Consider the following 144,179-nt stretch of genomic DNA (forward strand, 5'->3'; position numbering starts at 1 on the left):
TTGCTTAAAAACAAGTAAAACTTATAGTTAAAAAGCATCGATTGTGGCGTAAAATCACGCCACATCAACTATGCATCTCCTATTGTTCAGCCTCGAGTTGGAGCTGCTACTGTGAAAATTGACTCCTCTCTATACCAGTTGTTGAAGCTTGAGGGATACTTTCGGAACTCTACCGAGAATGACCCTCAACGTCATTTGCAGAATTTTATGGATGTGTGTGCTAATCACATCCAGAACAACGTTCCACAAGATGCTATTCGGTTGAGGTTATTCAAATACTCCTTAATTGGAGAGGTAAGAACATGGTTTGAGAAGCTGCCCCGAAATTCGATTACTTCATGGGCAGAGATGGTGACTGCTTTTCTCATAAAATGGTACCCCCCCTAGCAAGAAGGCTGAAATTCGTGACAAGATCTATGAATTTAAGCAGCGACCAGGGGAACAACTATATGAAGCCTGGGAGAGATTCAAGGAGTATTTGCAGAAGAGTTCGAATCATGGTTTTCCGGATAACATATTAATGGAGAATTTCTACCGAGGGTTAGATCCAGTGACGCAGTCAGTTGCTAATAATGCAGCTGATGGTTGTTTCATGAACAAATCTTATCGATGAGTGACTAACATATTGAACAAGCTGACTACTCATAATCAGGCTTGGCACTCAACTAATGCTGATGTTGTACCGTATGGTAGTGCTATGATCCAGAATATGGTAAAGGAGAATCAAGATACCCAACAAACACTAGCAGAACTTGCAACAAATATTTCCTTGCTAACAAAGAAGTTTGATGAATCCCAGATTAAGAAGGTAAATGTTTGTGAAGATGATACAGTTTTGCCAAAAGGGATGTACCATATTCAAGATGGTCCGTTTCATGATGGGCCCCCTATGCAAGTTGAAGATGCTAATTATGTTAATAACTCTCAAGGGGGTTACCAAAGATAGAACTATCAAGGTGGTTATCAGAATCAGAATCAGAATCAGTGGAGACCTCAGCAAGGTCAAGATGCTTATAACAACTTTGGGAACTACAACAATAATTATGGTGGTGCGAACCAAGGGAGCTATAACAACGGTAATAATTTTCGGAACAAGCGTTCAAATCCTTATATACCACCGAAAGGGCAGTCAACAGAGCAAGGTAGTTCGAAGGTTGAATCAATGCTTGAGAAGATTCTGGAAAATCAGTCTAAGTCTGAGAGGACTTTATCTGGGTTGACAGAGATAGTGGGTTCCCATACAGCGGCCATTCAGAAGCTTGAGTCACAGATGAGGGATATTTCTAGATAGCAGCACCCTCCCAAAAAGGGAGGACTTTCGAGTGACACTATTCTGAATCCAAAGAATGGGGGAGGCGGTGTAGATCGTGTGTTTGCCATTACTACTAGGAGTGGTAAAATACTCCAAGGGGCTGATAAGAAGGTGGTTGATCATGAGACAATAGATGAAGAGGGTGAGGTGCAGTCTGAAGCACTCATTATAGTTGATGAGAATCCTGCTGACAAGGAGGTTGTTGATATTCCAGAGATAGTGAAGGAGGCTGATAACATGAGCAAGCAGACTGTGAAAGGGGCTCTCCGCCCTTTGACTCAGCTTTTCAAGTCTAAACCTCCCTTTCCTCAGAGGTTGGTAAAGAAGAAGAAAGATGCTAAGTTCGAGAATTTTTATAATCAATTGAAGCAGTTATCTCTAAATTTTCCCTTCTTGGAAGCCGTCAAAGAGATGCCCAGTTTTGCTAAATATTTGAAAGAACTGCTAACCAAGAAGAAAACGGTTCAACATGAAACTGTGAGTTTGACTCACACTGTGAGTTCCATCATCTCAACCACTATTGTTCAGAAGAAGGGTGATCCTGGGGCATTCACCATTCCTTGTTCTATTGGGCATCATGATTTTGCTCGTGCTTTGTGTGATAATGGGGCAAGTATTAATTTGATGCCCCTTGCTATATACAAACAATCAGGTTTGGGGATGTCAAGGCCGACTACGATGAGGTTACAAATGGCTGATAGGTCTATCAAAAGACCTGTTGGGGTGGTTGATGATGTACTTGTGCGGGTTGGTGATTTTTTGTTGCCCGCTGATTTTGTGATTCTTGACTGTGCTGTTGATCGGGACATTTCTATTATTCTGGGGAGACCTTTCCTTGCTACAGGGAGAGCTCTGATGGATTCGGAGAAAAATGAAATCAAGTTCTGAGTCAACGATGAAGAAATGACTTTTCAGGCTAGCAACGGGATGAAGTTACCAAGTGCTTACTAGAGTTTTTCGGTAATTGATTCGTTCGATGTTGTTGATGAAGCAGTGGAGTTCAATATGGAAGAAGAAAGTTTGGGTGAAGCTCTAGCTGGTATTCTTGTGAATTTCGATGCTGAGGACATGAAAGGTTATGTGGAGGCAGTTAATTCACTTCTTGGGTTGGGTTCATAGTCATACCACCCAAAGAAGCTAAATCTTTATCTGAAAAATAGAACAACTCCTCCAGCAAAGCCTTCGATCATTGAGCCACCTAAGTTGGAGCTTAAACAGCTCCCATCACATCTTAAGTATGAGTTCCTTGGTCTGGACAGTATATTTCCAGTGATTGTTTCAACCCTACTGAATGAGGAGCGAATTTTACAGCTTTTAGAGGTGTTGAGGGAGTATAGGTGTGCTATTGGTTGGACCATAGCAGACATTCGAGGTATTCCATCTAGGATCTGTGAGCACAAAATCCAGTTGGAGGAGGATAGCAAAACGAGTGTAGAGCATCAGAGGCGACTGAACGAGAACATGCAAGAGGTCGTCAAGAAAGAGATCATCAAATGGTTGGATGCGGGAGTGGTTTACCCAATTGCTGATAGTAAATAGGTGAGCCCAGTCCAATGTGTTCCTAAGAAGGGCGGCATCACTGTGGTGCCGAATGCAAAGAATGAGTTGATCCCAACTAGAACCGTAACCGGATAGAGAGTTTGCATGGACTATCGCAAGTTCAACACAGCCACATGCAAGGACCATTTCCCCATGCCTTTTATTGATCAAATGCTTGATAGGCTAGCGGGGCGTTCCTACTATTGCTTCGTTGATGGTTATTCGGGCTACAATCAGATCAACATTGCTTTGGAAGATCAGGAGAAGACTACTTTTACATGTCCTTATGGGACGTTTGCATTTAGCCGGATGCCTTTTGGTTTGTGCAATGCACCAGCCACTTTTCCGAGGTGCATGATGTCAATCTTCTCTGACATGGTAGAAGATTTCTTGGAGGTGTTCATGGATAACTTCTCTGTTGCGGGGGATTTGTTTTAAGATTGTCTTGGCCATCTGGGTCAAGTGCTGAAAAGATGTGAGGAGACAAATCTCGTGCTAAATTGGGAGAAGTGCCATTTTATGGTGAAGGAAGGGATCGTCCTTGGTCACAAAATCTCTAAAAAGGGAATTGAGGTCGATCAAGTGAAAATTGATGTGATTGAAAAACTTCCACCACCTATCTCAGTCAAAGGTGTCCGACTTTTCTTGGGACATGCTGGGTTCTATAGGCGCTTCATCAAAAATTTCTCCAAGATTGCTAACCCGATGTGCAAGAATCTTGAAAAAGAGGCTAAGTTTGTGTTTGATGATAAGTGTCGGAAGGCGTTTGAGGGGTTAAAAGAGCGTCTCACTACTGCTCCTATTATTGTTGCTCCTGACTGGTCTTTGCTATTTGAATTGATGTGTGATGCTAGTGATTTCGCAATCGGTGTTGTGCTTGGGCAGAGACACAATAAAATTATACATCCGATCTATTATGCAAGCAGAACGCTGAACGCTACCCAGATGAATTACACAGTGACGGAGCAAGAGTTGTTTGCCATTGTGTTTGCTTTTGAGAAATTTCGGGCCTATTTGTTAGGGTCTAAAGTCGTGGTATACACCGATCATGCAGCATTGAGATACCTTATGGCGAAGAAAGAAGCAAAGCCACGACTGATCCGATGGGTACTATTGCTGCAAGAGTTTGATTTTGAGGTGAAGGATCGCAAGGGCACCGAGAATCAGGTTGCTGACCATCTATCTCGACTTGAAGAGGCTGGGAGACCTTCTGATGAGCTTAACATAGATGATGCTTTTCCGGATGAGAGGGTGTTGGCTGTGTCAATGGAGGTAGCACCGTGGTATGCTGACATTGCCAATTATTTAGTCACGGGCATAGTTCCAAAAGATATCAAAGCCTACCAAAAGAATAAATTCTTGCGGGATGCTCAGCAGTAATATTGGGACGAGCCTTATTTGTTCCGAATATGCGCTGACAACATCATTCGGCGTTGTGTTCTTGAAAGTGAAGTGATGGAGATTCTGAAGGCGTGCCATGACTCTTCTGTTGGGGGTCATCATAGTGGAAACTAGACTGCAGCTACAGTACTTGAATGCGGTTATTACTGGCCGACCATTTTTCATGATGCTAATCTATTGGTGCGGTCTTGTGATCAATGTTAGAGGCAAGGGAATATAGGCAGAAGGCAAGAGATGCCTATGAATTTTGTCATGGAGGTGGAAGTGTTCAATGTCTGGGAGATTGACTTTATGGGACCCTTTGTGAGTTCTGGTGGCATGAAATACATCTTGGTTGCTGTGGATTATATGTCAAAATAGGTAGAAGCTGTGGCTTTGCCGAATAACGAGGCCAAGAGTGTCATAGGGTTCCTCAAGAAGAACATATTTACTCGCTTTGGTACTCCGAGGGCTATAATCAGCGATGGTGGATCCCACTTTTGTAATAGAGCTTTCGCGGGATTAATGGAGAAATATGGAGTAAAACATAGGGTGGCAACACCTTATCATCCTCAGACTAGTGGGCAGGTTGAAGTATCCAATAGGGAGATCAAGATTATTCTAGCAAAAACAGTAAATGCAAATAGAACTGATTGGGCCCGCAAGCTTGATGATGCTCTATGGGCATACCGGACTGCTTTCAAGACTCCGATTGGGATTTCACCCTTCAAGCTTGTGTTCGGAAAAGCTTGTCACTTGCCGGTTGAACTTGAGCATAAGGCTATGTGGGCGCTGAAGAAATTGAATATGGATTGGGAGGAAGCAACCAAGCTTAGGTTGTTTCAACTAAATGAGATGGATGAGTTTCGGTACCAGGCATATGAGAGTCAAGCACTATATAAAGAAAGGATGAAGCAATACCATGACAAGAAGATCCTAAAGTGAGAATTCTACAAGGGTGATCCTGTTTTGCTGTTTAACTCTCGGTTGAAGTTGCTACCCCGCAAGCTAAAATCGAGGTGGTCTGGTCCGTTTGAGGTGGTAGGTGTTTCACCCCATGGAGCGATTGAGTTAAAGTCCGGAGATGGAACTCGGACATTTAAGGTGAATGGGCAGAGATTGAAGCACTATCACGGGATGGTTTCGGAGGATAGGATTGTTGACTGATACCGGTTGAAGCACCTCGGAATGAACAATGATCTGGTGTACGCAGATAAGGAGTGAATGGTTATCACCGTCGTACCGCGACGTTAAATCAAGCACTTCTTGGGAGGCAAACCAAGTGTAATGTTTATTTTTCTTTCTGTTTTTGTTTGCAGCATATAGGGTAATGTTTGTTTTGGTGCAGGATGCAAAGGATAGACACTGGAGATGATCTATTCAAGAATCCATGGTCCGCATAAAATGTACGGTCCGTAGATGGAAGTGTAGATCGAAGAAGAAAAATAAGGTTCTCTGTTAATGATCTACGCCAGAATCTACGGTCCGTAGATGGAAACGTAGAACATGAGTCAGGAAAAATCCCTTTCTGTCCTTGATTTACGCCATAACATATGGACCGTATAATTTATACGGACCGTATGTTTAAGCGTGAACTGAGGATCGTCAGATCAATTTACCATCGCAGATCTACGGACAGATCTACGGCCCATGAAATCCTTACGGTCGTAGATTCAGAGCGTAAAGGGCCAGTTAAGTTTAAGTAAAAAAAAAACAAAACCCCTGGCATATAAAGAATAAACGACGCTTTTACTTCTTTGCTTCAACTTCAAAACAACCATCTTCCGTTTCTCTCCCCTTCAAATTCAAACACCTAAAAAATTCACTCCCTAAATTCACTCCCGCTAATCTCTCCACTACCAAACCACATCCCTAAAAACACTCCCCACACATAATCAACAAACCCACCAACACCATAGCCAAGAACAAAACCCTCCTCATCCAAAACAGTTGAAGCAAGAAGCAGAAAGGCATTTTTGTTATTTCTTTCTTACTAATATTCTTCAGTGAAATTAATCATCGCCGCTCCTATCAGGTTTGTAATGCTCTAATACCCTAGTTATGATCTCATGTGTGCTTTCCTAAATACCCTTAATGGGTGATTTTTGGGATTTTTATTGTTGGGGGTATAGAAATTAAAAGTAGATAAGGCGAGGATATAGTTGTGTTGTGGTGAACATTGGACTCATGGAACACGAGAAATCGCAAACCCCATTGGGTCGGTGGGCATTTCGAGTGTATATGTCTTAATTGATATATCAATTCGTTATGCACACCAACTGTCCGATAAAATGCTTGAAAGAGAAAAAAAAGTAGATTATGGTAAAGTCTGAGTAACCCCGACATGATACAAGAGAAATAACAGGAATCCATGTCTAAAAGTTGGTTTTGAATGCATAGGGTCAGGAAGAAGCTTGGGTAACTGATTACGGAGAAAAGTATATATATATATATATATATATATATATATACGGACAACTTTACGGACCGTAGAAATTCTACGGACCGTAAATTTGAATCGTATATATACCATGTGCAGTAAGTCTCTCTGTTCCTGTTTTACGACATAACTTACGGACCGTATGAATTATACGGCCCGTAACTTGTGTCATAAAACATTTGCCTCAGTTCCCAAATTTCATGTCCCAAAGTTACGAAGAGTTCTACGGACCGTAAAAATTATACGGAGCGTATAACTCCATCGTAAAATCTCCATGAACAAGCATGTCATTCTGTCTCAAATCTACGGTCTGTTTTACGGACCGTATGTTTTTCATGACCCGTAAAAAAAAAATTGCATCCTTGTCTACATGTTCCTTATTATAGATACTAATATGTAGTCCACAGGTATGGCTAAAACAAGAGGTCATGCCCAGGGCACAGGACAGGGCCGAGGGCGAGGCCGAACCCAAGTCCAATCTAGGCTCCGTGATGAAGACCAGGTTCCTGTCGCACGAAACAGAAGGCCGCAAAGAGCAACCCAAACTCCGGCAAATCTCCCGTCTGATAAGGGGACCAGCAGTGAGGGGGAGCACTCATCAAGCTCTCCTGACCTATCTAGTCGAGAGGAGGAAACAAATGCGCCGGAAGAGTCTGATGCTAAAGAGGTGGCACGCCTAAATGAGAACAGAATGAAGGAGCGGTCTAAACATACTGTTAGGTTCTCGGTCCAAGGCTCGAAAGAAATATATGATAAGAGGCTAGAGACAAAGGAAGGAGGACAAGGTTTCCGCCGGAATATCTATGAGGAGAGGCGGATCAGTTTCGAAGGGTTGGAACACTTCCCAACCATACAAGCTATCATTGATCACCATGGATGGGGATTCCTTAGCCAGCCACTCGGCACATATGTACCATCTATTCTGAGAGAGTTCTACGCCAACTATGCGGCGGAGATAAACAACAGGTACAAGCCATCCCAACAAGCAAGGACAGTGATACGCCTCCAAAAGGTGACTATTAGAGGTGTAAGGATTGATTTCTCCAGCAAGGCCATAAACCGGTTCTATTTCGGGGATAACTGTAAACCGCCGGCAAACACTGATGAGTTAGACTATAGATTAGCAGGGAACAGGAATGACCAGATGAAAGAAGTACCGTGGGTGGCTTCGGTGATTGCCAGAGGGAATCCAGTTTGGCGCAAAAATTCTAGCGCGCCGATAAAAAAGAAAGATCTTTCGGTGGAGGCACAATTCTTGTGAGTGTCCTAATGCACAGACTACAACCAACTCAGACAGATAGTAATCTCACTATAAGCCAGGCAATTTTAGTGTCTTCCATCATGTCTCGGTATGCAGTTAATATAGGCAAATTAATAGTCGATGAGGTTCGAATGCGGGCAACTCAGCCTAGCCTTTCGTTGGTTTTCCCATGCTTGATTATGGCTCTTTGTCTGAAGCCTGACATCCAGAAGTTTCCTTACTTGGATCATAAGTTTGAAGCAAAACACATCTACAGTTTGATAAAGAGCAAAGATAGAGAGGTTAAGGATAGGTTGGCAGCAGCCCGAGGCGGTGTGACAGCCCCAGAATTTGTGCAATATGAATCTGATCAGAATGAGGATGAGGGCACGACATTGGAGGAGACCACAAAGGGTTTTGTAATCGCCACCACGACAGTACCAGCTCCTACAGTGGTTCCAGAGTCATCATCGGGTCCCACCATATTTGCAGCACTGAGCCGGTTCCCACGACTACCCCACCTCTACCAAAGTCACCTCCACATCTACAGCACTTCCTGGAGGTATAATGATTCCATTTAACAGACAGAACTTCCATGACTCATATGTAAAGGCAGACAGAGCCGATCGACAGATCACTAGCCTATTAGGGGAGTTGGAGGAAGTTATAGCGCGGGCAGTTCGGAAGGAGATTGAACCGCTACAGGAGTCCCTTACTCAATCACACCGTCAAATTCACTCCAGAATTGATAGTATTGAGAGGTGAGTACTTGAGTTGGAGAAGGTATCGTCGTCAGCAGACCTGAAAGCAGAGAAGAAAGATATTACGCAGCTGAAGGAAGAAATCCTTGCGCTTCAGGTAAAGGAGGGGGGAGTGTTTGAAAATCCCCCTCAATCAGCTATGCCGATTGACTTGGCATCTTTGGTGCCAGTGGTGCGACTGTCTAGGGAGGAGTCCTCAGCCCAAGACAGAGGCAAGAGGCCGAGATCAGAGGAAGAAAATGAAGGAGTCGACATAGTGGAGTTAGAAGAGCGCTAGTTGACGCATGCCACACGGGGGTATGTGGTTGATTTCCACTATACAGGGGCATCGAGCAGTTTGGATCCCCCTGATGAGTAGACGGTACCTAGCATTACGGTACCAGAGGAGGCCGATACTTCTGTCCCACCAGCGGACCCACTTCTGCAGACTCAGACCGAGCCTCCCAGCGTAGTTGACCCAGCACCCACTGATACTGATGCAGTGGAGGCTCAGCAGGAGGAGCATCGCACATAGTGTGCCTTAGGTAGTCCTATTCCTTATCTTGTTTATGCTTACGCTGATACACTGAGGGCAGTGCATGATTCTTTAGTTGGGGGTGGGTCTATTTAACAGTAGCGTAGTGTAAATATGTGTTTAGAAACCCCCTCGGCTTTTCTTTGCCAGAGTTCTTTTCCTGAGGGGGGTTTTATTTTGTTGAAAATGGAATGTTTAGGATGTTGCTTAGGTTGAGTAGAGTAATTTTGACTTATTTGGTGTTACTCTGTAAATGATGTCATGTTGTTATGGTCTGTGCGAAATGTTGGACCCCTCGAAATTTTTAAAATGCATACTAAGAATAGTTATTGGTTGACATGATTGATTCTTTATATGACATTACAATTGTTAGGGTATTGTGTATGATGAATGACTGCTTAGAAGGACACAATTGTAAAAGTAATTGTCCTTATGCCAATATGTGTGTGAGTTGATAGCTTGGTTATGTTTATGCATGTATAATCCAGAACTTACCCGGTTGGTCATGTTTAAAATTCGAAAATTAGTTTGGTTGTGAGATGATCTTAGGCTTTCTTTGTGTAAACAGTCACTTTGCCGAAATAAGCCTTACCAAAAAGTTGAAAGTATCCCTAGTTTCCCTTTTTGAGCCCTTTGACCTTTTTCTTGGCTAACCAATTATGAAACCTTACCCAGAAATTAATCCATCTTCGCACCCGTTCCCTCATTGATGCTACTAGATAGGTGAGGCAATAAGCCTAAGTTGGGGGTGAATTAAATGTGGAGTAAATGTTAAAAACATAAGTTGGGGGTGGTGGAGTTTGCTAGTAGAGATTTGATGTGGTAAGTGCTTATATATATATATATATATATATATATATATATATATATATATATATATATATATAACAAAACAGAAAATTTTAACACAAAAAGAAAAAAAATAATGTCAGTTAGTAGGAATAAAACCACATCGAGGTAGAAAATTTGAAGAAACAAAAAGAAAAAAAGGGGTTGGAAAGAAAAGAGGTGAATTTAGGTGGAAAGATGTTGTAGTGTTCAAGGACGGTGAGTCACTAATATCCAAAAAGTATCCTACCCGTCCCTAGGCCTACATTACAAGCCAAAACAAGTCCTAATGTGATCACAACCGAACGAGCCTAGCATGAAAACATAGAAAATAAGGGCAAGCCTATGGTATTTGCATGTGTAGATATGAATTTCTTTGTGAGTGTGACTGTTTTTCTCTTCTCCTTCGTCTTAGTCCCATTCTTGTTGTATATAAGTGTGTTGGGACATTCTTTGGTCTATGTGAGGGCATAAGGATGAAAATTGAGCAAAATAAAGTGACCGCCTAAAGTAGCGTTTGTGTGCATCATAATATATTCGATAATGTAATGTCATGCATTGAAGCTTCATTGTTAGTCATAACGTTCTTGGGTTGTGCATATGGTTTAAAATAGAAAAATGGGGTGGTCATTGAAAGAAAAGAGTGCATGCCAGGAGTTCAGAGTCAAAACCAATGTAGACATCAGTACTCTGCGATATCTAAGTGGTAGATTGAGTCATTGTGTTGTGCGACTTGCTTGAGGACAAGCAAAGACTTTAAGTTGGGGGTGTTGATGTGCCGTGAAATTATGGCACATTCGATGGCTTTTGGCTATAAGTTTTACTTGTTTTTTAGCGAGTCTTGGTCTTTTTGCTGTGTTTGTGACATGTTGCAAATGTTTGACGTATTGCGGGAGCAAGTCGTGGAAATGGAGTAAAAAGATGTTCAAAGAAAGAAAATTTACTGAAGCCTGATTTATCCGGAGGACCATACGGACCGTAGAATATTTACGGTCCGTAAATGCCATCGTGGATGCTTGACAGAGAGGGCTCAGACATGAAGTCGAAGTCCAGGCAGAAGTACGGACCGTATAATATTTACGGTCCGTAAATCTCACCATAGGCTGGTTCCAGAACAGTCTTAAAGAGAAGAGGATTAATGGGCAGGTTATACGGACCGTATAATATTTACGGTCCGTAAAAGTCGATCGTACATCTGACAACTGGAGGAGAATTTACGGAGATCTGTCACTGATTCTACGGACCGTATAAATTATACGGTCCGTACACTGGTCTGTCGGGGGCAATTTTGTAAATCTTATTTTGCACGACTTTGACTCTTATAAATACCTTATTCTAGGTTTATTGTAGAGACAATTACTACAGAACTCAGTTTTATTTTCATTAGCATTAGTTACTCATAGTTTTCAAGTCTTTTGGAGAGATTACAAACAATTGCAATTAATTTCTCTTCAATTCCAAGCAATCAATTGTAAGCATTATGATCCCGTTATTTCTTATTGTTCTTCTTCCACTATGAGTAGCTAATTTCCCTTGCTAGGGTTGTGAACCCAATGATGGGTGTTTTGTGATTGGGTTGTGATTGATATACACATAATGGATTATTAGGGTTTATTTATTCTTCATTCTTCATTCATAATTAATGGTTGCAAACATTGATTAAAGCCATAAACCTTGATTTATTTGGGAAAATAATTAGGGTTGGTAAGAATAAATAACAAGGACTCAAAGCTTTAAACTTTGTTTAATAAATTCAATTAGGAATAAGAATAATTTACTTGGCATGGTTAATCGTTCTTCATAGTTACTTTCTTATATTTGGAAAAATCATAGAAAGAGATAATCTTTATTTATTGGGAAATAGTAGAGATCCATATAGAGATTAAGTGCATTCATATAATGATCCATTAGAAGTATATCAAGATCAATACCCATGATCATACACTCTATCTAACGGGGACACAACCTTAGTTTCTTTTACCATAAATTTACACCAAAGCAAGTAGATAGCAATTAGTCATAGAAAAACCAAATATTACCAAAAATCATCGGATTGAGACATTAGACCTAAACTTAGCATCCTACGATTTTAGTAACCTTTTCACACATTTTTCCCTGTGGGATTCGACCCCAACCTTGTTGGGTTACTAGATTTGACAACGTCCGCGTTATACCATTAATAGGTGTAATTTGAGCGTATCAAATTCTGATATGTCTTATACGGTCTGTATAATATTATATGGACTGTATAAATCAGGATATATGGGAAACAGAACTTGCAGAAACCCATGTGTGAAAGACGAACTAGTTTCACGGACCGTATAATATTATACGGTCCGTATAACAGCCTGGACTTGTAAATTTCAAATATAAGGGCTTTTACTAACCCGTCACTCTTAAACAATTTTTTTGTCACAGAAGATCATCATATACACATTATTCCATGGTTTCAATTCCTACGGGGGCTGGATTACTCAGACTTCACCTATTTTTCAGATTTGGCAATTCATTAGCATTCAAGATATGTCTTTTGGCGGGCATAACAACATCTGATTCCCAAAAAAAATGAGATTCTTCAGTTGAAATGCCCTCCGCCTCAATAGGGTGTTGAATCACTCCATGAGTTCATAACAGGCTAATATGCTTATCCCTATTTAGAAAATCATTAACCATGGAAATTTTTTACTAACATCTTAAACATATCAATATCCAACAAAAGTAAATAAAAGTAATAGAAATCTAAATCATAGATAAATAGAGGTGCGGAATCTAAATAAAATCCCCAGATCTGTTCTGAATCATACAAGAGCATCTAAGTAAAATGTCTAGAAATACAAGTCCGAAAAGTTAAAATAAGGAAGTAAATAAATACAGAAGATAGATGAGTCTCCGGGGAGCGGGCTCGCCAGATGCTCACCATGGACATTAACACGCTGGGCTTCGGGATCATTCGTGAAGTGTAGAAGTAGATCTTGTCACGAGCTCTACAATCAGAAAAGAATGTAGCAAGGTAGCATAAGTACAAACACTATGTACGGGTAGGTATCATAGGCCGACAACAGAAAGATAACATATACAAAGAAAGGAACGGAAGAGTAGACATGTTCGCAATCAAGTACAACCATAACACAGTCCAAGAACAAATACCACAAGTGATAGGAATATCAAGTCAGAATCAATATGATGTATGAATGAATAATGAGTGCATATGCAATGCAATGATATGCACTGGACAAATGTCTGTCTCCGTACACACATGCTACGGACGGAAACATCCACGTCTCGATAGTCATGACTCATGGGAGAAATCCATGTACTAGTCACTTTACACACAGCCCAGAGATGACTCCACAACACCAACCACTCCGTACATAGCCCAGAGGTGGTTCCATATCACTAGAAATTCCACACACAGCCCAGAGATGACTCCACAACACCAACCCTCTGCACATAGCCCAGAGGTGGTTCCATATCACTAACCATTCCGCACCCAGTCCAAAGATGGCTAGTTATCAAGAATGCCCAAAGAATCTCGGATGTTTCCTTCTCATTTATCATCATTAACACCAAACACAAGTAATATCAATGTATCATGGAAATGAGGATGAATGCAATGCATAATAACAATATCAAGTGAAATCATATCAATCCCAATCGTGCCACACATGGACACATATCACAATATCAATATCAAATCAAGCTCTTTCCTCTATCCACGATAATTTTAAGATAAGTGAGAGACAATCGTATCACAACCATAATATGGAAACTAAGTAAAGTCCAAGATCACACAAATGAAAACAAGCCAATACACAACAAGAGGCGACAAGCCCACAAATCAACAACAATACCAACCTAAGTAATTCATTCCCACTTCATACCCGAAGGCATAACATGCTTTTTCCATCAATAAATAACTCTACATATGCTTTGCTAACCGGAGTCTAACCAAAAGGTAAGCCGTAAACTACCTCGCTACCCAGCTGGAGCCACGAACAATCAAATCTGAGCCTTACCCTTCCGAAGAGCCTCCAAATACTCAAAGTCTAGCCATTATCAAATTCTAACTTAGAAACGAGAAACAACGGTACCTATATTTCTATACATACGTTCCAATCAAAGTCAACTATGTAAGAGAGGGGAAACGGGCCCACAAGGGTAAAATGGATATTTCAAAGGTAGAATTGGTAATCCAATATTCTAGAAGTTCAATTATACTTTCCAATTGCTAATTTAGCTCAAGTATTGATCAATTTCATCGTTCAAGGCAAAACCCCCAATTTGGGTATAAATCCTAACTTTCAACATTTCAATTTCTCAACTACAATGGAAGATTTAAGCCTATTGGTTATTAATTCATGAAATTCCATTCTTACATTAGTCAAATCCATCAATTAATCTCATATTGGAAGACTAAGATTCAAATATCAAGATATAGGTTAAAACTCATTTTCTTCCTTTAGTTCTATAGATTTTTTACCGTCGATTCAAGCTTAGAAAAGCTAAATAAAGGAAAGCAAGGTTAGAGAGACTTACCCCAAGAAGAATCCACCCAGAACCACTTCAAATCGCCTTAATGACACTTAGGAGAAATGATTTTGGGAATGGGAGACGAAGGGTTTAACTTAGCATTAAATACTCTCTGATTCATCCTTTCCCGCTGCAGCGGAAATGATCTGCCACAGCGACTCCGCTCCAGCCATTCCACTTTCGCCATAGCACATCTGCTCCAGCGGTACACTGTCCACTAGAGTGGATTCCTCAATTACCCAAACACCCCGAGCCAACGGACCAAGCCTCGCCGAGGCGGGTGCGCTGTTGTGGATGAGGTCTCACTGGGGTGAGGCATCAGACACCAGAACTTTTTGGCTTTTCAACAATTTCTTCCCAAAACCCGACAATTACTTGAGACCTCCCGGATGCAACCCAAATATGTAAACATACATGAAAACACGCTATGAACTCACTCGTGGTCTCAGAATTCCCAACGGAGGTCTATTTGGACGGGTCAACACCCAATGGCCAAAAACCAACTTTCCAACCAATAACCCAAAACGCTCTCGAGTGCCTCGAGAACCAAACTGAACATCCCACCAAGTCATAATTGACCTTCCAGACCTCTCAGAATAGATGAATTTTTAAAAAAGGTCTGTTTATCCAAAAGTCAACTATCAGTCAACCATTTTTTACTTTAAGGCTCTATTTTTAATAAGTCATCATCAAACTCGCCCGATTACCTCTAGAATCGTGCCACCCATATCTACGGGTCAATATCATACTGACAGGGCTTGGGAAAGGGTCAACAGGGTAAATGAGTCAAAAGCAATATAACGACCAAACGGGTCGTTACACATTAACTGTTATATAGTCAATCTGGCGCAAGTTCCAACATCACTCCGTTCGGAATCATTTTCCATCGGACCTTTCACAAGTATCCTCAAAATGCACATAAGATACTATAATAAGCATGAATATGACATGCCACACAATAATCCATCAAGCTAAACAATAAAGATTCAATCTTTAGCTCTTTTCCACTTTTAAATGAGTATTTCGGAGTGATGAGATTACGTAATCACAATGAGATAGATAATAAGTATAGAAGCAGTAAATAAAGGACCTCATATCCCTCTCACAGACACAATCAATCTATGCTATCAGCTAATGCCCAAAGCATGGCATTTAGATCGGACTATATAATGAAAATTACGCAAATACCCTTATCATGACACCGGTATCCGATACAAGTGCTCGTCACCTCACAAGTACCGGAACCCCCTTTTTTTACCCCATTGTCCCCTTTTATTAGTCAAAATTAAACCAACCATGACGCTTAAGTTAAGGTTCATAGTCTTAACATGCCTGGAATAGGAGTCTGATTATCACAACGATGCCTTGCCATTTCGTAGAGCCTCTGAAAGATCTCATTATGTTTAGACACAGATTATACGTAAGAATACGAGTCAATCGATACCCATATTACCCTATAAAAGATTCAGGTCTAGAAAGTCAACCCACAACCTCATTCCAAACCCCGAAGGTCAAAATCATAATTTTAAAGGAAAATCGGGTTCAATAAGGTCAAATTATTATTCTAGAAAATCATACGAATTCAATGATACCCACATTAGTGTACTTTAAATCCGAGCCAAAAAAGTCACCTAAAAGAGGATTCCGGGCTGCGAAGGGCAAAATAGAAAATTCATTCGATAAATTGTTTACCCATGATTGACAGAGTCCATATCTCAAAAGTTAATCAAATCCAACATAAATTCCTGGCACAATTGAAAAAAAAATCTTAGTTCAAGCCTAGGGTTCATAAACCCTCAATTTTCCGAATCCTAATCATGATTTCTAGTATGAAAAACCTTAATAATCCGTGATATAATTGAAATTCGAAGATTAAGAACTTACCAAATGGATGTATCTTGCAAAATCTTCTAAATTCCCCTTAAATAGAGCTCCCAAATGCCAACTATGTGAATGAGAGGTCTAATCACAAAATGGGGAATACATATCTAAATTTGTTAAGCAAAAAGCGCATTTGCGCAAATTCCCTTGCACTTTCGGGCCTGCATCGGCGACACAAACCTCGTAGGTGCGAGATCCACTTAAGCCCCCCTAGGCCGCAGGTGCGGCCCATTACGAGAAAATGCGACTCCATACCTGTAAGCCCCTTCTTGCAGATGTAGCCTAAGGCTAACTCACTCCTCTCTCGCACTTGCAGCCCACCACGCACAGGTACAGCCTCATAGGTACGAACCTAAACTCACTGGTGCAAAAACACCAGAACCAGCAAAATCATAAAATTCCCAAACTTCGATCCTACACCCGAAACTCATCTGTGACCTTCCGGACATGAACCAAATATGTGTACCGCTCCTACAACATGCTACGAACTCGCTCGCACTCTTGGAATTTCCAAAAGAGGTCATCTTGAGCCGATCAACACCAAATGCCTCAAAACTAGATTTTCAACTAAAAGACCAGAATGCCCCTGAGTCCCTCAGAAACCGAACCACCTACTCAACCAAATCTTAATCGATATTCCGAACCTAATGGAATTGACGAAACTTCAAAAAAGACTCATTAACCCCCGATGTTGACTTTGGTCAACCAAACACTTAAGAGTTTCCAAAAATCCCATTTTCTCACCCAAATCACATTTGAATGTCCCGGGAATCACGCCATTCATCCCCACAAGGCAAATGTACTCTAACGAATCTAGGGGAAGGGTTAACATGGGTAAAATAGTCAAAATAGCCAAAATAACCTAACGGGTCGTTACATCATCCACCACTTAATCACATGTTCGTCCTAGAGCATGAAAGAGAAGAGAAATACCAGAATCACTGAAAAGCTAGGGATATCTAATCCACATAGCTGACTCGGTCTCCCAAGTAAGCTCCTCAACTGGACGATGCTCTTCCACTGGATCTTTATTGAAGAAATCTCTTTGGACCTCAATTTCCAGATCTGCCTATCCAAAATAGCAACTATCTCGAAAGTCAAATTCTGATCAAGCAACACTGAATCTCACTAAATCACATGAGAACCATCGGATGATACTTTTTTAGCATGGAAATATGAAACAGGGGGTGAACACCCGATAAAGCAGGAGGCAGAGCCAACTCATAGGCTACCTCTCCAATGCGCTGAACAATCTCAAACAGACTAATATATCTAGGGCTCAACTTGACTTTTTTCCCAAACCTCATCACACCCTTCATGGGTGAAACATTCAATAATAGCCGCTCATTAACCACGAACTCTAAGTCAAGAACCTTCCGATCCGCATAACGCTTTTGCCTACTCTGAGTTGTTAGAAGTCTTTCTTGAATCAACTTGACCTTGTCCAACAAATCCCTCAACAAGTCAGTACCCCAAGGCCTTACCTCAAAGGCATAAAACCAACCAACTGGAGAACGACACCTCCTACCATATAATGCCTCGAATGGTGCCATCTCAATGCTCGAATGGTAACTGTTGGTGTAAGAAAACTCAGCCAAAGGCTAGAACTGGTCCCAATGACCACCAAAATCAATCACACAGGCTCGCAACATATCCTTAAGGACCTGAATAGTACGCTCGGAATGGTCGTCAGTCTGAGGGTGAAATGTTGTACTAAGCTCTACTCGAGTACCCAACTCATCCTACATGGATTGCTAGAAATACAATGTAAATTGGGTGCCTTGATCCGATATGATAGAAATGGGTAAATCATGCAAATGAACTATCTCTCAGATGTTGATCTTGGCCAATTTCTTTGAATTATAGGTAGTCTGAACTGGTATGAAATAAGTCGGCTTCGTCAAACACTCCACAATGACTTAAATAACATCAGATTTTCCCAAAAGTCCATGGTAATCCAACCACAAAGTCCATAGCAATCCTCTCACATTTCCACTTAAGTATAGGCATCCTCTAAGTAATTCCACCCGGTTTTTGGTGCTCGTACTTCACTTGTTGACAATTCAAATACTTATCCACAAACCCTTCAGTATCCCTCTTCATACTACACCACCAATAATGTTTCTTCAAATCCCGATATATCTTTTTAGTTCTCAAATGAATAGAATACCTCGAACTGTGTGCCTCCCCCATGATCAATCTAGTCAAATCACCCACTTGAGGAACACATATGTGACCCTTGATCCTCAAAACTCCCTCATCATCAAGAATTTCCTCTCTTGTTTTTCCTTTCAACACCTTATCTTGAATTTTGCACAACTTTGCATCATCAAACTGTTAGGCTCTAATCTGCTCCAATAAGGAAAATCGTGCCACTACACAAGCCAGAACCTTGCCAGGTTTCGAAATTTCAAGCTTAACTATGCCATTAGCCAACTCCTGAACATCCATAGCCAAAGGTCATTCCCCAACCTGTAAACATGCTAGGTTATCCAGACTCACCGCCTTGCGACTCAAGGCATCCACCACTATATTAGCCTTGCCTGGATGATAAAGAATTGACATATCATAGTCCTTGAGCATCTCTAGCTACCTTCGCTGCCTCAAATTAAGATAGCTCTGATTGAAAATGTTGTGAAGACTCTTACGATCAGTAAACACCTCACAATGTACACCATACAAGCAGTGCCTCCAAATCTTCACTGCAAATACTACCGCCGCCAACTCCAAATCATGAGCGAGGTAGTTATTCTCGTACACCTTCAGCTGTCTTAAAGAATATGCTATTAGTTTCCCTTTATGCATCAAAACACAATCAAGTCCAATCCAAGAAGCATCACAATACACAGTAAATCCCTCTTCTTTCACGTGAAGAGTCAAAATTGGACCTATAGTCAATAAAGCCTTAAGCTTTTGGAAGCTCACCTGGCACTCGTGCGACCACTGAAAGGGTGCATTCTATTGAGTCAATCTGGTCAAAGGAGATGCAATAGCTAAAAATCTCTTCATAAAATATTGATAACAACTAGCGAGGCTAATGAAACTCTGATTCTCAAAAATTGAAGTAGGCCTGACCCAATCATGAAATGCCTCAACCTTCTTAGGGTCTATCATGATCCATCCTTGATCACTACATGACCCAAGAATGCCATAGAATCAAGTCAAAACTCACACTTTGAGAACTTAGCATATCGTTGCTTCTCCTTCTGAATCCCAAGCATGATCCTCAAATTGTAACGTCCAATTTGGTCATTATTGCACTTTTGACCCATTTACCGCCGTTGAACCTTTCTCGAGCCCTGTTAGTATGATTTTGACCCATGGTTATGGGCCACATGGTTCCCGAGCTTATCGAGCGAGTCGTGTTATGATTTATGAGAATTAGAGTCTTTAAGTGAAAAGTGTTTAGCCAAGAGTTAACTTTTGGGTAAGGGGCCTTTTTTGCTAAATTCTGTCAATTATGTGAATTTCGGAGGGTCGATTATGACTTAGTGGGGTATTCAGTTTAGTTTTTGAGGCACTCAAGAGCGTTTTGTGCTATTGGTTGGAAAGTTGGTTTTGGCCGTTCGGGGGTTAACCCGGTCAAATAGACCGCCGTTAGAAATTCTGAGGCTATGTGTGAGTCTGTAGTGTGTTTGTAAATATGTTTGCATGTCTAGTTTTTATCTATGGGGCCTCGGATAGATGACGGGATTTTGGGTGAAGACTTGTGGAAACCAGATTTCTACTGATTTCTGGTGTCTCACCCCAGCGAGACTTTTTACACGGAACCGAGTCTGCCACAGTGGGGCTTGGCCTGTTGACGTGAAACCTTGGATTTTTATTGAGGTTCGCCGCAGCGGATGAATCTCCACTGAGGCGAGACCGTGGAAGCTGGTCCTTTGCTCGCGGGAGTAGGAACGCTGAATCAGAAACCCTTTTTATTTCTAACTTGGAACCCATTTCTCCTATTCACCAAATCTTTGAACTAGAGAGCATTAAGGGCTATTTGGAGTGTTTTTGGAGTTGTTTCATCTTAGGAGGTAAGTTCTTCTACCTTAACTTATGATTATTTACCTTCCTAAGCTATAAATCTATGATGGAATCAAGAAAAGCTAGTTGGAGAAGATGAGTCTTAACCTTTGCTAATTGAATTTGAGGCTATGAATATGAGTTTAATTGATGAATCTTGTTACTCTAATCATGGAATTTTGTGGGTTAGTTAATAATAACCTTGAATCTCATACTTGGGTTTAGGAATTGATTATGAAAAACTAGGGTTTATGCCAAAATTGGGGGTTTTCTCCTAAATGATGAAATTGATCAATAATTGAGCTTAATTAGCAATTGAAGAGTAGAATTAAACTTCTAGAACGTTTAGTTACTTTATCTACTCTTGAAATACACATTTTACCCTTGTGGTTTCGATTTCCCTCCTTTATTAAGTTTGATTTTCGATTTGAATAAGTTTATAGCAATATGAGTATTATGAGTCTCTTATTCTAACTTGGATTACGATATTGACTAGAATTTGATTATTCAAAGTTCTTTGGAAAGGCAAGGCTAACGTTTGACGATTCGTGGCACCAGCTCGGCATCGAGGTAGGTTAGACTCTAATTTGTGAAGCATATGTAGAAGTAGCTATTGACGGGGAAAACATGTTAGGTCTTCGGGTATGAAGTTGGGATAGAAACTCTTAGGTTGGTATTGTTGTTGACTATGTGGGCTTGTTGTCTTATTATCTTGATTGGGCTTGTCTCCATATGTGATATGTTGGGCGAGTCTCCCTAATTGTTATGTCGTGATATATCTTGCATGCATCTCTCCCTTTTTATGTCACTTATCATCTAAAAAGGGAGGATAATGAGATCAATAGTGAGATGGTGATGTATACTATGATAGGACACGAGTGAGATCTTTATTATGATTGCGGTCAATAAGGTTATCATGCACGACATATATTCTAATTTCATATGATGCATTAGTTGAACTGAGACTTAATATTGATGATAAACATCCGAGACCTCTTATTGTGGTGTTATATGGAATCTCATGTATACATTATTTGATGTTACTTACATGGTCTGAAGGGAAATTGTTGAAGACGTGGAATTACATAAATTTGGGATAAGCTTGTAATGGTAGTTGATTTACGGATGTTGTTATGGTTATTAACAACCCCATGATTATTGTTAAATTCGACATTCATGCATGTATTTTATCCTGCATTTCTCATGGTCATGTGATGTGGTTTAGAAGGAAACATTGATGGAAAAATGTTATTGAAATGTTTGAAAAGAAAGAAAGAGAAAGATGAAAGTCACCTATGGGTTGTGTGCGAAGTGACTGGTAAATGGACTTTGCGGGTCCCCCATGGGTCATGACTATCGAGACGTGGAAGATTTTCATCCGTAGCATATGTGTACGGTATGAGATAGTTGGCCATTGCATTTTCACTCATTTAATTCATCCATTCAAGTCATTGATTCTATTACTACATTTATATCATTGCATTCTACGTTTTCGCACTCCTTGGTTGATGATTTATTTGAGTTGTTGTGTGCCTTTTAAATACTTACTTAGTTACTTGATGCATTCGTGGACTAAAGGCTTTCACCTAGGCCATGACCTGAGATTATTGAGATCTATTGTGGTTCCTATTGCTGCAAATCTTCCTTGAATATGCTTAGTGACTGTCCTTGATTGCTTACATGTCTACTTGTTAATTTCTGTCTTTTATATATGTAAACTAATTCTTGTCGGACTATGATACCTACCAGTACATAGTGTTTGTACTGATACTGCTCTTGCTACATCCTTTTCGGGGTGTAGAGTTGTTCCAGCTATATGAGCGAGATTCAGTTAGCCTTCAAGGATCTCACGGAGTTCATCTAGACTTTTCTGTTGAATTTTGATTCTAAATAGAAATTGTATTCAGGTTTTGGTTGTAACTTTTATTCAAGTTGTATACTTAGAAGCTTTTGTCCTATGCCTTGACCAGATCTTGGGGTGTCATTTGTATTTCTGAACTTAGTATTTATTTTGGATAATAAAACTGTTTACATTGCTTAATTTCCGTATGTGATAATTAAAAATTGACTAAGAAAAAGGGAAGGGTTCGCCTACCAGGAAGGTTAGTGTGGGTGCTCACTCGACCCACGGGTTGGGTCGTGACTAGTTGGTATCAGAGCCCTAGGTTACCCGGTCTTCCAACTATAAGAGCATATCTAGTAGAGTCTTATGGATCGGTACAATGAGCTACGTACCTATCTGCGAGAGGCTATAGGACATTTAGGAAACTTGCAATTCTTTCATTCCTTTCATGCTACTTCATTCTATTAGTATCTAGTCGATTCCAATAAGTATATAGAAGTTTCAAATCGGTATCTGACCTTCCTTTCTAATCTCTCACTAATGGTGAGGGCACGTTCTCAGGTTCGGTTATGTGTGGGTGGATGTGATATCGCACGGTATGGCATGATATGCGACGCTATGATACGTACGTGTAACCAAGTTCGGTTCCAGTTAAGATTGCGACTCTGTAGTTCGGTATGGAAAGGTGGAGTGATAATACGGAGGACTATATGATCTCTGTGTCTTAAATAGTGGGTTGCTCGGAAGTTAAAGGAGTAAATTTATTATTCCACTAGAATGATTGGCTCGAGGTATGGTTGGTATGAGAAAGTTTCAGCATCGTCAAGTTCGTCTGATAGGTTTGTGGCATAAATGTAACTCAGGAAGGATCGTCGGCTTTGACAAGAGGATAATGACCTTGTTAAGATAATGAAAAGAAATTGAGGATAAGGACAGGAAAGGCGACTTTAGTGGTAAGTTCAGAAAAGGACGTTTCGTAGGGTATGTTGGAAAGTAATTCTTGTTTTATGAGACGAATGCGTAAGGAAGAGTATTTAGATAGATCAATCTCCGCTACATGAAGGAAACAATTGGTATCTGACGTGCTCGAGGATAAGTTTGTAAGATGTACAAGGACGAATTTTGTATTTTGTTGTGGAAAGTTAAGTTGGACTTCGGCGTGACAGAATGGTAGTGGTAAATACGCTCATTTGGGCTATAGCTACTATGGATGGTTGGGTCTTGTGGTAAATTTTAGGCATGGTCTTTTAGTTATGGACAAGATTGCAAGTTCACTTGATATCTCAGAGATATGGTGCTAATGAGTCATTCTGTATTATGAGCTTGTTGATGTTGTGGTTCTACTCTGTTTATGAAGTGAATGTTAAGGGCGCATGGATTGATTGGTAAGTTTGAATGAGTAGCAGACTTCTGGAAAATTAGTGACTGGCTAGTAGAAATGACTCCAGCGACGGGCGAGCGAGATGATTAATTACTTAAAGAGTTGTCGATTGTTGCACTTGAATCGGAGAAGAAATATGGATATTGTTTATCTGATGCATTCGGATTAGAGAGCTGTTTAGTTTAAGGTTCCAGTGGATTTGAGTGATTGATTGGTTGTTAGTGATAAAGTGATTTGAAGGAAATATGGAAACTAAAGGATTACGATGAGGCATCTTACTATCGGGTTCAGGGGATTAAGGCTCGTAAGACTCAAGGTGAAGTAATATGGGTACTTGAATCATGTTCGGGTCGCGGTGACATTATATCATATCATTCAATAAAGGGTGTGATCATTGAGGTGAGTGGTGTTTCCGAGGTTAAGTAAAAAGGAGGATCGTTTGAAACAAGAGCTAGTTGATTTCAGAGTTATATTGCGGTTGTACAGTATAGAGTGGACTTGAGGGTTTATGGATGATTTGGTAGGTTCGGGTATATCATACGCTTATAGGGGCCAATGATTGACTAATAGAAACGACTCTAGTGTTGAGCCAATGTAAAGTTTAGTACTTAGAGGGTTATCGGGTGTTGCACCTAATATTGGACTAAGGTTGAGGGCTTGTATCTATTGTGTGAGATTCGGCCAAATCTTGCTGCTGCCGTTGTTATGACTCTATTGAGTTGATCGAAAGAGAGGGATAGTCATATGATTTGATTAGAGGTGTTCTGTTTCAGTAATCAAGGATCTTTGAGTAAGGGGTTGGTCAATAAGGACTTTTGAAGTGGTAAATCAATGATGGGTTTGAACTAGTTCAAGTTGGGACAACATTTCAAAAATTGAGTTAAGGGAGTTGAGCAAGGGCACCTTGGTGGAGATACAGGAGGACATTAGTAGGATTGTGTATGTGATGCGCTATATTTAGGAAGTAATCAGTTTTGGAGTTAGGTGAGGTAAGGGAACTCTTGGGTGTAGAGTGTGTGGCATACTACTATCTCCAAGATTGACTCGGCTAGTTGCAAGACTTATGATTATGAGGTATACTAAGGAGTGGGTTTGAGTGATGGTCAATTGGTGGCGGTGAATGTGATCTGATTGAAATAAAGGAATTGAAGAGTTAAGATAAGGTATAGTCAATCGAGAATCGGTAGGAATAAGGTACATCATCGGGATTACTTTTGTCAGTATGGATTGTGGTGGTATTATCTTGCATCTTTCAGATGAGGTGTGATTGCTGAGTACGCTTAGAGAAGGAAGTCTACAGAAATGGACTAAGTGATATGACGAGCTCCCGTGAAGTTTTGTGATCAGGTAACCAACATATTAAGGCTTATGGGAAGTGGCTTGTGTGGTACCCAGTTGGGTAATTTCGTAGCACCCTTTGTGGTTTAACGGAAAGGAATTCTGGGATCTCTATAATTTGAAGGCTAGATTTATATTTTCGAGATGAGACCGTATTCATGGTAGTGTATTATGTTGTAAGTATTATTAACTGGTTATCTTGGGTGACCATTTTAGGATATTAAGGACTTGGAAGTAGTTGTGTGAGGGTTAGGGCGGAGTTTGAAAGATGTGATATTTTGAAATTGGTATGAGCATATCAAGGTGTCACAAATGAGGATTCGATGGTTAAAGCTGTATTAAAGGAGGCTGCGGATTTAGCGTTCAAATGTTCGAAATCATGAGCAAGTTAAGGGGAAGCACAAGGAGATTTTGATGTATTCAGAGTTCATGGTGTCTATCAGATTTGCGTATCGGGTGAAGGTTGAGAAACACAAATATTGCGATTATGAGGTATAGTTCTTCGGTACTAAGTTGAAAACTTCGATAGGACTCATCTTTTAGAGTCAAGGGTGACATACATGATTGATTATGCATGAGAAAAAGATTAGAATTGGTCGCCACAGAGTTGTGATAAGACTGCGATTGGTTTCGGAAAGTTGGGAGACTATTGGTGATATTCAGGGGTTTATGCATTCATTCGGGGTGGGAATTGTTCAATTAGAGCCCCGTGAACTATGTTTATAATTCCAGAAGGACTAATGGGTTTCCTAGTAAATCACCTTTAAGGATCAGATGGTTTTCAGTTCAGAATTGAGTTATGACAGGTTTACTGAGCTTTATCGCGGTTTGCGAGTAGACTTGATGATATTTTACTGAGGGTATTTCTTCGGACAATTATAATTACGTCGGTACTTGGTAAGGATTTGAGGAAGTACTATGGTTGTGGGAAGTGTTTAGAGTGATCAGATGGTTCGGTACGGGCTTGACTTGGCAAGGTAATCAGTGGGTATGCTTTCAATATGGTGATTAAGGATTTGAGAAGGTTGAGCTATGGTTTGGGTTAAGTGGTTTCAACACCGGGTTAACGGAACTAGCAGACTTGGAGCTAGTGCAATAGACTTTGAGTAAGATCAGTTTTGATAAAATTGCTTAGAGTTGCTCCTATAAGGCAAAGATCCTTTCAGGAAAAGTCATGAATCGTGGTGCGAAGAACGGCTTTAGAAGGTATAAAAGAAAGGTTAGTGGAATCACAATACCTTCCCGATTCAGAGTAGGCTATAGTTTGTTGCCATGTTTCAAAGGTAGTGTAGTTGGGGAATGCTTGTGGGACCCATCGATCCCGTTTAGAGATGTGTTTTATCTAATTAGAGAATTCAAGCTGAGGCAATTCTTATGTTTGGGGATCAGTTGTGAAAGAAATTTCAAGGATGGAAAATATGGAAATTGTGTCTTTGAGCTAAGTTAGGAGAAGTTTTGACTGATAAGGTGAACGAGCAGATATTTTGGCATACTTCGTGCCGTAGAGGCTTTCGTGTGGTTATAATAAAGATTCCTTGGTTACCGTCAACTTTCGTACTGTTTCTTCTTTCGAGGATGAATGAGATTGTTTAATTGGTATCTAATGTAACGACCCATTTGGTCATTATTGCATATTTGACCCATTTACCCCTGTTGACCCTTCCCCAAGCCCTTTTAGTATGATTTTGACCAGCGAGGATTGGCGACACGATTCTCGAGGTCATCGGGCGAGTCCTATTGTGGTTTATGACAATTAGAGCCACGAAGTGAAAAATGTTAGACCAACAGTTGACTTTTGGATAAGCGGACCTTTTTCATAATTCTATCAATTCCTTAAGGTTCGGAGGGTCGATTATGACTTGGTGGGGTATTCAGTTCGATTCTCGAGGCACTCGGGAGCGTTTCGTGCTATTGGTTAGAAAGTTAGTTTTGGCCATTTGAGGGTTGACCCGGTTAAATAGACCTTCGTTGAAAATTTCGAGGCCACGAGTGAGTCTGTAGAGTGTTTGTACATATGTTTGTATGTCTAGTTTATGTTTGTGGGGCCTCAGATAGATGTCGGGATTTTGGGTGAAAACTTGTGGAAACCAGATTTCTACTGGTTTCTGGTGTCTCGCCCCAGTGAGACTTTTCACACCGCACAGGGTTCGCCATAGCGGGGCCTGGCCCGTTGTCGCGAAACCTTGGATTTTTATTGAGGTCACCCCAGCGGATGAATCTCCGCCGAGGCGAAACCGCTGGAGCGGGTCCTTTGCTCGCGGGAGTGGGAACTCTCAATCAGAAACCCTTTTTATTTCTAACTTCGAACCTGTTTCTCCTATTCACCAAATCTTTGAACTAGAGAGCATTAAGGGAGATTTTTAGTGCTTTTGGAGTTGTTTCATCTTGGGTGTAAGTTCTTCTACCTTATCTTATGATTATTTACCTTCCTAAGCTAGAAATCTATGGTGGAATCTAGAAAAGCTAGAAGGAGAAGATGAGTCTTAACCTTAAGTTTTCTAATTGAATTTTAGGCTATGAATGTAAGTTTAGTTGATGAATCTTGTTACTCTAATCATGGAATCTTGTGGGTTAGTTAATAATAAGCTTGAATCTCTAACTTGGGTTGAGGAATTGATTATGGAAAACTAGGGTTTATGCCTAAATTGGGCCTTTTCTCTTGAATGATGAAATTGATTAATAATTGAGTTTAATTAGCAATGGAACAGTAGAATTGAACTTCTAGAACATTGGGTTACCTTTTCCACTCTTGAAATACCTGTTTTACCCTTCTGGGTCTAATTTCCCTCATTTCTTAAGTTTGATTTTCGATTTGAATAACTTTATAGCAATTTGGGTATTGTGAGTCTCCTATTCTAACTTGGATTACAAAGTTGACTAGACTTTGATTATTCGGAGTTCTTCGGAAAGGAAAGGCTAACGTTTGACAGTTCGTAGCACTAGCTCGGCATCGAGGTAGGCTACGACTTACCTTTATTTAGACTCCAATTAGTGAAACATATGTAGAACTAGATATTGATGGGTAAAGCATGTTAGGTCTTCGGGTATAAAGTTGGGATGGAAACTCTTAGGTTGGTGTTGTTGTTGACTATGTGAGCTTGTTGCCTTATTATCTTGATTAGGCTTGTCGCCATATGTGATATGTTGGGGGAGTCGCCCTAATTGTTATGTTGTGGTATGTGTTGCGTGCATCTTTCCCTTGTTATGTCGCTTATCATCTAAAAAGGGGAGGATAATGAGATTAATAGTGAGATTGTGCTATACTCTATGATAAGACATAAGTAAGATTTTTATTATGATTGCGGCCAATGAGGTTATCATGCATGACATATATTCTCATTTCATATGATACATTGGTTGAACTGTGACTTCATATTAATACTGATAAGTGAGATAAGGAAATATCCGAGACTTCTTATTGTGGTGTTAGCAATATGTGTATTTCATATGGCATCTCATGTATACATTATTTGATATTACTTACGTGGTCTAAAGGGAAATTGTTCAGGACGTGGCATTACACAAATTTGGGCTAAGCTTGTATTGGTAGTTGATTTACGGATGTTGTTATGGTTATTCACCACCCCATGATTATTGTTAAATTCGACATTCATGCATGCATTTTATCCTGCATTTCTCATGGTCATGTGATATGGTTTCGAAGGAAAAATTGATGGAAAAAGGTTATGGAAACATTTGAAAAGAAAAAAAGAGAAAGATGAAAGTCACCTCTGGGCTGTTCGCAGAGTGACTGGTACATGGACTTTGTGGGTCCCCCATGGGTCATGACTATCGAGACGTGGAGGATTTCCGTTCGGAGCATGTATGTACGGTATGAGACAGTTAGCCAGTGCATTCCATTGCATTGCATATGCACTCATTTACTTCATCCATTCATATCATTGATTCTGTTACTACATTTATATCATTGCATGGTATATTTCCGCACTGATTCCTTGGTTGATGATTTATTTGAGTTATTATGTGCTTGTTAAATACTTACTTAGTGACTTGATGGATTCATGGGCTAGAGGCTTACACCTAGGCTATGATCTGAGATTATTGAGATCTATTGTGGTTCCTATTACTGCTAATCTTGCTTGAATATGCTTAGTGACTGTCCTTGATTGCTTACATGTCTACTTGTTAATTTCTATCTTTTATATATGTAAACTAATTCTTGTCGGGCTATGATACCTACCAGTACATAGTGTTTGTACTGATACTGCTCTTGCTACATCCTTTTCGGGGTGTAGAGTTGTTCCAGCTATATGAGCGAGATTCAGTTAGCCTTCAAGGATCTCACGGAGTTCATCTAGACTTTTCTTTTTAATTCTCATTCTAAATAGAAATTGTATTCAGGTTTTGGTTGTACCTTTTATTCAAGTTGTATACTTAGAAGCTTTTGTCCTATGCCTTGACCAGATCTCGGGGTGACATTTGTATTTCCGCACTTAGTATTTATTTTGGATAATAAGACTGTTTACATTGCTTAATTTCCGCATGTGATAATTAAAAATCGACTAAGAAAAAGGGAAGGTTTCGCCCACCAGGAGGGTTAGTGTGGGTGCCTGCTCGACCCACGGGTTGGGTCGTGACACAAATGTTGCTCGTGCTCTACTCTATTACGAGAGTATATCAAGATATCATTGATGAAAACAATCACGAAGGAGTCCAAGTACGGTCTGGAAACATCGTTCATCAAATCCATTAAGGCTGCTGGGGTATTGGTCAACCCAAAAGACATAACTAGGAACTCATAGTGACCATAACGAGTCCTGAAGCCTGTCTTAGGGATATCCTCCACCTAATCTTCAACTGCTGATAACCGAACCATGAATCGATCTTAGGAAAGACTGATGCACCCTGAGGCTAATCAAACAAATCATCAATTCGAGGAATTTGATGCTTGTTCTTGATGATAAGTTTGTTCAATAGTTGATAGTCGATACACATATGCATAGTCCCATGCTTTGTCTTCACAAACACCACTGGAGCACCCCAAGAGGAAACACTAGGTCTAATGAACCCCTTACTTAACATGTCTTGCAACTGTCCTTTCAACTCCTTCAACTCTGCTGGTGCCATCCGATATGGCAGAACAGAAATAGGCTTGGTGCCCAGCTCCAAGTCAATACAAATGTCAATGTCACGATCAGGTGGAATACCTGGTAAGTCTATCAGAAACATCTTGGGAAACTCCTTCACTACTGGTACCGACTCAAGGGGAGGAGTATCAGCACTAGTATCCCGAACATAGGTGTCACGACCCTGCTAGAGGCCATGACGGGTACCCAGTACTAGCTTACTGAGCACCTCTGATCTAACATTCTTTTCTCACTACTAGGTGAGTCACACGGATAATTTATGAACATCTCACTTAATATAGCTATCCATAGTTATGCCCGCAATCATATATCAATAAGCTTGACCAAAATATTATACAACAACAAGGACGAACAAGGTTACGAAACACCTACCTACATACGTTTGTCTACGAGCCTCTAAATAAGATACATAAATCCACGAGGACGGGACAGGGTTTCACCGTGCCCAGATATATACACAAGAGTAGTACCAATAAGCTGTAGCTCCGGAACAACTGGAGCGCTTTCAAGATGTCGCTGGTGGAACTCCTAGAAGCCAGACACGGCTACCTGTTTACCTGCAGGCATGAACGCAGCGTCCACAAGAAAGGACGTCAGTGGAACGGAGTACTGAGTATGTAAGGCATGAACAATAATATAATAAGACACATGGAGCATATCATGAGGGAAAAAGGGTAACGTGCACATCTGACTGCCTCTTAAGGCGGATACCATGCATGCTTAACTTTCCTTTCATAAAAACATTTCTCATATACGTATGCATAAAATAGAATTGCTGCGGAACGTGCAGCCCTGTCACACCCTAACAATGGTAGGGCATGACGGGCACCCGACTCTTATCAGAGTCGAGCGAACCCTCAGACATACACTCTATCAAAACCTGTCATTTCAAAAACTTTTAAGAACATAAAACTTTTCCCAATAGAAATCATTATCTTTATAACGATTATAAAAACTTTCAATCAACTAAGTACGTTAAACCAATTGAAATCATCTAAAATACATACTCTTTTAAAATCCACAAGTGACTCAACTGACATCACTTTGCCAATATCTTGACAAACATACCACAGGACACTGTCTGCAGAAGTCTCTAAGAAGTAAACTGAACATTATGAGTCAGGACAGGGCCCTGACATACCCGTAATCATACATATCTATACATGACTCAGCACAGCTCCAGAATGAAGTGGAACTTGCCAATCCCAGCTGACGTCCAAGCATTCTAGTTATACACTTAACCTGTCAAACAATCTGGGGCTGCGGGCATGAACGCAGCGTCCCCAGGCAAAGGGACGTCAGTACGGACAATGTACTGAGTATGTAAGCTGGTAACAAATCATAATCATAATTCAACTCAGGAGAGAAGAAATCATAATCTAACTCAATACCTGCAGCCTTCGCTGGAAGAAACATAAATGTGCACACGAAGTCTCAAAACAATCTTTAAGTAAATAATGCAATCCAACACACATGCCGCTTCCGACATGTTAACAGAATGGTCCCTTCGGACAGCCGCTTCCGGCTAGTATCATAATAGTCCTTTCGGATGGCCGCTTCCGGCATAATAATGATGGCCCCTTCGGGCAGCCGCTTCCGGCTTAATATCACCATCATATCAACACAAACTCAATCCACAAATATCAATTTCAATTCATATCATAAGTCACTAATCAATTCATCACAATCCAGTTATTAGCCTTAGTCTTTCATAAGAAGTTATCAAATTTGTATCTCACTAGACTTAGGGAGACATACTTCCAGGTTTGAGGGTAGAATTGTTATGAAATTCTTACTGCTTATATTCTACTCAATTTCATCTTATTGCCCTACCCAAAGAATAAATGATCATATCAATACAAAGGGATGATACTATGGAATGTGAATATAAATCGTAAATAAAATGACGTAGTAAAATCTCGCACCCCCTTCGGAATGGTTTTGAAAATCAAACTTTATGTTTCCTCTAGTATAAAACTCATTTCCTCGAAATACCATATACACAACTCAACCTGGAACCTTATGGGTGTTCCCTTCGGAATAGAATAGGAGTACAATATCAATAAGCCATCACAAGAAACATTTGGACCTTACTCGTCTGAGAATGGAATCATATGGAGTACATATAGAATGAATAACAACAAGAATCATGCCAAAGGAAGAAAGGTTTGCCTTACATACCTTGTCGCTTACGTGATTAGCTTAACTTATGCTTCCAAACACTGGCCAATCTATAATCAAGGTAAAGGAAACCATATACAACTTGAAAGAGTTTCATATACTTCTCTAAGCTCGTAATTAACTTCCGTAAATTCGGGCAGCATTTTCCCTGTAATCTTCGCTTCCCTCTAATTCCAATTCAATTTAACAACGCAATCAGCCACCACCAACAACAAGAACCATCTCATAGAAGCCTCTTTAAATTCAAAGCACCAACTCCCAAAGATATACACCAAAACAGCCCGGTATACGCTTTGATACGATATCTTCATACACTTTATTCTCCCAAATTCAAGAACAATAACTTATCAACAACATCAACAACAATATCAACAATCATTTTATATCAATATCCAACTAATTCTATCCAATCATACCAAAACAGCGCCCAAGTTATTTGATATCCAAAAATGATAACCGAACTTTCAACGTCATTTTCTCTATTGTGACCCGTCAAATCTATCAATGATCATGGTAAGAACATATTAACATCTTAAAAATACCTTATATGAGCAGCCACCACGAAACCAACATCCCCCAAGTTCAAATTTTATCTTAAAACGACGGCAACAACTTGTACTACACTTTACTCTTCACGAGCCTCGGAATTCGGGACCTCGAACTTGATCAAAACTTGGTTTCTCTCTCTAAGGGCTCTCTTCCCTCTCTCTAAAATGTTCAGGTATTTTTAGGGTTAAATGTGAAGATATTTCACGAATTTTTCCCTTATATAGGGGTCTTGGGTCGGTTCCCACCGACCTTGAGTCGGGTTGGGCCGAGTCCACTGCCCAGCTTAACCTTTCTGTCTTAAAACGTCTATAACTTTTTATCCCTATGTCGGGTAAGGCTCACAACCTATGGTTGGAAAGGTATTTCAATTATCTACAACTTTCATATTTGGAGTTTTCCCAAATGCCCAAATAATGATGGGGTTATGGCCTCCCGAAGTCAGGTCACCCGAAAACGTAACTTAAAAACATCTTTTTGGAGGGCTTACACTTGGATTTGGCTCAAGGGTCCTTCTTGAGTTATGTTTAACTTCACATATATTGTCCATATAACTTGTCATACGTCCTTTATAAAAACCCAATCATGTGGGCCCCACTTCAGCTTACGGTTATGAGGGCTATATATCTTTTAACATATCATTCCAATCATATTGTACGAATTCCAAATATCATACTCATGCTAATACAATAGAATTCCATCCTTTATACTTGTAATATTTGCTCCTCATTGAGCTCACATTAAGCCATCAGCAACCTTAGTAACGTGAAATTTTTCGGGGTGTAACAAGCCCGATCCAAAAGCATATCATTTGTCGCGGAACGAACGGCCCGATCCATCTATATATTATATACATAATAGTGTCGAGGAACGAACGGCCTGATCCATTTAACCATATATCCCCCGTCCGGGCATCCCGCGTCCGGGACGATATCATAATATACCAGTTGATCAGGTGGCCATGCGTCTATAACGCCTCGCCTTCCCATATATATATATATATATTATAACATAAGTAGCATGCATGAGAGCCCAAAGAAAGATATAACTCTATCGGAGTGACGTAAGGTCGGTAACCTCCGATTATATTATGGAATAATCATCATCGCTCTATCTCACCTTGAAGGAACAATTATTATAAGGTGAAACCAACAACAATGAATAAAATTAAGAAAGTCAAGAAGATAGCTCAATATTCTCACATCATCATTGATCTCATAACTTGAGACTTTTAACCATAAAATCATCATCATCATAGAAAATATTCTCATCTTTGGCATCATCATTATCATTGTAAAACATGTTCATCGTTGTTATCATAAGATCTTACAGAATCATACATCTCTTTTTCGAACATACGGATATTTTGAAAAACATTTATGGATCATCAGGAAAGGAGTCATGCCTTTGAGTCGTGAACTTCTAGCTTTTGAAATCAAGGTGGACATGGAAATATATAGTTAAAAACATAACATAGGATCATGCCTTTGAAAGAAAGGGACGAGCCTTAACATACCTGCGCAGCCTCCTATTATCTACGCTTATCCGTCTGCACTCGTAAATCTACATTTGAGAGAATTCACACTATCATTAGACTCATCATTGCATACGTGTACTAAGCTTTCAATTTAAACTGCTTTATATCCTGCCGAAAATCGGGCAGCATCTCCCCTGTTTATATGCCTAGCCCGAAGTCATAATCCAGCAATCAACAACACAACAACAATACCAACATCAACAACATCATTATCCATACCAATATATTCCATAAAATATCCCACACGATGTTTTCCCAATTTCTCAACCAACCATAACAACATCCATAATACCAAAATCAAAGAATTATTTTCAATTTAATCTCAAATTAATCCAAAATTCTCTTTCAAACTCACCTCATGGCCATCAACTTCAATTCAACTCTTTATGATTTTCTCATATGATTCTTTCCTCTCTAAGAATTGCTAAACCTTTACATCATCTTAATCATGTAAATAATAGGAAGAACATACCTTATTGTGAAAGAACTTCACTATATTCATCTCTTTCCAAGATCAAGTTCATCACCACCTTGAAAAGAAACAAGAACAATTATCTTCCATAAATTTCTCTTGAGGTTTTGATGTCTCTTGATGATATGGAAAGGTTTTGGAAGATTATGGAAGGTTAGGAAGGATTATGGAAAGTTATAGAAAATTATGGGAAGTTATGGAGAGTTTTAGAACCCTCAAGAGTTCTTCAAGATCTCTCTAGAAATGTAGAGTATGAGAAAATGGTGAAAATTGATGAAAATTAATGGGTTAGAAGGGTTTTCATAGGTGTCGTTCGGGTCGGGTACTGTAGCAGCGTTTTTCTGCTCCGTCCGCCCAACTTGTAATGTCCATAACTCCCTGCTCCGATGTCGGATTGACGAACGGTTTGTTGCGTTGGAAACTAGACTCGAAGAACTTTATTTTAGGCTTTTGAAATACCTTAAAACTCCTTACATACCCGGAGATATACCCCTCTAAATTTGACCCAAAATTTTGTCTAGAATTCTGCCAACTTTATTCAAATTTTCGACAAACTTATTTTCTCCGCTTTGCTTGGTCCCGGAATCTTCTGAAACTCTCCATACATGATATTTATCATTGATCACACTTGATAATAATTCGTTCCTTATAATCTAAAGTTGTTTTACCTAGCCATAGCTCGACATACTTACGTTCAAATTTAATAAGTGTTTCTCCGAAAGTACGGGGTGTAACAATAGGCCAAATAAGCTAAACACCCCTTCTTGACCATTCGACGAGCCTTAAGGAACGATATCACTTTCTTCGGCGCATGACTAGTATCACCCTTCCACTCCAACCTAGGGACTCCCGGCACAGCTAAGGTAACTGTCTTGGCATGACAGTCCAAGATCGCATGATAAGGGGACAACCAACTCATACCAAGAATAATGTCAAAATCTACCATGTCTAGAATTATCAAATCAGCCCAAGTGTCATACCCCATCAAAGTCACAACACAGGATCGATAAACTCGATCCACCACTATGGAATCCCTAACAAGACTAGAAACACTAACAGGGAAATCAAGCGACTGACATAGCATATCCAAACTCGAGGCAAAATAAGTAGACACATAATAATATGTAGAGCCTGGATCAAATAATGCCTTAGCTTACTGGCGACAAACCAAAATAGTACCTGTAATGAATGCATCAGAAGCCTCTGCCTCTGGTCTACTCGGGAATGCATCGCATGGCCACCCTTGGCCTGAGAACCTCCACGACCACCACCACGGCCTATCTGGGTATCATCTCTACCAGAATAAGAACCGCATCTACCACTCTATGCACCGCCTCTAGCCAGCTCTGCCACTCACCTAGGTGCAACAATATGAAAACCTGAGTGTGGGAAACCCTGTCTAAGTCTGGGGCACTCCCTGGCGAAATTCCCTAAGTCACCACACTAAAAACAACCTCGACGAGCCATAGGCTGCTGAGACGAACCAGAATAGCCCGAATGACTACCTCGACCTCTAGATCGGGAAGGTATCAGAGCTGTGAGGAACTAACACCCCCGAGTCAGTAAGCCATCCACAACTCAAATCTCAAACAAATAAAGTAAGAAATAGTGCGGACTAAACATACAAGTTAATTTTTAAATCTTTAAAGCCTTATAATCATAAAAGGGCAAAATTAAAGATACAATTATCCCCGAAACTGGTGTCACTAGTACAAGAACGAACAAGAAAGGAATACAAGTCTAGGAGTACATCCCGAAAATACAAACTATCTGAAAATGAAAAGAGATGAAATAAAGGATAGATGAGAGTCTGGTGCTATAGATCAACTAGTAGCTCATCCCGAAGTCTCGAAATGGCCTGCTCAATGACCGATGAAGTCTCGATCGATGCTTGTACCAGGTACAAAATCTGTACACCAGAAAGAGTGCAGCAGGTGTAGCGTGAGTACAAAGAACAACAGGTACTTAGCAGCATCGTCGACCGACCCTAACAAAAATGGAGACGAGGGCTAGCCTACGATTACCACTTCTATACATAATTGCTATTAATCCACAGTAATATAATCACAATAAATCACAATAATATCGGGTTATAAGCCTAAGTGGAGCTTCTAATCCACAAGTCTGTCAAGTTCCCAAGTAGTCATTTAAGGTAATTCAGGAAACAACTCAACAAATCACAACTAAGGAATCAATGAGATAGTAGGATTTGCAATGCAATGCAAGACCTTTTCCATCTCCCAATAAACACACATTTGAACATTAACGAATCGTGACCTATGGGGGACTCACGAGGTACATATTCCAATCCGGAATTCTTAGATCTCCTAGATCACATCGGGTCTCAACCATTTTAGGCTTTCAATCACAATACTCGGCCCTTAGGCCCATATTACCTGTCATATAGCCAATCTGGCTCAAATATCATCATCACTCCGTCCGAAATCTTTTCCCATCAGACCTTTCACAGGTATCCTCAAAATGTACGTGAGATACTATAATAAGCATTAATATGACATGCAACACAATAAACCATCAACTAAGCAATAAAGACTTAATCTTTAGCTCTTTTCCACTTCTAAACGAGTACTTAGGAGTGATGAGAACACATAATCACAATGAGACAGGTAACGAGCACAGAGGCAGTAAATAAGGGACGCCATATACCAATCACAAACACAATCAATCTATGCTATCAACCAATGCCCAAAGAATGTCATTTAGACCGGACTATATAATGGAAATTATGCAAATACACTTATCATGGCACAGGTATCCGATCTAAGTGCTCGACACCTCACAAGTATCAGAACCTGCTTTTGTTACCCCCATTTTCCCTTCATATTAGTCAAATTTCAACCAACCATGACACTTAAATTAAGGTTCATAGTCTCAACATGCTTGGAATAGGAGTCTGATTGTCACAACAATGCCCTATTCTTTTGTAGAGCCTCTGAACGATCCCATTCTGTTCATACACGAATTATCCGTAAGAATATGAGTCAATCGATACCCATATTACCCTATAAAAGACTCGGGTCTAGAAAGAGAACCCACAACCTCGTTCAAACCTTGAAGGTCAAAACCGTAATTTTGTAGGAAAATCAGGTTCAATAAGGTCAAATTATTATTCTAGGAAATCATACAAATTTAATGATACCCATATTAGTATACTTTAAATCTGAACCCAAAAAGTCACCAAAAACAGGATTCCGAGCCACGAAGGGCAAAATAGAAAATTCGTTCGATAAATAGTTTACCCATTGATTTATAGAGTCTATATCTGAAAAATTAATCAAATCCAACATCAATTTCATACTCAATTGAAAAAACATCTTAGTTCAATCCTAGGGTTCATAAACCCCCAATTTTCCCAATCCTAATTATGATTTCTAGCATGAAAACCCTTAATAATTCATATAATCGAAATACGAAGATTAAGAACTTACCCAATGGATGTATATTGCAAAAACTTCCAAAATACCCTTAAACCGAGCTCCCAAATGCCAAATATGTGAATAAGAGGTGCAATCACGAAATGGGGAATACATATCTAAATTTGTTCAGCGAAAAGCGCATATGCGCAACTTCCCTCGCACCTGCGGGCCTGCATCGGCGGTCTAAACCTCGCAGGTGTGAGGTCCACTTGAATAACTGCGGCCCATTACGCGCAAGTGCAACTCCGCTCCTGTGAGCCCCTTCTCACAGATGTAGCCCAAGGCCAACTCACTCCTCTCTCGCACCTACGGCTCACCACGAGCAGGTGCGTCCTCGTAGGTGCGAGCCTAGACTCGCTGGTGCGAAAACACCAGAACCAGCAAATCATGAAATTCTCAAACTTCGATCCGACACCCGAAACACATCCGAAACCTTTCGAACATGAAGCAAATATGCATACCACTCCTAAAACACGCTGCAAACTCGTTCGCGCATTCCAACCAAAAGACCAGAATGCCACCGAGTCCCTCGAAAACCGAACCAACAACTCAACTAAGTCTTAATTGACATTTCGAACCCAATGGAATCGATGAAACTTCCAAAAAGACCCATTTACTCCCGATGTTGACTTGGTGAACCAAACACTTAAGAGTTTCCAAAAATCCCATTTCCTCACCCAAATCACATTCGAATGCCTCGGGAATTGCGACACCCATCCCCACAAGTCAAATATACTCTAACAAATCTAGGGAAGGGTCAATAGGGGTAAAATAGTCAAACTCGCAAAATAAGGTCGTTACAATTTTTACTTGTCTAGTTTGAAAAAACCAAGAGATAATTTATCATTCCATATTTTTTTTTTACCTTTATTATTCATTATTGGGTTGGAAACTTCAATGAATTGTTAGTGATTGCACAACTTATAAAGTATGTTTGATTAATTTCAATTATTAGATGACTTAATAATAATTAAGGCTGATATAGCAAAATTATCATTTTATTTATGACTGCTTAAGGGGTATGCCAAGTCAATACATACCACTAAATATGGACCGAGGGAGTAATAATTGTACTTGGTCCCTGCCCGTTATTAATAACCCTCTAATCACTCCGTTAAAATTGAAACCAAAGAAATACTCTCTATTCATAATAAGTGGGTTTTTTAAGCTTATGCACACCCTTAAGAATGTGCTCACACCTAGAAAATTAGGAGTGTTTCTACTAACTTACCTCTAATGAAATGCTTAAAAAAATAAAAGTTACTTAATGATTCTTGATTATGTAATTATGTATATAAAGGTAATTTTGAAAAAATAAGATTAATGTTCTTGAAATCCTAAAACACCACTTATTTTGAAACAAAATGAAAAACCTAAAATATCATCTATTTGGAAGCAGGAAAAGGCTCAAAAATGCCCTTAGCCCTATTGGAAATGACTCAAAAATGTCCTCCTTCAACCTATTCGGTTAAAAATACCCTTAACGTTTTCTTTAGGTTTAAAACTGCCTTTTAGTTAACAAAAAAATGACATGAAATTTCATTAAACAAGTGGTCAGTTTTTATTGGTCCACATAAATTTCTGATCAATAAAGCAATCCGACCCGAACCTCCATCCCAACCCCTTTCTAATAAACCTAACCCAAAGAAGGTAACAGATAAATATAGAAAAAGAAAAGGTAAAACCTAAAATACCATCTATTTGGAAGCAGGAAAAGGCTCAAAAATGCCCTTAACCCTATTGGAAATGACTCAAAAATGTCCTCCTTCCACCTATTCGGTTAAAAATACCCTTAATGTTTTCTTTAGGTTTAAAAATGTTTTTTAGTTAACGGAAAAATCACATGAAATTTCATTAAACAAGTGGTTAGTTTTTATTAGTCCACATAAATTTCTGACCAATAAAGCAATCCGACCCAAACCTCCATCCCAACCCGTTTCTAATAAACCTAACCCAAAGAAGGTAACGGATAGTAATATCCATGGAAAAAACGATTGAAACCAAAGAAATATAGAAAAAGAAAAGGAAGGATTAGAGGTGCTTATGCCTCTTTCTTCACCAAATAGTTTCTTCATTTCCCCCCTTACCTCAGTTTGGCAATGGAAAACTGTTCCAAGTTCTATAATTCCAGACTTTAGTGACATTACTATGGCAGTCCCAAAACGCCAATTTGCCATGGCAGCAACGCAGCGCCTTTGTCTTTAGATGCGGATTCAGGATTTAACGTTTATGAATTCAACCTTTCAGGATTTTTAGTTGAACCTATTGTATTTTAAAAGTTATGGATTCATGTCTACTTTTTTTATAATTTTAATAAATTTTTACATATAAATTTATGTTCCGCGTCGGAAGTTAGGAGTTCAAATTGAACCCCACCTTAAATGTTGCATACGCCCCTTTTTGTCTTCCCATCAAGAGGCACAACAACTTGTGCTTCACTTGTCAGCTTGTTGATATAATGATGCTTAACTTATATCTCTTTAATTATAAATTCAATTTTTAAGGACAAAAATTAAAGAGCAACCCATTTGAAGGGAAAAATTAAAGACCAGCACAAAATAGGGACAAAAGTGCAAATGACCCCTTTTTAATGAGGAAATGATGCGTGATGTCTCTAAAAGTGTCTTGTATTGAATTTTTGTCTTCGCTTATCAAAATCTTTAAAAAATTATCTTAACTTAAAAAAATTCGTTGGGAAGAACTTTTATTGCCCATCAAGTATAAGTTCTGGCTTTTGCTTATAAGTCAAAAATTGTAGTCAATTGAACAGGTTCATTGTTTTGAAATAACCTAAGCAACAACAACTTTGTCCAGCTAATTTTATCAAGCAAGGGCTATTCTTTTTTGAAAAAAGGGAAAAGGGTCAAATAGACCCCTCTACTTTTGTTTATTAGTCAATTTTGCCCTCCGTTAGCGAAAGTGGTCAAATATACCGCTCCCATTAATAACGTGTACACTTGTACCCTTAAGTAGATAGAAGTTTCCAATTCAACTAAAACTAACCATTTAATTAAAAATATTCATGCCCCAAAAATTGACCCGCCCCGACTCAAAAAATATAATCAGCCCCACACAAATATACCCATCTATAGGGGTGGGCGTTCGGTATTCGGTTCGGTATTTTCAAAGTTCGGGTTCGGTAATTCGGTAATCAGTAATTGAAAGTAGATACCAAATACCTAACTTTCAACTTCAGTTCGGTAATTCGGTAATCGGTAAATCAAAATTCGGTTCGGTACGATATTCGGTAATACCATATTAAGTCAAGTTCACTGTATTACATCAATGGTTAGATAACAAGCACAGATAGATGATATGCTAGAAGAAAAATGATACAACAAATCCCTTCAAGAATTGGTGAACTAAGAAATGATCAAAAATCCAAAATCAATGAAGCCCATGAAATCACATTAACTGAACGTTACAAAGAAAAAGAGCAAAGAAGTGAATAATACCCTTTAGGATATGTGTACTTAAATTGCATTAAACAAATTCGGTAGACACTCCACAATGTCTTTTTCAGAATTTCTACTCGGCTCCATTCATACCATATACAGCAGAACTATATTCATTATACTAATATACTCACAAATATTGGACAAGCCAAGGGAACTAAAATCATTTAAAAGCAACTGAAATAAAAATATCTACTTAAGGAATACAAAAAAGGTGACAAGTTACGGTACCTTGAAAATTGATTGCTTGATTTCAGAGGAATATATATTTCAACAATAAAGCTAGATGGTAAGGGAGAGAGGCGGTGGGGGTGGCCGGTGGGTGGTCACTGGTGTTGGTGTGACTTGTGAGAGAGGTGGGTGTGAGAGATTTGTTTAATTGTTTTGTATACTGAGGCGGTGGTGTTTTGTTCTTGAAAAATTGGGTCAAATTTTCACAATATGGTCTAAATTGATGAGTATTGTTGCTAACTTACAATTGGCGCATGGGCTGATGGGCAGATGGGCCGGACTATTAATTTAATGGCCCTCTATTTAATAACTATTTCGGTATTCGGTAAATACCGAATTACCTAACCAAATACTGAATACCGAAACCGAATACCGAATTTTTTTAATTTTATTACCGAAAACCGAACTGAAAATCGAAATACCAAATACCGACATACCGAAATCCCCAGTTCGGTTCGGTAATTCGATTTTCGGTGTTTTATGCCCAGCCCTATCCATCTACGCGTGGAGTCATTCCTTTCTCTTTTCCTTTGCTTAACAGTGTGGGAAAGGCAAATTCAGCAATAAGCAGCCGCTCAGGATAACACCCTGCACATAACTAACAAACAACAATGCATAAGAGCACCTTGACTGACCATTCATAAGAGCCCCTTGACTTAATTGGCTTTATAGAAAACTAATGAAGCACTGCATAAACATACTGCCTTCCACAAGTTTATAGACAATTTTCTGAAGCCATGTTGCTAATTATTACTATAGGACAAAAGTATGACTACAAACTTTGGGTGGGGCTGATTATATATTTTGGGTAGGGGCGGATCAACTTTTGGGATATGAATATTTTTAATTAAATAGTTAATTTTAGCTGAATTAGGAATTTTCATCTTCTTAAGGGTACAAGTGAACACTTTATTAATGGGAGATGTATATTTGATCACTTTCGCTAGCGGTGGATATATTTGACCTTCGAAAAAGGGCCAAATATACCCCTGAACTATCGAAAAAGGGTCAAATATACCCCTCGTTATACTTTGGGTTCAATTATACCCCTACCGTTATACTATTGGATCAAATATATCCCTTATTCGTTAAGTTTGTCCAAGGTGGACATTTAATCCAACGTGGCACTAACATTTTGATGAGATAGATGCCACATGACATGCCACCTCAGCGCTCCTAACCCATTTACCCCTCCCTTCTAATTTTTCTTCCACCATTAAAACTTTCTTCCCTCCACCACCTTTACCACCATGACCACCGGATAAAGCAATAACCATGATGCTTGACAGTCAGAACTCTGTATATAATATTTAAAGCAAATCAAAAACCAAAACTTTGATTCTTGGATTGAAAATAACAAAAGCTCTTCCAAGACGAATGGCAGTGAATTACACATACTAAAAAGAGAAGAATGTTCTGCATTTCCACTGAAAAAATTCACATATCAGACAATTCAACAACTAAAAATTTAACTAAAACCCATTAATTCAAGATTTTTAGAGAAGCAGAATTTCAGAGAAAAATTAAAGGAGGATCACAGTCCTTGATAAACGACAGAATATCGACTTTGACTGAGCACGGTGGCTCCAGTGGAAGGCTAGTTTAAATCGATTAATGGCTCCTTGTCAATAGTACTACTCATGGCATTTTAGGCACCACCAAGATTGTCACTTTTTGAACCATAGCCGGTGATTTTTTCCGATGCGAGAGAATGTTCAAAAGATACTCCCTCCGTTCTAATTTTTTTTTATCTTAATTACTACTTAGAAATCAAAAGGATAAAGTTTCATCTTTCAAGTTAGATAAATAAATTGAGGGGTCATGATGGCGGTAATGGTCACACTAGTGGGGGAGGGAAGGAAATTTTAACGGTGAAAGAAAAAAATAGAGGAGAGGGACAAATGGATTAGGAGCGCTGAGGTGGCATGACATATGTGGCATTCACCTCATCAAATGTTAGTGTCACATTGGATTAAATGTCTACCTTGGACATACTTAACGGATGAGGGGTATATTTAATCCAATAATATAACGGTAGGAATATAATTAGATCTAAAGTATAACGAGGGTATATTTGATCCTTTCCGATAGTACAGGGTATATGTGGCCCTTTTCCGTTTGACCTTTCCCTAGAAAAAAGTAATAAGTGGGCCATAAAATGAAGACCACCCTGATATTTGTGAACTTAACCCTTTGGCAGTGGAAAACTAGCAGGTTACAAGAGCTAAATATATACCAAGCTTTAGTTAGACTACTATGGCAATCCCAAAACGCCAATTTACCATGGCAGCAACACAACGCCTATGTCATCCTAAATCCACCATTAGAGGCACATCAACTTGTGCTTCACTTGTCACCTCAACCCCACAATCTGATGACACATTTTTAGTCCACAAAATTTTATGGAACCTAAAACAAGGTAACCCAATTACCAATTCTTCACTATTATTATTACATAGTTTAAACCCATCTACTTTTCTTGAAGTTCTTGGCAATTTTCGTGATAATTTACATTTAGCACATAAATTCATCAACTTGGTTTCTTTAAACTGTCCTAATTTCAAGCATACCTCTAGTTCATTGAGTGCTACTGTACATTTCTTGATTAGGTGTAAAAGGGTATCTGATGCACAGGCTTTTATACTAAGAATGATTAGAAGAAGTGGGGTTTCAAGAATTGAGATTGTGGAATCTTTGGTGTCAACTTATGGTTTATGCGGGTCGAATTCAAATGTTTTTGATTTGCTTATTAGGACTTATGTACAAGCTAGGAAGATTAGGGAGGGTGTAGAAGTTTTTAGGTTGTTGCAAAGTAGGAATCTTTGTGTTCCGATAAACGCGTGTAATGGTCTTTTAGGAGGGCTTGTAAAGATTGGTTGGGTGGACTTGGCATGGGCAGTGTATGGTGAAATGAAAGGGAGTGGAATTAAGCCAAATGTGTATACCCTTAATATAATGGTGAATGCTTTGTGTAAAGACGGGAAAATTGATAGCGTGAATCCGTTTATTCAAGAAATGGAAAAGAAGGGAATTTTTCCGGATATGGTGACTTATAATACTTTGATAAATGCGTATTGTCACGAGGGTCTTCTTGAAGAAGCGTATGGAGTGATAAACATTATGAAAGCTACGGGGTTAAGACCGTGTCTTTTGACTTATAATTCTATTCTCAATGGTTTGTGTAAGAACGGACAATACGGGAAAGCAAGGGAAGTTTTGGTTGAGATGACAGAGATTGGACTGGCCCCTGATACTGCTAGTTATAATACATTGCTTGCTGAGTGTTGTAGAACAGGTAACTTGCTGGAAGCAGAATCTGTTTTCAAAGAAATGTCGTGTCGAGGTATCATCCCTGATTTGGTTAGTTATAGTTCTCTTATTGGGTTGTTTTCAAGAACAGGTCGTCTTGACGGCTCATTGGCATACTATAAGGATATGAAATGCAAGGGTCTTAGACCAGATAATGTAGTCTACACAATTCTCATTGGTGGGTTTTGTAGAAATGGTTCTATGAAGGAGGCTATGAAGATGCGTGATGAAATGCTTGAGCGGGGTTTAGTTATGGATGTTGTGACTTACAATTCTATATTGAATGGGTTATGCAAAGAAAAGATGCTTCATGAAGCTGATGAGCTTTTCAATGAGATGGCGGAAAGAGGTGTAAATCCTGATTTTTACACTTTCACCACACTTATCAATGGATATTGCAAGTGCGGTAACATGGACAAAGCACAGACCCTGTTTGAGGACATGCTACTGAGAAACCTTAAGCCTGATGTTGTGACATACAACAGCTTGATTGATGGATTTTGTAAGGTTGGTGATATTGAAAAAGCTTTCTGTTTAAGGGATGAGATGATCTCTGTAAATATATCTCCTAATTATATTACTTATAGTATTCTCATAAATGGCTTTTGTAATAAGGGTTGTGTATCTGATGCATTAAGGCAATGGGATGAGATGATTGTCCTAGGTATAAAACCTACTATTGTGACTTTCAACTCTATTATCAAGGGCTATTGCAGGTCTGGTGATGCTTCAAGGGCAGATAAGTTTCTGAACAAGATGCAATCCAAAGGAATATTTCCTGATTCAATTACGTATAATACTCTTCTTGATGGGTTTATAAGAGAAGAGAATATGGATAAAGCTTTAGATTTGGTTAATGAAATGGGAAATCAAGGTCTGTCACCTGATGTTATTACCTATAATACCATACTGGATGGTTTCTGTAAATTTGGTAGAATGCAGGAAGCCAACATGCTGTATAGGAAAATGGTTGAGAGGGGTATTAACCCTGGCAAATCCACATATACATCATTGATAAATGGATATGTCTCTCAGGATAACTTGAAGGAGGCTTTTCGTTTCCATGATGAAATGCTGCAGAGGGGTTTCATTCCGGATGACAAGTTTTAACCTCAGTGCTGTTTGAGCCAGGTGAAGTTTATGACCATCAAATTCTGACATTTCGCGAGTTCTGCTTTATGCAGTTTCATTGCTGGTGTACGATAAAGGTATGCAATTCTGCTACTAGTTGCTTTATACTACTATTTCCCATACAGTTCTATTTTGTCTTTGATAAGGTTTCTGCTACTTTTTTCTACATTCTTGTCGAAATTATCTAATCCATAGGGCTTACTTAAACAAAAACAATATTTTTCATTCATGCAGAACTAGCTAATCTGAAATATGCTTTGATTGATTTGCGGAGAACTATTGAGAAATCACTTGCTGGAGGAGATACTTACGGGGGCTCAACTGGACATCTGCTCTCTAGGGAACTGTCGGTCAGTGAGACATTATCCAGACACAGAGCGGTGCTTATTCAGAAATGTGCTTTTGGCTGCGGTGGCAAACTTAAGAGGGCCTTTTGGTAGAGCTGTGATAAAGATTGCCTCAAGGTTGAATATGCTTCTTCTTTCATCTGCCAGTTTGGTAGTTCACCCTGTGGACTCAAAATTTGTCCAAGAGCATACTATGTACTAAGTTTTGACCTTAGTTTCTTGGCTCCTCACTTGTTGCCACTTCCTGATGATGTTGTTATCTTATTAGATATCACTTATAATATAAACACTACAAATCAATATATTCCCCGTATAGGTTGCAACTTTTGCAAACAGTGCTTATTGTTACTAATAGCCAATGACTCTATTCTGGTACTTCGATTATCGTATTAGTTTGCTGCATTTACTGTTACTTTCCTTCATAGTGCTTATCTATACTATTTTACCATGACTTCTTTACTTTCTTCAATCCTTGTCTAACCTTTTTGTCATGCCTTATCTTGAGCCAAGGGTCTTTCGGAAACAGCCCCCCCTCCCAAGGTAGGAGTAAGGTCTGCGTACACTCTACCCTCCCCAAACCCCACTTGTGGGATTACACTGGGTATGTTGTTGTTGTTGTTGTTGTGTTTTCCTTGAGTTTGTGTATGGTGTCCAAACCATGTTAGGATAGTATTCTTGAGTTATGTTGTTGGAGGGGTAGTCGCCATGGCTTCTCTATGGCTTCTGTGAGGTTTCCCTACCCGGTATGTAATGGTATTAAAATACTTTACTCAGTGCCATACTTTTTTTCTTTTGATTGTTTACTCGGTGATATACAGTTTGTTTCCTTGTGCTTCCGAGTTATGTTGTCTTTGTGGAAAGTGACACTCATTGTCTATTCACTTTAATAGCTGAAAATTAAACCAAATGTTTTTGCTTCAGGGACGATGACGGTGAGACAAGTGAATCAGAAAAGTTATCCATGTCTATCTGCTTGAACTTCATGTTTAAGGTATGTTGATGACAATATGGGCTGCCATTGCCTTCTCCTGATTTGCTGGTTGATCATTCTGTTCATGCTCACGTGTTTCATCAATGAGCATGAAAAGATGCTAGTAGTAGTTCTCAGAAGTGTATTAAAGATATAAGAGTAGTTGCTTTTGTGTTGTCAAACCACAATTGACCATAAAACTACGATCCTTCACTAAATGGATTGGTCAGGGCTTTTCGGAGAAGTGATTACGAAATGATCAGACTTCAAGATCTGTTCCCTAGTAGGACCTGATAGATAAATTGAGGACATAGTTTTGCCTGAGTTGGAATCCCAGGTAACAGATGTCAGGACTACTTCTCGCTCATTGAGAAACAGTAGAGAATATGCAATATATGGATAACAGTGTAAAGACAGTTTCCATATGAGTATAGTGTAAAACTTAAGTGTTGCAGTATGCCAGAATTTGTTGGATTCTTATATTTGAGTTGGACAATGTTGAAGAATCTTTTCAAGAAACATGTAGGCAAAAATGTAAATCTCATGAACAATTTGGCACCATGTGGATGTGGAAGGATTTGAGGCTGATGAAATTTGAATTCATAACAGAACAATTTGTACATTTTTCCGATAATGAGATTCACCCACGTGAAGTCAAATATTTAAAAAGGTGATTTGATGTTTCAAGGTCCATTTTAGTTTTCTGTTTTACCTTTTTATGAAAGACAATTGAAACACAACTTTTTCCTGGAATACTGGAAAGATACCCCTCTGACCCATTTATATGATCACTCTTTCCTTATTATTCTGCTAAAAGAAAAAAGATTGAATACATAGACAACCTCTTAAACTTGTCCAAATTTTTCATTTAAACACTTAAACTAAGTCAAAGACTTATTTAGCACTGTAATCTTTACTCTAATTGTACTTATTAGACACAAGAAGCTGACATGACACGAAGAGTGACTCTTACTGTTTTTTTAGCGCGTGAATCAGATAAAAAAGCTAAAATGATCTTCTTCACCATGACCCAAACGCCATTACCAGATTACCTACCTGTACAGTAAAATTCCATTTCTTCTTGTGCAAAAATCAGCCACGATCGAGTTCGGGATGCCAAATCAAAATCTGCACAGTTCTTCCTTACACAATCACATTTTACTATTAAGAGCATTTGAAGAAGTAAGTTTTTGTAATAAACACAGGCAGTTGCAATGTTTGCATGTGGAGATAAATCATTGAACAACTAAACCTGCCTTAGCTTACATGAGTTAGCTTACATGAGTCCCTACCACCAATCAAGAAGTGCATAAATAATGGCTACAAAAAGATGTAAACATGCAATTAGGCAACTAATAATCCCCATCATCGATCAGTAAATGTACTAAATAATGTTATATCACATAGCATATCCTGGCGCGACCCAAATCAAGGGAAAGAATTGGAAGGGTGGGGATCAAAGCATGCCATACTCAAAACAGTGGTTATGAAGAGAAATATGAGTGAAAGCCTATAAGGAAACATAGAAAAGAGTGCGGTTGCCGAGGTGGTAGTCGTGGATATGGTGACAGTGGGTACGGTGGTGGCTACAGCGGAGGTAGTCATGGATATGGCAGCGGCGGTGGCTATGGAGGAGGCGGTGGTTATGGAGGTGGTGGAGGTTACAGCGACGGTGGTAGCAGAGGCGATGGCTGCTTCAAGTGTGGTGAGTCTGGTCACTTTGCTAGGGACTGTGACCAGGGTGGAAGCTGCGGCGGTGGTGGAGGTGGTAGATATTCTGGTGGTGGAGGTCGTGGCGGTTGCTACAGGTGTGGGGAAGATGGTCATTTTGCCCGTGAATGTACCAGCGGTGGTCGTTGATCATGGATCGAAACCCTCTGTTGCTTTTATCTTTTAAGTTGTCATGTTTATGTTGCTTATCTCTAGTGTTTTCTTGGATATGGTTGATTTTATATCTTTATTTTCTGCTCTTTAGCAATGTCATTTTGAAGCTTTTTAGTAATGGGGAGTCATATTTTTGTTGGTGCTGCAATAGATATACTCTGTACAACATACATGTTTTGGAATCAATATCAATTAATCAGCTATCATGCTACAACAGAGGGGGAATTGCTGATCATGTCAACATTAAGCTACTGTCTCAGCTTAATAAAGAATAAGCTAATTTTAATTATTTGTATTGCAAATGTTCCTTAGATCTAGAGTAACTATTTGTGTCTCTAAACCAGCTTCATTAATTCAAGTCGTTATCTGTGTAGCTAGTTCTGTTTGGATCCACCATGGCTGGAGATTATTCATCATGATCCGTGAGAAGATGACTCTGTATGCAGGAACAAGATATTAACATACCCTGTCAAGCCTGTGAAAGATATATTATGTATTCCTAGAAAGGATTTTCAGCGATCATCAGTCCAAAATCAACCATAAACATTCAAAAATTCAATCATGAGGAACAGTGTCCTTTGAACCAAAATGACTTTAGAGAATGTCTCCCCCATCTATCTGGATCAGATTTAATCAGGTAAGTAACAGTGGAGAGGGCATAACAAAAGCTTTTCAAGGAAAGATTCCCCATTTCTAACTTCTACATGAAGCAGCTCCTAGAATCTCAGTTTTTTTTTTTTTTTTTTTGATAACCATGGTGTCCGGGTCAGCTTGCGCTTACCTCGACTAATTTCACGGGATACCTCCCACCAGCAACAGGTACCAGGTAACTCTATCGACCAAGGCTAGGACAGATGGGAAGAAATCACCTAGTATTTTTTGTCTCTGCTAGGATTTGAACCTGAGACCTCATGGTTCTTACCCACTTCATTGACTACTAGGCCAGACCCTTGGGTGCTAGAGTCTCAGTTTTATTTCAAGAAAACCATCGATATACAAGAATAAATTGGAATAAGTACAAAAAAAGAACGAAATATGTTGCCCAAATAATGTAAATCAAAATTACTCATAAATACAAACACCAAATATTTACAAGTTGTGAACAAAGGGCAAAGATTGCTCTTAACTATTCACAACTGCCAGTGCTTCCTAATCTCACAAGCAGAGCCGGTCTTGACTTCAATCATGCCCATTTTCTCCATGGCTTGACCAAATTCAGCGTAGAATTGTTTGAGTGATCCTTGTACTACTTGGTCGATGTATGACTTTGGTATTGCACTTGTTGTCAAGGCTGCATCAGATTGGAATAGCCCCTTTTTCTCTTGAGCACAAGCTGAAAGTAGCTAAGATCAAATTTACTGGACCTAACAGGATCCATTTCAACAATTGTCGTTTTGTCATTGATTGATACGCATTTCTTCGCCTTAAGATTAGTTGCATATTCTAGAGATGGATCTTGCATGCCCAAAATTCCGGTAAAATTGTATAAACATCATTTCAGGATCTTGTGTGCCCAAAATTCCGGTAAAATTGTATAAACGTATTGGAATGACGGGACTCAAATGGTATGTGCACCTGATAGAAAGTTGTTCATAGGTGTAATGATTTTTGTTTAAAAGACCTAAATGTATGGAAAGTTTTAATATAGCATAAGGAGAAATCACTATGGATGTACTCATTTAAACTATCAGATAGGACCATGTCTTTTAGGTCAAGACCCTTGCTAGCAAAAGATGTCAGGAACCTGGAAAAGTTTATTACTTGTTGAAGGAGGTGTTTGCCAAGGCTTCTGAGGCATTTGAGATTCTTCCATCTTTTCTACCAGTTGGAACATTCCAGTAAGGGCCTCCCTATCATGTAAAGAAGAAAAAGGAAGATAACGATTAAGAACCTATATCCTTTTAGCTTAGCACTTTCATGTGTACAATAACTAGTTTTATTGGTTTTTCTATTGCTGGCTTTAACTATAACCTCAGTCCTCAGCTCTATTTATATGAGCAAGATATGACTTAAGACCAACATGTTGGAAACTAGTGTACAAGTTGGTTCAAGTCTTTTACTTACTGTGACGACAACAGAGGCTCTAGCAACCAAGGCAGCAATATCTGCACAAGAGACAACTCCAGGGCATTCAGCTTCAACTACTTTCTTCACACCATCGATGAATAAGAAGCCTCTCAGCGTTTGATTAGGAATAGCCACTTTTTCAGTCTCGTTTTTTGTGCTCGAAGTGAAATTGAGGAGTACAGATTCATCGCAGCCCTGTAACAACCCAATTATTAAAATCAGAAAACTACATAACTTCAAGAATGGAACTATTCTTATGAAATGAGGTATAAACTTACCCTGACAAAGCAATCCTGGAAATGCAGCCTGACCAAGGCAGCTGCAAGATATGAAGCATTTGGTATGTGCTTTTGCACATCATCTTCTCTGTTTTCGGACAACTCTTTGCTCAGAAGTTTAGCTGTAACTGAGCATGGCTAGAATCCACTATTCCTAGTAGAATACAGAACTGTAGAAATTACCCAGATCACCAAATTTAGCCATTTAGATTACTTACTCTTTTTTGCAACTTTAGAAATAGGTCTCTTTCTTTGTTCGAGTTGCTACACACACATCTTGCTCATTGCTTTGGCTAACTTGCGCTGGTTTGTCATTCTCCATCTTTTTTATTATAAGAAATTAGATTCATTATAGACCGTCTCTTTCTTCCAATGAGGTTTATATGTCATGATCATACTAACCTCTCACATATTAGACACATAAACTAGTCTTCTTTTTCAAAAACTTTGATAATGTCATGGTTATTACCTGCTCCTGGAGATACAACTACCTTCATAATGGTGCATGGAAGGTCCAAGTTCTTTTGATAAAAATGGGCTTAATAAGTGTAACCCAGCGGGTTGACATCCAATGCAGCCCAACGGGTTAATCAGTGTAACCCTCAGCTACTTTAAATCTCTCTTCACCTCTTCACTTTTTTTTTTCTCAATTTCAACTAGGTTAAATCACTTTTTTTTTTCTTAATTTCAACGTATTCCCCTGTTTTCAATTCTCTCTCTGCTTGGAACCTGTTGCTTCTTATAGGTATAGCAATTAATCATAACAATATAGTTGCTTCTTATAGGTATAGCAACTATATTCTATTTTCATTCAACTTAATAATCATGTATATGAATGATTTTTCTGATATGGGTTTTTGTTTCTTGCTAAAATAATCTGAAAATTTAAACTTTATCTCTTATTTGTCTGCTTTTTTGATTTTCATTTCAAATATACTTTGAGTTTTTTTTTTTCTTTACTTCCAGTATGTTCTTTGTAGCAGTGAGTCAGTGACCCTTTCCTTTTCCCGTTTTTTCATGATTATATATATTTTTAGTTTTTGATTTCTGGTTCTGATTATGAATTGCTATTTCTCTTTTTATTCTCTTGGAATTGTCCTTTGCTCATAATTGTTTTGATTGTCTTGTATATCAGCAATCCTCGGAATTGATGGAACATATAGATGAAGTCGAAGAGTCGATTGAAGTTAGCTCCACAAGTGTATCTAGGAAGACTTCTAAGGTATGGGATCACTTTTGGAAGTTACCACTTGACACTAATCCGGATAGTAGGTTGAGGGCAAAATGTAAAGAATGTGGTCAGGTATATTTGGCTGATTCTACGGCTGGAACTTCAAACTTAAAGCGTCATCGAGCTAAACGCCATAGCCATGTGTCAGAATCGGGTCGTTATCCAGTTGTGAATAATGAAATGTTCCGTGAATTGATGGCCAAAGCTATAGTAAGGCATAATTTACCTGTTGCATTTGTGGAATATGAAGGGATAAGAGAGATACTTAGTTTCTTGAATCCTACTGTCACTATTTCAAGAAATACTTCAAAGGTTGATGTTTTAAAATTATATCAGAAGCAAAAAGAAATAGTTCATAATGAAATTGCAAAAATTCCTAGTAGAGTGTGCTTGACTACTGATTTGTGGACATCAATTACCTTAAATGGTTACTTCTGTTTGACGGCTCATTATGTTGACTTGAATTGGATTTTACAGAAGAGGATTCTAATATTCCGTCATGTGCCTCCTCCGCATACTGGTCACGTTTTGGGGCCAATATTGATTAACTTTTGAAGGAATGGGGAATTGAGAAGAAAATATTTTCGATAACCTTAGATAATGCAAGTTACAATGAGAAAATTGTGGATAGTTTGAAAGAGCACTCAAACTTGATGGATTCTTTGGTATGTGACGGGGACTTTCTCCATATTCATTGTGCAAATCATATCTTAAATCTGATTGTGAAAGCCGGTCTAAAGTCAATAGAGGCTTCCATCTTTAACATAAGAGAAAGTATTAAATATGTGAAAGGCTCCAAGTTGAGGATAATAAAGTTTGTGGATTGTATTGGATTGAAGTTGACCGGGAAAGTGCGGCAAGATGTGCCTACGAGATGGAACTACACGTTTCTTATGATTGAGAGTGCAATTCCTTATTGTCGGGCCTTTTTTGACTTTAAATTACTTGATGTGAATTTTAAATGCTGTCCTTCAGAAATGGATTGGTATAAGGCAGAAACAACTGCCAAATTCCTAAAACCTTTTGATGAAATCCCTACTTTGTTCTCGGGAAGCCAATATCCGACGGCCAATTTATTTTTTCAGAAAGTGTGGGAAATTCTATTTTAAGTTTTGGAGGAAAAACCTTTGATTTTTAATGTACTGAAAATATATGAAATGAGTTGAATTTTGTTTTCGATTTCATGCCGAGTCGTGGTGGTTACTTCATCGAAATTGTTAGTCCTGCTCACATGGACTTCTGTTGGTTTTGTTTGGGTAACTATATTGCAATTTTGTCATCTTTGGCTACACCTGAGCAAGCTTCTGCCATAATGGATTTCATTGAATCAAGATGGCAAGAACTAGTCTTTCTCAAAAAAAAAAAAAAAAGATGGCAAGAGCTAGTTGGAGAAATGCTGTTGAAAATCTGCTATCCTGCTATGGAAGGTCATGAATGGAGAATTATAACAGGATACGGTCCTAAAAACACTAGTTGGAGTTACCATAATGTTGGAACTTGGCCAGGTTATATTTTCTTCCTAATTAGTCGACACCCAAAAGTACATATGATGAATTACGTACTAGATCTTAAACCGATCACGACATCACGTACACATATAATTTGATATACTGTTGTGTTGATAGGGTATGAATTCAAAGTTGAAGAGAAAGAAACAAAGGAGGAAAAAAGGGTCAACTTGGGCGGGTTAGGTTATGACCCTTTATTTGATTCATTTTGACCCAACTCATTTTGATCCAAACAAATTTTGGGCGGGTTGGGTCTTGACCCGAATGTTGCTTTGACCCGTTTTGACCTGCCCAAATTTGACCCAACCCGCCCAATTGTCACCCCTAGTTGCTAACTTGCTATATATACAAGCTGATAATAACCTTTGTATTTTCTTGTTAAATTTATCGCGTTAGGGGCTATTTCCTTATTATTTTATTTCTGTCTATTAAGACTTAAAGAGATATAAGGTTTTTGGTATTAGTAGCTCAAATTGGGGATCAAAGTACGTATTAGTTTGAAGTCAAAAGATAGAAAAAAAAATCGGATTTTATTCAAAAAGTTTGAACACGGTTGTATTAAGCTAACAACTTTACTAGAAACCATAACAACTTCATGTGGTTGCTCAAACTGCATTACATGACTTGACATATACGTGCAATGTACGTGCGGATTGACTGGTTAATAAGTAAATACATGAAGGAAGATAACCTTAAGCCTAACCTAATGAAGATAAAACAGAAAATTTGCCCATTGTGACCCTATTAATTATCATTACATTACAATCTAAGAAAAGCTTTGGTTGCTCTCTCTTATGTTAACAGACGGTAAGTAGGAATAACAAGCAAATTCTGAGCTCTTGGAGCTGCCAAACCAAACTTTTCAGTCATGCCCAAAGCAGCTGGTAACATACCATCAGGCAAATCCCAATTGAAGCAATGCACTAATTGGGCAACTATCAACTTCACAGTAATCAATCCCAAATTCATTCCTGGACGACTTCTTCTTCCATATCCAAATGGTAATAAATGAAAATTATGTCCACAAAGATCGATGTTCTTGCCGATAAACCTCTCAGGAACAAATTCCTCAACGTTGTCCTACCATATCTTAGTATCATGTCCTAATGCCCAACAATTTATCATAACTTGTGATCCTCTTGGTATGTAACATTCATTTATGACAAAGGCTTCCATTGATTCTCGAGGAACTAACAGAGGCGCCACAGGATGTAACCTGAAAGCTTCCTTAAGCACCATTTCTAAGTATTCCAGCTTAGGTAAATCTTTCTCCTCAACCATTCTCTTCGATCCTACTATAGATGTCAACTCGTCATGGAGTCGGTTCATTACTTTTGGATGCTTAACAAGTTCTGCAAATATCCATTCTATCCAAGTGTGTGAAGTATCAATGGCTCCAACGATCATGTCAAAAAGATAGCTTTCATGGTTGCACGGTCAATCGAGTAGGATTTCGAACCATCTTGATATGACAACATGACATTGACAAAATTCTTGCTACTCTTGTGAGTGTAATTCCTAGCATCTTGTTCATGCTCATTGATTATGGTATCAAATACTTCTTGAACAGCCTTCCCAGTTTCCTTCAACTGCTTATTTATGCCCTGAATATTCATTTTTTCACAAATCACATATCAGGAATAATGTGTATGACCAAAATATTACATATAAGTTCAATTAAACTGACCTCCACAAGGTGGATGACACTTTAGTAGAGCCACTTAAACTGATCTCCACAAGGTGGGTGACACGTTAGTAGAGCCACCAAATCCTCCTTGCACATCAAAAAGCAATAGCCATCTTGTTTATCTATTTTGAGTGTACTATGACAATGATTTCTGAAACAATTGCTTCTTTTAAAGGGAAACAATTACTATACGTTCGTATAGTACTTTGAAAGTACTTCATCAAATTCTTAAGTATTATTCAAAATTGAAAAAAAAAAAAAACTTTGAATAAAATAGATGTCAAACTGACCTCAAAAACGTTAATGACGGACGAATTTGGGAGTGGAGGGGTATGTAAGTAAATGTGGAATATCAAATTGTATACTACCTAGCTCGAATTGAAAGCAGAAAGATGATTAAGTTGATCATCAATTGATTTCGGGCTTGGTCTAGTGGAAGAGCGCAACCCGTTATGTGTGAGCTAAGTGCACGTTACGAGTTCGAATAGTAGCGCAGATTAAAAACCTAAAATTTAAGTGGAAAAAGAGACTACCCGACCCACTATCGATCAAGCATCAAATCTTGTACCACCAACCTCGGGAGTTTCTCGATTAAATAAATCAAATTGACTATTAATTGACAATAGAGGTCCAACTTGAGGCAAAATAAATATTCCGTTGTCTCGGACTAAGCCCAGCCCAAATGTGACTCTTAGTCTTATATGATACTTAATTACTTATTATTCGTTTTGGATCAAGACTGTACAATTTTCTCAAAAGATCTCATATCATTAAGAGTATTATTACTAGCTTATAGGAAAAATGACACTGTGTGTCCACTTAGCCAAACTAATCCCACATTTAACCACTGTTTGGGCTTAATCCCACTAGGTGTTCGGTCGGCCCAAATTAATGCTAAAAAATGGCCGGTCGGCCCAAAATAATGTCAAGGCTGGCCGACCCAACAGCCCAAGAGCTTTGAAAAAAAAAAGGCTTTTTGTGGCGACTTTTGGGCTGCTACAACATATATACATATGTTGGAATTATATATACACTTTATATACAAGAATTATACAGTTTATATACATATGCTGGAATTAATCATACATTTATTATACATAAATTATACGTTAATTATACATTTATTATACACATATTATGCAATAATGATATGATTTTTTTTTACATATACAATAGTGATACATATTATATACCACAATGATACGGTTTCTATAATACATTTTTTGTACGTATGGTACACTTTCTATACAAGAGTGATACAGTTTATATACACATGTTGGAATTATATATACACTTTCTATACAAAAATGATACCTATTATATAAAAAAAATTATACAATTTTCTATTCTATACAGGGCAATTGCACTGTGCTGATACACATTATATACACAAATGATACATATTATATACAAAAATGATACATACCTTAGTGATTCATATTTTATACAGTTTTTATACATTACAGATAGGTATTGATACATATTTTATACACAAATGACACATATTATATATAAAAATCGCCTCACACATTTTTGTATTTGGGTTTTTATTTCAAAATTGCTTTATTTAAGTTTTGGCTAATGGATAGGATTAGTTTAGTGGGTATAATTTGGGTTTAGAAAGACTTTAGCCACCGGGTGGAATTAGTTTCACCCGACCGGCCATATATGTCCTTTTCCCTAGCTTATATATCTCATCCGCTACTAATTTGTTTGCACATCCCAACACTTACAAAAATGCTTGTCTACATTCTTTTTTGTTTCACTACAAAATTGTCACGACCCGACTAGGGGCCATGACGGGTATCCGGAGCTGACCACCGAGCACTAATCATTCTACTACTCATCATACTCATCCTGCGTTCATTCATTATTCTCATGCTTCTAATCATAGGGAAAACCATTTCCACTTTCAAACATATTTACCTTTATATACATAAGCCCTTCGGCTATCAAAATAATATATATACAATAAGGAAATCGTGAGACCATCCTACCCACACATACGTATCTACGAGCCTCTACTAGAGTGCTAGACATAAGGGCGGGACAGGACCCCATTGTTGACACCCAATTTTGGCCCTCCTTTTTTGTTTATTACACTATTTTTTTGAGTTTGGAATATTTTCGCTAATTATTACACTATTTTTTTGAGATATATTTCTCTAAAATTAAGAGCATTTTTATTGTTTCTTAAAAATTACCAAACATCATATTTTATAATTAAAAGTTACTAAACATCATACTTTATAATTAAAATGACTCAAAACTCATGTTGATATTCCTATATCAATATTGGCGTTGACGTTTTTCCTTTAATCCTATTTGTTACTATATTAATCATCTCTTACTCTATTTTAAAACTAAATACGTATATTAAATTACTTGTATTGTAATTTAGATACTACTTGTATTGTAATTTATTGTCACGACCCAACCCCGTAGGCCGCGACTAGTGTCCGTGCTGGACACCCAAACGTACCCAATAACCCAAACCAACATATTATCAAAATATATTAATATAAAGGTTAGTTGGCGCTACTAAATATCACAGATGAACAGATTTTGCACGTAGAGGCCGATAAGGCCATCACCGATCATAACAACCCAAAACATATACAGAACCCACACAAGTATGTCTACAGACCTCTACAGAACATAACAGAATCATAAGATGGGACAGGGCCCCGTCGTACCCCTGAATAGCGTACATATATACAATAGCAGAAGATTGTACCAAAATATAGGCTCCGGATAAAGGAGCGCTCCAAAATAGCAGAATAAGATCCTAAGCGGACGGATCAGCAAACCTGTCGTCGGTACCTGCGCGGCATGAAAACGCAGCCCCCGAAGAAAGGGGGTCAGTACGAAATATGTACTGAATATGCAAAGCCTGAATTACAGAAACAAAATCATAACTGGTACAGAACGTACAGAAAGTAAATAGAAAACCCAAAGTATCAGATACATATTTTCAAAACATGCAGAGTGTGTACAGAAACATATGTCACATCAAATCCGGCCCCTGCCAAGGGACTCGGCAGACAGAACGTGGCCACCCTCCCGACGCTGGTGCCACAACACAGAAGAAACAGAACAGGGGCATAACCCTGTAACATAATATGTCATATCAGATGGCCATAGCAAATCATATCAGAACAAGCGTACATGGCACAGCATACTCCACAAACCCATGTACGCGTATACCTGCCCCCTCACATCGAGGCACGGCGAACAATGCAAATGATCACGCTTGACAACATATCCTGGCCCGGGCTCAGTGGGGGAAACATTGAGGCATCCACGAACGGAGTAGTGAGAAACTAAATGCACTAAAAATACCATATATATATTTCCAGAGACTCAATGAGGCATATCGAATGTCAAATCAAATCAATGAAATCGGACGGAAACATAGTAAGTAAATTTAGATGTCATAACGGGTTACGGAGGCATAATCTATCCGAGATCGTTTTCAAGATTCAAAACAATTTATAAGACTTAATGAAATATTTAAAATAGTTTTTATTTAGTAGATAAAGGAGTAGTTAGAGTATCTCTAACGAAAACGCTCGAAGACAAGTCATAGACACATAAAGGGTAAAATTGGAAATAGTGGGCCCACCTCGGGACAAACGAAGCGGTGGGCTCAAATTACGTATTTTAAGCTTATAAAGTCACCTACGGAGGTTCTAGGGACATTCCAAAATTTTCTAGACAATTTGCGGAAGTTTGCACAATTCTTTCAATAAAGCATACTTATAGGGTTCAATTCAATTGAATGAAAAAGGGGTATTTTCAAATGCAGATTCCGATGAGCAGAATACTTTCCGAGGCTCAAATCCGATCCTAGTACACCTAGGACATGCCAAAAGAAGAATCGGGATAGCCTTACATACCTTATATGCTCTTTACGCCTTTCCAAATTCAATTCCCGTTTCGCCCAAAATCTGCAATTGGTCACATTTACCAATTCTCAATTTCCAATCTTTAAGTATTCAATCTTTATTCATAATTGCCTACAGAAATTTGGGCAGCATCTCCCCTATACATATAGCATCCCCGAGAATTTAACTCGGCCAAAACAATCAACAACAACCCAACAACAACATCAACAACAACAACAATCACTATAAACACAATATAACTTAACTAGCTATCTTTCCAACATAATGTCATAACCTTCATTTCAACTTCAATTTCCAAACTAATCTCAATGGTTTCACATTCATCATTAATCTAGATCATCACAATATAATTTGGAAATATTTCATATCATTTCTACGAAATATTCACAAGATATACAAAATATACAAACTTTCCACCAAAACATAATTCACCCAAAACTTCAAATCTTCAACCTACATATTCATAACATATTTCCATCTTCCAATTTCATCAACCATAATTATAATTCACATCTTAACAACTTCATTTCCATAATATCACAAAATCATTCTAAAGTGACATAATCTTCTACATTCCAACTTCAACCAAAATTCATTCAACTTTCATTCCCAATATAATTTTCACCATAACCACAACTAGAATACAACATAAAATTCAACTCATATATGTATACAACATATATACACTCATGGCTACATATATATATACATACCCACTTTGCAAACTTCCTTATTTCCATAATTTCTACTCATTTCCACATACCACAACATAAACAAACCTTCATAACATAAGAAAAAGGAATTGATTCTTACCTTTTTCTACAACTCCTTCACTTGAACAAGTTGTCAACTTGAAGAAATAAGTGCTCCTTCTTCCAAAACAATTACACCAAGTTGTAAAGGACCCTTAAATTAGTAGGAATACCACAAGAAAATAATTTTTGGAGGAAGATTTGGAGGGGTGAATTTTCTATGGCCAAACCCGAAATGGCCCTTTTTGTTGCTCTTGTTTTGTTTGTTCTTTCTCCTTCTAAGTTTCTTGAATCATCTAAGGGATAATGATCCCTTTATAATTAATTTGCCACATGGAAATTAATTAATTTGGTGGGCTTGGACCAGGTATGGCCGGCCACCCTCTCACCTTGGGCCTAAATTTTTCTTTTCATTTTTTTGGGCCAACTCGGTTGGTCCCGAGTTGGGCCTAGCCCACTGACCTTTCGACCTTAAAACGTTCATATCTCCTTGTACCGACGTCACCTGGGAACCCACGACCTATGGTTGGAAAGATAATTCAATTATCTACAACTTCTACTTCTTGGTATTTTTCCAAATTCCAAACATATAATACCGTTTTTGCCCCCCAAAGTCAGGTCACCCGAAAACGTTTTCTTAAAAATATTCGTTTGGAGGACTTCCACTTTGATTTGGCCCAAGGGTCCTTCTTGAGTTGTGTTTAACTTCACATATGTGATTCATATAATTTGTCACATGTCCCAAAAAAAATAAAAAAAAATCTTGACGTGTGGGCCCCACCTCAGCTTACAAATAATCTGACGTTCAAAAATACGGGATGTAACATCCTCCCCCCCTTTAGAACATTCGTTCTCGAATGTTAAATTAATCTTATAGGGTCTTGTAAGCATTTTGGGGAAAATATATCACAAAGTAGAGGCTAGATCTGTCAATACACTTATATTTCGAAAAAGACATTAGTATACCTGTATCCGCGTTTGGTAGCGCCTCCGGGTCCTGTCGACTAGTCAAGGCATAGATGCGGTTCGAAGGACCGCTTGAACTGGGAGCCCCGCCACTACCTCTGCCGCGGCCTGCTGATGTCGACGTACCCTGCCCCGCAGGGCGCATGGCTATCGAAGGAGACGATGACCCAGCGACTGATCCGGTAGGCTGCGCTGCACCTCCCAAATTACCCTTATACGGACACTCTCTCACAGTATGGCCCTGACGGCCACAAAAATAACAAGCACCTGTAGCACGGTAGCACTCTCCAGGGTGGTATCTCCCACAATAAGAACACTGAGGCCTGGGTGGCCTCGTCTGACCGGAACTCCTGTCTACCCGCGAACCTGAAACCCCGGAGCTCTGGCCTGCTCCTAAATACCCTGGGCTATCAAATCTCCTGCCTGAGAACTGCGGAGGTGTGCTCTGTGCCGGCTGGGAAGAATGCCTGCTAGACTGCTGCTGCTGCTGAGGCTGCCCACTCCGAAATTCCTCAAAATACCCAGATGATCTGGCCCTCTTGGGCTGTCTCCGATCCTGACTCCTATCGGGCTGATGACCCCTGTGCCGGTCCTCCATGCCCTGAGCGTGCGCCTGAATCCGGGCAATATCCATATCGGGCTGAGCGGCCAATACCAAGCAACTGTCGACAAAATAACGGTCCAGCCCCATAATATACCTGTGCATCCTGTCAGCCATAGTAGCTACCACAGCAGGTGCATATCGGGCCAATGAGTCGAACTCCATACTGTACTCTCGAACACTGCAGCCCCTCTGTCTCAGCAATAAGAATCTGTCAGCCCTGGCCCGCCGTAACTCCGGAGGCAGAAAATGGCTAAGAAAAGCCTCAGAAAACTCATCCCAGACTGCTGGGGGAGCACCAACGCCTCTGGCTAACTCCCAAGACTCGTACCAATTTGCTGCTACATCATACAACCGGTACGAAGCCAACTCGACTGACTCTGTCGCAGATGCCTTAATCAAATGTAATGTGCGCCGCATCTTCCTGATAAACTCCTCAGGATCCTCCTCGGGCTTTGTCCCGAAGAACTCTGGAGGATTACAGGTCAGGAACTCACGAGCTCTCGAACTGTCACGTCTGTCTGCACGACCATCCCCAAGTCCGTGCCTATGAACCTGCCCTGCTACCAGTCTGGTCAACAACTGGACCGCATCTCTCATAGCCCGATCCTCAGCCCCTGGCTGTGGAGCTGGAGGCTCAGGTACTGGAACCTCTGGAGCTACTGGTGGAGCTGCCCCAGACTCCTCTGATGATGAAGACGTAGCAGAGTCTGCTGGCCGGGACGCAATATCACGCATCATCTGAGCAAGGGTCCGAGTACCCTTCTGAGCCCGGCTGGTCTCTCCTACCACGCCCTTTTTCTTCTGGGCAGCCGTCGCCTTTTTCGGAGGCATCACTGAAAGAAAAACAACAACGGATCAGGACAGAATCATCCTAATAGCACAGCTCTATCGCACGATCTAAGATTTCAAAAAAAGAAACACCCTAAATGTCCTGTAGCTTCCTGTTTATAGGTGTGGTGCACAACACACCGATAAACAAGACTCTACTAGACACGGTCTGTAGACGTTCCGAGGACGAACCGCTCTGATACCACTTTTGTCACGACCCAACCCCGTAGGCCGCGACTAGTGTCCGTGCTGGACACCCAAACGTACCCAATAACCCAAACCAACATATTATCAAAATATATTAATATAAAGGTTAGTTGGCGCTACTAAATATCACAGATGAACAGATTTTGCACGTAGAGGCCGATAAGGCCATCACCGATCATAACAACCCAAAACATATACAGAACCCACACAAGTATGTCTACAGACCTCTACAGAACATAACAGAATCATAAGATGGGACAGGGCCCCGTCGTACCCCTGAATAGCGTACATATATACAATAGCAGAAGATTGTACCAAAATATAGGCTCCGGATAAAGGAGCGCTCCAAAATAGCAGAATAAGATCCTAAGCGGACGGATCAGCAAACCTGTCGTCGGTACCTGCGCGGCATGAAAACGCAGCCCCCGAAGAAAGGGGGTCAGTACGAAATATGTACTGAATATGCAAAGCCTGAATTACAGAAACAAAATCATAACTGGTACAGAACGTACAGAAAGTAAATAGAAAACCCAAAGTATCAGATACATATTTTCAAAACATGCAGAGTGTGTACAGAAACATATGTCACATCAAATCCGGCCCCTGCCAAGGGACTCGGCAGACAGAACGTGGCCACCCTCCCGACGCTGGTGCCACAACACAGAAGAAACAGAACAGGGGCATAACCCTGTAACATAATATGTCATATCAGATGGCCATAGCAAATCATATCAGAACAAGCGTACATGGCACAGCATACTCCACAAACCCATGTACGCGTATACCTGCCCCCTCACATCGAGGCACGGCGAACAATGCAAATGATCACGCTTGACAACATATCCTGGCCCGGGCTCAGTGGGGGAAACATTGAGGCATCCACGAACGGAGTAGTGAGAAACTAAATGCACTAAAAATACCATATATATATTTCCAGAGACTCAATGAGGCATATCGAATGTCAAATCAAATCAATGAAATCGGACGGAAACATAGTAAGTAAATTTAGATGTCATAACGGGTTACGGAGGCATAATCTATCCGAGATCGTTTTCAAGATTCAAAACAATTTATAAGACTTAATGAAATATTTAAAATAGTTTTTATTTAGTAGATAAAGGAGTAGTTAGAGTATCTCTAACGAAAACGCTCGAAGACAAGTCATAGACACATAAAGGGTAAAATTGGAAATAGTGGGCCCACCTCGGGACAAACGAAGCGGTGGGCTCAAATTACGTATTTTAAGCTTATAAAGTCACCTACGGAGGTTCTAGGGACATTCCAAAATTTTCTAGACAATTTGCGGAAGTTTGCACAATTCTTTCAATAAAGCATACTTATAGGGTTCAATTCAATTGAATGAAAAAGGGGTATTTTCAAATGCAGATTCCGATGAGCAGAATACTTTCCGAGGCTCAAATCCGATCCTAGTACACCTAGGACATGCCAAAAGAAGAATCGGGATAGCCTTACATACCTTATATGCTCTTTACGCCTTTCCAAATTCAATTCCCGTTTCGCCCAAAATCTGCAATTGGTCACATTTACCAATTCTCAATTTCCAATCTTTAAGTATTCAATCTTTATTCATAATTGCCTACAGAAATTTGGGCAGCATCTCCCCTATACATATAGCATCCCCGAGAATTTAACTCGGCCAAAACAATCAACAACAACCCAACAACAACATCAACAACAACAACAATCACTATAAACACAATATAACTTAACTAGCTATCTTTCCAACATAATGTCATAACCTTCATTTCAACTTCAATTTCCAAACTAATCTCAATGGTTTCACATTCATCATTAATCTAGATCATCACAATATAATTTGGAAATATTTCATATCATTTCTACGAAATATTCACAAGATATACAAAATATACAAACTTTCCACCAAAACATAATTCACCCAAAACTTCAAATCTTCAACCTACATATTCATAACATATTTCCATCTTCCAATTTCATCAACCATAATTATAATTCACATCTTAACAACTTCATTTCCATAATATCACAAAATCATTCTAAAGTGACATAATCTTCTACATTCCAACTTCAACCAAAATTCATTCAACTTTCATTCCCAATATAATTTTCACCATAACCACAACTAGAATACAACATAAAATTCAACTCATATATGTATACAACATATATACACTCATGGCTACATATATATATACATACCCACTTTGCAAACTTCCTTATTTCCATAATTTCTACTCATTTCCACATACCACAACATAAACAAACCTTCATAACATAAGAAAAAGGAATTGATTCTTACCTTTTTCTACAACTCCTTCACTTGAACAAGTTGTCAACTTGAAGAAATAAGTGCTCCTTCTTCCAAAACAATTACACCAAGTTGTAAAGGACCCTTAAATTAGTAGGAATACCACAAGAAAATAATTTTTGGAGGAAGATTTGGAGGGGTGAATTTTCTATGGCCAAACCCGAAATGGCCCTTTTTGTTGCTCTTGTTTTGTTTGTTCTTTCTCCTTCTAAGTTTCTTGAATCATCTAAGGGATAATGATCCCTTTATAATTAATTTGCCACATGGAAATTAATTAATTTGGTGGGCTTGGACCAGGTATGGCCGGCCACCCTCTCACCTTGGGCCTAAATTTTTCTTTTCATTTTTTTGGGCCAACTCGGTTGGTCCCGAGTTGGGCCTAGCCCACTGACCTTTCGACCTTAAAACGTTCATATCTCCTTGTACCGACGTCACCTGGGAACCCACGACCTATGGTTGGAAAGATAATTCAATTATCTACAACTTCTACTTCTTGGTATTTTTCCAAATTCCAAACATATAATACCGTTTTTGCCCCCCAAAGTCAGGTCACCCGAAAACGTTTTCTTAAAAATATTCGTTTGGAGGACTTCCACTTTGATTTGGCCCAAGGGTCCTTCTTGAGTTGTGTTTAACTTCACATATGTGATTCATATAATTTGTCACATGTCCCAAAAAAAAATAAAAAAAAAATCTTGACGTGTGGGCCCCACCTCAGCTTACAAATAATCTGACGTTCAAAAATACGGGATGTAACATTTATATGTGTACATATTTTGGGAATTTAATTAGGACAAAGAAGCATTTTCGAAATTAGTTTATGTGAAAAAGAATTATGAAAATTGGATACAATTTGTATCAATTCTCTTCACCAAATTCAGCCCATTTCGTGGCCCAATTCACACTCCAACCCAGCCCAAATCTCCTTGACCCGGTCCAAACCCACCTAAAACTAAAGACACCGCCTAAATCCCCAAACTAAGTCTTCAACCCCATTTTCATCCAAACTAAACGTGAACTCCCCATTCTTCTTCACCCCTTGTTCAATCAAAAACCCCAACTAGCCCCGTCACGTCACCTCACCTCGCCGCCACACTTTACCCATCAGACCATCGGTTAAAGCCGATTTCGGCGTCACTGACGCCGCCTCCCATCAACCCCTGTCCCTTTCTCCCATTTTCTTCAAGTGACAGAGCGTCGAACAGCTCGTCCAAGTTGAATCAGCCCCCAAATCAAGAAGCACGCAAGGATCTTTGGGTTTATAGGCCTATCTTCCAACAATCCATAGGGTAAAGGGTCGTTTCAGTCCGTTGGAGCCTAAAACCATGAAGAATCCACTAAATTTGGAGTCCCAACAAATTTGCAGCAGACTCGACGACGACACTAGCCTCAGTTCGCTGTCCCGGAGAAGGTCAGTCACCTCCCTCATCTTTTGTTTCATTTCAGTTTTTTTTAGAATTAAATATAGTCGCTCGATTGTTTTAGTCGCTGGTTTCAATTTGCTTAGATAAGACTGTTTTGTTGATCTGTTTACCTTAAGTATATATGTAAAATGGTTAAATAGGACTAAGAAATCCTTAGAGGAATCATCAATTAGCCTGTAGAATATGTGGATAAATATGTAGCTCATCCGAATTTCATTTTAGATGCTTTTGAGGGGATTAGTTTTACATCATATGTATGGAAAAAGAATTTGCTTATATGTTTTTTCTATAGAACTTAGAAATGTAGTCGCTGTCTATTTGTGTTAGTTCGTTCTGTGTTCCGTAGATTTTGGACCTGTTCTCGTTTAAAAAAGAGTAGACGAAATGGTTGCGTAAACTAATAGCACTTAAGAGTAACAACTACGTAACCTATTGACTATGTGAAAATTGCATCGCAACTAAATTTCTATTTGGTGTGCTCATCACAATCTATGCGTTTACCCTTCCATTCTGAAAAGCAACATGTAAAAGGCTAATACAAACTAAGGGCGTTTAGGAAGGAAACCACTGACTTATATAAATTTGCATTAGTTGAAACTTCTAGTTGTTGAAGTAACTTTATCGCTTTTGTATATCTTCTTTCTTCAAATACTCTTAAGGACTGTTATGCCGTGACTTTGTGTAGAAGCCAATATGTGAATATATTGTGATATCATATAAGTGAAAAGAGAGGTTATCACTTGATTAAAGGAAAAAGTTACTATTTTGATTAGAGAAAAAGTTACTATGTTGATTTTTTTTTTTAAAAAAAGACGTTGCTATTCTAATTATGTTACTAGTTTTGACAAAAAAGGAGTTACTGTTTCGATTAAAAAAAAAAGGCAGAAGAAAGGGGTAAAAATAGCTAACAACACCTATGAGAGTATTGTTTCGACATATCGAATGAGGAATAATTTTATCATTAAGGGACTGTTCTGTTTTTCGCTAAATGGTATTTTGATAATTACCATCACCTTTACATTAGTATGGACTCCTTTATTGTAGAACTTGTATGCTGATTCGCGGAAGTTCAACGCTGCTAACTTATGGAGTATGTTGAATCAGTAAGTAAGTATTGAATTTCCAGATAAGTTATGTGATTATGTCTGGTCCCCCGATCAGCTATCCTAGCTGCACACTCGAAAATGTCAAGTTATAGGATGCCTTACTCTAAAAATGTTCAGGAATTGGTTTTGACGTAAACTCCTCTTTTGGCTTTGCGACTTGAAGTTCTTTTTGTTAAGGTTTCTGAAAAAAATATTTTTTAAGACATGAACCTGCTACCTTCCTGGAATCTGGTTGGTTTGATTTTAGAGTTTAAGGTCATTGGAAAAACTGAATAGGATTATAGAACAGTGGTTTGTTCCATCGTTTTGAAGTTCATTGTATGCTAAATATATATTCCTAGCTTGTGGTTCGAATGATTGATTACGAAAAAAAAAATCTAGCTAGTAAATGAGTTCTATAAGAGTGTCTGCTTGTCTTATTCATCCATTCATGAAGTTAAAATATGTCTGAATCTAATGACTTTTTCTTATTTCTCTGGTATGTCCTTTCTAAAAAAAAAAAATAGCAAAGTGTAGACGGATAAATTATTATGTGCTACCTGAGTTTGTCTTCTCTTTATGCCTGGATAACAAGGTTTCTTAGGCATTCCAATGACACTGAAAATCTGAATAGAATTAAAGAGGGCGACAGTTTGTTTCAACATGATTTTTGCATAGTTTTCCTATTGGTATTATAGGGTTTGTGTTGAATTTTTGAAGTAAGTCATTTGCGTCTTTTGAATCTTGTTATTCTGAACGAGCTGTACTTACTCAAAGGGGGGTCTCATCTTTTTGTGAACTCGAAAGAACTAAGGCTGGGGCATATGTAAAAACTCAGTAGCTAATTTGCTTCTCTTGGGTGTTCGTGAGTTGGTTACTGAAGTTTCTGTAAACTTGAATGCATGCTTGATAATCCGTGATTCTACCTCTCTTGTGTGGTTAAATTCTTGCTTAAAAGCCGTCTTTTATTTCAAAAGCAATATGTGTTCGTTTAACTAAGAAAATAAATTGTTTAGGTGTATCTTTTCTCGAATACGGTCGTCTTGTTCCAATTTTTTTTTAAGAATCTTTAATATCCATGTTGCACATCTAGAACAAGCTTAGACTTGAAAACAAGCCTTTGGTCTCTCCTTTGATATTGTTTCCTGCTTAAATCATGACTTGTGGAATCTTGTTTACCTAAGTATGAAAGTTAAGTTTGTGTTGAGAATCAGGAGGTAATGGCTGCCACTCTGTTTGAATACCTTTGTAAAACAACTACATGCTAAACATAATTTCCAGGCTAAAGTTCTAGTTTGTTATTTTGTGCATTCCTGTGGGTTTTATGGTGTAGAAATGAAAGCTATAAAACTGAAATTTTGCATTAACAGTAGACTATTACATATTCTAGTCGAATCACAATAGTTAATTTATTTCATGGGTTGGAATTGTTAATATATCTCTTTTTCCTGCATATAAGAAGTTTCATTTGAACTTGATCCGCTTCTAGACTAATATGACAAAGGTCCTGGGTATTAAGTGACATAGTGATTTGATGCTTTGGTCTTTTAAGCCTTTTGCAAGTTTGTGGATATGTACTGCAGGTCCTTTCTTTTAGCAGCAATTTGCAAGAAATTTTAAACTTGATTGAGCCTTTTGAGGCTTGCTGATTAAGAAGTTATAACAAGAAGGCTTTGAAATAAGTTGATAATTTGTTAGTTATGACCTCTCTTGTTTGTACTTCGAACTAAATGTTGTATTATTTAAACTAAGTAAAGGACCTACCATTAAGGTGAGATAATCTGTGTTGCTTCCCTTTTTCAAAAAGGTCGAGTTAGAGTAATATTGGTTCGACTGTATATTTTCATGTATATAGCCTTGTGAATATAAAGTATTCCTCCTAGAAGTGATGTATATATTTGAAGTTTGAGCTAATCTAGAGATAGGTTCTTGGGAAGACCATTTAAACAAGTTAATAGATCCATTTTCCTGTTCACTTTATTTCTTCTCTATTGAGAATAGTTACTAATCTTTTTCTTCCTTCGATTCTTTTACATGAACACATGGGAGTGCATTTGGAGTTGTGCCATAACTCCAACCTCTGCCCAGAATTGGAGTAAACAGTAGCAGCCGTCCCGATTTCTCTCGTGTCTTAAGTGTCGACGCCTTCTTTCCTCTCTTCAAAAATATTATGTCTTTGTATTGATGTGTTGTTTACATATTTTACTAACATTTTGTGAGTTTTGTATTTGCAGTACTTATTTCTTGTTTTGGGCGTGAACTCTCAAGAATGGTTAAGAGGAATAGTTTGCTTAATCTCTTCCCGCCATTAGACTTAACTTAATCAATTGTGTTTACGTGTGCTAGATATGTTAATTTTCTAAACAATTGCCAGGTTTTTTTTTTAACTTATTTGCTATAGGAGTAAACACTGTTGTATCTCATTCACAAAGTTACTATTTTGGATCCCATTTGTTCAAGCTACAAACGTTCTTTTACTAAGATATGAAAACTGAATCCTTTGCAAATTAGTTGTCAAATTAACGTTTCCTTTTCCACATAGTAAAAGGATAGCTAAAAAAAAAAAAAAAAAAAGTTTGCAAGAAACACCAGAGATGTTGATTTTTCACTAAGATCAAATGCCTAAGAAGGCCCAAATGGTATTACATCTTTTTCTTAGAAGTCGTCTATTTTTGATAAGCTTAACATGAGCAGGCCTGAATTCTGCAAGTTTAATACAAGAAAATCATATTAGGACCCAAGTATAGTGGTCTAAGTATTTTCAAGAACTACAAGGTATATACTCTACTTTATATACAAAGATTCTATTTTATATGTATATATACTATTCTTAATTTAAAATACCTTTAATCATTTTCTCATCACCTGCATACGTATGTACTAACTATTATAAATACTTATCTTAGCATACATTATAAACAACAATCATATTATACCTCATCTTCTAAAACATACATATGTATTCTTTTGTAAACAATATAATACATATAATTTTACATCTTGTCTTAATTACTTTCCTTTATTATGAGTATACCAACATACTATTTTTATACGCGCAACATACAGTACTAACCAACATACTATTTTTATACGCGCAACATACAGTACTATCTTATTTCTTATTAATTCCCTTAGTCGTATTTTCATTATATGTACATATATAGTACTATCGTGTCATCATAACTATCTTTTAAGTATTCACCTAGGATACTTATCATGTGTAGATTATTTTCCTGTAAAATATACATCTCCTTATTCTATATGACACTTACTATTCTTATATAAATGTCATACATATTTTCCTCATGCATACATTATCAGTAACTATACTCTTTTCTAAATATACATTTATTCACATAGCTAAAAATGATCTTTTGAAATCATTTTTTTTGTAAGAAGTCTCATTTCACGTTTCTTTAAAAATAGGTAATAACATAAATAATAAATAATTAAGTAACCCTCCTCTAGTTAATTAAGCTAAGTTTAAAGACTATCTTCGGATAGATTCTGAGGGATGCTTAACACCTTTTCCTCGGAGTAAATAAAAAACCCTTACCTATATGGTTTCAAAGACTAAAAAATGGAGTTTTACTTTTTTTTTACAATGGTTTCCTAATATTTCCTAAAATTAGGTGGCGACTCTGAAAATTTGCAAAACAAGAGGAAACATAGTCATAAGTTATGAACTAGTTTTAATCCGTTAAAATAGGGCATAACACCCGTCGTGCCCAAAATATATAAGCAATGGCACTTCCGGAACAATGGAGTGCTCTCAAAGTCTGTTGATAGCTCCTATGAATCTGGATCACCTCCCTGTCTACCTGTGGGCATAAACACAATGTCCAAAGAAAAAGGACGTCAGTACGAGCATTGTCAAGTATGTAAGGCATAAACAATAACAATACATCCATGAAATAAGGAGACATCAAGTGAAGAACAACCTGTAACTGACTGTAAATTTTATAGAAGTAATGCATGCTAACTTACTTCATAAACATCATCATGTCATGTATGCATATATATATATATATATATATATATATATATATATATATATATATATATATATATATATATATATATATATATATAAGTTGCCCGACCATATAGGCACGGTGTGATCATCATTAGCTCCCGTCCAGGCCTCCCGCGTCCGGGGTAACCATCTCATGCCGCCCACTAGTGGTGTCTGCCCATGCCATCTAGACATGGTGTATACGCTGCCCGCCTTAGCGGTATCTGCCCGGTCATATAGGCGCGGTGTAATATCATCATCATGTACTCATCATCATAATGCATGCATAGAAGAAACTCAAAGACAACTATACTTTATCGGGGTGACATAAGGTCGTGAACCCCCGATTCTATTATGGTGCATTCATAAGCATTCTGCCTTACCTTGAAGGAATTGGAACATACAATAAACAACAATAATGGATCATAGTTAGAATCGTTAGCTTTAGGATCTTTAGACTTAACTCATCATCATCATTATCATACTCATAACGTATCTCTTACTTTATCTCATATGAGGCTCTTCATGGACATAGACTCATAATTTTCCGGAATGTAAGAAGGTCATGGAGAATAATGGAAAATCATGTCAGAAGATTCATGCCTTAGAAAGGAGGGACTAGCCTTACATACCTTTTCGTTTAGCTACTCTATCGCTTGAACGTTCTCCTCTAATATTCACGTTTTTCTACCTTCAAGAGAGTTTGTACTAACATTAGATAATCGATATCTTAAGCATACTTGACTAAGGCTAGAGAAAATTGGGCAGTTTTTCCTTTGTTTATACAACTTTATCCATATCATATATCAACTCCCAAACGCCTATAATAACATTCACAATATTATAACCAACAATCTTCATTCACCTACATTATCCACATTTCCCAATTTAACTTCAATTCATCCATAATCATGGTCATAGTACACTATTACGTTTACTCATATATAATGGTTATCCCATGTTCTTAATATCGCTTATAACATATTCATAATCACAACATATCAAGAATCATGATTCATTCCAAGTTACTACTCAAAATCTCATTATTCTCATCTTTGTAACCCATTTTCTATCTCCTTTCATAATCCAAGTCTTTCAACCTCTCAATACCTTAAACAATATGGAATGATCATAAAACTTACCTTAGATAGTGTGGGAATGAGCCTTGAGTGGAAATACGTCTCTTGAGCCAAAACCCTAATTCACTTCCAATGGGATTTCTTGCCTTGGATGAACCCTAATGAGTTTCTTACACTTGATTCTCTTGGTTTGTTGAAGTTGATCCTTAGTTTCACTTGAATTCTTGTGGGAGAAATGTGAAGACCTTTCTAGAGAGTTCTTGAAGTGTAGAGTGATAAAATGAAATGAATTAAATGAGGTTGGGGTCCGGACTTATATTAATTTTAAAACCTGTCCCGACTCGGTTCTACGGACCAACATACTGTCCGTATCTTTTATATGGACCGTATGTCTGACTGTATCTTTGGTCCAATGAAATTCCCCATTCTAGGCAGAACATACGACCATTATATTTTATACGGTCCGTATGTTGGACCGTATAATGCCCAGCTTTCCGAAATTCGTTCTCGTCGACTCGTTTGATCTCTAATCCTTATGAAACCTTCTTAACACTTGTTTAACACCTCATTAACAATCTAAGGGACGCTATAACTCTTCTCCAAGACATTATTAAGTCATCATTAACTTGTTACTCGTAAATCTTTTCCGATACATAACATATACCTTGCCTTTCTTGGCAAACCTTCTTCTCTTGCCTCGAATGTCTTTGAAATCTCAATTAGGATCATTAAATACTATTTCTTACTTATGAAACATCGTATACTTCGTGCCTTTCGTTAGTCCATTCAATGTGCATCAACATGAAATTTTCCGAGGTGTAACATTATTCCCTCCTTTAAAAACATTCGTCCTCGAATGTTAAGTTCTCGGGAATTCTACGAAAATTTCACCAGAGTTTCCCCTGTAATATGGCACTACCATCCTGTCACAACAGCTCATAATAACCATGCCTCACAGGGCCACACCATAATAGCAATATAGTTTGGCCACACACGCCCAAAAGCATAAAAAGAAAACATACATACCTCAAAATCTTGACATTTCATCTTGGATCTCTTCCGGGTGTTGAAATAAGCACGGGTACTTGGACTTCATATTTTCTTCCGCTTCTTAAGTCATTTATTCTTGGTTGTTATTTCTCCATAAGACCTTAACTGAGGCTACTTCTTTATTTCTAAGTCTCCGTACTTGCCTATCTAGTATGGTAACAGGTACTTCTTCATAAGCCATCTTTTCTGCCACTTGAACATCATCTACTGGCACGATCCTAGTAGGATCTCCAACACATTTACGGAGCATTGAGACATGGAAAACCGGATGGACTGATTCCAGTGCTGAGGATAAGTCCAATTCATAAGCTACTTGGCCCACATTGCGGACAATTTTATAAGGTCCTATATATCGAGGACTCAACTTCCTTTTCTTACCAAATCTCGTCACTCCTTTCATTGGCGACACCTTTAAGAATACCCAATCCTCAACCTGAGATTCTAAGTCTCGCCGACAGTTGTCCGCATAAGATTTCTGGCGACTTTGGGCTGTCAACAATCGATCTCGGATGACCTTGACCTTTTACACTACCTGTTGATTCAACTCAGGGCCTATTAACTGTACTTCTCCTACTTCAAACCACCCAATTGGGGATCTACACTTCCTTCCATATAGAGCTTCATACAGAGCCATTTGAATACTGGCGTGATAACTGTTGTTGTATGCAAACTCACTAAGGGGTAAGTGGTCATCCCAACTACCACTGAAATCTAGAACACATGCTCTTAGCATATCTTCCAAGGTCTGAATGGTACGTTCGGCTTGCCCATTAGTTTGTGGATGAAATGCCGTGCTAAGCTTTACTTGAATACCCAAACGTTCTTGGAAAGATTTTCAGAACTTAGCTGTAAATTTTGCTCCTCTATCTGTGATAATAGACATCGGAATACCATGGAGTCGCACTATCTCCTTAAGATACAGTCTTGCATAATCTTCTGCTGAGTATGTAGTTCTGAATGGAAGGAAATGGGCCGATTTCGTGAGTCTGTCCACGATCACCCATATGGAGTCATATTTACTTCGGGAATGAGGTAACCCCATAATAAAATCCATGTTGATCACTTCCCATTTCCAGGTTGGAATCTCCATTGCTTGCAATAATCCTCCTGGCTTTTGATGCTCGATTTTCACTTGTTGACAATTTGGACATTGAGCTACAAATTCTGCTATGTCTTTCTTCATTCCATCCCACCAATACATTAACTTGAGATCATGATACATCTTTATTGCACCTGGGTGAATAGAATACCGAGAATAATGAGCTTCTTCTAGAATTCAATGACGTAATTCTGCAACATTCGAAACACATAGCCTGCCTCGGTATCTAAGAACTCCATCTATAGAAGTTTCAAATGGAGACTTCTCATTCTCATGAAATATGTCTCTATAGTGGCTCAACTGAGGATCTTCATATTGAAGCTCTTTCATCTCTATGTCTAAGGATGAAATAGTTGGATTATTGATATCAATTCCTGCACTGCCTGAATCAATTAGACGAACCCCAAGGCTAGCTAGCTGGTGGAGCTCACGAATTAATTCCTTCTTCTCCGGAGGAGCTTCACATAGGCTACCCATTGATCTGCGGCTAAGCGCATCAGCTACTTCATTTGCCTTCCTGGGATGGTATAAAATACTTACATCATAATCTTTCAATAGTTCTAACCACAGTCTCTGCCGTAGATTCAACTCCTTCTGCTTGAAAATATATTGAAGACTCTTGTGATTTGTATAGACATCAATGTGAACACCATACAAGTAATGTCTCCACATCTTTAGTGCATGAATAACTGCAGCCAATTCGAGATCATGAGTTGGGTAGTTCTTTTCATGTTTCCGTAACTGCCTTGAAGCATAAGCAATGACTTTACCGTGCTGTATCAATACAAATCCTAACCCAACGCCAGAAGCATCACAATATACAACATAACCATCTGGCCCTTCTAGGAGTGTCAAGACTGGAGCTGAGGTTAACCTATCTTTCAATTCCTGAAAACTGCGTTCACAAGCATCATTCCACTAAAATTTAGCTGACTTCTGGGTTAGCTTCGTCAATGGGGCTGAAATAGTTGAAAACCCTTCCACGAATCTCCTATAGTAACCTGCCAATCCCAGAAAACTACGGGCTTCCGTGGGCGTTGTAGGCCTTGGACAAGTTTTCACAGCTTCAATTTTCTGAGTATCCACTCAAATGCCATCATCTGAAACAACATCACCCAAAAATGTCACAGAATTCAGCCAAAACTCACACTTTGAAAATTTTGCATACAATTCTCGAGTCCGAAGAATTCCAAGAACAATACGTAAATGGTCTGCATGCTCTGACTCTATCCGAGAATATACCAGAATATCATCAATGAACACTATCACAAATAGATCCAAGAGAGGCCTAAATACATTATTCATCAAATTCATAAACACTGCGGGGGAATTAGTTAACCCAAATGACATCACCCGAAATTCATAATGGTGATATCTCGTTCTGAAGGCTGTTTTGGGACTATCTTCTTCTTTAACTCTCACTTGATGATAACCTGACCTTAGGTCTATTTTGGAAAACCACTTGGCACCCTGTAATTGATCAAACAAATCATCAATTCTCGGAAGAGGATATTTATTCTTTATCGTGACCTTATTCAACTGCCTGTAATCAATACACATCCGTAATGAACTATCTTTCTTTCGTACAAATAGGACTGGTGCTCCCCAAGGTGATGAACTAGGCCTAATGAACTCCTTTTCAAGCAAGTCCTTCAATTGTGCCTTTAACTCTTTCAATTCTGCAGGAGCCATTCGGTAAGGAGGAATAGAAATAGGCTGGGTGTTCAACAACACATCAATAGCGAAATCAATCTCTCTTTCCGGAGGAAGACCCGAAAGTTCATTTGGGAATACATCCGGAAACTCATTCACTACCGGAACGGATTGGAAAGTTGGCGAATTTGCTTCGGTGTCATAGACTCGAACTAGGTGATAAATGTAACCTTTTGCTAGCGTCTTTCTTGCCTTACGGTAGGAAATAAACCTACCTCTTGGAGATGTTGTATTACCCTTCCATTCAAGCACGGGTTCTCCCGGAAATTGAAATCGAACTACTTTCATTCGACAGTCAACATTAGCATAACATGAGGCCAACCAATCCATACCCATAATCATATCGAAATCTAACATTTCCAGCTCAACTAAATCAACTTTAATCTTGCGGTCACATATCACAATTACACAATTTTTGTATACTTGTCTAGCAATCACGGGATCACCAACCGGAGTAGACACCTCAAAAGGTTTAATTGGCTCGGGTTTCACCCCAATACGACCAACAATATACAGAGTAATATAAGATAATGTAGAACCCGGATCTATCAATGCATATACGTCATGAGAAAATACGGATAATATACTTGTAACCACATCCGGGGAGGACTCAAGATCCTGGCGTCTGGCTAGAGCATAAATACGCGGCTGAGTGCCACCTGAACTGGATGCTCCCTACATCCAGAAACTCATTCACTACCGGAACGGATTGGCGACCTTGCTTCGGTGTCATGGACTCGAACTAGGTGATAAATGTAACCTTTTGCTAGCGTCTTTCTTGCCTTAAGGTAGGAAATAAACCTACCTCTTGGAGATGCTGTATTACCCTTCCATTCAAGCACGGGTTCTCCCGGAAATTGAAATCGAACTACTTTCATTCGACAGTCAACATTAGCATAACATGAGGCCAACCAATCCATACCCATAATCATATCGAAATCTAACATTTCCAGCTCAACTAAATCAACTTTAATCTTGCGGTCACATATCACAATTACACAATTTTTGTATACTTGTCTAGCTATCACGGGATCACCAACCGGAGTAGACACCTCAAAAGGTTTAATTGGCTCGGGTTTCACCCCAATACGACCAACAATATACAGAGTAATATAAGATAATGTAGAACCCGGATCTATCAATGCATATACGTCATGAGAAAATATGGATAATATACTTGTAACCACATCCGGGGAGGACTCAAGATCCTGGCGTCTGGCTAGAGCATAAATACGCGGCTGAGTGCCACCTGAACTGGATGCTCCCCACATCCAGAAACTCATTCACTACCGGAACGGATTGGCAACCTTGCTTCGGTGTCATGGACTCGAACTAGGTGATAAATGTAACCTTTTGCTAGCGTCTTTCTTGCCTTAAGGTAGGAAATAAACCTACCTCTTGGAGATGCTGTATTACCCTTCCATTCAAGCACGGGTTCTCCCGGAAATTGAAATCGAACTACTTTCATTCGACAGTCAACATTAGCATAACATGAGGCCAACCAATCCATACCCATAATCACAACGAAATCTAACATTTCCAGCTCAACTAAATCAACTTTAATCTTGCGGTCACATATCACAATTACGCAATTTTTGTATACTTGTCTAGCTATCACGGGATCGCTAACCGGAGTAGACACCTCAAAAGGTTTAATTGGCTCGGGTTTCACCCTAATACGACCAACAATATACGGAGTAATATAAGATAGTGTAGAACCCAGATCTATCAATGCATACACGTCATGAGAAAATACGGATAATATACCTATAACCACATCCGGGGAGGACTCAAGATCCTGGCGTCCGGCTATAGCATAGATACGGGGATGAGTGCCACTTGAACTGGATGCTTCCCCTCTGCCTCTACCTCGACCTGCGAGGATCTGGGGAGTCTGCCCTAGCGGGCGCACTGAAGAAGAACCAGTCGTTGATCCTGTGGGCCGAACCCCAACTCTACCACTCATTGATGGGCAATCTCGCATCATATGCCCAACCTGACCACAGGCATAGCAAGCGTCTGAACCCCGGCGACACTGTCCGAAATGTAATCTACCGCACTGGCTACATCGCGGTGCTGGGGGTCTCCTCTGGCTATAATCACCCCTAAATTGGGAACCTGAAGCTCTCGAGCTCTGACCCTGCCCTGAATAAATAGAGCGATCAAATCTCCTACCTACAAATGGAGGAGGTGCTCTAGTCACCGACTGGCCTGAGTGTCTAGAATATGACTGCCTCGATCCCCCTCTATAGTCGCTACCGGCACCCATGGATCTGGCTCTCTTACTTTGCCCTCTATCCATATCACGCTCACCCCTTTATGGATGTTGATGCTCTTCTAAGTTCTAGGCATGGGCCTGAATGCGGGAAATATCCATCCCATCTTGCAATGAAGCCGTTAAACAATCTTTAAATAAATGTGGCCCTAAGCTACTCACAAACCTGTGCACCCTATCTCCCATGTCGGCCACCATAGTCGGAGCATATCTAGCCAATGAATTAAACTGAAGGCTATACTCCCGGGCACTCATATTTCTTTGTTTCATATTTAAGAATCTATCCGCTCTAGCTCGACGGACCTCGGGTGGCAAGTAGTGGCGGATGAAGGCATCTACAAATTCTTGCCAAACTGAAGGAGGTGCATTCTCTTTTCTTGATGATATCCAATAATTATACCAAAGTACTGCCACATCTCGGAGTCTATAAGATGCCAACTCCACAGATTCAGTCTCAGAGGCATGAATAATATGTTCTCAACATTTCATCAATAAAACCTTGCGGGTCTTCGTCCAGCTTTGACAGGAAGAACTCTGGAGGATTCAAACTCATGAAATCACGGGCTCTAGTACTAACTGCCCTGTCACTTGGACCCGAACTCTGCCGCTGTGCCAGGGCGGTAACTAACTGCATCAATAAATGGATAGCTTCGGTCATTTGGTGACCCGAAGTAGCCGGTGGAGGAACTGTAGGCATAAGAGCTGAAATCGAAGCCCCCTCTTGTTCCTCTAAAACAGGCGGAGTGGGAGAGGTATTAGATTGAGCCTCATTATCCGATTCACCCTCTTCCATATTCGTTGGCGGCTCCTTTTCTACCCGCCTTTCTATCGCAGTCTTGCCCTTCTGGGCGGCTGTAGCTTTTCTCTTTAGCGGCATCTCTGAAATCATAACACACTATTAGGGGGGAGAAAATCTTATAACACGGCTCTATCGCACAATCTCATAAGAAGAAGAATGGTCATTTTTCCTAAATTCCCTGTAGCCTCTTGTTTATTAGTGTGGCGCACAACACACCATAAACAAGACTCTACTAGACACGGCTCGTAGACACTTCCTAGGACTGAACTGCTCTGATACCACTTTTGTCGAGACCCGACTAGGGGCCATGACGGGTACCCAGAGCTGACCACCGAGCACCACTCATTCTACTACTCATCATACTCATCCTGCGTTCATTCATTATTCTCATGCTTCTAATCATAGGGAAAACCATTACCACTTTCAAACATATTTACCTTTATATACATAAGCCCTTCGGCTATCAAAATAATATAAATACAACAAGGAAATCATAAGACTATACTACCCACACATACGTATCTACGAGCCTCTACTAGAGTGCTAGACATAAGGACGGGACAGGACCCCATCATGCCCAAATATATACACAAAATAATAAGCAATGGCACCTCCGGAACAATGGAGTGCTCTCAAAGTCTGCTGATAGCTCCTATGAATCTGGATCACCTCTTTGTCTACCTGTGGACATGAACACAACGTCCAAAGAAAAAGGACGTAGTACGAACATTGTACTGAGTATGTAAGGCATAAACAATAACAATACATCCATGAAATAAGGAGACATCAAGTGAAGAACAACCTGTAACTGACTATAAATTTTATAGAAGTAATGCATGCTAACTTACTTCATAAACATCATCATGTCATGTATGCATATATATATATATATATAAGCTGCCCGACCATATAGGTACGGTGTGATCATCATTAGCTCCCGTCCATGTCTCCCGCGTCCAGGGTAACCATCTCATGCCTCCCACTAGTGGTGTCTGCCCATGCCATCTAGACATAGTGTATACGCTGCCCGCCTTAGCGGTGTCTGCCCGGCCATATAGGTACGGTGTGATCATCATTAGCTCCCGTCCAGGCCTCCCGCGTCCGGGGTAACCATCTCATGCCGCCCACTAGTGGTGTCTGCCCATACCATCTAGACATAGTGTATACGCTGTCCGCCTTAGCGGTATCTGCCCGGCCATATAGGCGTGGTGTAATATCATTATCATGTACTCATCATAATGCATGCATAGAAACTCAAAGACAGCTATACTTTATCGGGGTGATATAAGGTCGTGAACCCCCGATTCCATTATGGAGCATTCATAAGCATTCTGCCTCACCTTGAAGGAATTGACACATAAGGTGAGTGTATACAATAAACAACATCAATGGATCATAGTTAGAATCCTTAGCTTTAGGATCTTTAGACTTAACTCATCATCATCATTATCATACTCATAACGCATCTCTTACTTTATCTCATATGAGGCTCTTCATGGACATAGACTCATAATTTTTCGGAATGTAAGAAGGTCATGGAGAATAAGGGAAAATCATGTCATAAGATTCATGCCTTAGAAAGGAGGGAATAGCCTTGCATACCTTTTCGTTTAGCTACTCTATCGCTTGAACGTTCTCCTCCAATATTCACGTTTCTACCTTCAAGAGAGTTTGTACTAACATTAGATAATCGATAGCTTAAGCATACTTGACTAAGACTAGAGAAAATTGGGCAACATTTCCTTTGTTTATACAACTTTATCCATATCATATATCAACTCCCAAACGTCTATAATAACATTCACAATATTATAACCAACAATCTTCATTCACCTACATTATCCACATTTCCCAATTTAACTTCAATTCATCCATAATCATGGTCATAGTACACTATTACGTTTACTCACATATAATGGTTATCCCATGTTCTTAATATCGGTTATAACATATTCATAATCACAATATCAAGAATCATGATTCATTCCAAGTTACTACTCAAAATCTCATTATTCTCATCTTTGGGGTCTTTATATTAATTTTAAAACTTGTCCCGACTCGGTTCTACGAACCAACATACGGTCTGTATCTTTTATATGGACCGCATGTCTGACCGTATCTTTGGTCCAGTGAAGGTCACCATTCTGGGCAGAACATACGGCCTAACATACGACCAGTATATTTTATACGGTCCGTATGTTGGACCGTACAATGCCCAACTTTCCGAAATTCGTTCTCGTCGACTCGTTTGATCTCCAATCCTTATTGAACCTTCTTAACACTTGTTTAACACCTCATTAACAATCTAATGGATGTTATAACTCTTCTCCAAGACATTATTAAGTCATCATTAACTTGTTACTCGTAAATCTTTTCCGATACATAACGCATACCTTGCCTTTCTTAGCAAACCTTCTTCTCTTGCCTCGAATGTATTTGAAATCTCAATTAGGATCATTAAATACTATTTCTTACTGATTGAAACATCGTATACTTCATGCCCTTCGTTAGTCCATTCACTGTGCATCAACATGAAATTTTCCGAGGTGCAACGAAAATGTTATTCACACTCTTTAAATTGAGAACTCCGCTACCTTCACAAAACTGAGACAAGCAAATTAATTACTCCCTCTCATATTAGTTGTCAAGGTTATTACAAATATTCTTCCTAAAATATTTGTCATTTTATAAAGTCAAAGATAATTTTTTTTTCTCATTTTACTTTTAATATTTAATTGTTTGAAAGTAGACAATATTAATTATGTAGCATAGATATTGACTAATGATTGCTTAAATACCAATAAGATTAGTTTAGGTCTTGTTTAAGAAAAAGATAAAGGTAGGTTACTAAAAAATATAGTACCACTTCTTATTATAATGTTTTAAGGAACATGCAAAAGAGAAATATGACAACTAATATGAGAACGACCGATCGGGTAACCAGAACATACCTAAATATCAAATGGCTCAAGAAAATACACATCATCAGCAATATTAAAAGCTACCGCCAATCACACCATTTCCTGAACTATACTCTTCAAATCAAATCTATCACTATTCCCATCATCCCCAAATAACATTTTGTATGTCATTTTCCCAATCAAATCACCAATCTTCTCACCAAGATCCACCACTTCACCACCCACCTTCAACTGCTCCACCAAGAACCCAATTTCCTCTTTCTTCATCCACCAAAGGACCAAATTTTATCCACTGTAAGCAGTTCTTGCCTCTTGGGTGCAAAATTGTACCGATCCGTTTGATAGTTATAACCTTTTCGGTGCTTTTAACCCTTTTTAGAGATTGTTTAGCTCACACTTGACCCGAGGGGACCATTGACACGCTTCCCGAGGTCTTTGGTTACGATTTGGGTGACTTTGTGGGAAATTTGAGATTAAAGCAAAAAGAGTTGACTCAAAGTTGACTTTTGGATACACGGACCTTTTTAGGGAATCCGTTGATTCCAAGAGGTCTGGATGGTCTTTTAGAACTTGTGAGTATACTCAGTTCGGTTGCTAATACACTCAGGTGCATTTTGGGACTTCGGTTAGGAAGTTGGTTTTGAGGTATAGGGGGTTCACTCGGTCAACGAGACCTCCGTTGGGAATTCTGAGGCCACGAGTGCGTTCATAGCGTGTTTTTATGTATTCTTACATATATGGTTTGTGAGCAGATGGCCTCGGGTGATAGTCGGGATTTCAAATGGAATTAGTGAAAACTTGGGAGTTTCTGGTGTCTGGTGCCCGCTATGGCGACACCAGGACTGCGGCAGCGGTACTGCTTTAGCAGTTACCCTACCGCTGTAGCGGTTTGTGTATTTTTCGCGGGACAGCAAAAGCGATCATGGGGCCGCGGAAGCGGTGCCACTGAAGGGGGCGCGGAAACGGGTGACGGGCAGTTAGATTCATTAAATGTGTGTTAAAAGCCCTAAGTCCTTCATTCATTACCACTCCGAAAATAAGCTATTGGGAGCATTTCAATGCATTTCTTGGGGGAAAATCATTGTGGTAAGTCCTTTCACCTTCCTTTCCATTCCACGTTTCGTTAATCACCTTTGGAATCCATTAAACATGCTAGTTTTCTTAAGAAATGATGGATTGAAAGAGGGTTTTATGGGTTCTTCACTCTAGGCTATTAAGTTTTGATTTATTGATTGGGTTAGCTTCATTAAGCATGGAATTGATGATTAAAAACTATTATTGCATGATTCCTTCCTTATTAGTGTGTAATTTATGAAATTTGAAGTTAGGGTTCTTACCCAAATTTGAGGGTTTTGCCTAGAATCTGAATTTAAGTGATTTGTTAGTTCTTCTAGTTTATAATTGATGGGAATTGATCACCTAGATCATTAATTTCATATTGAGACCTATAGGTTCCTAGTTTCATCACTTTAGTTCATAAAACGCATTCCATAGGTTGGGATTTGGGTCTTGAATAGAATTAAGGATTGAATGTTGTTTCTTCTTCATTCTAATTTCATAATTCGGATATGATTAGACTTCCATTATCTCGAGGCTCAAAGGAAGGGAAAGACTAAGGTTTGACTATTGCAGACTTTGCTGGTCGGCTCTCCAGGTAGGTTACGGTTTACCTTATGGTGAGACTTTGATTAGTGAAGCGTATTTTTAGATGATATTTTCGGAGAATGCATGTAAACTTTCGGGTATGAAGTTGGGTTGGATATTGTCTTAGGTTGGGCCTTGTTGTATGATTTGGGGGCTAGCCACCCCGTTGTGTTGTTAACTTCTCTTGATCTATTTACTTATTGGCTCGTTGCCACCTTGAGACATCGGATATTGGTGATTAGTGATATATCATGGCTATGATATTGCGATACTTTACTTGATTGATATTGAGATGAGAATTGTAATTCCATTGTGGCTTATTGTGTAGCCTTATTGTTGATATTACTTGTGTGCCATGTGTGGTACTGTTTGGGATTGAATTGATTGTTGATATTACATTGCATCGTATTCATACTCATTTCCATGATACATTGATATTGCATGGTTATAGTACTGATGATGATAAGTGAGAGAGTGTAGCTTCCGAGGTCTTTGCCAGAGAGGTCATTTACCGGAGCGGGATGAGTGTATGTTGCCCGAGGCCTGTTGCCGGGAACTAATGAGTTTTCGATGCCTGAGGTCTTTTGCCGGGATCGAGAGAGTGCTTGTCGCCGAGGTCTTTGCTGGGACGAGTGGTGCATAGACTTCACGGCTCCCTAATGGGTTGTGCTCCGGAGATGTGATGTTCCATTGTCGGAGTACATGTGTACGGTGCATATGCATTGCATTCATCATACATACATTATTGCATTGTACCCTTTGGTTTCCTGTGATATAGTTGTGATATGGTTGTGATGTACTGGTTCGGAACGGTTATACTGAGACTTGGCACAGTTGGGTTTAGATGCTATAATATAGGTGATGCGCTGTTGTGATATGATTGTGATATATTGGTTCGAAACGGTTATATTGATACTTGACACAGTTGGGTTTAGATGCCATAACATAGGTGATGCCTTGTATTGCGGTTATGTATTCGTGTTGACTTGTAGCTTGTTGTTTTACGTGTTTATCTTGATTTGTTGTCTTAATATACGTTAGCTAGTCTTAGTCGGCCTATGATACCTGCCAGTACTTGTTGTTTGTACTGACTTGTACTTGCTGCATTATTTTATGAATGTAGAGTACCAGGTGGGATCTACTTCTACACTAGCATTCTTTTATGATTGCAGAGTACCAGGTGGGATCTACTTCTACTCCTCGTGGCTGATATTCGAGAATTACTGATTCGAGTCTCTACAGGGTGAGCATGAGGACGTTCGCTGCTCGAAGACTCTTTCTATTATTATGTCTTGTTTTCCATTGTAAGACATCATTTTGAGACTACTTACGTATTATTATTCAGACTAGTAGTATTTAGTTAGATGCTCTTGTATGACTAGAGCAGAGACTGGGGTGGATTTCGTTTACTTCCGCACTTATTTATATGATTATCGTGAGACTTACGTTATTTACTTTCTTCCGCTATATTCTTCTATTATTTGTGAATATTTAGTTAAAGGTTCGCCTACCGAGGTAGGAAAGGTAGGTGCCTGCATGACTTAGTGAATATGGTTCATGACAAGTCGGTATTAGAGCCCTAGGTTACCCGGTCTATAATATAAGAGCGTGTCTAGCTGAGTCTCGTGGATCGGTACGATGAGCTCCGTACTTATCTGTGAGAGGCTATCGGACATTTAAGAAACTTCACTTTCTTTCATTCTTTCGTGCTACTTTATTCTACTTGGTATCTGAAACAATCAAATTGGTATCTGAAACAATCGAATTGTTTATCTGATTCTTATCTCTTCTCTCACATATGGTGAGGACTCGAGCCACGATAGCTCGAGATCAGGTGCTAGAGCCCGCAGCTGCGGTTGGCACCAGAGGACAAGCGACAGTTAGAGGACGCGATCGAGCTAGAGGCCGCGGGGCGTCCCCAGCCAGGGGCAGGGCTCCTGCGGCTGGGCAGCGACGTGCGAGATCTCCATCTCCAGAGCCTGAGCCTGAGGTTCAGCAAGTTCGAGACCAGGCCATCGAGGATGATGTGGCTCCAGCACGGGCAACCCCCGAGGTCACTTTAGAGCAGACGATGCAGGATACTATGGCTCATGTTCTACTTCATTTGGATGCCCCGCAGAATGCCGCTGGTGATACTTCTCCGAGTGGAGGATCACAGACCCCTCGAGCAGCGGCAGACCAGTGCAGCGCACCCTGCTGCGGCTATAGCTCTAAGAATGGATGCAGTGCTGGCCCCGGGAGATGATCTTAGACCCATGGCAGGCCCTGTTATGACTTTGACCGATCAGGATCTGGTAGGGAGATTCAGGAAGATGGATCCGCGGAGATTCGCTGGTACTTCTAGAGAGGATGCATATGAGTTTATATTGGACATGCATGAGTTATTGCACAGGATGGGGATAGTTGAGACCCACGGGGTCGATTATATGTCATACCAGTTTCGCGGAGACGTGAAGACCTGGTGGATGTACTTCATTTTTTGTAGACTAGAGGGTTCTCCTCCACTTACTTGGACACAGTTTTATCGAGTCTTCATTGAGAAGTATGTGTCCCGTGCCTTGAAAGAGGCACGTATAGATGAGTTCCTCCACTTGCAGCAGAGGGGATTATCTGTTGATGCTTATGTGACTCGCTTCTTGCATTTGGCCCATTATTTAGCACCCCTGATTCCTACTGAGCCCGACAAGATTCGATGATTTGTTGGTGGGCTCGCTATTTCTCTTCAAATCCCATGCCTTCAGATTAAGGCCATAGGTTCTTCCTTCCATCCATTGTTGATCATGCTTCTTTAGTCGAGGCCGCTAAGCTCACGCATTTGGAGGAGTTAGTGAGAAGAGGCAGTGACAGTTTGGGGGTTACAGTGGTTCCAGCTCGAGGGGCTCCGAACAGTCTTCTAGGTAGTATCATTCCTATTTCGTCTGCCCTGTATAGTCAGCATTGCAAGCTTCTTCTAGTGGGCCATCCAGGCAGAGAGCTTTTGAGATCTCATTTTCTCGACTAGCAGACAGAGTTGTTGCAGCTGGGTCTTTAGTTTCGGTTCATCAGACTCCGCCTCCTAAGGCTTGTTTTACGTGTGGAGCACTTAGTCATTTTGCTCAAGATTGTCTATGACCCAGGCAGGGTTATCAGCCTCAGAGGACCCCGGTAGCTTCAGGTAGCCGAGGTGGTACTTCTTCGAGAGGTGGTGCTCAGTCAGGCCGCAGAGGTCTACAGATTTCTAGAGGTGGGTTCCGGGCCAGTAGAGGTGGGTCCCAGATTTTGAGAGGTGGATCACAGTCTGGATAGTTTGGTCGTGGTGGGGCCCAGTGTTATTCGTTCCTAGGTAGACCCAAGGCGGAGGCCTCAGATGCTGTCATTTCAGGTACCATTTCTGTCCAACATAGAGCAGCATCTGTATTATTTGATCCTGGGTCCACTTATTCGTATGTGTCTACATATCATGCTGTTGGTTGGGACTTGACTTGTGATAGCATAGCGGCACCTATTCATGGGTCTACTCCAGTTGGAGATTCTGTTGTGGTTGATCGAATCTATCGGTTGTGCTTAGTTACTTTTATGGGTTATGATACATGGGTAGTCTTGATGATACTTGATATGGTGGATTTCGATATTATTTTAGGTATGACCTGACTTTCTTCTTATCATGCGATCTTGGACTGTCATGCCAAGACAGTCACTTTAGCCATGCCGAGCATTCCTAGACTTGAGTGGAGTGGTACTCCTAGTGCCGCTCCGAAAAAAATTATTTCCTTTCTTTAGCCGAAGAAATTAGTCAACAAGGGGTGTTTAGCTTATCTGGCTCATGTGTGTGACACTACTGTTGCATCTCCACTCCTTGAGTCCATTCGCATTGTGAGCGAGTTCGCGAAGGTATTCCCATCCGATCTGCCGGGTATGCCACCCGATCGCGATATTGTCTTTTGTATTGACCTGAATTCGAGCACCCGTCCTATTTCTATTCTGCCATATCGGATGGCACCCGCCGAGTTGAGAGAGCTTAAGGAGCAGTTGTCAGATTTATTGAGCAAAGGGTTCATTAGACATAGTGTCTCCCCTTGGGGTGCTCCTGTGTTGTTCGTGAAGAAGAAAGATGGATCTCTGAGGATGCACATCGATTATCGCCAACTGAACTAGGTTTGTATTCGTAACAAGTTTCCTATGCCTCATATTGATGATTTATTTGACCAGCTTCAGGGTGCTTCAGTGTTCTCGAAGATTGACGTGTGTTCAGGCTACCATCAGCTGATGATTAGGGCTGAAGATATTCTGAAGACGGCTTTTCGGACGAGATATGGGCATTATGAGTTTTTGGTGATATCATTTGGGCTTACCAATGCCCCGGCTGCATTCATGACTTTCACGAATGACATCTTTAGGCCATTCTTTGACTCCTTTGTGATTGTGTTTATTGATGATATCTTGGTGTATTCCAAGAATAGAGAGGAGCATGCGAGCCATCTTCGCACTGTACTTAGGTTGTTAAAGAAGAATAGTTTGTTTGCCAAGTTTTCAATGTGCGAGTTTTTGTTGGAGTCTATGGCATTCTTGGGCCACGTTATGCCTAATGAATGGATCATGGTTGATCCTCAGAAGATTGAGGCTGTGAGAGATTGGGCGAGGGCCACTACTATGATCAAGATCCGTAGTTTAGTGGGTTTGGCCAGTTACTACTGCTGATTTGTGAAGGGTTTCACTTCTATTGCTTAGCCGTTGACCAGATTGACTCAGAAGGATATTCCCTTCCAGTGGTTCGATGATTGTGAGGAGAGCTTTCAAAAGCTCAAGACCCTTTTGACTTTATCCCCGATTCTAGCATTACCCGTGGAGGGTAAGGATTTCTCAGTTTATTGTGATGCATCCCGTGTGGGTTTAGATGTTGTTTTGATGTAGAAGGGTAGGGTCATAGCCTATGCTTCCCGTCAATTGAAGATCCATGAGAGGAATTACCCTACCCATAATTTGGAGTTGTTAGCTATGGTCTTCCCTTTAAAGATCTGGAGGCATTACTTGTATGGTGTCCATTGTGAGGTTTTCACCGATCACCGTAGCCTTCAGTACGTGTTTACCCAGAGAGATCTTAATTACATGTAGCGCCGATGGATAGAGCTCCTGAAGGACTATGACATCTCTATTTTTTATCACCCAGGGAAAGCCAATGTTGTTGTTGATGCCTTGAGTCGCAAGGCCACTAACATGGGGAGTTTAGCCTGTTTAGTTGTTTCTGAGCGTCCGTTGGCCATGGAGGTTCAGACTCTGGCCAACAGTTTCGCTCGCCTTGATATTTCAGCCCTAGGTAGAGTTTTAGCTTGTGTGGAGGCGAGATCATTCTTGGTAGATCAGATCAGGACTCATTAGTTTGAGGATGCTCAGTTGAGTAAGATTCGAGATAGGGTTCTGAGGGGTGAGGCCAAGGAGGCCATGATTGATTCTGAGGGTACTTTGAGGATTAAGGGCACGTGTGCATTCCTCGCGTTGGTGACTTGATTCATTTGATTTTGACTGAGGCCCATGGCTCTCGATATTTTATTCATCCGGGGGCGACTAAGATGTATCATGATTTGAGGCAACATTACTGGTGACGCCGCATGAAGAGGGATATAGTCGATTTTGTGGCTAAGTGTGGGAATTGTCAGCAAGTTAAGTATGACCACCATCGACCCGGTGGTGTACTTCAGAGAATGTCAATTCCCGAGTGGAAGTGGGAGAGGATTGCCATGGATTTCATTGTGGGTCTTCGGGTAAGTTCGATTCGATTTGGGTGATAGTTGATCGGTTGACTAAGTCCGCTTATTTCATTCCAGTTCAGGTTTCTTATACCGCGAAAAATTTAGCCAAGTTGTACATTCATGACATTATGAGATTGCATGGGGTTCCCATTTCTATCATATCCGATCGGGGTACTATCGTCACTTCCCATTTATGGAGAGCTTTTCATGACGAGTTGGGTACCCAAGTGGATCTCTGTACAAATTTCCACCCCCATACCGATGGGCAGTCCGAGCGGACCATTCAGGTGCTCAAGGATATGTTGAGGGCTTGTGTTATAGACTTTGGTGGTCATTGGGATCAGTATTTGCCGTTGGCAGAGTTTGCATATAACAACAGTTATCATTCGAGTATCGACGTGGCGCCTTTTAAGGCTTTGTATGGTAGGAGATGTAGATCTCCGATGGGTTGGTTTGATGCATTTGAGGTTTGACCTTGGGGTACGGATCTTTTGAGAGAGTCTCTTGAGAAGGTGAGGGTCATTCAGGCCAAGCTTTTGGCAACTCAGAGTCGACAGAAGATGTATGCGGAACGTCCGAGATTTAGAGTTCGCCGTTGGTGATCAGGTTCTATTGAATATTTCACCCATGAATGGTGTTATGAGGTTTGAGAAGAGAGGTAAGTTTAGTCCGAGTATATTGGGCCATTTAAGATCCTTGATCGTGTGGGCGATGTTGCTTATGTGTTGGCCTTGCCACCAGGATTGGCAGGCGTGCATCCAGTTTTCCATGTGTCTATGCTGAAGAAGTATCATGCCAATGGTACCTATATTGTTCGTTGGGACTCAGTATTTTTTTATGAGAATCTGACTTATGAGAAGAAGCCTATTGTGATTTGGATAGGCAGGTTCGAAAGTTGAGGTCTAAGGAGATAGCTTCTGTGAAGGAGCAATGGAAGCATCATCCTGTTGAGGAGGCCACTTAGGAGACTGAGTCCGACATGCATAGCTGATATCCTCAGTTGTTTGCCGATTCAGGTACTTTTCCATTCTTTTCCCTTCGTAGCTCGAGGACGAGCAACAGTTTAATTGGTATAAGATGTAACGACCTGTTTGGTCGTTATAGCCTTTTCAGTGCTTTTGACCCTTTCCCAACCTTTTTAGCTCACATTTGACCCGAAAGGATCGTTGACACACTTCCCGAGGTATTTGGTTATGATTTGGGTGACTTTGTGAGAAATTTGAGCTTAAAGCGAAAAAGAGTTGGCTCAAAGTTGACTTTTGGGTAAACAAACCTTTTTTAGGAATCCGTCAATTCCGAGAGATCCGGATGGTCTTTTAGAACTTGTGTGTATACTCGATTCGGTTCCCAATGCACTTGGGAGTATTTTGGGACTTGGGTTGGGAAGTTAGTTTTGAGGTATCGGGGGTTGACCGAGTCAATGAGACTTCCGTTGGGAATTTCGAGGCCACGAGTTCGCTCGTAGCGTGTTTTTATGTATGTCTGCATATATGGTTTGTAAGCAGATGGCCTCGGGTGATAGTCGGGATTTCATATGGAATTAGTGAAAACTTAGGAGTTTTTGGTGTCTGGTGCCCGCTATGGCGGCACCAAGACTGCGGCACCAGTACCGCTTTAGCGGTTTGTGTATTTTTCGCAGGACTGCAAAAGCGGTCATGGGGCCGTGGAAGCGGTGCCGCTGAAGCGCTGAAGGGGGCGCGGAAGCGGGTGACAGGTAGTTAGATTCATTAAATGTGTGTTAAAAGCCCCAAGTCCTTTATTCATTACCACTCCGAAAATAGAGCTATGGGGAGAATTTCAAGGCATTTCTTGGGGGAAAATCATTGTGGTAAGTCCTTGCACCTTCCTTTCCATTCCATGTTTCATTAATCACCTTTGGAATCCATTGAACATGCTAGTTTTCTTAAGAAATGATGGATTGAAAGGGGGTTTTGTGGGTTCTTAATTCTAGGCTATTAAGTCTTGATTTATTTATTGGGTTAGCTTCATTAAGCATGAAATTGATGGTTAAAAACTATTATTGCATGATTCCTTCCTTATTAGTGTGTAATTTATGAAATTGGAAGTTAGGGTTCATACCCAAATTTGAGGGTTTTTCCTAGAATCCGAATTTAAGTGATTTGTTAGTTCTTCTAGTTTATAATTGATGGGAATTGATCACTTAGAGCATTAATTTCATATTGAGACCTATAGGTTCCTAGTTTCATCACTTTAGTTCATAAAACTCATTCTATAGGTTGGGATTTGGGTCTTGAATAGAAGTAAGGATTGAATGTTGGTTTCTTCTTGATTCTAATTTCATAATTCGGATATGATTAGACTTCCATTATCTCGAGGCTCAAAGGAAGGGAAAGACTAAGGTTTGACTATTGCAGACTTTGCTGGTCGGCTCTCCAGGTAGGTTACGGTTTACCTTATGGTGAGACTTCGATTAGCGAAGCGTATGTTTAGATGATATTTTCTAGAGAATTCATGTAAACTTTCGGGTATGAAGCTGGGTTGGATATTATCTTAGGTTGGGCTTTGTTGTATGATTTGGGGCTAGCCACCCCGTTGTGTTGTTGACTTCTCTTGATCTATTTACTTATTGGCTCGTTGCCACCTTGAGACATCGGATATTGGTGATTAGTGATATATCGTGGCTATGATATTGCAGTACTTTACTTGATTGATATTGAGATGAGAATTGTGAATTGTGGCTTATTGTGTAGCCTCATTATTTATATTACTTGTGTGCCTTGTGTGGTATTGTTTGGGATTGATGTTGATATTACATTTCATCGTATTCATACTCATTTCCATAATACATTGATATTGCATGGTAATGGTACTGATGATGATAAGTGAGAGAGTGTAGCCTCCGAGGTCTTTGCCGGAGAGAGTAAAAGAGAGATGAGAGTCTGTGATCCGAGGTCATTTACCGGAGTTGGATGGGTGTACGTTGCCCGAGGTCTTTTGCCGGGAACGAATGAGTGCTCGATGCCCGAGGTCTCTTACCGATCGAGAGAGTGCTTGTCGCCAAGGTTATTGCTGGGACGAGTGGTACATGGACTTCGCGGCTCCCTAATGAGTTGTGCTGCCGAGATGTGATGTTCCATTGTCGGAGTACATGTGTACGGTGCATATGCATTGCATTCATCATACATACATTATTGCATTGTACCCTTTGGTTTCCTGTGATATAGTTGTGATATGGTTGTGATGTAGTGATTCAGAACGGTTATACTGAGACTTGGCACAGTTGGGTTTAGATGCTATAATATAGGTGATGCACTGTTGTGATATGATTGTGATATGTTGGTTCGGAACGGTTATACTGATACTTGGCACAGTTGGGTCTAGATGCTATAACATAGGTGATGACTTGTATTGCGGTTATGTATTCGTGTTGACTTGTAGCTTGTGGCTTTACGTGTTTATCTTGCTTTGTTGTCTTTATATACGTTAGCTAGTCTTAGTCAGCCTATGGTGCCCACCAGTACTTATTGTTTGTACTGACCTGCACTTGCTGCATTCTTTTATGAATGTAGAGTACCAGGTGGGATCTACTTCTACTCCTCGTGGCTGATATTCAAGGATTGCTGATTCGGGTCTCTACAGGGTGAGCATGAGGACGTTCGTTGCCCGAAGACTCTTCCTATTATTATGTCTTATTTTCCATTATGAGACATCCTTTTGAGACTACTTATGTATTATTATTCAGACTAGTAGTATTTAGTTAGATGCTGTTGTATGACCAGACTAGATACTGCGGTGGATTTCGTTTACTTCCGCACTTATTTATATGATTATCGTGAGACTTATGTTATTTGCTTTCTTCTGCTATATTCTTCTATTATTTGTAAATGTTGAGTTAAGGGTTCTCCTACCGAGGTGAGAAAGGTAGGTGCCCTCACCACTTAGTGAAATTGGGTCGTGACCAGAATTTTTGAGCATTATGCCACTGTGGCCCATAAGGTGCAAAGGCTAACCTCTTATCACCATTACTCATGTAATTTACCGCCTTGATCTTTGGTCGGCTGGCAAAAAAGGCATCGTGGGTCTTTAGTATCATCCCCGCGGTTTCTGCGGTTGAAACCACCACCGTTGGAACGTTCCCGAGCTTTAAGAACATTATTGGATCGTATTTTTGGGCAGATCTTAGAGGGTACGATGAGGGAGGTACCTGTTGGAAAAGATAATTCAAAGTTCTATGAAATCAAAATTAGTTAGAATCTGTATAATTTATAGTCAGAATTATATATGAAGAGGTTTTTTTTGTTTTGAGTTAATAGGTTTTGCACTATTATACAGAGAGGTGTTGCTAGCTGTTTTTCATATCGTGGAGATTGTAGTAGAGCACGTTCAAAGATTTATAATATTATAAATAAAATTTGACCCTTAAATACCTAACATGTGGAGATTGCCAATTATGGGAAGGCCACATGGACCTGGCGGAAGTTTTTAGTGAACTTTTTCCGACGCCGCCCTCCATCGGAAATGGATTAAGTGAAAGAGAAAACCGATGAAAATTGAAAGAAAGACTATGGATATGGAGAACAACATCGGTGAGTTTTTGATTTGGAATTGGGATAATCTAATCAAAATGAATAGAAATACTATCAACTAGGTAGATATGCTAAATACTGCTGGTGAAACAAATATGAATTTACAACTTTGAAAAGTGACGTGCAAGTAGATTGTAGATGCATCATGCATGCATGTGTAAAGTTGTCATGTACTAAAAGGGATGGGTTATCCAATTCGTCACCCAAATTGATAAAGGTCAGAAACGGTGGAGGCATTTTCAAGTATGTCGGCTATAATTAAGCTTTCGGTTTGTTTGGTTTTAATTTTTTTTTTCCACATTTAGTCGGTTAAAATATTTTGATAAATATTTTTATGAAAAAAATAAGTGAATAAAATAACTACTGTAATGGAAGTACAAAAAATAAGTTTCATAAGTGACATTTTAATCGAAGTTAGTTCGAGTGGTGATTGATAAATGTTCAGGAAATGTGCAATGATTTCGGGTCAGTGTGGTTTGATTAGAACTTGATGAATTGCGTTCATAATTCCAAAAGAACTTATGGGTCCCCAGTAAATCACCTTCATGAATTCGATGAGTTTCAGTTTAGCTTTGGAGTTTGTGTGAGTAGGCTTGAATGATATCTTACCGGGGTCAGCCTTTCGGTTAGTATAAGGGGTTGCAATGGGCATGGTAATGATTCAAGGAGGTACTATGGGTGCGATAAATATTCGTAGTGGTCAGATTGAGTTCCGACGGACTTTGCTCGGATTGGTACTCGGTGGTATGTTTCTATATAGTGATTTGAAGGTTTAAGAAGACTTAGAACTAGTCAAGTTGGCTGTCAGTAAAATCAGTTTTAATGAAATTGCGTAGGGATCTCAGATGAATCAAGGATTCTTTCTGGCGAGAGTAAGTTATGGTTTCAGAATTTTGGTATGTGTGTTCATGTGTTTCTAAGGAATCGCAGTACGAAAAACGGCTTTAGCAGGTGCAAAAGAAAGGCTAACGGAATCAGAATATCTTTCCGGTTTTGAATGGGCTATGGTTTGTGGTCATGCTTCAAAGAATTGCGTCGGTTTGAGAAAGTATGTGTGTGGGTGGGGGGGGGGGGGGGGGGCGCTATTGATCTCGTTTAGAGTTTCGGCTTTATCAAATCAGAGAATTTGAGCAAAAGCAATTCGTTTATTTGAGGATCCGTTGTGAGGTAAATTCGAATACGGAGATACGAGGATTGGATCTTGAGCTAAGTTTAAAGAGTTGTGACTGATTAAGTGAGTGCGCAAGTTCTTCTAAAGGTTACACCCATGTAGGGTGTCATGCGATTTGGGAAAGAGGGCAAGTGAGCCCGAGGTGTATTGGCCTATTTGAGACTATCTGTTGTATTGACCTTGTGTTTTACGAGTTAGTTTTCCACCAGAACGATCAGGTGTTCATCCGGTCTTCCATGGGTTTTATGTTGAAGAAGTACTGTTCTGGTGGTTCCTGTATCATTCGTTGGGATTCATTTTTGTTCGATGAGAATCTTTCCTATATGGAGAAGTCCGACATGCGTTCTAGATATCCAATTGTTGCGGACTCAAGTATTTTTCCCCGTTCTCTTCCTTGTAACTCGAGGACGAGCGATGGTTTAATTGGTATCTAATGTAATGACTGTTGACACCTAATTTTTAACCTTCCGTAATTTATTTTAATTATTCAGAGTCCCTGAATGACAAACAAGTGCACCATGCATTTTTAGAGGTCAAAATGATTTTTATAAAATTATTTAGGTCAAGATTTTACCCTTTTAATTGGTAAAATAATTTCTATGATATCATAAATCATTTAGGAATTAATTAGTCCATTTTGTGACATTTATAAGATATTTGTTAAATTTCATCAAAGAAAAGCAGTTTAAAATATTTATTTGTTTAATTTTTGAAATTGTCAAAAATCAAATTAGCAAATATATCATTCCCTTTAATCCAAGGAATTTGATTAATTAAAAGAATTTACCATTTTACCCCTCAATCTTTAATTCTGCATGTTTAACATGCATTGGCATAATTTGTTAGAATTGGTCATTATTATTTCTAGAATTTAAATAGGATTATGATCATTGTTGCAAATTAGCTTTTAATTGTTTAATTGTTTCTATTATGACCAAAATTGAATTAACCAATTCATGGTTTAAGGCAATTGGGGTAATTTTTGCAAAAATTAGTCCCTTGATGGCCTTAATTGAAATAAGCAACCTCATTGGGTCAAATTAATTCTGGTCATTAGTGTAATTTAGCTTTAATTGGCTAAATAGGGCCATAATCGAAATAATTAATCAGGCTAAAATTAACCAGGTTCATTATTGCAATTAGCTGATTAAGTAAAAAAAGAGGTTATAATTAGAATGGTCAATTAGATTTAAATCAATTAAGGCTATATTTGCAAAATTGAGCTTGTTTACACAATTAGACATATTTTAAATTAATTAATAGATTAATTACGTCCTAATTTGTTTATAATTAAAATACTATGGTGGATAATTGATATTCTTATTATTTGTCCATTTGTTAAATTGCCCATGCTACCCCTAAACCTAACCCTAGCACCGCCCCTTCCCCCATTTCCCTCTCTCCTCGCTGGATTGCCAAAAATGTCATCAATTATGAGAGGTCAGACGCATATCAGTCTTAATACAACCAAATTGGTGCAACATTTAAAGTTTTGTTGTCTCTTTCTTCCAATTTCTACCAAACAACACCTACAATGGTAAAATACACTCTTTTTTCACTTTTTTCTAGTCAAAGTTTGCAGATTATAATGGTGATGTTGTTATTTTTCGAATTTTTAAGCTTAATTCTTATTGGTCCGTAGAGGGTTGGTTCAGATCGACCTAAAGTGGAACAAATCTGACCATATACGCATGTTTGCTTGGAATCCTAGTCGTTAATTTCACAAGTTGAGTATTTTGCATCTAGAAATCTGTTTGTCCCACATCGTTAGTCTTAGGGTTTCTTATAGTTTTGGGGTTCTATAAATAGAACTTCAACCCTCACAAGTAGATAAATTTGCACAACCTGAAAAAGCTAGGATTTTAAGTTTAACTTGAAATTTAAGCTTAATTAGTATAAACTTTTTTTTTTTAAAGAGTTGAGTCTCTCAGTTTCAAAATTTATTTACTTTCTCTTTGTGTTGCTGAGTGTGGGATTGGAAGCACAAGGCTCCAAGTTCGACTCTTGATATGCTGCACACAAAAATGTAACACTTTATCTTGTTTTTTGCTCTTTTTTTAGTTTATCTTGGCCTGATTATGGTTTGCTCTGTTAATAGTTGTTTTTTTTAGTTTAGACATTAGTTCTAAGCCTGGTTATTGTCCTGGCATATGTTTGAGTTTATTGAAGATAAAAAAAAAAAAAAAAAAAGAGATTTATTCTAGACTGTATGCTAGAGTTAAACCTTGCCTTAGTTGTTTAGGTAATCAATGTAGTACTATATGATTGTTTGAGTGTCAATTGGGATTATGTGACTTGCTAATGATAATGCCATGAATCTAGATGGCTCTTTTAAATTCCATTTAAATCATTGCTTAATTATCTGCTCTTAATGTGATGTTGCCCAACTATGAGACTTGATATTGATAAGTTGGGTGATCCCTAAATGGTATTGTTTAATCCTGTTTGAGTCTTTAAATCATTGATGCTTGGTCACAAAACCTTGATAGCTTGAGTTAGATAGAACTGTGATGGTTCATGTGAGTTTAAGTTAGGGGATTAGTCAGTTTTGTGATGGAAGCATGGTACCCTGAAGTCTTTCACTTGTTTTTTCCTGGTCCAAACATGTCTCCTTGTTTCTTATTAATTACATGGAGCTTAATCAGTATAAGTGGAGTGTCAACATTTAGGCTAGACATGTCCTAATGAGCTTGAGCCTCTTTAAGTAAGCCTTAAAAAACATGATCAAATTGTCTGAAAGGGATCTAGACAGACTTGTTTGCATATAAATGAGTTTAAGTTTGTTTAAAGGGGATCTGAAATCCATTTGAGTTTGTCTGGGATATATCTGGAAATAGCCTAAGTGTGGCTTGGCATGATTTAACTAGCATACATTAAGGATGAAACAAGCAAAGGATTCCAAGTGAAACTATGTGAGTCTAAAATAGAAAGACAGAGTGATTCCTATCTTAACTGACTAAGGCTAATCTAAAAATAGCATTTTGATTTGCTGAATGTCCATATTTAAATGGGTAATATGCAACTATTATGGAAGAATGAGTGAACCTTAAAAGGAGTGTTATTGCAGGATTCACAGTTTGGTTTTGTCATGTCTTGTTGTGCATGGATCATGTTTAAAATGAAAGGAAGAGTCCTGGTAGGTTTTAAAATATGCTAGCACACTAAGTGTCAACAGGATTTCACCTAGGTTAATTAAATGACATTGAAGAAGGTATAGGGATCTTGAATTTGAGGTCTGTTTTGTCTACTGAGTCCTGTTCTCGTGCAATTTTTCTAACATTGATAGACAAGTGTGTCCAGAACCTACCTTGACTCTGGGAGATGGTAATTGGCATTCATCTTCGTTGTAATGAAATAAAAAATGAAACTGGGTACATATACTTAGCTTAACTAATCTTAGAATATAGTGTGCATATTTGTTTGAACCTTCTAAGGTCAATAGAGGATTAGGGTAACCCAGTGATTGTAATCTAATAACCAAACTAGTTAAATCATCCCTCTGCATTAATACTGTTTAATTATGTGATTGAGAATGATTTAATGATAGAACTTTTATATGGTCATAAGGACTTGTGAGTGAACTAAAGACCATATAGCACTGAAGAGCCTTTTAAAAGGTGCCTTGGGAGAGGATCAAGGGGAACCAAGCATTACTTGCTTCATAACACCTTTCCTCCACATAAAAGGCACAATGGCACTTCTATAAGCCGATGGGGTATATTTTTGCTATATAAGTGCATTATGACTTTAAATTCCATCATTAGATCAAAGTGGAAAGACTAAGATCTAATCTGTTTGTTTAGGCTGGTTTCTTTGACTAAACCCAAATGATGAACTTGTTAATGCATAACTGATTGACTTTATAAAAAAATAGGAAGGAACAATGGATTAGGTTGAAGTCTTGATAGTGAGTTTATCTCAGGAAGGTGCCAAATCTAAATCACTGGCTTTGTTTAAAGACCTTGTATTATCCCCTTTCTCAAATTGTTGCTGAAACTGCATGTTATAATTGTTTCCTTCATTCCCTTTCATTCATCTGAGTTCTAATACAAATATGTCCTGCATGTCTCTTGTATACTGCTCTTATGCTACAAAACTTGGCTAGGGTTATGTATTATCACTGAATACTTAAGTTCATTTGCATCCCTTCTTGCTGGTGTTGTATTTGTCTGCTTAAATTACAAGCTTTACACTTTTGCATCATGTTTGTGTTGACATGGTAAACCCCTGCACATGGCCCCTCTTGTTTGTCTTTCTTATATTTGGTTCTCTGTATGAATATAGTATCTCTATCATTGTTATGAAATAGTCGATATGTTTAATTGAACTTCCCTGTGTATTGTTATGCAAACTGGTAGTGCTTGAGGACCCGATGCTTAATTGGTTAGCCTAAGTGTGCCTTAGTTCTGGACTGTTATCTTTAATTAAAAATTGAAAAATGATCAGGAAATTAATAAGTAAAGCAAAGATAAGGTTTGGTCTAAGTTGAAAGAGAGCTACACAGGATTATATATATATATATAGGCGTTGGTAAGAGGAATAAAGATGACAAGAATACATGTGCCCATATAGTATATCATCAGGTATATCACGTACAGGGATGTGTATATGTAGGGTATATCACCTAGTATACTGCATGTATATAGAGGAATATGAGGATTTGAGAAACATACGACGAAGGAAATAGGAATTCACTTGGGCTTCAGTTTGGGATTCTCCTTAAAATTTAGACCCTAATAGAAGACTGAGCTTGGCCTATTTGAAAATCTTAAGGAATAAGTCCATGGGGCATACTTTGCCCAAACAAGAAATAAGATAGGGTCTGGATAGCCTTATTTAGGTGCGCCAATTGGTCTGTTAAGCCCAATAGCTTAAGCCATGTATGTGTATATGCTTCGCTTCTCATATGAGTGTTATATACATATGTATACGTATGTGTGCATGATAAGTTCCGTAAATTGAATCTAACCGGGATCCTCTTATTTTTCTTCCCCCCTCCACCGCATGGCTGCTTGGGCCGAGTCACATACCAACCTGTCGGGCCAAGGCCCAACAGGCAATTTTTTCGCGTCATGATCAAGCCCAGCAAAGAAATGGAACCTAACATATATATTAAACGCGTAGAAGGCCCAGCCATGGGTGAAAATGACCAACTAGGGGCTTGGTACGCCCCTAGCTTGCCTTTGTCCTTTTTATTTTTATTCATTCATGCTTTCTTTTATTTGTACTTTTGTTGTATTGATACTTGTAAATACTTGTAAAAATTCTTACATATATTGGAATCCTTGTTGTATGAGCTAGTCGTCTTAGGACAACGGTGCTTATGCCCCTTAGTCGACTTTAGATCCCCAAATGATTTTCAAAACCCAAATCTAACGTGAAAATTTCCTCAAAAATAAAATAGGTAACTAATAAAGTCATTTTGAAAGACAAAAGGATTTTAAGGATATAAGTGTTATTTCTTTTTCTAAACTGGATCAGTTTTAACTTGAGGAACGCATTTGTAGTTTCGGAGTAAAAATCTAAGTTTAAAATAATTCGGGCCAAGCCCAGTGATGAAAAACGAAAGTCTTCATTTGGAAAAATAAATAAACGATTTCTGGGCTAAGCCCAAAGAAAAAGCTAAGGAATTTTTTGAGTTTCAGTTGGTTTTCAGAAAAGAAATCGAAAAAAGAAATCTGGGCCAAGCCCAAACTAAGAACGCTCTTTTAAAGACTAAGTCACATCTTTTATGATTTAAAACCCAACTCCAAAGTCTATTGTACATATAAACCTGTCTATGAATTGTTAATAACAAAACAAGTTATTTTATAAGTCAAAACCGTTTAAATAAATGAAAACGTTCATAAACACTAAGTGTTTAGGTGAGGCGTTCAAAGGTGTTATACGGATTGGCCCGAATGAAAGTGTACGAATATAAAGTATGTGCAAAATGTGTATCGAAAACTAGAATAGTTTTTACACTTTTATGTATAAAATACGTTACCCTTATATATAAAAGGGAAGCTATTCTTATCCGAATATTATAAATTCGAACCTAAATACCCCATATATAAGGGGGATATATTCAATTCCTTTTTCCAAAAAACAAAAATGATATGCAATAAATGACAGATTTTATAAATGCGGGAATAAACGCTAAATAAACAGTTAAAGCAAATAATCATACATTGGAATTCGAAGGTCAACCGTATAGTACGGATCCTTAATACTATGGTGCCTAACGCCTTTCCTAGGGGATCACCAGAACCCTTACCTAGAACTTTGGATTACGAAGCATTTTTCATGATATTTGAATAAACCCTTCACCCTTGGTTTTTCTAATTTCCTAAAAATTAAGTGGCGACTTTTTTCAAAACAAAGTCCGAGAGAGTATCAACAAGTTCGAAGTAGCTTTCCGAGCGCTAACCCTAGCCGCGAAATGCGAACCGTAACAACGACCCGTTTGGTCGTTATTGCTTTTTCGATGCTTTTGACCCTTCCCAGCTTTGGTAGCTTATATTTGGCCCATGGAGACTGTTGGCACGCTTCCTGTGGTCACTGAAATTGATTTGGGTAAGTTTGGGCTCAAAGTGAAAAACGGTTGACTCAAAGTTGACTTTTGGGTAAATTGATCTTTATCGAAAATCCGTCGATTCTGAGAGGTCTGGATGGTCATTTGGAACTTGTGCACATATTTGGTTCAATTCCCAATGTACTTGGGTGCATTTGGGACTTGAGTTGGAAAGTTAGTTTAGAGGTATCGGGGGTTGACTTGGTCAACGAGACCTCCGATCGAAATTATGAGCCCACGAGTGCGTTAGTAGTGTGTTTTTATGTATAGTTGCATATTTGATTTGTGAGCAGATGGTATTGAGTGTTAGTCGAAATTTCGGGTGAAATTCATGAAACTTGGACTGTTTTCTAGTTTACCGGGCTGAACCAGCGCCACGGAAGTAGTGAACAGACCGCTGAAGTGGTCTAAACCATTTGCAAGGGACCACCGAAGCGGTACCTTGAGAGCCGAAGCGCGACCGCTGAAGCGGTCAAGCTAAGCGCTGAAGCGCATGTCAGGCAGTAACTGAATAGTTTAAGTGATAAAAACCCCTAAGTCCCTAAACATTTCCCCATTTCGTCTAAAGGCTATTGGAGTTCTTGAAGAGGCTAAGCTTTGAGGTGAGTTTCCCCAACCTTATACTTGATTCCTTGATCATTAAAACACCATAGAAATTCATGGTTCATGCTAAGTTCATCAATAAGTTGAATAATAGTGGGTTTTAATGGGTTTCTTCCTAAATGATTTCTTGGCTATAAAATCTGAAATTAGTGGTTGGGTTAGCTTTATTTATCATGGAATTGATGAATATAAGCTATAGTAACATGTTTACTTCCTTATTAAGGTCTAACTGTTGAATTGGGATTTAGGGTTATACCTAAATTTGAGGGTCTTGCCTAGAATCCAAAATTAAGTGATTAATTAATCCTTATAGCTTGTTATTGATGGGAATTGATGACCTAGAGTGTTAATTTCATGTTGGGACTTGTAAAAACCTAATTCCACCTTTCTAGTTTATGAACCCTTCCCATGGGATTGGGGTTTGGGACTTGATTAGAGTATGAGTTGATGTTGTTTATTCTTTATTCTAATTCCATAGTTCGGATATGGTTAGACTTCCTTTATCAACGCTCGGAGGAAAGGAATGACTAAGGTGTGATTCTTGGAGCTTGTGCGGTTCGTCTTTCTAGGTAGGTTACGGTACCTTATGGTGAAACTTCGATTAGCGAAGCATATATTTAGATGATATTGTCGGAGACTGCATGTAAACCTTTGGGTATGAAGTTGGGTTGGATATTGCCTTAGGTTGGGCCTTGTTGTATGATTTGGGGGCTATCCACCCCGTTGTGTTGTGACTTATCTTGTTCTATTTATTGTTGGCTCGTTGCCACGTGAGATATTAGATATATGTGACTAGTGATATATCTTGATGATGATATTGTAGCACCTTACTTGTTGATGTTGAGACAAGGATTGTGATTCTATTGTGACTTATTGTGTAGCCTTTTATTGATATTGTTGTTGTGCCCGTGTGTTGTACTATTTGAGATAGATTTGATTATTGATATTGCACTCATTCCTTGCACACATTCTCATCCTTCATGATATACTTTTGATACATTGATGATATACAAGGAAACACTGTTATGAGCTGGGCTCAGTTGGATAAGAGTGACGTGAGGACTGATGTCCGATGTTTATCCCAGAATCGAGGTATGAGTGCTGGTAGTGATTGCCGAGGTCTTTGCCGGAATAGTGAGGGTACATGGACATCGCAGGTCCCCCATGGGTTGTGCTGCCGAGATGGGATGTTCCATCATCGGAGTACATGTGTAGGGTGCATATGCATTGCATTCACACTTCATACATTATTGCATTGCATTGTATCGTTTGGCTTCCTATGGTATTATGTGATTTATTGTGATACCATTGTGATATACAGATTCGGTGTTGATATACTGAGACCTGGTACATTTGGGCTTAGACCTGTGGTAGGTATTGTGATATACAGATTCAGCAATGATATGCTGAGACTTGGCCCAATTGGGCGTTATATGCGTGATATGTATTGCGATTGATGGATTCAGATTGGATATACTGAGACTTGGCACAATTGGGTTTAGATGCTATAACATAGGTGATGACTTGTACTTGGTTATTGACTCGCGTTGATTTATACCTTGTTGATTTTCCTGCTTATCTTATTTTATTGTCTTGGTATATGTTAGCTAATCTTAGTCGGCCTATGATACCTACTAGTACGTGTTGTTTGTACTTACCTACAGTTGCTGCATTCTTTTATGGATGCAGAGTACTTTCCAGGTTTCGCTTCACCTCCTCGTGGTTGATTTCCGGGTTGCTGTTAAGTCTATTTAGGGTGAGCATGATGATGCTCACTGCCCGAAGAATCTTCTTCTATTGTGTCATACTTTGCTATTCTGAGACATTATTTGAGACTGTTAATGTATTAGTATTACTTCCAGACTTATAGATTTTAGTTAGATGCTCTTGTATGACCAGACCAGATAATGGGGTGGTTTTTGGATTTACTTCCGTACTTATTATGTATATTCATATGTAAGATTTATGTTACTTTATCTTCTTCCGCTATTTATACTGTGTTTGTGAATGTTGGGTTAAGGGTTCGGCTACCAAGGTGGGATAGGTAGGTGCCCGCGCGACTTGTGAAATTGGGTCGTGACAGAAAGAAGTCATAGAGCGTTGTCAAATAGGAAGGACGCTTAAGATAAATGATAGTATATAAGGCTTTTTTTTCTTTCTTTTGGCATGATTATGTAAGTCACGTTGCCCTTATAAGAAATTCCAGGGGACGAGTTATTGTATATGTTTCATTTTGACGGTTACGGTCCGTCCACTAGTATAGAAGTAGATATGCATATGCTGGAAATGAATTATCCTCATATGTAGTCCCACCTATTCCTTAAGTACGAGTAGAGCTTCATTATGATATCCAGTGACGATAAATATACATATAGAAATAGATACGCAATTTTAGTTAATATCGATGGAATGTGAATTAAGAGGCGAAGTAAGTTGCCTAATAAGGTTATAAGGTAGGAAACCACAGTAAGATATGTTAAGAGTCTATAAGCTAATGAAATGTCCAGTAAGGGTAGTTATACTGATAGATTATGTAAATATTAATTAGAATATTTTGTAGTCTACTATTTTAGGTTAGAAATATTTTGTATATTGTGTAATCTCTTATTTTAGGTTAGAATATTATTCTCCTATTTTGTATATAAACCAATTCAAGTAATGAAAGGATTCAAGGAAAATATTTCTTACATGGTATCAGATTAGGGTTTCTTTCTTCTTCCTCCTTCCGCTACGCCCTAAATCCCTATTTTTCCTCCCTAAGCCGTCGCCCCCTTTTTTTTTTTTTTCCCATGGCCGATGCACCTACTACCCCGGCTAAGCCCACGTTCCACTCAGCCCTCGCGGTCTCCAATATCAAGAATCACATCTCTGTTACTCTTGAGATGGAAAACTCACAATATGGTACATGGGCCGAGCTTTTCAAAATTCATGCTCGTTCTCACAAGGTCCTTCATCACATCATTCCTCCACCTAAAGGTAAGGAGAAGACGGCTCCCAAAACTAATGAGGAAGTTGAATTATGGACCACCATTGACGCCACCGTGCTTCAATGGATTTATTCGACAATTTCGAATGATCTGTTAAACACTATCATCGAACCAGACGCTACTGCCATGGACGCTTGGGATCGCTTGCGTGATATCTTCCAAGATCATCAAAATTCTCGTGCGGTGACTCTCGAACAAGAATTCACGATGACTCGTATGGAGGATTTTCCCAATGCCTCCGCCTATTGTCAACGTCTCAAGAGCCTTGCCGATCAACTGAAAAACGTCGGGGCTCCCGTGATGAATAGCCACCTTGTCCTTCAACTGGTCTCGGGTCTCACTGAAGCGTACAAAGGGGTTGGGACACAAATTCGCCATGCAAAGCCGCTCCCCCCATTCACTGAGGCTCAATCTTCCCTTGTTTTGGAAGAACGTGAACTTGCGGCTATGGTGTCTCACGGGTCGAGTTCGGCTACGGTGGCCTCGGTCGACGACGCGCCACTCCCCTCGGACAACACAAGCTCACGCCGAGGGAAATCAAAAAATTCTCGCGGCCAAAATTCTGGAACTGGCCGTAAGGGGGGCTCGGGCCGCGGCTCAGGCAGCGACAAAATCACCGGTGGCCGCAGTAATTCTGCCCGAACCAGTGGCGGTCAGCAGCAGTGGACTGCCGGTCAGCAGCAGTGTACTGGCCACTGGCAGTGGGTCCCCCAGCCCCGCTGGGCTGCTCCTTCCCCCTGCCCGTACCCGACAGCTTCTTGGGGTCGTCCGCCGCCAGTCTCACCACGGCAGCAGGGTATTTTGGGCCCTCCTCCAGCTCAGCAGCTCTACACGGCGGCAGTGGTCCCTCCCGGGTCGTATGTTCCAACCGACATTGAGTCCGCAATGCACACCATGACTTTGAACTCGCCCGATCAAAATTGGTACATGGACACCGGGGCCACTTCTCATATGACATCCTCGGACGGTAATCTCTCGTCTTATTTTAATTTGAGCAATCAAAATAATGGTATTGTTATGGGAAATGTTCATTCGATTCCAATTCGTGGTTGTGGTCATACTAGTTTGCCTCCCCCAAACCCCCCTTTATCCTTACGCAATGTCTTACATGCTCCTAAACTCATTAAAAATTTAATCTCAGTACGGAAGTTTACTACTGATAATTCTGTGTCTGTTGATATTTATCCATATGGGTTTTCTGTGAAGGATTTTCAGACGGGGATGCCACTAATGCGGTGTGATAGTCGGGGAGATCTTTATCCGGTCACCACCATCAAATATCCAACCACCACTCCTTCAACCTTTGCGGCGTTGTCTTCTCCTTTTTGGCATGCTCGCTTGGGTCATCCGGGAAGTTCTATCTTAGAATGTCTTAGGGTCAATAAAATCATTGAATGTAATAAATCTAGTCTTTCTAGTATTTGTCGTTCTTGCGTTCTTGGTAAACACATTAAGTTTCCGTTTGATTCTTCTATTTTTGAAACTTTGATGCCATTTGATATTATTCATAGTGATTTGTGGACCTCTCCCGTGTTAAGTTCATTGGGTCATCGATATTATGTTCTTTTTATGGATGATTTTTCGAAGTTTTTATGGACTTTTCCTTTGGCTAAGAAATCCGATGTTTATCCGAAATTCTTAGCTTTAAAAACTCACATTCATACTCAATTTGAACGTCATATTAAAAATGTCCAATGTGATAATGGGAGGGAATATGATAATGGTCAATTCGGGAAATTTTGTGAGTCTAATGGGATGTCATTTCGTCTTTCTTGTCCACATACGTCTTCACAAAATGGGAAAGCCGAAAGAAAAATCCGTTCTATTAATAATATCACTCGGACTCTTCTTGCTCATGCTTCTCTCCCTCCTTTGTTCTGCATCACGCCTTACAAATGACAACATATCTTCTTAATATTTTACCAAGTAAATTATTAGGTCACGCTTCTCCTCTTCAAGTGCTATACCAAAGAAAGCCATCTTACTCTCATCTTCAGGTTTTTTGAGTGTTTATGCTATCCCCTCTTTCCTTCTCCAACTATCCACAAATTGCAAGCCCGGTCTACACCGTGTGTGTTTTTGGGGTACCCTACGAATCACAGAGGGTATAAGTGTTATGATTTATCGTCCCATAAAATCATTATTTCTCGTCACGTGATTTTTGATGAGAATGTCTTCCCCTTTTCCAATTTACATTCTCCCACTTCTATAACTTATGAGTTTTAGGACGATGGCATTTCCCCATTGTGGTTGCATCACTTGGCTTCATCTACCCCCTCCCACCGTGACCCAGCCCGCTGCCCAGTCCCCTCCCACCGTGACCCAGCCCGCTGCCCCTCTCCCCTCCGCTGGCAGTCCCCTCCCACCGTCACCCCAGCCTCCCCCTTCTACCAATCTGTCCCGAATGGTGACCCGGAGTTAGCATGGTATTTTGAAGCCAAAACACACGTTTAACTTGAATACCATGGTTACTAAATCCCCTCTCCCTCGTAACCCTGTGACCGCCCTTCGTGACCCGATTTGGAAAATGGCTATGGATGATGAATTTGATGCTCTTATTAAAAATAAGACGTGGGAGTTGGTGCCCCGTCCACCTAATGTGAATGTTATTCGTTCTATGTGGATTTTCACTCATAAAGAAAAATCTAATGGTGACTTTGAGAGGCATAAAACCCGTCTTGTAGGTGATGGTAAAACTCAACAGGTTGACATTGATTGTGGTGAGACTTTCAGTCCAGTGGTCAAGCCGGCTACGATCCGTACCATTCTCAGTTTTTCCCTATCAAAGAAGTGGCCTATTCATCAGCTAGATGTCAAGAATTCTTTCTTACACGGTGAGCTCAAGGAAACAGTGTATATGCATCAACCTCTGGGTTTCAGAGATCCCACTCATCCGGATTATGTATGTTTACTCCGTAAGTCCTTATATGGGCTTAAGCAGGCCCCGAGAGCATGGTACAAGGGTTTTGCAGATTATGTCTCTTCTCTTGGTTTTTCAAACAGCAGATCTGACAATTCTTTGTTCATCTACAAAAAGGGGTCCGATATGGCATACATGCTACTTTATGTTGATGATATTATTCTTACTGCTTCCTCAGATTCTCTTCGATGCTCCATTATGGCTCTCCTTGCCTCGGAATTTGCTATGAAGGATCTGGGTCCTTTGAATTATTTCCTTGGTATTCATGTCACTCGACATAAGGATGGCATGTTTCTTTCGCAACGCAAGTATGCCGAAGAAATCATTGATCGAGCTGGGATGTTTTCTTGTAAGGCTACTTCTACTCCGGTTGATACTAAACCGAAGGTGAGCGGCATATCGGGTGCTCCTTTTGATGACCCGAATGACTATCGCAGTCTCGCAGGTGCCCTTCAGTATCTTACTTTCACGAGGCCGGATATCTCTTATGCTGTTCAACAAGTATGCTTACATATGCATGCACCGCGACAGGTTCATATGCATGCACTTAAGCGTATCATCCGTTACATTCAGGGTACACTTGACTATGGTTTGCTGTCACGACCCGACTTGGGGGCCGTGACGAGCACCCGGTTCTAGCCCACCCGGGCACCCCGTTAACTTACACTTAGGCTTGCATCTAGGTGAGCCACATCATTAATCATACCTTTCTAAGCATCAATCGTATTAGTCCCATTGGACGACAACATCTTTAATCATCATAGGCATCTATGCCACACCAATGTACATGGGCCGACGAGGTCAACAAAATGATATACAAAATATAGGCCGACAAGGCCAGACATATCTGACCACATACACGTGACTACGAGCCTCTAAGAAGGGTATAACATGTCACATGAGCGGGACAGGACCCCGCTATGCCCATAATTATATACACAAAAGAATAAGTACCCAAAAGCTATGGCTCCGAAGGAAATGGAGCTCTGCTATGCAATCTCTGAATAAGCAGCTATGGATCAAGTCTATCTCCCTGTGCACCTGCGGGCATGACGCAGCGTCCACAAACAAAAGGACGTCAGTACGAAGAATGTGCTGAGTATGTAAAACATGATTAATATCAATGTAGAAGCATAAGTAGAAACACAAGAAATAGCGTAGAATGAGAGATGGCAATAGCATCGTCATACGCGCTCACCTATATACATACATCATTATCCGTGTTCCATAATAGTGCTCGTACCATACTTGTGCTCGTATTCGTATACTTGTCCTTATTCGCATTCATATACATAGTCTTATCACATTCATATTCATATTATATACATAGTCATTTCATATACATAGCATTTACATAACATACCCGACCTCGTAGGATCGGTGTTTCATACATACTTGGCCAACCAAGGCTCAAGGTTACTCATACCTGGCCCTACCAAGGCTTCAGGGTTATCCGGACCATCTGCAGAGGTATGCGCGCGTTTCGTAATCGTATACATACTCTATACATATTCATATACATATATTCTACCCGGCGTTATAAGCTCGGGGTTGCATTATAGCCCTTCATAGGCACACATAAGTATAATAGCCCTTAGGCACCCTTAACATCATAATTTATATCATCATCGTTACTATCATCATCATTATCGTTACTTCTATATCATAGACTTACTCGTCATATGAGGTGCGTAGTACAATCGTCGTACATATCAAGTATCGTGAGCTTATGAGCTCGGATTATCAACCGTTTGGAGACAACATACTCATATAGAGGAATTAGGAATTTGGCCAAGAACCATGCCTTACGAAAGAAGGGTTAGCCTTACATACCTTTTCGTCGGACTATTCTACACTTGCACGTTCCCTTCCAATGTTAGCATTTCTACCTTCATTAATATCATAACAATGGCCATTAGTCATTCACATTATCCACATTCTCAATTCACTTCCATTTATCCCTATTTATGGTCACAACACCCAACTTCGTCCATTCATATACAATGTCTATTTCATGATCTTGACGTCATTTATAACACATTCATATCACAATACAACAACAATCATGATTCAATTCAAACTATGTCTCAAAAACGTCACTATTCATCATTCATAACCCATTTTGCTATTCTCTTCTAATGACCAAGCATTTTAACTCTCAAATACCTTAAACAACATATAAATATCATGAATCTTACCTTAGATGTTGTAGGAACAAACTTTGGTTGATAATACTCCACTTTGAGCAAAACCCTAGTTTTTCTCCATTTGGATTTCTTGACTTTAGATGATCCTTGATGGGTTCTTACTCTTGATTCACTTATTTAATGTTGTTGATGGCTTATAATCCTTGAAAACTTGTATAATAAATGTAGAGAGATGTTTTAGAGAGAGGGATGAAACGTTGAAATGATTTCATGAACTTGGTCCTTTATTTAATAACTCACAGCTGAACTGTCGGGTACCATTATACGGTCCGTTATACGGTCTGTATAATGGTTATACAGTCCGTATAATAGACCGTGAAATGGGTCTGCCTGCACCCCTTCACTGTGACCATTTGACGGTTCGTTCTACGGTCCGTATAAATTTATACGGTCCGTATAACTGACCGTGAAATTCCACCAGCAACCAACCTCCATTGTGATGGTTTTACGGTCCATTATACGGTCCGTAAAACATTATACTGTCCGTATAATGAGCCGTAAAACTCATCAGTTCACTGAACTTATTCTCATCACTTCGATTGATCTCAGATCCTTATGGAACCTTCTTAACACTTGTTTAACACTTCATTAGCAATCCAAGGGACGTTATAACTCTTTCCCAAAATGCCCTCAGTCATCATTAACCCGATACTCGCATTTCACTAGTTCATTCACTTGCGTACCAACGGAAGATTTTCCGAGGTGTAACATTCTCCCCCCCTTAAGAACATTCGTCCTCGAATGTTAGGCACTCGGGGATTCTACAGAAATTTCGCCAGAGTTTCCCCTATAATATGGCACTACCAACCTATCACAACAACCCATAATATCAATGCCTCACAGGGCCACAACACAATAACATTTAAAATTTGGCCACACACGACCCAAAAGCATAAAAAAGGAAATCATACATACCTTGTGATTCCGACGTCTCATCTTGGCCCTCGTCCAAAGGCCGAAATAAATGTGGGTATTTGGATCGCATATTCTCTTCCGCTTCCCATGTCATTTCCTCTCGATTGTTATTCCTCCACAGAACTTTAACTGAGGCTAGTTCTTTGTTTCTAAGCCTCCGTACTTGCCTATCTAATATGGCAATGGGTATTTCATCATAAGTTAACTTTTCTGTCACTTGAACATCATTTACTGGGACTATCCGCGTAGGATCTCAAACACATTTCCGAAGCATCGAGACATGGAAAATTGGATGAACTGACTCTAACTCTTGAGGTAAATCTAACTCATAAGCCACTTTGCCTACCTTGTGCACAATCTCATAAGGCCCAATATACCGGGGACTAAGCTTCCCCGTTTTGCCAAACCTCATGACGCCCTTCATTGGCGACACTTTCAAGAATACCCAATCTTTCACTTCGAACTCTAAGTCTCTTCGATGGTTATCCGCATAGGACTTTTGACGACTTTGAGCCGCTAACAACCGATCTTGTATGAGCTTAACTTTCTCTATAGCCTGTTGGACCAAGTCTGGCCCTATCAATTTAGCTTCTCCAGTTTCAAACCACCCAATTGGGGATCTACATTTTCGCCCATATAAAGCCTCATACGGTGCCATTTGAATGCTAGAATGATAACTATTATTGTAAGAAAATTCAATGAGTGGAAAATGATCATCCCAACTTCCTCCAAAATCTATCATACATGCCCGTAACATATCTTCGAGAGTCTGGATGGTGCGTTCAGCTTGCCCATCAGTATGTGGATGAAATGCCGTGCTAAGGCTAACTCGGGTCCCTAAACCCTCTTGGAAAGACTCCCAAAATTTAGCTGTAAACTGAGTCCCTCTATCGGAGATGATAGATACTGGAACACCATGGAGTCTCACTATCTCCTTAAGGTAAAACTTGGCATAGTCTTCTGCCACATAGGTCATCCTGACCGGTAGGAAATGGGCTGACTTGGTGAGTCTATCCACAATCACCCATATAGAATCATATTTACGTCGAGAACGGGGTAACCCTGTAATGAAGTCCATATTAATCACTTCCCACTTCCAAGTTGGGATTTCTATAGCTTGCAACAGTCCGCCCGGCTTTTGGTGCTCTATTTTCACTTGTTGACAGTTGGGGCATTGGGCTACGAATTCTGCTACATCTTTCTTCATCCCATTCCACCAATACATAGACTTAAGATCATGATACATTTTCGTCGCTCCGGGGTGGATAGAATAACGGGAGCAATGAGCTTCTCTCAATATTTGGTGGTGTAGACCTGGCACGTCGGGAACACATAATCTGCCTCGACATCGAAGGACTCCGTCTCCTGAAACATCAAATGATGACTCCTCTTTCTGAGGGAGTGTATCTCTGAACTGCACTAGCGTAGCATCCTCATATTGCCGCGCTTTCACTTCCTTTACTAGCGACGAAACTGCTGAATTCTGAATAGTGGTCCCCCGGCTACCTGAGTCCATCACCCGGACTCCTAGGCTAGCTAGCTGTTGGAGCTCACGGGTCATTTCTCTCTTCTCTTATCGCACTTCACCTAGACTTCCCATGGATCTGCGGCTAAGAGCATCAGCCACAACGTTGGCCTTTCCGGGGTGATACAAGATATCAACATCATAATCTTTTAGCAACTCCAACCATCGTCGTTGTCGCAAATTCAACTCTTTCTGCTTGAAAATATACTGGAGACTCTTATGATCTGTATAAATATCCACATGGACACCATATAAATAATGTCTCCATATCTTTAATGCATGGACCACCGTAGCCAATTCTAAATCATGTGTTGGATAATTCTGCTCATGTTTCCGTAACTGCCTTGAAGCATACGCAATCACCTTACCGTGCTGCATCAATACACAGCCTAGCCCAACACCTGAGGCATCACAATAAACAACATACCCTTCCAATCCCTCTGGAAGTGTCAATACTGGTGCGGAAGTCAACCTATCTTTCAACTCTTGGAAGCTACGTTCACAAGCATCTATCCATTGAAACTTTACCGATTTCTGAGTCAACTTTGTGAGTGGTGCAGAAATAGAAGAAAAACCCTCAACGAATCTCCTGTAATAACCTGCTAAGCCCAGAAAGCTACGAACCTCCGTAGAAGTTGTGGGCCTTGGCCAAGTCTTCACGACCTCAATCTTTTGGCTATCCACTCGAATACCATCAGCTGCAACAATATGCCCTAAAAATGCCACCGAGTTCAACCAAAACTCGCATTTGGAAAACTTTGCAAACAACTCTAGAGTTCTAAGAACTCCAAGGACAATACGCAAATGATCCGCATGTTCTGACTCGGATCTAGAATACACCAAGACGTCGTCGATGAATACTATCACAAATAAATCCAAGAAGGGCCTGAACACACTATTTATCAAATCCATGAATACCGCTGGCGCGTTAGTTAGCCCAAATGACATTACCCGGAATTCAAAATGACCATATCTTGTTCTAAAGGCTGTATTAGGGATATCTTTCTCCCTAACTCTCACTTGATGATACCCGGACCTCAAATCAATCTTCGAAAACCATTTGGCACCTTGCAATTGATCAAACAAGTCATCAATCCTCGGGAGAGGATATTTATTCTTAATCGTCACCTTATTCAATTGCCTATAATCAATGCACATTCTCAAAGAGCCATCCTTCTTTCGGACAAATAATACGGGTGCTCCCCACGGGGATGAACTAGGCCTAATGAAGCCTTTATCAAGCAAGTCTTTCAATTGCTCCTTCAGCTCTTTCAATTCTGCGGGTGCCATTCTATATGGAGGAATAAATATAGGTTTTGTGTCTGGCAACACATCGATGGCAAAATCGATCTCCCGCTCGGGAGGAAGGCCTGGAAGATCTTCCAGGAACACATCCGGAAATTCATTCACTACAGGGACTGACTGAAGAGTCGGCGATTTAGCTTCTATATCTTGAACTCGCACTAGATGATAAATACATCCTTTCGTGATTATTTTCCTTGCCTTTAGATAGGAAATAAACCTACCTTTTGGTGACGCCGTATTCCCTTTCCATTCTAAGACTGGTTCTCCCGGAAATTGGAAACGAACCATCTTCATTCGGCAATCAACATTGGCATAACAAGAAGCCAACCAATCCATGCCCATAATAACATCAAAATCTACCATTTCTGGCTCATGCAAATCAATCATGGTACGACGATCACAAATCATAACTACACAATCTCTATATACTCGGCTAGCTATTACCGATTCACCCACGGGTGTAGACACCTCAAAGGGTTTGATCAACTCCGGCTCAACTATAAATCGACCCGCAATATAAGGAGTAACATAAGACAATGTGGAGCCCGGATCAATCAAAGCATATACATCATGAGAAAATACCGATAATATACCTGTGACGACGTCAGGAGAAGACTCAAGATCTTGGCGTCCAGCCAAAGCATAAATGCGGTGCTGAGGGCCGCTAGTACTGGGAGCTCTGCCTCTACCTCTACCATGGCCGACTGGCGCATGCGAACCTGGCCCCGTAGGGCGTACAGATGCCGATGATCCGGCTATCGACCCTGATGGATGGGTCCTACCTCTACTATGCACTGAGGGGCAATCGCGCATGATATGACCTGGTCGACCACATGAATAGCATACATCTAAACCTGATCGGCACTGACCCCAATGCAACTTCCCACACTGTGAACATCATGGCACGGGTGGCCTCGACTGGCCTGAATAATCTCTGAACTGAGGTCTTGAATAACTCGGACTCGGCCCTGAACGGGCAGATCTATCAAGGCTCTGACCTGGAAACCGTGGAGGTGCACTGGTCATAGAATAGCCTGAATGTCTAGGGAACTGCTTCCCGTGTCCACCTCTGGACTCACTCGTCGGGCCTGAGGATCTGGCCCTCTTGTTATGTCCCCTATCCTGCTCGCGCTCACTTCTCCGCTGCTGTAAACTTTCTTCTAAGTTCTGAGCATGTGCCTGAATGCGTGCAATATCCATACCGTCCTGAAGGGACGTAGTCAAGCATTTATCCATCAAGTGTGGCCCTAGGCCCTTTACAAATCGGTGTACCCGGTCACCCATATCCGCTACCATGGCCGAAGCATACCTAGCCAAGGAATTGAAGCGGAGGCTATACTCGAGGGCACTCATACTACCTTGCCTCAAGTTCAAGAATTTATTGGCCCTAGCTCGCCGAACTTCTGGAGGCATATAATGACGGAGAAAAGCATCAACAAATTCTTGCCATACCGGGGGAGGTGCATTGGCCCCCCGTGAAGCCATCCATACCGTATACCACTGGATCGAGACATAGCTCAATCTATACGATGCTAACTCCACCGACTCGGTGTCTGAAGCATGTATCAACCGAAGCGTCCTTAGCATACCATCAATAAAATCCTGGGGATCCTTCTCCAGTTTTGACCCAAAGAATTTCGGAGGGTTCAAAGTAATAAAGTCACAGGCCCTCGCACTAACAGCCCTGTCACAATGCCCTGTATTCTGCCTATGAGTCTGGGCCGCAACCAATTGAGTCAACAAATTAATGACCTCTTTCACATCTTGGCCAGAAGCATTCGGTGGAGGAGCTGGAGGTGCTGGAGCTGGGGCTGAGGCTCCCTCACGCTCCTCTGTAATAGGCACTGTCTGAGAGGATTGGGATTGAGCCGCACCCTGGGACTCACTTTCCTCTACTACCGGTGGCGGTGCTCTTGTAGCCCGTTTTTCTGCCACCGTCTTGCCCTTTTGGGCCGCTGTAGCCTTTTTCTTTTTAGGCATCTCTGAAATACACAACACACGATTAAGGAACAAGAATTTCTTACATCATAGCTCTATCGCACGATTCTTATGAAGAAAGAAGGTCATTCATTCCTAAAATGTCCGCAGCTTCTTGTGTATAAGTGTGGCGCGCAACACACCCATAACCAAGACCCTACTAGACACAGCTCGTAGACACACCCTAGGACTAAACTGCTCTGATACCACTTTTGTCACGACCCGACTTGGGGGCCGTGACGAGCACCCGGTTCTAGCCCACCCGGGCACCCCGTTAACTTACATTTAGGCTTGCATCTAGGTGAGCCGCATCATTAATCATACCTTTCTAAGCATCAATCGTATTAGTCCCATTGGACGACAACATCTTTAATCATCATAGGCATCTATGCCACACCAATGTACATGGGCCGACGAGGCCAACAAAATGTTATACAAAATATAGGACGACAAGGCCAGACATATCTGACCACATACACGTGACTACGAGCCTCTAAGAAGGGTATAACATGTCACATGAGCGGGACAGGACCCCGCTATGCCCATAATTATATACACAAAAGAATAAGTACCCAAAAGCTATGGCTCCGAAGGAAATAGAGCTCTGCTATGCAATCTCTGAATAAGCAGCTATGAATCAAGTCTGTCTCCCTGTGCACCTGCGGGCATGACGCAGCGTCCACAAACAAAAGGACGTCAGTACGAAGAATGTACTGAGTATGTAAAACATGATTAATATCAATGTAGAAGCATAAGTAGCAACACAAGAAATAGCGTAGAATGAGAGATGGCAATAGCATCGTCATACGCGCTCACCTGTATACATACATCATTATCCGTGTTCCATAATAGTGCTCGTATTCGTATACTTGTCCTTATTCGCATTCATATACATAGTCTTATCACATTCATATTCATATTATATACATAGTCATTTCATATACATAGCATTTACATAACATACCCGACCTCGTAGGATCGGTGTTTCATACATACTTTTCCAACCAAGGCTCAAGGTTACTCATACCTGGCCCTACCAAGGCTTCAGGGTTATCCGTACCATCTGCAGAGGTATGCGCGCGTTTCGTAATCGTATACATACTCTATACATATTCATATACATATATTCTACCCGGCGTTATAAGCTCGGGGTTGCATTATAGCCCTTCATAGGCACACATAAGTATAATAGCCCTTAGGCACCCTTAACATCATAATTTATATCATCATCGTTACTATCATCATCATTATCATTACTTCTATATCATAGACTTACTCGTTATATGAGGTGCGTAGTATAATCGTCGTACATATCAAGTATCGTGAGCTTATGAGCTCGGATTATCAACCGTTTGGAGACAACATACTCATATAGAAAAATTAGGAATTTGGCCAAGAACCATGCCTTACGAAAGAAGGGTTAGCCTTACATACCTTTTCGTCGGACTATTCTACACTTGCACGTTCCCTTCCAATGTTAGCATTTCTACCTTCATTAATATCATAACAATGGCCATTAGTCATTCACATTATCCACATTCTTAATTCACTTCCATTTATCCCTATTTATGGTCACAACACCCAACTTCGTCCATTCATATACAATGTCTATTTCATGATCTTGACGTCATTTATAACATATTCATATCACAATACAACAACAATCATGATTCAATTCAAACTATGTCTCAAAAACGTCACTATTCATCATTCATAACCCATTTTGCTATTCTCTTCTAATGACCAAGCATTTTAACTCTCAAATACCTTAAACAACATATAAATATCATGAATCTTACCTTAGATGTTGTAGGAACAAGCTTTGGTTGATAATACTCCACTTTGAGCAAAACCTTAGTTTTTCTGCATTTGGATTTCTTGACTTTAGATGATCCTTGATGGGTTCTTACTCTTGATTCACTTATTTAATATTGTTGATGGCTTATAATCATTGAAAACTTGTATAATAAATGTAGAGAGATGTTTTAGAGAGAGGGATGAAACGTTGAAATGATTTCATGAACTTGGTCCTTTATTTAATAACTCACAGCTGAACTGTCGGGTTCCATTATACGGTCCGTATAATAGACCGTGAAATGGGTCTTCCTGCACCCCTTCACTGTGACCATTTGACGGTTCGTTATACGGTCCGTATAACTGACCGTGAAATTCCACCAGAAACCAACCTCCACTGTGATGGTTTTACGGTCCATTATACGGTTCGTAAAACATTATACGGTCCGTATAATAAGCCGTAAAATTCATCAGTTCACTGAACTTATTCTCATCACTTCGGTTGATCTCAGATCCTTATGGAACCTTCTTAACACTTGTTTAACACTTCATTAGCAATCCAAGGGACGTTATAACTCTTTCCCAAAATGCCCTTAAGTCATCATTAACCCGATACTCGCATTTCACTAGTTCATTCACTTGCGTACCAACGGAAGATTTTCCGAGTTGTAACATTTGCATCTTTATCCGTCCTCAGTTACGGACCTTCTTTCCTACACTGATGCGGATTGGGGGCGGGGGGTTGCCCTGACACACGTCGGTCAACGTCTGGTTACTGTGTCTTTCTTGGGGATAACTTGATTTCGTGGTCTTCGAAACGTCAACCTACCCTCTCTCGTTCAAGTGCTGAGGCGGAGTATAGGGGGGTTGCTAATGTTGTCTCCGAGTCCTGCTGGCTTCGCAATCTTCTGTTGGAATTATATTGTCCTATTCATAAGGCTACTATGGTATATTATGACAATGTGAGTGCCATTTATCTTTCGGGAAATCCGGTGCAACATCAGCGCGCCAAACACGTTGAAATGGACATTCACTTTGTTCGTGAGAAGGTTGCGCACAGACAGGTTCGTATCCTTCATGTTCCTTCCCGCTATCAGATTGCCGATATTTTCACCAAGGGACTACCACAGGTCTTATTTGAAGATTTTCGGGACAGTCTCAGCGTTCGTAAACCTCCCGTTTCGACTGCGGGGGTGTGATAGATTATGTAATTATTAATTAGAATATTTTGTAGTCTACTATTTTAGGTTAGAAATATTTTGTATATTGTGTAATCTCCTATTTTAGGTTAGAATATTATTCTCCTATTTTGTATATAAACCAATTCAAGTAATGAAAGGATTCAAGGAAAATATTTCAAGTAATGAAAGGATTCAAGGAAAATATTTCTTACATATACGCTTACGAGCATAGCTATGAGACTTTCAAAATAAGAAGAATGAGAATAGGTTGAGAATCGTAGCAAGTTGTTTAACGAGCTCAATGAGGAGTAGTAATACACAGATTTTTGGCTTGTTAGTTTTTGTTTACTGTTTGTAAGATATGATTATTCATGTTACATAATTATGGATTCGAGTACGTTTCTTAGGACTTATGGTCTAGCCAAGATATCAGATCAAATGCAGTATACATGTTAGTTTAGAATAGTATCAAGGATAAGAGTTCTACAAGGTCGATAGAGTAACCACTCTTCAGGTGACAGTACAATTATGAGCTAATTATGGTTACTAAGACAACTATACCACTCTTTAGGCAAGCATAACATAATACGAAACAAGAAAGAGTCTAGAAGCAGAATACATGTATACATATTTGGATCGGGTTGCACGCCACAACATATGTATACATATTTGGATCGGGTTGCACGCCGCAACATATATATACATATTTGGATCGGGTTGCACGCCGCAACATATATATACATATTTGGATTGGGTTGCATGCCGCAACATATATATATTTGGATCGGGCTGCATGCCGCAACATAGATATACATATTGGGATCGGGTTACACGCCGCAACTTATATATACATATTTGGTTCGGGCTACACGCAGCAACATATATATATATATATTTGGATCGTGCAAGGTATATGGACCTCACGAGTCCCTCATGGGTCACGACTAGATGGAATGACCACTAGCGTGTGTTTACCAAGTTTGACATATGACCATTGCATCACATAGTATGCATTCATCATCCTTTATGGTTGCCTTCAGGGCTATACATATACAGTTGCCTTCGGGGCTATGCATATACAAATGGTTCATATGGACGGGCAATGACGCACATAGGTGCTACCTCGAGCATTTCATATGTACTACATTGCATTAATATCATATGTTGTATTTATTTTGCCAAGTGGGTCCTACAGGAAAGTAAAGAAAGAATCTAATGAACAATGATCCCAAGCACTATAGTGAATGATTCCAGAACTATGCTCCACATAGCGACCCAAAAGATATCACCGGAAAGACAACAAAAGATTCAAGAAGACAGAAGTACAGTAAGAGTTATGGTAAGTCTCCGTAAAGAGTTACAGAGTCCTCAATTACGATTTGGTTTGATTACCTTTCAGTTACTCTTTCTCGACTTCAGTTTTATTGCATATATTTCATGTCTGCCTTACGTACTTGGTACAATCTTTTTGTACTGATATCCCTTGGCCAGGGGCGCTGCATTTGTTTATGTTTCACATTGCAGGTTCAGGTTTTACTAAGTGGTAGGTATACATTCTAGATGGTACAGATGTTTGGCGAGATGGTGTAAGCTCCACTTCTTCCTGGAGTTGAGTGAGGTCTTGTACTTGTATGTATAGAGTTTATGGGTAGGGAGGGGCCCTGTCCCGACTATGTTATGTCGGTCAGATGTTCGTAGAGGCTTCATAGACATCTGTGGTTGGGTACAGTCATGTAAAGGTCTTACGTTCAGTTATACAGATAGATAATTTTATAGATCATGTTTACAGATTTGCAGGCTTTACTATGTCATATTTCTCCAGTACAAGTTCATAGTAGACACATGTAGAATGTAGTCCGTCCCATTCGAGACTAGGGCATGGCAAAAAGAGATTGGTGGAACAGGTATCAGAACATATTTCATCTCAGACAGTGTAGAGATTCAGAGGCAGACGAACTAGGTGGATGAAACAGGTTCGTGAACATGTTCCAGGGCAAGTCCTACAACAACTAGGATTTGCAAAATTATGGAAAGAACTTGGCGGTCAAGTATGAAAGATTCCTTGCCATATTTATAGGGATTAGTAAGCCTCCTACACGTATAAGGAGCGGACTCAATAGGTAAGAATCCAAATACTACACAAATCCTACGTGCGTGTCATTGACCGACTAGGAAAGGGTCTTGTACGTGCTCACCAACTTGCAGAGCTTCAATGTTATAAATGCACAGGTCTTTCCAAGATGACATTGGCTCTCCCACAAAGAGAGAGTTCAGAATATTGTGTCGTCAAAAGATATATCCAGCATATTCAAGAATTCAGGGTTGTGCCCCTAGTACACAGAGAAAGAAATAGAGTACTACCATTTTTTGGCATTGAGACACTTATGTGATATTTAGAGAAATGTCTAATAAAACATTACCTAAGTTTTAAGTGCCTATATGACCGCTATTACCAATTTTGAGAATTTAACTAGGAATTTAGTCATATTATACTTTTCTTTGAGAGGTCAAAAAGAAGAAAAAGAAGGAAAGAGGCCTTTTAACCTGGAAAGAGGCCTTTTAACCTCTATTCTAGCATATCATGTATAATGTATAGTATCTAGCTTCCTGTTGTTTCCTCAAAGAAACTTATATCCTTTTCAATAATTAACTAAGTTTATATTGTTTGGCGCTATAATAATAATTTGGTTCTTATTTATTTATGGCATGTCATATGAGATTATTGAGCTTACCAGCTGATCAGTACTTTCATCACAAAATATTCTCATTGTGACGTTGAAGTGTGGATATATTGAAAGTAGAGCCTACCACTACTTTCATTTCAAAGAAAATTAGTCATAAATTGGGACGTCTGGCTAAAAAATGGGGATAATAAAAAATAAAAACGTCTATAGTTTTAATGTGCTAACTCAATTATTTTTTAAGACAAAAAATGAAGACAATGATAACTTATTATAGTCATGTAAAATATCAATATTCCTGGTAGATAGCATTATCTGGTATGGTGGTGGAAGGTAGCACGTAACCGGTGAAATAGTTGAGGTGCGGTTGAGTCGTCCTGGACAACACCGTCACAAAAATGAAGTAAGTTTTAAATCTAATATTCTTGGACAAAACTCATAAGTCGTATTACGTTACTAGTGCGACAACGTAAAATCTTGCTTATGTCACATTTTGAGCATTCAACTTTAATTTTATTGAACTAAAATCATTGAACTATTTCTTTGTAACAGAAAGATCACTGGAATTTACCTAAGTATTAGGAAAAGTCATTGAATTATTTTTGTACCAATAAGTCACTCAACTTTGTTCAAATATCACAAAAAGATCAATAGGAGGAAACATATAAAAAAAGATAAACTAACACAAAAACTTGAACACCGACAATAGATTACTACAATTTTTTGGCTTTGAGACACTTATATGATATTCAGGGAAATGTCTAATGAAATATTACCTAAGTTTTAAGTGCCTATATGACCAATCTTTCCAAATTTGAGAAGTTAACTAGATATTTAGTCATATTATACCTTTTCTTTGAGAGGTCAAAAAGAAGAAAAAGAAGGAAAGAAGCTTTTTAACATCTATTCTGACATATTATGTATAATGTACAGTATCTAATTTCCTTTCCTCAAAGAAGCTTACATCCTTTTCAATAGTTAGCTAAGTTTATATTGTTTGGCGCTATAACAATGATTTGGTTCTTACTTATTTATGGCATGCCATATGAGATTATTGAGCCTACCAGCTGATCACTACTTTCACAGAAAAATATTTTCGTTGTAACATTGAATTGTGGATATATTCAAAGCAGAGTCTAACACTACTTTAATCTCAGAAAATTAGTTATAAATAGAGCAGAGGGCGCAGAACATAGGAGGCAAACATGTTAGGATTTAATTGTTTTCTGATTTCCTTTCATCTCTGGTTTCTCATGATGTCTTTCAAGTTCTTATCTTATCGTTTTAGTTCAGACATTTTTCGATTATTATTTTTCAGAATTTGTTATGAACTATAGTTTGGATGTAACGATCTGTATGGCCGTTACCGTAATTTCAGAAGATTCACGGCCTTGGCTCCCAAAGCATATGCGATTCATTACGTGTACTTGGTAAAACCCTAGCCTAATCGGACCCGACGTAAGAAAAGAAGTTAAAATATCAAATTTGGCCAACCGCACGCCATAGAAGCAGATGATCCGCCGTGGCAGAGGTATGCAAATCTCAAAGGACCGCCCCAGCGGTGTAAATACCGCCGAAGCGGTAACGCTGTAGCGGCACTTTGACTGCTGTAGCTGTCGACGCCTAGTTTTGACCCTATTTAAAGCCCCATTTTGGGACTTGACCTAAAATTCCTCATTTCTAAACAATGCAGCCGCCATTTTGGAGTTTTCCAGCCCTAGAGACCAGGACATTTGTAAAGGTTTGTAAAGGTAACTTTCTCTTATCACTCATTTCATCTTCCTTAAATTCTTTCTTCAATTTCCCTCATAGTCTTGAAAATGGTAGTATTAAGAAAAGGTTTCCCCAAATTTCTTAAAAGACCTAAAATAGCTAATGGGTGTTCTTAACCTACTATAACATCTTTACAACAACAACAACAACAACAACCCAGTGAAATCCCACAACGTGGGGTCTGGGGAGGGTAGAGTGTACGCAGACCTTACTCCTACCAAGGTAGGATGGCTGTTTCCGAGAGACCCTCGACTCAATAAAAACATAAAAAGAGGTCAGATACGGCTAAGAGATTCAAAGCGATATGGAAATGAAGTAACGCAAGCGACACAGATAACATAGAATAATCAAAGCACAGGAAATAACAGATAATAGCATAATAGCATAAATTAGAGCACAAGAAATTATACTACGATAATGCGACTATTAATAAGGCAGGGTAATGAGACTATCTACTAGCCTTCTACCCTAATATGGGTCCTCCAAACCCTCCTATCTAAGGTCATGTCCTCGGTAAGCTACTATAACATCTTTATGGGAAGAAAAGCTTATTTATTTCAAGCTTACATTAATGACAATGTTTCTAAGAGTTAAACCTTCTTGTTTCCAAATAGGTTAGTTGATGGATCTTAATATTTAGAATATAAACTAGAAAGACTAGTTTTGATTAATGATTAACATGGATTTCTGTAGGAAAGGATTAATTGATGATAAATGGAGATTTAGGAAGATTATTCAAGAAATTCCGGTCTTACCCTTACGAACCCAAATTCCCCAACGCTTACTTACTTGAATTACTTATCGTTCCTAGACGGCTCGGATCTACATTTCTTTACGAGGATGGGAGATGAAGTTCGATGGATGTTCGCGACACCTGCTCGACCTCGAGGTAGGTTACGACTTACTTGTGTAGACTCCGATTAGTATTTCGTAATGTTGCAATAGACAGTAATGGAGAAAGCATGCCTAGGTCTTCAGACAAGAAGATTGGGACGAAATTCTTAGGTTGCACTGTTGTGTGACTTATGTGTTTGGGCTCGTGGCCTATTACATCTCTAGGTTAAACTTGATATTCAAGTGTAAATTGGTGGTTCTATGTATTATGGAAGGTTAGTCGGAAGGAAAGGGTTCATGTGTTACTTATACTATGTTGGTTGTCTTTGTGTGCATTGACTGGAATTCATGTGTTTTGTCACGACCCTAAGTACCGATCGTGCGGGCACCTACGTTATTATCACTAGTAGGCGAACCCTTATCTATTAACTCATTAATCATTAGCCAATATCAACTTCCATAATCATTTATTAATAGTCAATAGATAAGTGAATGAATAAACAAATAAAACAAGTCATACTTAATAGATAAAATTAAGTGCGGAAATCTAACTATTACACCCCTAAAATCTGAAAGTCATCGTACAAGGACTCTAACCAACAATGTCTAAAGAATGAAATATATCTCAAATATAATAACACATAATGTCTGAAATGAAAGTAGACATCTGGAAAGAAAGATCTTCAGGTGGCATGGCATGGGTAGAAGCTCACCCTCGGATCTGATCGAGCAAACTAGCTTCAAGCTAGAGACGTAATCTGGATGGAAGTAACCCACAAATCAAATGTTGAAAAACAAGAAAGTAAATTGTCCAAAACGTGCAACCAAACAAACCAAAGAAATAGTTCGAAAATAAAAGCCCTATAGGGGCAGCCACAACAACATCATAAAGAGAGGAAAGGAACCCTAAGCAGTCCTCCTACTCGTCGCCTCATCGTCAGAGCTACTGGCATCACCACCGCGTCCACTTTTTCCACCACCACCCTTGGCCTCGCTCACGAAAGAATACTGCTCCGAGTCATCATCATCCTCCACGAGAATATCCTTGCTTGGATACATCGGCTTTCATATACTTTTGAGGTCCCTCCATATCTTGAGGTGAAGTTTTTCTCGGGACTTGTTCTTCTGCTTCTCCTTATCGAAATCCCTGGGAAGCTTGCCATGTTCCTTGGCCATAGAAGTGTATATAGTCTGCATGGTGGCAATCGACTCTTGCATCTCCTTCTGAGTATCCAAATACCCTGCATGGCATCTCGAGTGAAGTAGCCAGCCGTATCACTGGAAGAACTAGCCTCCGTAGAAGTCCTAGGAGGTCCGCGCAACAACTCCTCCATCTGATCAAAGCGGGAATCAATACTCTCAAAGGGACCCTAAATCAGGGGAGCTCCAGCTCCGCTCCCTCCCTCACCTGTACCAAGCCCAGCACTCTTGTTTGTCTTCTTCTTCTTGCTCTGCACTACGGTACCACGACCCTTCACTAATAAAGGGTTGAAATCAACATCGGAGTTATCCATGTCATCATACCTCTTCTTGGGAACTTTGGCTTTCTTGCATAGTGAGGTAATCAGTGAAGGAAACATCAGGCTTGTCCCTTCCCTACTCGCAAACTCCCTCCACTCCCAGATCACTTGAGAACCCACAATCACTGGCACGTTATCAAGTATAGAAGCAATAAGAAGAGCCTTGAGACAGGTCACATCGGCGTATTGCCTGAAGGGTGGATCCGGCGAGAGATAATATTCAACCACCTCTTCGCCTCAGCAGTAAACTTATCACTCTTAATCCCAACCTTACTACGACCCCAGGTGATAAACGCCTTGTCCTCCTCAACCACCAATTTAGAGACTAGACAAGCCGAATTATCTTCAGTATCCTTAGCGACTAATGCTTCTTCCGGATGATTGTCGAGCTTGTACATCCCATTGATAGCCTCAGACCCCACCTTCACCTTGATTGCCCATATAACAATCTCTGGATCAGGAAAAGCCCTGTCCACTATGGGAAGCATTGCGTAAAATTCCCGAACCCAAGTCTCGTTGCACTGACTGGGGTCTTTGACTAAACATGTCTACTTCATAGCTCGCAACCAGCGTAGGAATTTCAGGGCGTTTTGGTCCACACCTTTCATATTAAAGCCCCGCTCCAATAATAAAGGTGTGTTCAGTTGCCTAAAGTACCTCCGCTTGCATTGGGGAGTGAGAAAGGTAACATAGGTAGGAGCTTGTCCCTCTTTGTCTTGTTGTGCATTTCCGCCTTGATTTTGAGCCATAGTATCTACAAAAAAAACCACCTTAGATTTTATCATTACCACAAGCTCAGTAAATGATCTAGTAAGTAATAAGCCAAAGTAACAGGCGTATGTATCTTTAGCTACTGTTAGTGAGACCCCTCTGATTCAGGCACCTGCAGCGGTGGCAGGACCACCACAGTGGGGCTGCTATAGCGGGCACTCAGACCGAACGGAATATACACATAAATTATAAACAACCTTCCGGACCTCTCGAAATCGATGAATTTTTTTATAAAGGTTCGTTTACCCAAAAGTCAAGTTTAAGTCAACCCTTTTTCGCTTTAAGCCCAAATTTCACACAAAGTCACCCAAATCATATCCCAAGACCTCAGGAAGCGTGTCAACGATCCCCTCGGGTCAAATGCGAGCTAACAAAGCTCAGGAAAGGGTCAAAAGCATCGAAAAAGCAATAATGACCAAACTGGTCGTTACATCAGATACCAATTAAACAATCGCTCATCCTCGAGTAACAAGGAAGAGAACGGGGAAGGATACCTGAGCCCACAACAACTGGGTATATCTCGAACACAGCACAGACTTCTCCTTATAGGAAAGATTCTCATCAAACAAAACTGAAACCCAACTGTCACGACCCAACCCGCTATGACCAGCACCTATCTAAATCCTAATGGGCGAACCAATATACATACCACCTAATCCATTCAATACGATTTTTATATAAATCAAGCTAAACAATTATTACTCATTTAACAACAAAAGAACAAGTAAATTATGCCATAAATAGTGTAGTAAGTGCGGAAGTTCAAACTATTACAATCCCCAAAATCCGAAAGTCATCGTACAGGACTCTAAGCCAAAACATGTCTAAGAACTGAACTTTGCCTAATAAATATCCATAATGTCCAGAATAAGAAAAGACATCATAAGTAGAAGATCTTCGGGCGGCCTGGATGAGAAGAAGCTCACCCCAAAATCTGTCACTCTGCTACAGCCTTGCCTTTCCTCAAAGCCGCAATACGTTCGAGGTCTAAAAATAGAAGGCTTAATGAGTCACATTGCTTGATTTACAAATACCAAGGCAAGAAATACCCTTCCCTCTCCCCATTCTAAGGGTGGATGATTTCTAGGGTGGTAAACAACCTATCCTAGCTTCTAATAATCATAAACAATCAATTTATACCACATTCTATGCAACATTCCCATTACAAACAGTTTTCTATGACAAAGACACCATTTTTATAGAACCCTAAGTCTCAGTCACTTATTTTATGATCCTAAATGTTCAATTTATGACAAATAGCAACTAACTAACGCATTTAGATGATAAATATGCGATAATAACCCTAACCCATCAGTTTAGGAGCTTTATTAACATTCTAGGGTTTCTATTTCAATTTCACTATTAAAGACCCATGAAGATAATTACAATAATGAAAGGGAATGGGATGATGGAATGAAAAGCAATGGAACTTACCTCTCAAGGTTGTCTTGCCCTAGCTTGAAAATTCTCTCAAAGTGTTTGTTAGGAAGTGTGTTGGGTGTTATAAATGAAAATACAAAACTAAGGCATAAAAAACCCGGACACTGCCTTCCCGTCGACAGCTGCGGCAGTCACTATGCCGCTGTAGCGGTCCCGCTATAGCGGCCAAGCCACTGCTATAGCGGTCCCAAGATAAATCGCCTCACCGCTATAGCGGTCGCCACCCCGCTATAGCGGCATTGCCGTAGCGGGCAAAGGCCCGCCACAGTGGCGCCAAGAGAAGATGGCGGACTGCAGGAAGCGGTCAACCCACCGATACAGCGGTACAGCGGTAGTAGTATTCCCACCACCGCAGCGGTGCATTTTGGGCAGTAGCTCGATTTTCTGTCCAGCTTTCCCCCTATCACCCAACATTTCATCCAAGGCCTCAAAAACACAACACAAAACATGAATACATACAAAAAGACGCCCTACGAATCCACCCGCGGCCTCAGAATTCCCAATGGAGTCCTAAATTTCCATAACGGCCAGAACGGTCGTTACACCAGATACCAATTAAGACACCGTTTGTCCCCGAACGGACAAAGATGAGAATCTAGGGAGGAGTTACCTGACTCGGAGAAAAGCTGAGGGTATTTGCTACGCATATCCGACTCCGTCTCCCTAGTTGCTTCTTCCACTGGTCGATTCTTCCACAGAACTTTTACAGAGGCTATTTCCTTGGACCTCAACTTGCGGAATCCCTGTCTAAGATAGTAATAGGCTCTTCCTTATACGACAGATTTTCATCTAACAAAATCGAATCCCAACGATGATATAGGAACCATCGTCGTGGTACCTCTTCAACATCGATACATGGAACACCGGATGAACACCTGATAAACCCGGAGGTAAAGCCAACTTGTAAGCCACCCCCCCACATGTTTGAGAATCTCAAACGGACTAATAAACCTCGAGCTAAGCTTGTCCTTTTTCCCAAACCTCATTACACCCTTCATGGGTGAGACTTTCAACAACACTTGCTCTCCTTCCTCAAACTCAAGATCTCGGACCTTGCGGTCCGCATACTCATTCTGTCTATTCTGCACTGCCAAAATCTTGGCTCGAATCACCTTCACCTTCTTTAGGGACTCTCTCAGAAGATCAGTGCCCCACGACCTCATCTCGAATGCATCAAACCATCCAATAGGAGACCTACACCTCCTCCCATGCAACGCCTTAAACAGAGCCATATCAATACTCGAGTGATAGCTATTATTATAAGAAAATTCGGCTAAGGGCAAGAACTGATCCCAATGCCCACCGAAATCTATCACACACACACGAAGCATATCCTCCAGAACCTGAATAGTCCGCTCAGACTGCCGGCAGTCTGAGGGTGGAAGGCTATGCTAAGATCTAACCTCGTACCCAACTCCTCATGCAAACACTCCCAAAACCTGGATGTGAATGTGGTACCCCTGTCGGACACGATAGAGATAGGAACCCCGCGGAGTCTAAGTACCTCGCGAATGTAAACTTTAGCCAACTTCTCTGCATCATAAGTTACCTTCACCGGAATAAAGTGGGCAAACTTAGTCAACCTATCAACAATAACCCAGATAGAGTCAAACTTCCCTAGTGTCTTCGGAAGACCCACCACGAAATCCATGGCTATTCTTTCCCACTTCCATTCAGGAATGGGCATTCTCTGCAATGTACCAAGGTTTTTGATGTTCATACTTCACCTGTTGGCAATTTAGGCACTGCGTAACGAACTCTACAATATCCCGCTTCATCCTAGTCCACCAGTAATGTTGCCTTAAATCATGATACATCTTAGTGACACCAGGGCGGATAGAATACCTCGAACTATGAGCCTCTGTCAGAATGGTCTTAATCAAATCACCCACACGTGGCACACACACTCTCCCTTTGATTCACAGCACGCTCTCCTCATCAATCACGACCTCCTTGGCCTCACCACACAACACCTTATCTCGTATTTTACATAGCTTAGCATCTTCAAACTGCTTAGCCTTAATTTGCTCTAAAAATGATGACCGAGCCTCAACACAAGCCAACACCTTGCTTGTGTTAGAGATATCCAGTCTCATAAAACTGTTAGCTAGAGTCTGCACCTCTCTAGCTAACAGACGCTCAGAATAAATTAAATGAGCCAGACTTCCCATAGTAGCCGACTTCCAGCTCAATGCATCAGCTACCACATTAGCCTTACCAGGGTGATACAAAATGGTGATGTCATAGTCCTTCAGCAATTCCATCCACCTCTTTTGTCTAGAGTTTAGATCTTTCTGAGTGAACACATGCTGCAAACTGCGATGGTCTATGTACACTTCACCATGGATACCATACAAGTAATGCCTCCAGATTTTCAATGCAAACACCACCGCTGCCAACTCTAGATCATGAGTAGGATAGTTCTTCTCATGCACCTTCAACTGTCGAGAAGCATAAGCAATCACCTTCTTTTCCTGCATCAAAACAACACCCAAACCAGCACGTGAAACATCACAATAAACAACAAAATCCTTGCCCTCAACGGGTAATGCCAGAATCGATACTGTAGTAAACAATGATTTGAGCTTTTGAAAGTTCTCCTCACACTCGTCGGACCACTGAAACGTACCTCCTTCTGAGTCAAACGGGTCATATGAGAAGCAATCGAAGCAAACCCTTTGACCAACCGACGATAGTCAACTAACCAGACCCACAAAACTATGGATCTCAGTCACTGTTGTAGGCCTAGCCTATTCCTTGACTGCCTGAATTTTCTGAGGATCCACCATAATACCCTCTTTCGAAATAACATGCCTCAAGAAAGACACAGAAGACAACAAGAATTCACACTTGGAGAATTTAGCATACCATTCCTTCTCCCGCAATACTCCAAGAGCAATTCTCAAATATTTCTCATGCTCTTCCTTACTCCTAAAGTACACCAGGATATCATCAATGAACACTATAACGAATGAGTCCAGGTAGGGGTTGAACACACTATTCATCAAATCCATGAACACAGTTGGGGCATTTGTTAGCCCAAAGGACATAACCAAGAACTCATAGTGCCCATACCTGGTTCAAAAAGCAGTTTTAGGAACATCCTCTGCCGAATCTTCAACTGATGGTACCCTGACCTTAGGTCAATTTTTGAGAACACCGAAGCTCCCTGTAACTGATCAAACAAGTCATCAATACGGGGGATGGGATACTTATTTCGGATAGTTACCTTATTCAGCTATCGGTAATCAATACATATACGCATAGACCCATCCTTCATCTTAATAAAAACCAGACAGGAGCACCCCACGGAGAGGCACTCGGGCTAATAAACCCCTTGGCACTCGGGCGAATAAACCCCTTGCTCAGAAGATCTCGCAACTGCTGTTTCAATTCCCTCAGTTCTAATGGTGCCATCCTATAAGGTGGAATAGAGATAGGACTCTAAGTCAATCCTGAAGTCAATATCACGATCCGGTGGCATACCAGGCAAGTCTGCGGGGAACACATCCGCAAACTCGCGTACCACTGGAACCGAATCAAGGGATGGAGTATTTGAACTGGTATCACGGATATGTGCTAGATAAGCTAAACAACCCTTCTCTACTAGATTCCTAGTACGAACAAAGGATATTACTTTCTTAGAGAGGGGACTAAGGTTACCCTTCCACTCGAGTCTAGGTGCCCCGGTTATGGCTAGTATAACAGTCTTAGAATGGCAATCAAGTATAGCATAATGCGGGGACAACCAAATCATACCCAAAATAACATCGAAATCTACCATGTCTAAAATCATCAAATCTGCCCAAGTACTATACCCCATAAAAGAAATTGCACACGCAGGGTAGACGCTATCCATTACCACAGAATCCCCCAACAGGAGTAGACACAATAATAGGGGTATCAAGAGTATCACATATCATATCCAGACCCACAACAAAATAGGTAGATACATAGGAAAAAGTAGAACCCGGATCAAACAAAACAGAAGCCATACGGTCATAAACAGAGATAGTACCTATGATAACTGCATCGGAGGCCTCAGCCTCGGGTCTACTTGGAAAGGCGTACAAATGACCGCACCCCCCTGTCGCCTGCGTACCACCGCGATTACCGTTACCAGTCCGAGCCCCGCCCCAGCCAGGCTGCTGTCCGCCTCTACCGGCCTGAGGACCGCCTCGGTTAGGCTGGGCACCACCCCTACCCACGGTGTGGCCGCCCCGCCCAGCCGGTACGCGATCCTTACCCCGTCGATCTGGTGCATATGGAGCTCGGGGAGCCTGATACTGAGTCCCCTGCCCACTATGTCTAAGTCTGGGGCAATATCTCTTAATATGCCCTATTTTACCACACTCGAAGCAAGGACGGTCCAGCGTAGGCCGCTGAATAGGAGATGATGAAGCAGTATAGACTCCATGCTGACCGGAAGCCTGATAATTTGCCCCTGATGGGCTCCCAGCTGATACCTGCATCGCGGACTGAACCGGATGCCCTGAATAAATTGTGAACTCTGGCCCCTCGAGAAGGAGCTGCTGAACATCCCACCCCTACGGGCCTTCTTCTCTACATGTTTCACCTGACTCTCCTGCCTAATACCCTCAACAGTACGGACGTGCTCCACTACCTCCTGAAATGAAGCCCCAGTGGCTACAAGCTGAAGAGTCGATAACTACAGCCAAGTGTTCAACCCCTTCATAAACCGCCGTATCCTCTCCCCCTCAGTGGGCAGCAACTGAATAGCATATCGGGATAGGGAGTGAAAACGAGACTCATAGACAGCAACCGATGAATTCCCCTGATCAATAGTAGCAAACTCATCTTTCCTTCGGTCCCTCAAAGTACGCAGAATATACTTGTCCAAAAACACAGAGTAAAATTGGACCCAAGTCAACGGAGGAGACCCAGCTGGCCTACACTCCACATAAGCCCTCCACCAAAGCTTGGTATCCCCTAAGAACTGGAACGTCACAAACTCTACCCCATACTTATCCACGGCCCCCATCTTATGGAGCTGCTCATGACAGTCGATGATGAACTCATATGGGTCTTCCGACTTAGCACCATAAAACACAGGAGGCTTCATTTTTGTGAACCTGCAAAATAGATCATGTTCTTTACCAATCATCACTGGCCCTGTAGCAGGCCTCGAGAAGGCCTCAAAACCCGGAATCTCATCCAAGCGAGGCGCCATCGCTGCTGCGTGCTGAACCCCCGGAACCTGTGCTCTGTCCTGATCTGGAGCCGCTACCTATGCGCCACTACCTACTGGACCCACTGGTATAGCTCTGGCCTGTGCTAACCCACGCAACAGATTCAACACTTGTGCTATCGCGACCGGTACACCCTGAGAAGCTGCAGCTCATGGTGGAACTGGTACTGCTGCTGGCTGGGTTGGTACGGCTGCAACTCTCGCTGCCTCGTTTGGTACCATTGGAGACACGGGGTTAACCACTAGGACGCCCCCCCAGCTGGGGCCGCCCCTCTGCCAGCTCCTCTGCCTCCACCTCTCCCTCTAAGTGCTGCCGCGCGTGTTCTCGCTATTTGCGAGAGAATGAAGGATGGTCAGATACCTATTTGAATCAGTAGATACCAATTGGAATCAAATATCACGAAAGAAGAAAGAAAAGGAGTTTTCCTAGTGTCCTGCAGCCTCTCGAAGATAAGTACGGACGTTTCCGTACCGATCTACAAGACTCTGCTACACATGTCTTGGTACGATGAGATCGACGAACCTAGGGCTTTGATATCAACTTTGTCATGACCCAACCCGCCATGACCGGCACCCATCTAAATCCTAATGGGCGAACCAACATACATACCACCTAATCCATTCAGTACGATTTTTATATATATCAAGCTAAACAATTATTACTCATTTAACAACAAAAGAACAAGTAAATAATGCCATAAATACTGTAGTAAGTACGAAAGTTCTAACTATTACAATCCCCAAAATCCGAAAGTCATCGTATAAGATTCCAAGCCAAAACATGTCTAAGAACTGAACTCTGCCTAATAAATTTCCATAATTTCCAGAATAAGAAAAGACATCATAAGTAGAAGATCTTCGGGCGGCCTGGCATGAGAAGAAGCTCACCCTAAAATCTGTCAACAATTATCCTCCACGCTAGATGTGAGGACGAGTAGCGGTCTCTAAATCAAAATTTGCACTCAAAGAAGCAACAAGGTAGTAGCAGTACAAACACTATGTACCGGTAAGCATCATAGGCCGACTAAGATTAGTATCATGCATATCTTATGAAATCAATAAAATAAACAAGCCAGTCAATCATACACGAATATCAATACATCACAACAAGTCAACCACAGACAATCACAACAAATCACAAAATTGCCAAGAATCACAAACACGTCAACAACAACGGAGATAAATTTACCACTATAACCCCACTCGCAGTACACACATGCTATCTAATGTCATAGCTCAGTAGTCATGACCTGCAGGGGACCCATGGTCCATGTACCACTCGTTCCGGAACACTTCTCAAACCCGAGCACAACCTCCGCTCCAGAACGAACCTCGAACGCGGGATATAACAATAAACCTCTCATTTTCGGAACTATCCTCGGACTACGAGCCCATAATCTAGGCCACATGTGTGCCATTTCATGCCTTTTACAGAACAGTGTTTCTTACCTTCTAAATATCCATATTCACCTCATCATTTCATGTCACAAAACCCTCGAGAAGACTATATTAACTTCTCATCACAATACATCCACTGCAGATTAAATCACACAGGAGTAATGGCATGAAGCCTACACAACATTCAATCACAAGCACATAGGAGCTTAACCACACAATATCATGTAATGAATACTAGACATGCTTTCTCCTAATGAAATCACAAACATACATTCAACTAACCAAAGTCTAACTCAAGTAAACCGTAACCTACCTCAGAGTAGAGCTGGAACAATGCCTGTCACTCTGCTACAACCTTTCTTTTCCTCAAAGCCTCAATACGTTCGCGGTCTAAAAATAGAAGGCTTAATGAGTCACATTGCTCAATTTGCAAATACCAAGGCAAGATATATCCTTCCCTCTCCCCATTCTAAGGGTGGATGATTTTCTAGGGTGGTAAACAACCTACCCCAGCTTATAATAATCATAAACCATCAATTTATACTACATTCTATCCAACATTCCCATTACAAACAGTTTTCTATGACAAAGACACCATTTTTATAGAACCCTAGGCCTCAATCACTTATTTTATGATCCTAAATATTCAATTTATGACAAATAGCAACTAACCAACGCATTTAGGTGATAAATATGTGATAATAACCCTAACCCATCAGTTTAGGAGCTTTATTAACATTCTAGGGTTTCTATTTCAATTTCACCATTAAAGACCCATGAAGATGATTACAATAATGAAGGGGAATGGGATGATGGAATGAAAAGCAATGGAACTTACCTCTCAAGGTTGTCTTGCCCTAGCTTAAAAATTCTCTCAAAGTGTTTGTTGGGAAGTGTGTTGGGGTGTTATGAATGAAAATATAAGACTAAGGCATAAAAAACCCGGACACTGCCTTCCCGTCGACCGCTGTGGCGGTCACTACGCCGCTGCAGCGGTCCCGCTATAACAGCTAAGCCACCGCTATAGCGGCCCCAAGATAAATTGCCTCACTGCTATAGCGGTCGCCACCCCGCTATAGCAGCATCGCCGTAGCGGGCAAAGGCCTGCCACAGCGGCCCCAAGAGAAGATGGCGGACCGCTGGAAGCGGTTAGCCCACCACTACGGCGGTACCACGGTAGCAGTACTCCCACCGCCGCAGCGGTGCATTTTGGGAAGTAGCTCAATTTTCTTTCCAGCTTTCCCCCTCTCACCCCACATTTCATCCAAGGACTCAAAAACACAACACAAAACATGCATACATACAAAAAGACGCCCTACGAATCCACCTGCGGCCTCGAAATTCCCAATGGAGTCCTAAATTTCCATAACGACCGGAAGGGTCGTTACACCAACGAATGATATAGGAACCATCAGAATGGTTCTTTTTCAACACAAAACCATGGAAGATCGGATGAACACCTGACCGGTATAGTGAAAACTAACTTATAAAACATAGGATCAATACAACGGATAGTGTAAAACAGGCCAAAACACCTCGGGCTCACTTGCCCTCCTTTCGAAATCGCATGACACCCTACATGGGCGTAACCTTCAGAAGAACTTGCTCACCCACTTACCAGTCACAACTCTCTAAACTTTGCTTAAGCTCCAATTTTCTTATCTCCATATTCGAATTCCCTCGCAACTGATCCTCAAATAAACAAATTGCTTTTGCTCGAATTCTCTGATTGATAAAATCGCAACTATGAACGCGATCAATAGGCCCCACAAACACTTTCCCAAACCAGCACAATCCTTTAAAACATGGTCACAATCATAGCCTATTCTGAACCGGGAAGATATTCGAATTTCCGCTAACCCTTTTTTCGGACTTGCTAAAGCCATTTTTGGCTCTACGATTTCTTAGAAACACATGATCATACACACCACAACCTGAAACCATGACTCACTCTTTCTAGAAAGAATCCTTGATCCATCTGAGATCTCTACGCAATTGCATCAAAACTGATCTTACCGACAACCAATTTGGCTAGTTTGAAGACTTCTTAAACCTTCAAATCACGATGCAGGAACGTACCACTGAATACCTTACCAAACCATGTCCGTATGAAACCATCGGATCAGTCTAAAGACATATCGCAGCCATTGCACCTACTCAATCAGTACCAAGCCCATTGTAACCATATACTCCCCGAATAACTATTCTTAGTAACAATATCATCAAATTCACTTGCAATCCCTGATAAAACAAGGTAAACCTTTCATACATCACATCTGAACTGAAACTCGTCGAATCCTTACATGTGATCCACTGGGAAACCATAAGTTCTCCTGGAGATACGAACACAACTCATCAAGTTCTAATCAAACCACACTGACCCGAAATGAATGCACCACCCCTGATCTCGTTAATAACCACTCGAATTGACTCCTATTTCCAAAACTAATCATGGTCTTACCACAAATAAGAAATCATGTCTATCACCCTCGACTTCACAAGTTGAGTCCTATCCAAGTTATCAACTTAGTACCGAAGAGCTATACCTTACAATTTCAATCTTCATGCTTCTCAACCTTTACCCAACACGCAAATCCGATTCGACCCTGAACTTTTCGACGCAAAACCTGAAGCCTCATATAATAATCATTTAACCATCGAACCTCACATTGTATCACCTCGATATGCCTACAAATTTTTTCGAAAGTATCCAATCTTACACTGTCGCTCTAAATCTCACGCAACTACCCCCAAGTCTTTAATAACCAAAAGCGCTTACCCAAACTGTCCAGTCAATATTACTTGTAACATAATATATTACCACGAGTAGGGTCTCACCTCAAAAATATAACTCTACTCCTCACATGATAGGGATTCCACAAATCTTTTCTCTTAAAGCATGCTGATTCATCCACTGAAGAGTGTTACAAAATTCTTCAACTGTGAACCGCACAAGCCACTTCCCTAAGCCTTAAAATGTTGGTTACTTGAAACTTACTTCTCACTAGTTGCTGATCATGAAACCTCACGAAACTCTGTCATATCACATTGTCCATTCCTGTAGATTTCCTTCTTTAAGCTCATGCAACATTCACATCTCATCTGAATATGTAATACAACGATACCCTAATCTAAATATACTCAAGAATCCCCAAGATGTACCTTTTTCCTATCGATTCACAATCAACTATACTTTTTCTTGACTCTTCAATTCCTTAATTTCTATCAGTTCACATACACCGACATTGTCTGACCATTACTTGAACCTACTCAGTAGTCTATCACATAACTATAAGTCTCGCACGCTAGCTGAATCAAACCTGGAGATAAGATCATACCACACACTGTGCACATTAGAGTTTCTTCATCGCTTATCACTCTAAACTGAACACTCTCTAAATCAAGCGTATCGCTTAATCCAAAGTTCGGCGTATCAGATCTTACTAATATCCTCATGTATCCCACTAAATCATCCTTGCCCAAATTATCTTACTCAATCTCCAAAATGTTATCTTGTACTTAACTCACTTGACCCATCATCAATCTACCATTTTCAGTGTCCTTGTTTACTAACACCTTACTCAAAATCCTTAATGTTGCTAGCCCTCGAAGAATTACCTCTTACCTCATTCATCGAATCTAAACACCTCTAACCACTCGCACGACTATCCTTTTTATTCAATCACATAAGACGAGTAATGACACCACTAATAGCGGGATCTAGTCAAATTTACACAATGAATACAAGGCCCCCAACCTTAGTCCAACATTAGGTGCAACACCTGATTAACCCTCTTGAGTACTAAACTTTTAAACTGGCCTAACATTGATAATCGTCCCATTAGTCAATCACCGGCCCAATTAGCTCACGGTACAATTGAAAATTCCAACTCATCTTTAAACTCTTAAGCCCACTCTACACTGAACAATCGCAACCAAGCTCTGGCATCACTAATTCTTATTTCAACGATTTCCTTCCTGCCCTTAACCTCGAAGACACCAATCAACCTCATTGGTCACACCTTTTACTTAAGGTTATATTATAATGCCCCCGCAATCCAAACATGACTCAAGTACCCATATTACCTCACCTCAAGTCTTACGAACCTTAATCCCCTAAACCTGATAGCAAGATGCCTCATTGTAATCCTTCAGTTCCCGTATTTCATTTCAAATCACTTTTATCACTATCAACTAAGAAACACTCAAATCCACTCGATCCTCTAAACTAATCATCCCTCTAAGTCAAACGAACCACAAAAAATATCAATATTTCTCCTCAAATCTAAGTGTAACAACCAGTAACTGCCCAAGTCATTAACTCATCACATTACGCCCATAATTGAAGTCATTTCTATCAGCCAATTACTAGCTCCTCAGAAGTCTACAACCCAGTCAAATTTACCGATCAAACGATTTGCCCATAACATTCTCTTCATAGTAGAGTAGTCCTTTAAAAATAACAAGCCCATAACAAGAATGACCCTTAGCACTAGTCACAACCTTATCCTGACAGCCATGTCAGATACCAATTTTTTCCTTCCCAATCTCACGAGAAGTACTCATATCTAAGATATTCTATGAAGTCTCACTCCGCTACACGCTTTCTACAAAAGTCTTCCTTCATGTCCTTATTATCAACTTCCTTTCTTTAATACCCGCAATCACAATAAGTTTGCCCAAATTCGATGGTCATTACCAAACTTACATTTATCCTCACATACCGACGTCTAATACTATATCGCTGCTGAATCGTTGACCTGCCATTGGTACATTAGTGTCACGTACACCATTTTAAAGCCTTGACGAAGCTGACGTTTTTCCCAAATCGATCATATCATAAAGCAAACCACCATTGTTAAGCCATCAATACACTTGTCCTTTCCAAGCAACCCAACGCTGAAACATAGAGATCATGTCACCCTCTGAACTATCTTTCCCATTTCTCATGAACTCCCACAATAATGAGTCTAATCGCGACTCCACATAACAACTGAGTCTAATCGCGACTCCACACAATCCACTCCTTAAGCCATAACTAGATACTGAACTTGATCACGTGTCTGAATCAGAATAACATGTCTCGTACCATACCACGACAAGTCATAAATCAAGCATTCACATAAGAATTTAAGGACGAGTTTCCACCCTCCGTGGGTGACTAACATAAAAAAGTCCAGATACAAATTGGAATCAACTAGATACCAATTTGAATGAAGTTGTACGACAAACTGAAAGAACGGGAAGTTTCCTAAATGTCTTATAACCTCTCGCAGATAGATACGGAGCTCATCGTACCGATCTACAGCACTCTACTAGGAACACTCTTGTATTATAGACCGGGTAACCAAGGGCTCTGATACCAACTTTTCGCGACCCAATTTCACTAAATCGTGCGGGCACCCACCTTTTCCACCTCGGTAAGCAAACCCTTATCCCAATAATCATAAAAACATAAATAAAGCAGAAGAAGATAGAATGATGTAAGTCTCGCTATAATAATATAAAGAAAATGTTGAAGTATATGAAATCCACCCCAGTATCTGGTCTGGTCATACAAGAGCCTCTAACTAAATACTACAAGTTGGAATAATAGTAATATATAAATAGCCTCAATATCATGTCTCCTGATGGAAATAAAGGCATAATAGAAGGAAGAGTCTTCGGGCAGCGAGCGTCCTCATGCTCACCCTGAAAGAATCGAATTAACAATCCTCGAATATCAGCCACGAGGAGTAGAAGTGGATCCCACCTGGTACTCTGAATTCGTAAAAGAATGCAGCAAGTGCAAGTCAGTACAAACAACAAGTACTGGTAGGTATCATAGGCCGACTAAGACTAGCTAACGTATATAAAGACAACAAAGCAAGATAAACACGTAAACCAACAAAGTACAGGTCAACACGAATCCATATCCACGGTACAAGTCATCACCTATGTTATAGCATCTAAACCCAACTGTGTCAAGTCTCAGTATAATCAATCCAAACCAGTACATCACAACAGTCATCATCTATGCTATAGAATCTAAGCCCAACTGTGCCAAGTCACAGTATAATCAATCCGAACCAGTACATCTCAGTAGTATCACAACATATCACCAGAAACTAAAAGGTACAATGCAATGCAATAATGTATGTATGATGAATGCAATGCATGTGCACTGTACACATGTACTTCGACAATGGAACATCACATCTCAGCAGTATAACCCATGGAGGACCTGTGAAGTTTATGTACCACTCGCTCCAAAAAATGACCTCGGATCAGGAGCACACTTTTAATCCCGGTAAGAAACCTCGGGCGTCGTACACTCAGTCGTTCTAGGCAAGAAACCTCAGGCAACATACACTCAGTCCGCTCCAGTAAATGACCTCGGATCACAGACTCTCATCTTTTTTTGACGCTCTCCGTCAGAGACCTCGGAGGCTACACTCTCTCACTTATCATCATCAGTACCATTACCATGCAATATCAATGTATCATAGAAATGATTATGAATACGATGCAATGTAATATCTACAACCAATTCAATCCCAAACAGTATCACACAAGGCACACAAGTAATATCAATAATAAAGCTACACAATAAGCCACAATGAAATCATAATCTCATCTCAATATCAATTAAGTAAAATACAACAATATCATAGTCGTGATATATCACTATTCACAAGGACCTAATGTCTCAACGTTGCAACAAGCCAAAAAGTAAATAGATCGAGATAAGTCAACAACACAACGGGGTGGCTAGCAGTCATACAACAAGGCCCAACCTAAGACAATATCCAACCCAACTTAATATCCGAAGGTTTACATGCATTCTCCGATAATATTATCTAAACATACGCTTCACTAATCGAAGTCTCACCATAAGGTAAACCATAACCTACCTAGAAAGCCGACCAACAAAGTCTTCAATAATCAAACCTTAGTCTTTCCCATCCTTTGAGACTCGAGATAATAGAAGTCTAAACATATCCGAATCATGAAATTAGAAACAAGAAGAAACATCATTCAAACCTTATATCAAGAAGAAACAACATTCAAACCTTACTTCTATTCAAGACCCAGATCCCAACCTATGGAATGGGGTTTATGAACTAGAAAGTTGGAATAAGGAATCTATGGATCTCAACATGAAATTAATATTCTAGCTGATCAATTCCCATCAATTATAAGCTAGGAGAACTAACAAATCACTTAAATTTCAGGTTCTAGGCCAAACCCCCAGATTTGGGTATAAACCCTAGCTTTTCAATTCAAGAATTAACCTCTAATAATTGATACTACCTGATTAACAATATTGAATACATCAGATTCTACGATTATCTCAGCCAATTTCATCAACATAATCAACTTAAGAAGTCTAAACCTCTTTTTAAGAAGCTTTCATAAAAACCCATTTAATCCGTTTTTCATTCTATATATTTCTAGCATTAGAACATGATTAGTAATAATAACTTGTGGAATCTAAGACCAAGAGAATTACCTTGATGAAGAATCTGCCGCAACACCCTTAAATTCGCCTCTAAAGCTTAAGGTTATGAGAATAGAATAATGACATAAGGGTTTGAGGTTTTAACAAGTCATTAAATGATATCACTGCCCGTCAACCGCTTTTGCGACAACGAGACCGCTGCAGCGGTCCCACAAATCGCTGCGACGGTTACCTAGTAAATGCACTTGGCCGCTTTTGCGGCTTGGCCACCACTAAAGCAGCGCACCAAACACTAGAAAATAAACTCAAGCTTCGCAACTTTATTCCGAAATCCAACTAGCAACTGAGATCACCTGCTCACAAGCCATAAGTGCAGACATACATAAAAATGTGCTACGAACGCAATCGTGGCCTCGAAATTTCCATCAGAGGTCTCGTTGATTGAGTCAACCCCTGATACCTCAAAACTAACTTTTCAACCCAAGTTCCAAAATGCGCCCGAGTACATTGGGGATCGAACCAAATATACACACAAGTTCTAAATGACCATCCGGACATGTTATATCCCGTAATTTTGCACGTTCGGAAAATTCGAAATAATTGTGACTTGTAAGAAATAAGGCCATAATTTGATTTTTATTCAATAT

General features: G+C 39.9%; 2 protein-coding genes, 3 long non-coding RNA genes, 1 other non-coding gene and 2 pseudogenes across 12 annotated transcripts; 3 read left to right on the plus strand and 5 right to left on the minus strand.

Moving 5' to 3' along the window:
• Nucleotides 1-398: 398 nt before the first annotated feature.
• LOC132616354 (small nucleolar RNA R71) lies at nt 399-504 on the minus strand. The gene has a single exon (XR_009573141.1). It is a non-coding gene; the product is annotated as a small nucleolar RNA R71 (small nucleolar RNA).
• Nucleotides 505-44,142: 43,638 nt separating this feature from the next.
• Nucleotides 44,143-54,361, plus strand: LOC132613484 (pentatricopeptide repeat-containing protein At5g01110). Of its 7 annotated transcripts, XM_060327515.1 has the most exons (7): nt 44,143-46,482; nt 46,640-46,869; nt 47,674-47,743; nt 49,981-50,243; nt 50,377-52,013; nt 53,087-53,173; nt 53,255-54,361. In XM_060327515.1, exon 1 carries the CDS (start codon nt 44,222-44,224, stop codon nt 46,382-46,384), a length of 2,163 nt encoding a protein of 720 aa, XP_060183498.1. In that variant the 5' UTR covers nt 44,143-44,221; the 3' UTR covers nt 46,385-46,482; nt 46,640-46,869; nt 47,674-47,743; nt 49,981-50,243; nt 50,377-52,013; nt 53,087-53,173; nt 53,255-54,361. The 7 variants fall into 7 exon arrangements, with proteins under 7 accessions (XP_060183498.1, XP_060183495.1, XP_060183497.1 ...); XM_060327512.1 differs by having other exon boundaries at nt 53,087-54,361; XM_060327514.1 differs by lacking the exon at nt 50,377-52,013.
• On the plus strand, nt 47,111-49,974 carry LOC132612924 (glycine-rich protein 2-like). The gene is made up of 4 exons (XM_060326994.1): nt 47,111-47,124; nt 47,674-47,743; nt 48,658-48,780; nt 49,229-49,974. The coding sequence occupies exons 1-4, from the start codon at nt 47,111-47,113 to the stop codon at nt 49,580-49,582; spliced, it is 561 nt and encodes a 186-aa protein (XP_060182977.1). The 3' UTR covers nt 49,583-49,974.
• LOC132613485 (peroxidase 3-like) lies at nt 50,737-52,371 on the minus strand (annotated as a pseudogene).
• Nucleotides 54,362-55,343: 982 nt separating the features above from the next.
• LOC132612925 (cytochrome P450 CYP736A12-like) lies at nt 55,344-95,325 on the minus strand (annotated as a pseudogene).
• LOC132612583 (uncharacterized) lies at nt 58,881-62,263 on the minus strand. Its single transcript, XR_009571867.1, has 3 exons — nt 62,004-62,263; nt 60,277-60,327; nt 58,881-59,200 (listed from the first exon to the last, which is right to left on the minus strand). It is a non-coding gene; the product is annotated as an uncharacterized LOC132612583 (long non-coding RNA).
• On the minus strand, nt 63,724-66,120 carry LOC132612584 (uncharacterized). Its single transcript, XR_009571868.1, has 2 exons — nt 65,120-66,120; nt 63,724-64,043 (listed from the first exon to the last, which is right to left on the minus strand). It is a non-coding gene; the product is annotated as an uncharacterized LOC132612584 (long non-coding RNA).
• On the plus strand, nt 66,373-70,904 carry LOC132612582 (uncharacterized). The gene is made up of 2 exons (XR_009571866.1): nt 66,373-67,361; nt 68,419-70,904. It is a non-coding gene; the product is annotated as an uncharacterized LOC132612582 (long non-coding RNA).
• Nucleotides 95,326-144,179: the final 48,854 nt, after the last annotated feature.

This window comes from Lycium barbarum, chromosome 10 (genome assembly GCF_019175385.1).
Source record: "Lycium barbarum isolate Lr01 chromosome 10, ASM1917538v2, whole genome shotgun sequence".
Taxonomy (NCBI): domain Eukaryota; kingdom Viridiplantae; phylum Streptophyta; class Magnoliopsida; order Solanales; family Solanaceae; genus Lycium; species Lycium barbarum.

What these genes read in the sequence shown, in the direction of transcription:
- LOC132613484 (XM_060327512.1), top strand. Translation starts at nt 44,222, where the DNA reads ATGGCAATCCCAAAACGCCAATTTACCATGGCAGCAACACAACGCCTA.
- LOC132612924 (XM_060326994.1), top strand. An exon ending in GCTTGAACTTCATGTTTAAG is followed by an intron (nt 47,744 to 48,657) that starts GTATGTTGATGA and finishes TGTACTTATTAG; the next exon opens with ACACAAGAAGCTGACATGAC. An exon ending in CATTACCAGATTACCTACCT is followed by an intron (nt 48,781 to 49,228) that starts GTACAGTAAAAT and finishes AAATATGAGTGA; the next exon opens with AAGCCTATAAGGAAACATAG.